Here is a 140,296-nt window from a genome sequence, read left to right on the forward strand (position 1 = left end):
AAAAGCCAAGGTTGGCGATTTACTGCCACCTGCAGCTATGGAATGTTTGCTAATGAGTGTAATTCATGGGCTGATTCCTCTCGATGACCCGGATAGAATTATGTGAGCCTTCCTTAACCTATAGGATGTTCCACCCAGTTAACTACTTCAAGATGTTGAAAGTCCTCAATTGTGCTGCCCAGGCTAAAACAGGATTTTGAGCACTAGAGTCCTCTATCTATGGGCAGTGCATGGTCAGGAAAAACTCATAGCCCTAAATGTTAGGTATATTTGACTTTATCACAAAAATAGATCATCTACAGATCCGAGTACATTATTTTATTGTCATGATTATTTTATTTCCTTGAGAAATAGTTTGTTTTCTCTATGCTTTTTTCCTAAGGTTTTCAGAGGAAGTAGTAATAGTGCCATATCTAATGACACAAACATTAAATTGGTTTTTGAGCCAAACATTTGTTTGTTGCGTCACTAATTTAGCTTTCTTAACATGCATTTTGTCAATTAAATATTACCACTACAAAATAGAAATGTTGATGATGTAATGGCTGTTTCTAATCATCAAGCTTTGATGATTTGAATCAGCTGTGTAGTGCTAGGGCAAAAAACAAAACGAAACCCTCTCCTAACCTGCCACGTTAGTTCTCCTAACCTGCCACGTTAGTTCTCCTAACCTGCTGTGTAAGTCTACCTAACCTGTTATGAAAGGTCACTCCCAAAACCGGCAGCCTGCTTTGAGAACAGTGTGAGTTTCCACTAATGTGATACACATGTAAATTATATGTTCCAAGTTAAATATCCCAGATAATAAACGCTATGGTGTACTGACAAGTTAGCACCACTGGGTGGCAGTATATGCATGTACTTGGCTCCAGGTTGAATGTGGCACCAAGACTCAGCACACTTTTCATACTTGCACAAATATATGAAATTAGTATTGTGAATGCTTTAAGTGTTTCTTGTTGTTAACTGAATTGATTTATGTCAATGCTGAATTACTATATGGATTACATTTTAGTCATTTAGCAGAGTGACTTAAAATTTGTGCATTCATTTTAAAATAGCTAGGTGAGACAACATCAAAATCGTATAATGTTCAATTTCCCTCAAAGTATTAATTAGCTAAGTCAGTGTTAGCGGGAAAAGAGAAGTGCCTTTTTGGGGGGTTTCAGATGGTTTCAAAAGATGGACAGGGACTTCGCTGTGCCGACTTTAGGGGGAAGCTTGTTCCACCATTGGGGTGCCAGGACAGAGAAGAGCTTTGACTGGGCTGAGCGGGAGGTGACCCCCCCGTAGGGATGGGAGGGTCAAGAGACCAGATGTGGCTCGGTTTGGGGTGTATAGGGTTTGAGCATAGCCTGAAGGTAAGTGGATGCAGTTCCCCTTGCTGCTCCATAGGCAAGCACCAGGGTCTTGAAGATGATATGAGCTTCGACTGGAAGCCAGTGGAGTATGCGGAGGAGCGGGTTGACATGGAAGGTTGAACACCAGGTGGACTGTGGAATTCTGGATACATTTCAGGGGTTTGATGGCACAAGCGGGGAGCTCAGCCAAAGCAGAGTTGCAGTAGTCTAGATAGGAGATGACAAGTGCCTGGATTAGGACCTGCGCCGCTTCCTGTGTGAGGAAAGGTCGTACTCTATGGATGTTGTAGCGCATGAACCTGCAGGAACGAGTCACTTCTTTGATGTTTGCAGAGAACGACAGGGTGTTGTCCAGGGTCACGCCAAGGTTCTTTGCACTCTGGGAGGTGAACACTGTAGATTTGTCTTGAAGTGGACAAGCCTTTCCCAGGAGGAAGAGCAGCTCTGTTTTGACGAGGTTGAGCTTGAGGTGGTGGGCCGACATCCAAGGTGAGATGTCTGCCAGGCACACAGAGATGCGTGTCACCACCTGGGTGTCAGAAGGGGGGAAGGAGAAGAGCAGTTGAGTGTCATCTGCATAGCAATGATAGGAGAGACCATGTGACAACCGAGTAACTTGGTGTACATAGAAAAGAGGGGCATAGCGTTTTGGATGTGGCGTTACCCTAATTATAGGGCCTTTAAACCATCACAACAGTGATTGAATCAATCACCCCTCATTCAATACTAAGTACTGATGAATATCATTATATTTTATAAATTGCTGCCTTATCTTTCCTATCTAACATACATCTTGGTAGATGTCTGAAGATTCTGGTAACATTTTTTGTGTGACATTTTTTATTTTAATATTATAATGATGGCACCTGTAGAAAGTGGGCAATGTCATGGACTACATACCCAGTTGATCAATATGTATTGTCATTAGTTTGTAGTCGGGTTCAAGGATCCATCATAAATATTTTATTAGCAGCTAAAGTGAGTGTTCAGTTATCAAGATTAATTTACTAAAATCATGCATAAACTGTACAGTACATTTTTGGTTTGTTATCTCTTGTTACTGGTTAGTGTAATCGTCAGTCATATACACCTCGCCAATCACAGGTTTATTTGTAGCGTCCCCTTCTCAACCTTGCAGTGCGACTGGCTACTTCTCTCATATGTATATTTAGATAGGCGGGCTATGTTGTAACATTTCATCCCTGGATGCAGATTGGATTAGATATCCACGATTTCAGATTTTGATTGGCCTGCTGCTCATGTAGAATAAAAAAATAGGAGGAGTTGTATTACAGATAATTTCCGCTATGTGTGTTATTTGACAGTACTGTAAAGCTTGACGAGAAACACGCAGTTCAGGTAAGGGTGTTCATCGTTTTAGTCACTTTACATGTCGATAAATATCATGACATTTATAGTGAGAGGTCTGTCTAGCTGAATAAATTGACATATGGATGCGTCTTTGTGGTAGAGATTGTGTCACCAAATGTCCAGATAGCGCGCAGGCTGTGCCGAGCATGTCAATCAATAAGCACTGTCCCTGCTGAGGTCAAAAGACTGCATCTTTGCATTAACCAGATTCTGGTGGTTTTTCTGCAGTTAACGGCTAGTTAACGGCTAGCCAGCAGGGACAGTGAGGTAGGTGTATGATGCTTGCCTGCTGTTTCAAAGCGTGTCAACTTAGCTAGCTACCGTAACCAGGCTACTGAATGTTGTGGTGTAGCGGCACACATTGTAACTGTTAGCTATGTAACTAGCTACAAAATAATGAGATTACTTAATTGAGTACACGTTTCTAATGGGCTTTCCAGATCATATTTGGCCCTGTAGTACTGCTAAGGTAGATGAGTGCCTAGACACGAAATTAGCACCACTTCACCAGTTTCATTACCGTACTCTGCGCAAAAACATACCCACGGTTTGCGCAGGTCCGACCGAGAATGCGGCTACGTTAGATTCAGAAGGGCAGACCAGGTTATTAATGAGGGCTATAGTAATGCAACGCTACACGCGAATTATGCAACAACTATTTTGACATAGAAACCCGAGTTGACCTACTATTGCCACACTGTCCTGCGACCGTTCACAACTGCACACAACTCATGAGCTACTAATTCATGCCACAAAGGCGATACTCTAGTTAACCTACACATTTGAAAACGGTAATATGGTTCATGCTAATTGATAGACTTTAGGGAGCAAAGGTCAAGTTGGGCTATATGCTTACGTCTGGTTTCTGTTCTCTATGGCCCTCGTTATTGCACATCATAGAAAGTTGGCTAAGTCAGAGATCATGTACTTTCTGTCCATAGTCACCACAGTAGTTTGTCTGTTCTCTAGGGTCTGACAGGCTGACCCAGTATAAACAACATGCTATAGGCTGTTGTTGGTGGTGTTAATCCCTGGCCCAGAATGGGCAGTGTACGTAAATAAAACAGGTTTGGTTGTGCTATTATTTCTCCTGGTGTGAGAGGGAGGGGAGGAGGAATGACGAGAGAGGGAAAGAGAGTTTGCCCATGCCTGGGCCTAGGGACATCAACACTGGCAGCATTGTTTTGAGGACAATGGGAATAGCCACCAAGCTATATGGAGGCGTTACTGCAGAGTGGGAGAGAGAGACAGCTGCTTCTGCTAGAGGAGATTTCTGTAACATTTGACCCTTTTCACTGACCGTGATCTTATTACGCTGTAATAATTCTGCTAGCCCAAGCCTTGTAGTAGTGTGCAATGAATGCAATAGTTAGCATAGGCCTACGTGTTACACAATAGGATATACACTGTGACAACAACACTTAATATTCACTGAGATGGCATGAAGGGACACGGCAACTCGCTCTTGGGATCATTGGACACTCAGTACTTTAAGTTTGCCAGATTGATTGTCTTTTATCCTTCGAGAGCTAATTCTTTCCACAACAAAAGCCTAGCACTTCAGCTGTGTGTGAGGGGCAGGGAAAATGTCATGATGAGCCAATGGAAACGTGTAGGTTTTCCTTTCTATATGATTACCCTGGGTCTCCTTGTTGTCTATACAGCACAGACCAGCAGAGCATGTGATGTTTCCAGAGCCAGACGGTACTGCTTGGCTGGGTGGAATCACGTTTACCATGGTATTTCATTAAAATGGGCATTTATGAACATAGGGATATTCAATAGTTTGGGTACTTACAGTTTTGCTTCAGCAGGTGGTTAAATGAGTCAAACACAAATGAACAGTGAGAGAGGGTAGTAGAGAGAATAGACTTTGATGATACACATCCTGTTTCAGGTCTGTTTGTGACAGGCTATGCAATATGACAGTCCACTGTCAACCACTCTCTCTGCTTTCATCCAATGCAGCTCTTGGCCTCTGGTTCCTAGACCATGATGTCATGGATTATCCCTATAGCTGGGGTTCAAAAGTACATACAGAGCATTTGAAAAAAGTATTCAGACCCCTTCACTTCTCTACATTTTGTTACGTTAGCCTTATTCTAAAATATATATATTTTTTTTACTTCTCAATTTACACACAATAACCCATAATGACAAAGCAAAAACAGGTTTAGAAATTAGTATTCAGGCCCTTTACTCAGTACTTTGTTGAAGCCCCTTTGGCACCGATTACAGCCCTAAGTCTTCTTGGGTATGATGCTACAAGCTTGGCACACCTGTATTTGGGGAGTTTCTCCCATTCTTCTCTGCAGATCCTCTGAAGCTCTGTCAGGTTGGATGGGCAGCGTTGGTGCACAGGAACAGCAATTTTCAGGTCTTTCCAGAGATGTTAGATCGGGTTCAAGTCTGGGTTCTGGCTGGGCCACTCAAGTACATTCAGAGACTTGTCCCACAGCTACAACCGCTTTGTGATTAGGGTCGATGTCCTGTTGGAAGGTGAACCTTCGCCCCAGTCTGAGGTCTTGAGCGCTCTGGAGCAAGTTATCATAAAGGATCTCTGTCCTTTGCTCTGTTAATCTTTTCCTCGATCCCAACTAGTCTCCCAGTCCCTGCCGCTGAAAAACATCCCCAAAGCATGATGCTGCTACCACCATGCTTCACCATAGAGATGGTGTTCAGTCTACCATAAAAGCTTGATTGGTAGAGTGCTGCAGAGATGGTTGTCCTTCTGGAAGGTTCTCCCAGCTTCACAGAGGAACTCCTGAGCTGTTTCAGAGTGACCAAGTTCTTGGTCACCTCCCTGACTAAGGCCCTTCTCACGCGGTTGCTCAGTTTGACCTCATGGCTTGGTTTTTTCTCTGACATGCACTGTCATCTGTGGGACCTTTTTATATAGACAGGTGTATGCCTTTCCATATCATGTCCAATCAATTGAATTTACCACAGGTGGACTCCAATCAAGTTGTAGAAACATCTCAAGGATGATCAATGGAAACAGGATGCACCTGTGCTCAATTTTGAGTCTCATTGCAAAGAGTCTGAATAATTATGTAAATAAGGTATTTCTGTATTTCATTTTTTATGAACTTGCAAACATAAAAAAAAAAAAAAAAAAATCCCACTGTGTCATTGAGGTATTGTGTGTAGATTGAGGATTTCTTAAAATGTGATCTATTTTAGAATAAAACTGTAACGTAACAAAATGTGGGAAAAGGGAAGGGGTCTGAATACTTTCCGAATGCACTGTAGTAGGCCTTAACCATATCACATTAGCTTTTATGGCTAAATATCTGTCTGTTAGCCTAGCTAGGGTATGTTTGATCAGCTTCAGTGGCAGTCAATGGAGGTTTGAATTAGAGGTCGACCGACTATGATTTTTCAACACCAATACCGATTATTGGAGGACCAAAAAAAGCCGATACAAAAATCGTCCGATTAATATGTATGTATGTATGTATGTATGTATGTATGTATGTATGTATGTATCATTTTGTCTGTCATAGTTCAAGTGTACCTATGATGAAAATTACAGGCCTCATCTTTTTAAGTGGGAGAACTTGCACAATTGGTGGCTGACTAAATACTTTTTTGCCCCACTGTATGTGTAATAATGACAATTACAACAATACTGAATGAACAATGAACACTTTTATTTTAACTTAATACATCAAAATCAATTTAGTCTCAAACAAATAATGAAACATGTTCAATTTAGTTTAAATAATGCAAAAACAAAGTGTTGGAGAAGAAAGTAAAAGTGCAATATGTGCCATGTAAAAAAGCTAATGTTGAAGTTCCTTGCTCAGAACATGAGAACATATCAAAGCTGGTGGTTCCTTTTAACATGAGTCTTCAATATTCCCAGTTAAGAAGTTTTAGGTTGTAGTTATTATATGACTATTTCTCTCTATACCATTTGTATTTCATATACCTTTGACTATTGGATGTTCTAATAGGTACTTTAGTATTGCCAGCCTAATCTCGGGAGTTGATAGGCTTGAAGTCATAGAGTTGCAATGCTTGAAGCATTGTGAAGAGCTGCTGGCAAACGCAGTAAAGTGCTGTTTGAATGAATGCTTACGAGCCTGCTGCTGCCAACCACCGCTCAGTCAGACTGCTCTATCAAATCATAGACTTAATTATAGTATAATAACACACAGAAATACGAGCCTTAGGTCATTAATATGGTAAAATCCGGTAACTATCAAAAATGTTTATTCTTTCAGTGAAATACGGAACCGTTCCGTATTTTATCTAACAGGTGGCATCCATAAGTCTAAATACTGCTGTTACATTGCACAACCTTCAATGTTAAGTCATAATTATGTACAATTCTGGCAAATTAGTTCGCATTGAGCCAGGCGGCCCAAACTGTTGCATAGACCTTGACTCTGCGTGCAATGAACGCAAGAGAAGTGACACAATTTCCCTAGTTTAATATTGACTACTAACATGAATTTCTTTTAACTGAATATGCAAGTTTAAAAAAATATTCTTCTGTGTATTGATTTTAAGAAAGGAATTGATGTTTATGGTTAGGTACATTCGTGCAACGATTGTGCTTTTTTCGCAAATGCGCTTTTGTTAAATCATCCCCCGTTTGGCGAAGTTGGCTGTTTTTTGTTAGGAAGAAATAATCTTCACACAGTTCGCAACGAGCCAGTCGGCCCAAACTGCTGCATATACCCTGATTCTATTGCACAGAACGCAAGAGAAGTGACACAATTTCCCTAGTTAAAATAAATTAATGTTAGCAGGCAATATTAACTAAATATGCAGGTTTAAAAAATATATACTTGTTTATTGATTTTATGAAAGGCGTTGATGTTCATGGTTAGGTACACATTGGTGCAACGACAGTGCTTTTTTTCGCGAATGCGCTTGTTAAATCACCCGTTTGGCGAAGTAGGCTGTGATTCAATGATAAATTAACAGGCAACACATCGATTATATGCAACGCAGGACAAGCTAGATTAACTAGTAATATCATCAACCTTGTGTAGTTAACTAGTGATTATGTGAAGATTGATTGTTTTTTATAAGATACGTTTAATGCTAGCTAGCACCTGCCACGCAGTCTCCTCGTGGAGTGCAATGTAATCGGGCCATGATCGGTGTCCAAAAATGCAGATTACCGACTGCTATGAGAACTTGAAATCAGCCCTAATTAATCAGCCATTCTGATTAAATCGGTCTAGTTTGAATGCTAAGCTAGCTGCTTGTTTGTCTGTGCTCAGTGTGTGGCCTATAAAGACTTTGTTTGGGTTGCATACTTGCATTTATGTACGTCAACACATGGGTTAGGAGAGATGCTGGGGGGTCTGGAATGTCTGCTGTGATGTAGGGATACATGGAGGGAGTGGGAGGAAGAAAAGTGAAGTGGCGAGATGAAGTGAACAGATGGGGGTGGAGTTTCATTGGTCGTCGCTAGGCCTAAATCCCAGGAGTCATCAAATCAAAGTGTATTTGTCACGTGCGCTGAATACAACCGGTGTAGACCTTAGTGAAATGCTTACTTACAGGCTCTAACCAATAGTGCAAAAAAAGTTTTAGGTGAACAATAGGTAAGTAAAAAAAATAAAACAACAGTAAAAAGACAGGCTATATACAGTAGCGAGGCTATAAAAGTAGCGAGGCTACATACCGACACCGGTTAGTCAGGCTGATTGAGGGAGTATGTACATGTAGATATGGTTAAAGTGACTATGCATATATGATGAACAGAGATTAGCAGTAGCGTAAAAGAGGGGTTGGCGGGTGGTGGGTGGGACACAATGCAGATAGCCCGGATAGCCACTGTGCGGGAGCACTGGTTGGTCGGCCCAGTTGAGGTAGTATGTACATGAATGTATAGTTAAAATGACTATACATATATGATAAACAGAGAGTAGCAGCAGCGTAAAAGAGGGGTTGGGGGGGGCACACAATGCAAATAGTCCGGGTAGCCATTTGATTACCTATTCAGGAGTCTTATGGCTTGGGGGTAAAAACTGTTGAGAAGCCTTTTTGTCCTAGAATTGGCACTCCAGTACCGCTTGCCATGCGGTAGTAGAGAGAACAGTCTATGACTGGGGTGGCTGGGGTCTTTGACAATTTTTAGGGCCTTCCTCTGACACCGCCTGGTGTAGAGGTCCTGGATGGCAGGCAGTTTAGCCCCAGTGATGAACTGAGCCGTTCGCACTACCCTCTGTAGTGCCTTGCGGTAGGAGGCCGAGCAATTGCCGTACCAGGCAGTGATGCAACCGGTCAGGATGCTCTCGATGTTGTAGAACCTTTTGAGGATCTCAGGACCCATGCCACATCTTTTTAGTTTCCTGGGGGGGAATAGGCTTTGCCGTGACCTCTTCATGACTGTCTTGGTGTGTTTGGACCATTCTAGTTTGTTGTTGATGTGGACACCAAGGAACTTGAATAACCCAAATAGGGATTGGGGGGGGGGGGGGGGGGGGGTAGTAAACGCTCTTAGAGGACCAGCCCTCAGGGAGATGGTCATGGGAAGAGGGGGGATAAACGCTCTTAGAGGACCAGCCCTCAGGGAGATGGTCATGGGAAGAGGGGGGTATTAGTGCCATGCCATGCCATCTGGGCACAGTAGGATTGTCTGTCTCTGGATCATGTGTTCCAACTGCCACTGTATTCTCTATATAGTGCACTACTTTTGACTAGGGCTCTGTTCAAAAGTAGTGCACTGTGTCGGGAATAGGATGCCCTTTGGGACGTTACCTGTGTGTCATTGGAGCACTGTTATTATCTCTAACTCCGTTTGGGACTGGGAGATGATCATGTTGCCAGTTTCAGTGGGGGAGGGGAACGGATGGGGATTGGCTGAGAGGCTCTGCTGTTCATGCATAAACACATATACAGTACGTATCTATAAACAGCAGTACCTCTCAGAAACCTGGATAGGTGACTTTCCCAAAGTTCCCAGGTTTTCCAGGAATTCTGGTTGGAGTATTCTAGAATTCCTGCTTGTTGCCTCCTGATTCAGGGAATTTTCCAACCAGAATTTTGCAGCCCTAAACCTGGACAACCTTCACAAAGAGCAATGAGTCATAAATGCATACTAGATAGTATTTCGTATCATTTTATTAGTCATTGCTCTTTTTAAAAGTCCAGGTTTATCTTCCGTGCGACTGAAAAGCTATTTGCTTTACTACTTGTGTGAGAGAGTGAGTGAGTGACGTAAACAGTAGCCTGCATGTCTAATGCCAACATCCTGTTTTGTCTCCTTAGAGGCCGTTGATGGACCAGCCTGGTGAAGAGGCGGGGTTAGAATGGGACAGAGCACCTCGGAACAAGAGGGCCAAGAACATGCAAATGCCTCTCTGGACGTAAGAACACACACACACACACACACACAAAATCCTGTCCTCTACCACTTACTCTAGCCCCATTGACCTCACCAACTACTACAGTGAGTGAGTGAGTGAGTGAGTGAGTGAGTGAGTGAGTGAGTGAGAACCTAGTCTGTTGCACAATTGTATGAATTCAACCGAAATGTCTTCTGCAGTATGTACAGTATCCACCATCTGTCAGACCATAACCAACTTCTCATCAATAACTGCAGCTAAGTCCTTTCTTTTGTCTCTTCTCCTGATCAATAAGCACTGTCCGCCCTCCAGCTCAGTCACTGATTGGCTGAGAGCCAGAGTACTAAAAGCCCATTGGCCTTGCCCCATAGTTATACACTATCTGATTGGTTATGTGACCAGTGGTCAACTCAACCATCCCCTTCTCTCTCACACACACTTTCTATTGCAGCAAAACTGTAAATAAGCTTATCTCTGAGCTAGGATCTCCACTCCTTCAGTGAGTCATATAGGGCCTAGTCTTAATCAGGGAAGGAATTAGAACAGGGAAGGTCCTTTTGGCAGGACATCACTCAAGTTCTACGATATCCTCCTGGAGAGAAGTGTCCTATTGATTTAGAGTTAGAGACCTGTCATTTCTCTGCTTTGGTCCCCAACTGTGTGGGTGTGTATGGCATAGGAGTTAGACATCTCTCTTGACTCACTCACTCACTCACTCACTCACTCACTCACTCACTCACTCACTCACTCACTCACTCACTCACACACACAGCTGTGTACAGTATAGTCAGATGATCACAGCCAAAGTCTGGTGCAGCAGAGTAAAGCAGCAGACAGTCACTGTTCCTATTGTTGGTCTCCGAGCCAGGCTGACATGGGCGCACGGCAACTCAATCCATATCGAGAGAAGGCAAATAGGCTTACTGTATAATAAAAGTCATCATCATCATCATTAAAAGTATTGTTAGTGAGTTGTGTTGTCCCATATATTTATATGGAGCTTTTTGAGTTAAGCTGGGTAAGAAGGGACTGAGAGAAGGAGGGGGGGACAAAGGAAAGAGCAAGTGGGGTGGGGTGCTGACCTAAGAGGGTGTTGATAAATAGTTAGGCCAAACTCAACACATTGGGTGACTGGATGTATTTAAGATTCCCCCCCCCCTGATTCCTGATTCAACCCAGATGAAACTATTTTACGTCATCATTCCCCCTTCTCTGACGTTCTTTTCCCCGGGCATGGCAAATCCCAAGCCCTGAATTCCTTTATACGTCAGTTACTTAACTCAGTAACGGAGCTTTCCCAGCTCTGGAAAAAGCTCCCTGTCTACAGTACATAGTCTATAGGCTATTTTATACGGTTGTTCACTTCTCTTTTTTTGTCTACCAACAGGAAGGGTTTAACAACATCAAGGCGTTTGTGGAGGAAGAGCTACAGACTAGCATGGTTAGTTCGTATGTTGTAGTCTGGTGTGCAGTGTTTCATTCCATGAAGCCGTTGTAATTATGCTCTAATCAACTGCTGCACACCTCTCTCTTTGTCTCTCCACATCTCCCTCTGTCTGTCTCTCTACATCTCTGTCCATCTCTGTCTCTGTCCATGTCGCTCTTTGTCCATGTCTCTGTGTGTGTGTGTGTCTTTCTCTCTCTCTCTCTCTCTCTCTCTCTAGATGATAGGGATGGTGATTGGTGCGGGCATCGCCATAATCCTCATCGCCATCCTCATCTTCTTCATGCTGCGGAGGATCCAGCTCAGAAGTACGTGTCACATTCTCTCTCCAATGCATTTTCTTCGATAACTATAAAATGAAATAAATGCTAGCTTCAGTTACACTAGCGATTGCCCTTCACTTACACCTAAGAGCTTTCTAGTGCTGTCCCCGAACCACCAAAAAATTGTCAGACTGAGTGTAAAAGTATGTGGACACCCCTTCAAATTAGTATATTCAGCAACACCGTTGCTGACAGGTGTATAAAATCCAGCACACATCCATGTATTGTCCATAGATAAGCATTGGCAGTAGAATGTCCTGTACGGAAGAGCTCTGACTTTCAATGTGGCACTACCATTGGATGCCACCTTTCCAACAAGTCAGTTAATCAAATGTGTACCCTGTTAGAGCTGCAGCGGTCAACTGTAAGTGCTGTTATTGTAAAGTGGAAATGTGTAGGAGCAACAACGGCTCAGCCGCAAAGTGGTAGGCCACACAAGCTCACAGAACGGGACCGCCGAGTGTTGTTGCGCATAAAAATCTTTTGTCCTCGGTTGCAACACTCACTACCGAGTTCCAAACTACCTCTGGAAGCAACATCAGCACAAGAACTGCTCATCGGGAGCTTCATGAAATGGGTTTCCATGGCCAAGCAGCCGCACACAAACCTAAGATCACCATGCGCAATGCTAACACGGAACCCAAACCGGCTGCACGTGTGCGCCACTGCGCATTAATGTATTTTGTCCCCCCACACCAAACTTGATGACGACACGCAGGTTAAAATATCAAAACAAACTCTGAACCAATTACATTAATTTGGGGACCGGTCGAAACGCATTGAACATTTATGTCAATTTAGCTAGCTAGCTTGCACTTGCTAGCTAATTTGACCTATTTAGCTAGCTTGCTGTTGCTAGCTAATTTGTCCTGGGAAATAAACATTGAGTTGTTATTTTACCTGAAATGCACAAGGTCCTGCTCCGACAATTAAGCCACACATAAAACGGTCAACCAAATAGATTCTAGTCATCTCTCCTCCTAGGCTTTTTCATCTCTTGACTTTATATTGGCAACTTTCATAAATTAGGTGCATTACCGCCACTGACCTCGTTGGTCTTTAAGTAACCCACGTGGGTATAACCAATGAGGAGATGGCACGTGGGTACCTGCTTCTATAAACCAATGAGGAGATGGGAGAGGCAGGACTTGCACCGCGAGCTGCCTCACAAATAGAATTGACTTCTATTTTAGCCCATGGCAACACAGATGCTCGTTGGCGCACAATAATTGAATAATATAGATTTCAAAATTTATTTAGCAACGCTTGGGCACGCGACTTGAGCGGTGTAGTCAGCCTGTAAGCGTCGGCTGGAGGGGTGTAAAGGTTGCCGCTATTGGAGCAGTGGAAACGTGTTCTCTGGAGTGATATATCACACTTCACCATCTGGCAGTCCGACGGACTAATCTGTTTGGCAGATGCCAGGTGTGGAAGAACTTGACTGGCCTGCTCAGAGCCCTGACATCAACCCCATCAAACACCTTTGGGATGCATTGGAACCCCCGACTGCGAGCCAGGCCCAACATCAGTGCACAACCTCTCTAATTCTCTTATGGCTGAATGGAAGGAAGATCCAGCAGCAATGTTCCAACATCTAGTGTAAAATCTTCCCAGAAGAGTGCAGCAAAGGGAGGACCAACTCCATATTAATGGCCATGATTTTGAAATGAGATGTTCGACGAGCAGGTGTCCACATACTTTTTGTCATGTAGTGTATAGACACCCTATGTGTTTAATAAAATCATCTGTGTATTAAGCTTGTCTGATGCTTTAAGCACGCTGTTTGATTTAAATAATTAAGACAAATGGCTCAAGAGGAAGCCAGAGGTCAAGATAGCCTAAATCTTTTCATGACCCTCCCGCTCACCTTCGCAGATTCTGCCGTTAAACTCCTGAAGTTGCCGTTAATAGGCAACACCAGGGGTCGGCAACCTTTTTGATTTGGAGTACCAATTTATCTTACCAAGTCTACCGATCTGCGTGCCAGTTCTGATTTTCATATGCACGTTTTCATGACAGTTTCATTTAATTTCTAATAGTCTTTGTATCTCAAAATCATTGTCATGTGGTTAATTTAAATTCTATCTAAATGAAAATGATACAAATCTAAAAGTAACTTCTATTGCCAACTATGTACAAGTTGCCTACATAAAGCCAATAAATAAAAACATTGCATCCAGCAGATATAAAATATCCTGATTTTAAATATAAGTATCCTATCAATTACATTGGCAATGCAAGGCCTGTCTGCAACGAACTTGAAACATTGTATCAACTGGGTCCAGCCTGAAGCTCCTGCTAGCAAACTTGTAACATTGTATCAAATATTCTGGGCCCTCAGTTTCCTGCTCCAGTGATCTCGAGACAGACACAGCTGTAGGCTATTTGTGCAAAGGATAAGAAGTAATCCAGGTATTTTATGACATTTCCACTCGATCAGAGCATTAGATGTTTCCCTTTCCAAATGCATTGACAAACTATTGTCATTCTAAATGGATTCTAAAACCAGACTTTGTTAACGTTCTGTTTGAGGTGAAGAAAAGCATTTCTTTGAGAAGCTCTACAGCTTATTAGTGGTGGTGAGTTAAGACAATCAGAAATACTATCAGACATCCCCAAACGGGCACATTTTATAGGCCACCATTAGCACGCAGGCCAGGTAGCCTAGGCCTACTTCTATATGCGTAATCAGGTGCACGTCCTTACTTAACATTGACAGGAGTGTTCTAAACAAAAGACAATGGAATGAAATGAACCAAAACTTTTTTTCTCAGAAGTGTAGCGTAGGCTGTGAGCACTGCGAACAACGTGTCCACTCCAACAATGAGAACAGTAAACGACTGTAGACCTAATAATAATAATAATAATATTACCATAAAATTACCATAACCAAACAAACATTGTAGATTGGTAATTAACGTTAAATGTAGGTTACTACTGGTGATATATGTAATGGGGAATTGATAGACACAATCAAAGGGCAAATAATTCACACAATTAAGTTATGAAACAATGAATTTATACGAAATGGCGGGAGAGGCCATTCTGGAGAGAGACATGCATTTTAGCCACACCCCCTTTCATCTTGGACCGTGGCATACCCACGGCCTCCTCAATGGATTAGTCCACTGAGACAGGCGTCAATCAGATGTGCCATGGATTTTTTTTTTTTTTTTATCCATTTGCGACTGCTCGACTAAAACAAAATCTTGGTCGAACAGCAGCCTATTGACCAAACTATCGTCCAGTCAACTGCTTGTGAATATATGGTTTTAGCTTGCTATATGGTTTTAGCTTGCTATAATGTATCTTAAAATGTTCATACTGGTACTTTATCTTGTTCACATTGCCATACTGTTTGTGTCCGTGCTCTAGTATCTATATGTATGTTTTAACTTCTCACAGACCTGCAAGCCCAGGAGGCCCCCAAGTATCGATTCCGCAAGAGGGACAAGGTCATGTTCTATGGGCGAAAGATCATGCGCAAGGTTAGTGGCTGTGGTGGGATGCGTTTTGGGGATTCTAGCAAAGTAAAATGGTACCCTTTTGTTCGACAATGTGTCTTTTTGTCCTAGTTGACCTTTGACCTTTGGCTCTCATAGGTGTCCCAGTCCACTTCTTCCCTGGTGGGCACAGCCTCCTCCACTCGCCCACGACTCAAAAAGAAGCAGAAAATGCTCAACATTGCCAAAAAGTGTGTGAACACGGTTTACCCTGTCTACTCTACTCTAATTCATGATGCTAACAAACATAGTGACTACAGAGTAGAGAACAATAGTCTCTTATACATTTGTCCTCCCACTCTCTCATCCTGCTCTCCACCCCCCCCCCCCCACCCCCCTCTCCTCCCTCCAGGATTCTGCGTTTTAAGAAGGAGGTGCCCACCCTGGTAGCTAAGGAGCCTCCTCCCTCAGTGCTGGAGGCCGACCTTACAGAGTTTGACGTGGCCAACTCCCACCTGCCCTCCGAGGTGCTCTACATGCTTAAGAATGTCCGGTACGTAGTGACTTCTCCGAGTTTGTTTGTGTGTGTAGAGTGTACTCTGTGTGTGTGTTAAGATGTTGTGGAGTTCTTATCTATATGGAGGAGACGTGTGTGTTCAAGTATCAAACCACCATGTATCATGGGTAAATTGTGACTGACTGATCTTCAAATAATATTGAGTAGTTATTAATGATGCAGGGTGATACGTAGGTCAGTCAATCACTTTTTTGTGTGTGTAGTAATCTCTCCATCTCCATCTCTCTGCAGTGTGCTGGGCCACTTTGAGAAGCCTCTGTTCCTGGAGCTGTGTAAACACATGGTGTTCCTGCAGTTTCAACAGGGAGAGTACGTCTTCAGACCGGGCCAGCCTGACAGCAGCATCTACGTGGTGCAGGACGGAAAACTAGAACTGTGCCTTACTGGAATGGTGAGAGAGGGAGAGTGTGTGTCTGTGCACCTGTGTGTGTTTATCATGAACACAAATGGCCAGACATTTACATTTTAGTTTTGTTGTTGTTGCGTTCTGTACAATTGAGCCTCCGTCCGTGCTAACGAGTTAACAGGTACTCTCATAAGGGGCTTACAGTTCTCTAACAATTAACTCTCTTGTAGGTCATTAAATAATGATTACCACCTATTTAGTTTTTGACTCAGATTATCCCAATATGAAGGAAAAGGATCAAATGGAATGATCTCTGAATTTAGAAAGTTGTGGCCACGATGAACTTGCATTTGGGCAATGATTGGAATAACTTAACATGAACAGAATGTTTTCACGATAACTGTCAATTGTACTGTTTGCCTGTGTTATTTTGTGCTTTGTTTTTAACTCAGAAATGTATGTGCCTTTTTGTCCATGTTCATTTGTTATGAAGTACTCTGTTTTACCCCTGTGTGTTTGTAGGACGGCAAGGACGGTGTGGTGAAGGAGGTGTACCCCGGAGACAGTGTCCACAGCCTCCTCAGCATCCTGGACGTCATCACCGTAAGACGCGCCCACTTCCTGTCCCGCATTGCACACTCCCTAAACCACCATGCCAGGTGTCGTTTCTTGTTTGAGTCACCCCTTTGTCTGTCCCTGTCACGTTTCAGTCAGAACTTTGAACTTAGTCAAGGAACAAGTCAGGGAAGTCGAGCGTTGAATCGTAGCCGCTAAAGTTGAATCGTATCAAAGTCATGATGATTCTGCAATTTAATGTTATATCGTGAAGCACTATGATATGACAAGTGTGGCTTATGTGCGCTTTTACTCTTGGTGGGAAGTATACAGTGAACTATTAAACACATGACCCTTTTAGAGTCAAGAGGATTTGGTAGCTAGCATCTAACTCCTATATTTAGAATTGGGGAAAAGTACCTGACACAAACATCCTGGAACCCTTGCTTTACGGCTGACAAAGGGAAGTGGAAGACGTCTCTAAAGCAATGCTTTCTGCTGGTGGGTTCTGCTAGTTCCCTCTTATTGGCTTGTGACAATAAACATTTAGCTGAGTAGTTCAGTTCTTTGTTAGTGCGTGGGTCACAGGGACATTTAAAAAAAAAAAAAGCTTCACCCAAGTCACTGCAATGGCCGGGGTAGGCCGTCAGTGTAAAATAAGCATTTGTTCGTAACTGACTTAAATAAATAGGACCGCGTTGAAAGGGCCTTGTCATTGTGTTTGTTTCAGGTACACCTAGCTAGCATGTGAGAACCACTCTCAACACAAACTTCCCCTCCCTTTACTGCTGAAAATAGGAACTTGTAAAATGTCTCAAGTCTCCAAAATGTCTGTAAAGTCACTAATATTGAGTTAGTACAGTATATTCTGAGAGTGTGTGTGTGTGTGAACCTTATCACTGTGTGTGTGTGTTTCAGGGACACCAGAAGCCGTACAGGACGGTGTCGGCGCGGGCGGCTGAGGTGTCCACCGTACTGCGTCTACCCGTCGAGGCCTTCCTCTCCATCTTCGAGAAGTACCCTGAGAGCTTGGTGCGTGTGGTCCAGGTAAGCTGCAGTGTGTGTGTGTGTGTTTGTCACCAGGCTTGGACGTGTGTTTTTCTCTTGATGTTCATGTGACCTTTTCCTCCCTCTGTCTTCTCATGCAGATCATCATGGTTCGTCTCCAAAGAGTAACCGTTCTGGCGCTGCACAACTACCTAGGGCTCACCAACGAGCTCTTTAGCCACGTGAGTCAAGCGCCCCCCACACACACACACACACGGCGCCACAATTCATCATACCACCCAGATCCTCAAACATACACGCACCCACACATGGACATTCTGTTTGTCACTTTTCAATGCTGACCTGGTAATTATAACATTGCTAATTCAGCCTGTCTTCATTGACCCTAACCTCCTCTCTCTCTTTCTCCCATGCCCCTGTCCTCCCCTTCCTATAGGAGATGCAGCTCTTGCGCCTGCTGCCCCTGTCCCCCCACCCCGTGCCCCGCACCAGCCCCCAGCGCCACGGCAAGCGTTTCGGGAGCCTGACCGTGCCCGCGGAGGACCGCGAGGCCGCTGTGAAGGACGCATCAGATCCTGGGAAGGATGGAGCCACAGTCCCACCAACCCTCAGCAGGACCATCTCCATGCCTGTAGACATCGCTGGTGACTAACTCTTTCTGTCGGTCTCTCGATCCCTCTCTCTGTCCGTGTGTTAACATCGACATTCTTAGTATGTAACTTCAGCTCTGTGGCTTCAGTCCAGTTTTTACTGCATGTTAGTGACCTGACTTAACATTTTACGTTAGTGTGCTTTATGGTCCTAGTATGTAACTTACCTCTGTTGCTTCTCAGACTGTTGACTGTGGCGTTTACACGTGTTTGTGTTAACATGATTTCTGTGGTGTGTGTGTGTGGTGTCTACACACAGGCATGCAGAAGAATCTGCGGTCTGATTTCGATATGGCCTACGAGAGGGGACGGATCTCAGTTTCTGCTGAGGACGGCAACACACCACCCACCTATTCACGGGTCAGTATATACGCGTGTTCACACACACAACGTTGGATATTAGTGACATCTCAGAATATGTATTTACATTTGAAATAAAATCCAAACAGACATTTTTTTAGTAATTCAACAGTTTATCTATTCACTAACAGTCATCCTAGTGCACTAAAATACACATTTGCACTTCAAAGTAGACCACTAACTCTTATCTTTGTACATCATAGATCTGCACTTCAAAGTAGACCACTAACTCTTATCTTTGTACATCATAGATCTGCACTTCAAAGTAGACCAGGCACTGTGTACTGTAATTGACATTCATGTCCCTCCATGTTTTCTGTTTCTTTCCCAGGACCAGCGGGAGAGGAGGGTGACCGTAGACGAGGTGCCGTCGGGGGTGTACCTGTACCCCGAGGAGGAGGGGGGTCCGGACAACCAGTTCTCACCAGGACCAGGACCCGTCCCTGGTCGCCCCAGCCCTGCCCTGTTCGAGGAGGCCCTGAAGGAGCTCCTCAAACTCATGAGGATAGAGGTTAGTACTAACTACTGCTTAGTAACCTTAGTACATGGTCAGTCGATGGTTGCTATCTATGTAACCATGACTCTAGTAACAATGTAATCATGTGGCATTTACCTGATTATTGTGTTAAAAAAAACTATCACCAAGTTACTTTGGCCTTTGGGCTAATGTACCATGTCTAGACAAGATATTTTGAAATGCAAAGCCCAAAGTGTTCTTATTGGACAAGTAGTACCTCCCCTTTTCAAAACATGTCTCCTTACTGGACATCAACCAGCACTTTCTCCCTCTGACTCCTTTTATCTAAGCTTCTTACAGATCCATTTCACAATCTACTGTTATGGTTGGAACCGAGCATCTGAAATGTACGATATCGAAAGTTCTGTCTCCGTCCGTATATTTGCCAACCCTCTTGATTTGCAGCCCAGGAGAGCAAAAGGGGAATCCAGACGTTGTTTCACCACCAAGAGCGTTTCCTCATTCCCTCCCTCTATCGCTGTCTCACTCTTTCTTTCTTTCTCTCGTTCTGTTCTTTTTCCTTCTTCTGCCAGGACCCCGCTCTGCTGAATGGGAGAGTGACTCTGCACCACGCCAAGGCAGGAACTGTGCTGGCTAGACAAGGAGACCAGGTACTTTTCTGAGGCTTGGAGAGATGTCCTTTCCTCTGTTTGAATGCAGGTTGACGTTTGTCATGAATCTTGTCATGGAGGCAGAACTGAGCGATTTTCCCCTAGATGGGCCAGCTGCAAAGTCTAAATTGTCTACATCGTCATGACAATACATGCCAACCTGACTGTTTAATACCCCAATTTTACGAGGGAGAAGTCTTCAAAACATTATAGATTTTTGATATTACAGATTCCTATCATCCCTTAATGTTTTCCTTGACATCTTTCCCCTCCAAATCCCTCTCTTTCCCATACACTTTATTCTCCCCTCCCCAGCTCCTTACCCCCTCCTCTACTCGCCTTTCTTCAACCCCTCTAAACACACAAAAACAAAACATGAGACCTGAAATCTGAACTCCCTCTTCTCCTCTCAGGATGTGAGTCTCCACTTCGTCCTGTCCGGCTGTCTCCACGTGTACCAGCGGATGATCGACAAGCAGGATGCGGTGTGCCTGTTTGTCACCCAGCCGGGTGAGATGGTGGGCCAGCTGGCCGTGTTGACTGGAGAGCCCCTCATCTTCACCATCAAGGCCAACAGAGACTGCACCTTCCTCAAGATCTCCAAGTCTGACTTCTACGAGTGGGTGTCTAGTAGAGACCAGACTAGAGAGAGACTAAAGAGGAGGGGGGGGGGGGGGGGGGGGGGGGGGCTGCAGGCACTTCCTGTTTTTGATTTAACCGACCTGGAAGACCAGCTGTGTTGAATTTAGTGCTGAACTGATCAATTAGCTCAGTTGGTGTGGTGCCTAGTTGGAACAACATCCTGCTGTACCCGTGGCACTCCAGGAACAGGGTTTCCTACCCCTGGGCTAAACCCTTCTGTGTGAAAGGGGTATCGTTCACAGTCTGGGCATTAAGCTGGACCATTTAGTTTAAGCCTAACTCTGGTTTAGAAGTAGAGGAATGCAGGATGTTGGATGATTACATGAAATTGAAATATACCCGTAGTCACTGACTGTTGACTATTACACCATCTGTTACAAGTAGGTTGGCTTCAGTTCCAGACATGCATTTCTCGTTTTATGTCACAACTGTCTCACTGTTGATAAGATGCTGGTTATTACTGTCTATCTGGTCATGGTAGAAAAGACGGAAGTGGTTCGAAAGTGGCAAACACTTCTAACCCTAGCTTTGTTTATCAGTTCCTGTGATATTTAAGCATAGTGACTGTCTCTCCCCGGAGATACTGCCTGTGTGTTTTTCCTGATCTGGTGTGCTCTGTGCTGCCCCCTGTCTTTAGGATCATGAGGGAACAGCCCAGTGTGGTTCTGAGTGCAGCCCACACCGTAGCCATCCGCATGTCCCCCTTCGTCAGACAGATGGACTTCGCCATAGACTGGATGGCTGTGGAGGCCGGCAGAGCCCTCTATAGGTATCTGGACAAATCTTCTCTTATGGCAGTATTTTTTAATTTGACCAGAAAATCTGTATTGGTGTGTTTGTTCTTATTACAAGCAGGCAAACTTTTTCTGACTGACAATATCACCTATCTGAAGGTATTTTTCTTTCATACGTTTCAAACTCTAGCCTTGCACAGACACGCTCAAATGTACACTGTCCTGAAACCAAACCACTCAGGGGGTCTGATGATAACTGAACGGACTGTTCTCCACCTCTCCTCTCCTCGTATCTCCAGGCAGGATGACCAGTCGGACTGCACCTACATAGTTCTGAACGGACGTCTGCGTTCTGTTATACGTAAAGCTAACGGGAAGAAGGAGCTGGTAGGAGAGTACGGTCGAGGAGACCTCATAGGAGTGGTGAGACTTTGGCCCATTTCTACAGCTCTCATCGTTCTGGTCTTCTATGTAAAGGCAGAATATGTTGTCACTATATTAGTTTATAAAGCTAATATTCAGAATAAAGTCAACCTTGTGTATTTACATTATACCTGTGTGTGTGTATAGTGTATGTTTGGGTTGTATTAGATCATTGGGGACACTATACCTTTTTTAAATCCCATTGTTTTTGGAGCTCTCACAATCTCCTCCTGTTTTCCCCAGGTTGAGGCTCTGACCCGACAGCCCAGAGCCACCACGGTCCACGCGGTCAGAGACACAGAGCTGGTCAAGCTCCCAGAGGGAACGCTCAACAACATCAAGAGGAGGTACCCACAGGTGGTCACCAGGTTGATCCACCTGCTGGGACAGAAGATCCTGGGGAACCTGCAACAGGCCCGAGGACCATTCTCAGGTGTGTGTGTGTGTGTACACAGTCATGTACTGTATGCATACACACACTTGCCCTCTTTGTCCTCTAGATAAAGCCATTACTCTCTCTCTCTCACCCTGTACTTCTCCAGGTTCTGCCCTCGGCCTGTCCAGTGTAGCGTCCAGCCCTGACGTCACCAACCCGGCCAGTAACCTGTCCACTGTGGCCGTACTGCCCATCTGCGACGAGGTGCCAATCAACGCCTTCAACCTGGAGCTCAGCCACGCCCTCAGTGCCATAGGTACACGCCTCTAGAGACTAGCATAGCAACTGTCAATCAAACCTTACTATGACTTGAACGACTTGTTTCATATTAGTTAACAGTTACATCTGCCTAATGTGAGTAGATTCTGTGGACAATAAAGTTGTTCTATTCTGTTCCTTAACTAAATTGTTACATTGAGCGACCGTGATATTCAATTTTATATACATCAATTGTTCTCTCGGAAATATTAGACACATTTCTATTTGTCCTTGACGTGTAGGACCTACCCTGCTGCTGACCAGTGACATCATCAGAGAGCGACTGGGGGCCTCCGCTCTGGATAGGTCCGTTTTTATCCTCTCTTCTTCCTCTCTCCCTCTGCGGTATCCATACCAGTTGGTTGTTTTTAACTCTCGTTCTCCCCTCGCAACAGTATCCACGAGTACCGTCTGTCTGGCTGGCTGGCCCAGCAGGAGGACATCAACAGGATAGTCCTGTACCAGACAGACAGCAGTATGACTCCCTGGACCCAGCGCTGCATCAGACAGGCTGACTGCATCCTCATCGTGGGCCTGGGGGAACAGGAACCTGCACTGGGACAGGTAGGAGGGGACAGGGTAAAGAGCTGGAGGTTGATTTGGGTGGGGCTCAATGTTTGGAGGATTGGTTGAACTATGAAGCTACTCTACTTACAAGCTGCCTCGTTACATTTATTTGTTCAATTTAAAACTTTCGTTGTGAAATTATACATGAACCTCATATTTAAGCTTATTTGTAGAGATTTTTTTTTTAAACGGTCTAGTTATGACTGCATCTTATCCTCAGTACTGTATCTAACCATGTCTCTCTCTCTCTCTGTCTCTCTCTCTAGTTAGAGCAGATGTTGGAGAACACCGCGGTGAGGGCCCTGAAACAGCTGGTGCTGCTCCATAAAGAGGACGGCTCGGGGCCCTCCAGGACCGTAGAGTGGCTCAACATGAGGAGCTGGTGCTCCGGACACCTCCACCTCCGCTGCCCCCGCCGGGTCTTCTCACGACGCAGCCCCTCGAAACTGGTGCGACTCCCTGGGGAGATGCCATGACTTCTCTTTCTAACTTTCGTTTGTTTTTTGTGTGCTTTTCTCTCATTCGTTTATTCATTCGTTACACACCGACCTTTGCCCACATCTGATTGTGTTCCTCCGTTAGATTGAGGATGAGGACGGTTGTAAAGAGAGCTCTGACGATGTGGTAAGAGAGGAGGCTAGTCTGTTTGCAAGAAAAGGTTTTCTGGATACTTGAATAGCCTGTTGAGCATGTCCTCTTCGTCCAATCTATATCTTTTTTTGTTTTATCCTGCACCGAGTGACGGCTCAAAAGGAAGCCCTTTGCTGTTCTACGAATAACACCAGTTTTGGTTTTCAAGAGAAATAACATAGTGCTTTGGCTACAAAGGCTTTAGGAAACCCAGCCCATGTCGTCTTGGGGAAATGATCCATTGACAAGCTTACCAACCACTTACAGCGCTTCGGTGGATAGCAACTGTCGCTAACCAGGCCCAAGTCTGAATGGTTGGACAAGCTCTCGTCTCAAGCGCATGGAAGCCTACAAATTGCTCAGATTATCATCTGAAATAAACGTGTGTGTGTGTGTGTGTGTGTGTGTGTGTGCGGGCAGAGGGAGGTGTATGAGAAGGTGTGTGAGAAGACAGCGGACAGACACAGTGATTTCTCTCGGCTGGCCCGGGTACTGACTGGGAACAGCATCGCTCTGGTGCTGGGAGGAGGAGGTGCCAGGTCAGTGGACTCTCTTTTGTGCCAGACTCTCTTTTGTAGATGGTCAAGTAGTACATGCTTTACTCCACACTACCGACATCATCAAATGCATGTTTTCAATGACAGTCATGGGACCACAGCTCTTTGCATGAGAAGTCCTGTCTTCTGTTGATCATTATCAAGATTTCTTGTAACATTAATGTCCTTCAGGGTATCTGTAGTCTCGAATTAGTCAGGTTCTTTCGGATCTTTTCAAATTAATGAGAGAAGTGGAAGAAATGCAGTCCTCAAACAGAGTGAGTTTCCTACTCTCTCTGATTGGTTGTTGTCTCTGTCACTCTTGCAGAGGCTGCTCCCACGTGGGAGTGATCAAGGCCATGGAGGAGGCAGGGATTCCCATCGACATCGTGGGCGGGACGTCCATCGGGTCGTTCATCGGGGCGCTGTACGCCGAGGAGAGGAGTGCGGTGCGCACCAAGCAGAGAGCCCGCGAGTGGTCCAAGGTCTGATCCTCCCTCCGCTACACCATCCTCTTGTTCCTATTTGGCACATTCCTTTGTCAGGTGACATGTAGTGTATTAGAGGGGATCAGTTTGAGCACGGCGAGACACAGAATCACTCGTGTTGATTTGTGGATCAGTGTGGATCAGTGATTCTGTGCGGTTCCGACTGAAATGTCGACATCAGACACGCTCATTATTAACCTCCTTCCCTCCCTCCCTACAGGCGATGAACTCCGTATTCAAAACCATCCTTGACCTGACCTATCCCATCACCTCAATGTTCACCGGCGCCGCCTTCAACACCAGCATCTCCAAAGTGTTCCAGGACAAGCAGGCTGAGGTGAGAGGTCACACTGTCTGTCAGTGCTACTAGAGATGTCTGTCTGTGAAGGAAACTGGGCCCACGTTCAGTCGGCAAACCTTGTGAACAGTTGCAGATAGAGATGTCTTGAATAGAGCTGACGTTGATGCCTACTCCACATTTTGGAGAGGCATATTTGTTCTACATAATATATATCCGTCTGAACGTTCCTTATTCCAATTCATATGGAATGTGTGGTCTATGTATCCATCAGGACCTGTGGTTGCCGTACTTCAACGTGACTACTGACATCACGGCGTCTGCCATGCGTGTGCACCAAGACGGTGAGTGACAGGCAGCTAACCGCTGGCCCCTCCTCTCTGCTCTATCGCTGTTTAGAAATGGGCGACTAGATTTCGAAGTTGTCTTGACCGCACTACAGAAGTAATTGTCCTAGTTCTATGGGATTTTGAGTAGAAATTGGATAGCTGTTAGGAAAACTCCAAGCAGTCAGACACACACACACACACACACACGTTAGATATGCATTTTATTTAGATATATACTCCATATGTAACGCTATTTAACTCAATCCACTCACGCTGGTACGGCCCAATATGACCGAGAACTAACGTGGGATTGACATGATCATTCATTCCTAATGTCATTCGGCGTTTGACGATAACAGCTAGATCATTTAGATTAGAACGCCCTGGTTTTACTGTATCAGAGTATGGGTTATGAGACTAAAATCCCAGCCCCTTAATTGTAAATTTTACATTTTTATTTTATTTTAGTCATTTAGCAGACTCTCTTATCCAGAGCGACTTAGTTAGTGCGTTCATCTTAAGATACCTAGGTGGGGTGATAATTTGGCGTTTTAGATCAATTGGTGCGATTCTGCATGCGTTTCAGCTGTATAATACTAATCGGGAGGTCATACAGCTGGTATGCTAGAGCAACATCCTCTGTTCCCTGCTTGTTTAATATGTTCCTCCATTGACTGACTGACTGACACTTAATATATGGATTGTGTATGTATGTCATGACTGACTGAGTGAGAAATGCACTACCACTAATGCAGCTAGAATAGACCTAGAGGCTGGGGGTACGACCCCTGCTGACCTCTTGGGGTCAAAGGCCTCACCTTTTGGCTTGTGGAAGGAAACCTACCCCCCCCCCCCCCAAATCCAGTCTTAGTACATGTTGCATGCATTCGTTATCACCGGTAATGTCCACTAGTTTGTAAGAGCAAAGGCATTTAAAGAAAGTAACCTATAATGTTTCATGTTATTTATGTACTGATTTTAGGCCACATAGGCAAATGTAGCAAATGAGTCCTCCTTGATCCTGGATTTGGGGTGTCATAAGGTTGTGTGGTCCTCCAGTCATATGTTCAATGCCTGTCTGCACTTGGCATGTTTACTAACGGCGAGAGCAAAGCTTTACAATGCTCTCTCTCTTTACCAACCACCTTCCTCCTCCCTAGTGTAATGTCACTTCCTGTTGACGCAGCCTAGTCCACTCCCACTGCTCATCTCTATTGCTCTCTTTCTCAGGTTATTCCTCCTACCTTTCTCACATCTGTTTTATGTTTAAAACGTGTCTTTAAAACAACACCAAACAAACCATGCCACAGTGACTTCCCTAATGTTCATTTGCTCATATGGGGACACTTTCACCATCTGCTGTATAGGCTTACTATTAGCCTGGTCTCAGATCTGTTTTGCCATCTTGCCACCTCCAAAGGTTATTGTTGGGTAGATGGCACAAACAGATCTGGGGCCAGGCTAGTGTACTATAGATGTAGTGTGCTAGTCGCTTCCACCCCTGTCCGCGTCAACAAGTAGGATCCAGAACACTCTTCATTTGCTTTACCCCTCTGCACTCTCTCTCTTTCGATCCCTTTTTCCGAGAATGTTGGTGCATTTTGTAGTAATTTTCTTGTTTGTTGTCGGCTGCTATCTATCTAACCAAGCTAATAATAATTCTTACGCTCTAAACAAAACACCAAACAGGACAACTGTGGCTGTTGATAGCCTGGGAAAGAGTAGAAATACACTGAGTGTACAAAACATTAGGAACACCTTCCTAATGTTGAGGTGCATCCCTTTTGCCTTCAGAACAGCCTCAATTTGTCGAGTCTTGGACTCTACAAGTCATGGACTCTACAAGTAATGGACTCTACAAGGTGTTGAAAGCGTTCCGCAGGGACATTGGCCCATGTTGACTCCATTGCTTCCCTTCGTTGTGTCAAGTTGGCAGAATGTCCTTTGAGTGGTGGACAATTCGTGATACACATGGGAAACTGTTGAGCGTGAAACCCAGCAGCGTTGCAGTTCCTGACACAAACCGGTGCGCCTGGCACCTACTACCGTACCGTACCGTACCCCGTTCAAAAGCACTTACACTTTTTTTTGTCTTGCCCGTTGGCACACGTACACAATCCATGTCTCAACTGTCTCAAGGCTTAAAAATCATTTTCTAACTTTTTCCTCCCCTTCATCTTCACTGATTTTGAAGTGGATTTAACAAGTGATATCAATAAGGGATCATAGCTGTCACCTGGTCAGTCTGTCATGGAAAGAGCAGGTGTTAATGTCTTGTGCACTCAGTGTATGCAGGTCTCCATTTTCCAATGAGGTTTCTGAACTAATACAGGATTACGGTGTTTGAGTGGTTTAGGAGAGTAAATGGATGACACCATTTTAACTATTAGTTTGAAATTATGTGTAATATTAATGCTGTGATGCTATTTAGTTATTTTCTATCTGTATTTAAAAAATGTAATTGTCATCTACAGTCCTGTCTGTGCTATCTGTTTTAGTTCTCGAACTGGCCTCTCTGGTTATTTACTTCTCGAACTGGCCTCTCTGGTTATTTACTTCTAGAACTGGCCTCTCTGGTTATTTACTTCTAGAACTGGCCTCTCTGGTTATTTACTTCTAGAACTGGCCTCTCTGGTTATTTACTTCTAGAACTGGCCTCTCTGGTTATTTACTTCTAGGACTGGCCTCTCTGGTTATTTACTTCTAGGACTGGCCTCTCTGGTTATTTACTTATAGGACTGGCCTCTCTGGTTATTTACTTATAGGACTGGCCTCTCTGGTTATTTACTTCTAGGACTGGCCTCTCTGGTTATTTACTTCTAGGACTGGCCTCTGGTTATTTACTTCTAGGACTGGCCTCTCTGGTTATTTACTTCTAGGACTGGCCTCTCTGGTTATTTACTTCTAGGACTGGCCTCTCTGGTTATTTACTTCTAGGACTGGCCTCTCTGGTTATTTACTTCTAGAACTGGCCTCTCTGGTTATTTACTTCTAGAACTGGCCTCTCTGGTTATTTACTTCTAGAACTGGCCTCTCTGGTTATTTACTTCTAGGACTGGCCTCTCTGGTTATTTACTTCTAGGACTGGCCTCTCTGGTTATTTACTTCTAGAACTGGCCTCTCTGGTTATTTACTTCTAGAACTGGCCTCTCTGGGTATTTACTTCTAGGACTGGCCTCTGGGTATTTACTTCTAGGACTGGCCTCTCTGGTTATTTACTTCTAGGATTGGCCTCTCTGGTTATTTACTTCTAGGACTGGCCTCTCTGGTTATTTACTTCTAGGACTGGCCTCTCTGGTTATTTACTTCTAGGACTGGCCTCTCTGGTTATTTACTTCTAGGACTGGCCTCTCTGGTTATTTACTTATAGGACTGGCCTCTCTGGTTATTTACTTATAGGACTGGCCTCTCTGGTTATTTACTTCTAGGACTGGCCTCTCTGGTTATTTACTTCTAGGATTGGCCTCTCTGGTTATTTACTTCTAGAACTGGCCTCTCTGGGTATTTACTTCTAGGACTGGCCTCTGGGTATTTACTTCTAGGACTGGCCTCTCTGGTTATTTACTTCTAGGATTGGCCTCTCTGGTTATTTACTTCTAGGATTGGCCTCTCTGGTTATTTACTTCTAGGATTGGCCTCTCTGGTTATTTACTTCTAGGACTGGCCTCTCTGGTTATTTACTTCTAGGACTGGCCTCTCTGGTTATTTACTTCTAGGACTGGCCTCTCTGGTTATTTACTTCTAGGACTGGCCTCTGGGTATTTACTTCTAGAAACATTGCGTTATGTTACCTGGCCATGTTCACTGAGGGTTTTAGATTGTATACGTCGAGCGCTCTGGACATGTTTTGCCCCTTTTGTCTCCTGCTCTTTTCTGTCCCTCACTCTCTCTATATCTGGCCATCTCTAGCTCTGTCTTGCTCCTAGGTTTTACAAAATTACGGAAACTTTCCAAAGTTCTCAGGTTTTTCAGAAATCCCGGTTGGAGGATTCCCAGAATCAATTGGGAGTTCTTCAACTGGAATCTCCCCAACAAATACGGGAACTTTGGGAACGTTTCTGACAATGTGGAACCCTAATCTCTCCTCTCTCCTTTGTCTCTCTCTCTGTCTGTCTGTGTGTGACGTGGGGCTATTTGTCCATGTTTGATGTCCCCTCTCCATCTTCCATTCTGACAGGCTCGCTGTGGCGCTATGTTAGAGCGAGTGCCTCCTACACCCCCTATTTACCTCCCCTCTGCGACCCCAAGGATGGCCACCTGCTTGTGGATGGTTGCTATGTTAACAATGTCCCAGGTCAGAGTTCAAAGTTCAAACCTCGACCCGTCTCAACCCCAAAAAGGAGTGGTCGAAGTTGCTCCTGACCACTGATACAGGGTCATATTATTTTCACCCACCTGATGGTTGATGTTAGGATTGGGGTTATGTCATCTGATCCCAGATCTGGGGTTAGGGGAAACTTCTACCTTAAGCTCCTTGAAACAACCGACAATCAACCACTCCCTCCCCCTCATGTTCCGTCTCACCTTAACCCCACCTGACCAGTCGGACATTGGGAACCCATGGTTTGGAAGGAAAGTTAGGCTAATACAGTGTATATTTCGGTGTGTGAGTGGAGGGGATGCAATGTTTCGCTCCCCTACACCCAGAACCACCCATTCTTAACACCAATACTTCTCTATTCAATTTGGCTTCAATAGTTCACACTCATACACACGACAGTTACGAATTGGCTTTGTCCCGCCCCCCCAGTGTCAGTAAGCCCCTCCCCATGCCTCCGGATTGGCAGTGAGGCTCTGCTCATGCAGGTACATATCCATGGGTCAGACAGAGAGGTGCATGATGGTCCTGCTTTTGGTGCCCCGCCCCCTCCCTGTTTTTGGTTCTCCATGCTGCTCCACTTCATCTCCCGAGTTCTCCTGCACTTGGCTGGTATACTACACACCAAGTGTACACTCACTCGCCTGCTTCGTCCTGAGCATGTTACACAGGCTTTTCCCTGAGGCCTTTCCACGCAGCTTGCTGCTTGTCGTTTCCCACGTTCTAAAGCTTGGGCCTCAGTCACTCGTTTGTCAGTGTAGGTCCATAGGTTGTAGCTTTTTTCCGTATTGACCTTGCTATAGGAACACAACATGTAGCGTTCTCTTCAGGGTTTTGAAGCTGATCCTATGGTGTCGGGAAATAAAGGTTTTGTGTTGAGGTCAGAGAAGGTCACCATATAGGCTATTTCATGTTTTTGTTTTGTTTTTGTGGTCTGTAGTAGTTTTTTCTGTGTCCATTTGTCTGTCCGTTCGTCCATAGCTTGATCCCATGTCGTCATACCGAGCAGTGCTTATGAATGGCTTCTGTCAACCAACCATTTGCACCCCCCCCCCCCCCCCCCCCCCCCAGCAGCTACACCTCCCCCTGTCTATGTATGTGCATGTGTCCGTGTACTGTACGCATCTATATATTGATGTATTGATGACAGTGTTGCTGATGCTACCCGTTTCCCTTTAGCTTTTTCTAGCGAAATGCCAAAAGTGTTCTGGATCCTACCAATGCCCATAGACGAACATACAGTTCCATCACTCTTGTCAGTGAAGGGCTTGATTCAATCCTGACTATGCGTTTTCTTAGTACTTCTAAGTCCAGAACTAGTTCAGTTCAATGATTCCACACTGAAATTCTTCAGTCTCGTATGTCCCCTTCAAACTCCACACACAGCGGCATCCTTTTGTTCCTCTGGTGCTCCTTCTCCTTCCAATCCATGCAGCGCCCAACCTCCCCCTGCCCTCTGCTGGCCCGGAGTGGTATTACAGGACCACAGCTCTGGGCATGGCTGGCTGGTTGCCCCTAACATGTTCACTAGTGTCTGAGAGATCTCCAAATGCTGTGACCAGACTACCAACCTCCAGTGCTCCTTGTGTCTAGTTGGGGAGTCAGGGAACTGAAGGCTAGGTTTAAAAAGGTTCCTCATACCTGTATTTTTGGGGATTTTTGTTTTCTTTCCCCTTTATGTATGTTTTCACCAAGTGCTGTAAAACACACCACTTTTTATAAATGGTTCTAAAAGCAAAAGCTTCACTTTGGCTCGATAACCTTTCACAAGGGTTAACTCACAAGGGTTAACCCACAAGGGTTAACTCACAAGGGTTAACCCACAAGGGTTAACTCACAAGGGTTAACTCACAAGGGTTAACCCACAAGGGTTAACTCACAAGGAGCATAAGGTTGTGGTTGGGGACAGATTCTGGAGATCGAACCAACCCTTGATACTCTGTGGCTGCACCCATACCCCTGTACCCTGTGCCTAGACCTGACACACACACACACAGGTCTCTGTGCATGGCAAGGTGTTTCAGGGGATGCAGAAGCGATTTGAGAGGTTGGGCAGCACCACATTCACATCCCGTGGCTAACCCTTTGGCGGTTACCCACCTCTGGGTTAACCAATTGGGATTGCATCCCTTTGGTTTGGGGCCGTGGTCTGCTGCCAAAACGCATGACTAACCTGAGAAGTTACGCCAACATTATTGAGATGTTATCCCCTCCCTCCCCCTGGGTGTGGCTCACAGGGTCACTGTGGCGCTATGTGAGGGCGAGCATGACCCTCTCAGGGTACCTGCCGCCCCTCTGCGACCCCAAAGATGGCAACTTGCTTATGGACGGGGGCTACATCAACAACCTGCCAGGCAAGTAGATGAGGAGGAGAACAGGAAAGAGGGAGGAGGGAAGGGGTAGTAGGACAGTTATTTTAGTTGGGGGGGGGGGGTTGAGAAATCATCCACGGGTCGGGGCTGTCATTGACGATGGTGAAGAGGACAGTTTGACTGAATTCAGTTGCTTTTTCTACCATCTGAGCAGTGGGAATGAGCGTTGAAGTCATTTCCATTGTCAAAATGTTCAAATTTAATTTGCCAACAATCTTTTCAAAATGAATGGCTTCTGACTGAGGGGGAAAACAAATATGTAAATGAACCCCGTAGTGTATTTGAAATTGGTGTGTAACATGCTTTCAGCTCAGGATCAATCTTTACCTATCAGATGGGAGAAAATACAACACAGAGCGTCAAGTGTGTTAGTGGTGGTGGACACTGGCGGTACAAAGTATCCCATTGTCCAGTATCCACAAGCTTTTTAAATCAGCACTAAATCAACAGAGTTTCAGAATGCTATGTGTCTGTCAGTCAGGCTTCCTGGTGTCTTACTGGCTGAGAACATCTAAAGGGGCGGGGCATACCGTATTCCTCAAATTATTGGGGTGTTGATAGAGTTGTGATTTAGGCAACTTAAAAACGGTATATAGTTAGCGTTCTCAATTCCATAAAACACAACAAAAGCCCATGCTTCTAAATCAATGACTTACTAGACACCAGTCGGCTCTGACAGTACATTCCCTTCCAGTTTGAATACGAAACGCAGTATCATGTCCCTCAACAAACTGGTATTCAATAGGATGTTACCAATTTGGGAGTTCTACCAAATGGAGGTACTGATTGCCTGTTGCATTCCAGCTGGGGAAAAAAGACAACTTGGGAAGAAAAAAAAAAAAAAGTTCTCCATGCTACTCAAATGTCTCTCTTCTCTCTATGCTACTGTTACCCTCTTGGAGGTCGGCATTGTAGCGTGCAGAATAAAAATAATGAAACACAAAACCATGTTTCACAAACCTGATGAAGTTGAACATCATCCTTTTCTATTTTGGGTGATTTTAGGTTTATTTAGATGTGGAATCTCCTTGTGGTTTGTGCCACATGGTCGGGTGGCTTCGAGGTCTACAATACGTGTGATTATTTGATGATGTGGGTGGACACACCCACAGAGTTGGACCCAGTGTCTATCGGGATAAAGCAATGACTAGTCTCACATTCTAAAAGGCAGAAGAGACGCAATGCCATAGTTACCATCTAGTGTTTATGATGGATTTAGATAGCTAGTACCCATAGAACTAACGCTAATGATAAGTTTAAACTCTTCCAAATTTAGGCGTGGTTAATTTTTTACATTTTTGTAATTTAGCAGACGCTGTTATCCAGAGCAACTTACAGAAGAAATTAGGGTTAAGTGCCTTGCTCAAGGACACATTGACAGATTTGTATTCGGCTCGGGGATTCGAACCGGCGACCTTTGGTTTACTAGACCAACACTCGAAACCGCTAGGCTGCCTGCCAGTTCCTTGAACACATTGGGTCAACACTGTGGAGTGTACTGGTGAGACCTGCACCCTTCACGGGGTTACTTGGTCTCAAACCCTGTCTGGGACTCGCACCATAAACACACACCAAGGCTGCACTATCAACCATGCAGGAGTGAACAAAACGTGGAGATAAGAATTCACCCAAACATTGGGACCATCAGGAAAAATGTTGAGGTGCAGTAGGGCGATATGAGTAGATGCACTGTATACAACTGGAAATGAAATGAAGTTTGTGATTATCCAGTTGATGATAATCCAGCCAATTGGGATGTCTGTTTCTGGTGGAGTGAGTTTGAATATGGTAATAAAGTATATGAAGGACAACGTTCCTATTAGGAGATAACCACAATAACCCCAGACTGGGTTTTCCTTATCGTCCCTGCTGCCGGCTCGTGTACGTGTGTGTCTGTGTGTGTGTGTGTCACAACGTGACGTCCCACAGCGGACATCGCGAGGAACATGGGCGCCAAGACTGTCATCGCCATCGACGTAGGTAGCCAGGACGAGACGGACCTCTGTAACTACGGCGACAGCCTGTCGGGCTGGTGGTTGCTGTGGAAACGGATCAACCCCTGGGCAGAGAAAGTGAAGGTATGATGATCAATGCAAATGACCCCATACAACGACACGCGCACACTTCCATGCACACTCACACATTCTCACACCCTATCGTCTATACTCACCCAGGTTCCAGACATGGCAGAGATCCAGTCCAGGCTGGCCTATGTGTCGTGTGTGCGTCAGCTGGAAGTGGTGAAGAAGAGTGCCTACTGCGAGTACATCAGACCACCCATCGACCGCTTCAAGACAATGGACTTCGGCAAGTTTGACGAGATCTACGTGAGTTCCACAATTCCCTCTCAACACCTCTCTCTGTCTCGTCTCCTTATGCAGGCTCTGGGATATGTTGAAAATGTATTTTACATTCATATTCTCTTAGAGAAAATAAAATGTTAGGTAACAGCTGACATGAAGTTTGGTAAGATACGGTCTCCTGTTCATAGCTAAAGAATCACATGGTAAAATACCATCTTTGTAGCTTGGTCTCCACCAGACTCTGTTGCTACAGTAGCTTGTTAGTGTACCACATGGTCTGTTACCCCAGGCTAACCTGTCCTCTCTGTCTGTCAGGATGTGGGCTACCAGCACGGCAAGCTGCTCTTCACCGGCTGGGCCCGTGGTGACATCATCGACAACATGCTCAAGGACCACCGCTCGGCAGACTACAACGACAGCAAGACCAAGACGGACGTGAGTCACACACACACACGTCACAAACTTTACCTTCACCATCTCACAGCTGCTCCACTTTACATTAACACACAGTTACATTTCTATAACGTTATTATAACCGTCTTTACATTATGACCTTCTCCTAACATAATATTTACCTAACGTTATTATAACATTCCCATGACATTCTCTTGTTTTAAGCTGTGTTCGTTGTTACATTTTACACTAATTTTAACATTCTCGTTAACATAATGACATTATCTTGTTTTTATTCCAGTCCTGTACGTGTCCAGGGTCAGACTTCACTGACCTGGCTGAGATCGTGTCCAGGATTGAGCCAGTCCAGACCTACGTCGATCCCGACGCTGATGCTGCTGAGGGTAAGAGGCTATTATAAAGTGGAAAATGTACTGAAGTCTGGTCGAGCAGTAACCCTACTAGCAACGTCGATAAGGGTTTGAGCATTTCCCCTTCCTCTCTGTTTCCCTCTTTACCGTGTCTTGACTCTTCCAAGTGTCCTGCAATCAAATAATAATCACCGCTCCAGAGCCAGTGTCCATGAAGCCTGTCAGATTAGGATTGCTGATCTAGAATCAGGTTTGCCTTTCAGATCATAATGAATAAGATTTATTTGGAAAGATCCTAGATCAGCACTCCTACTCTGAGACTATTTGTGAATACAGGCTCTGGTCACCTTTAAAAAATATTGAATGTATCTTTACTTAAATTGTAGCTCCTTTACGATAGAATATACATGGAGAGAGACACTATATATACAAAAGTATGTGGACACCTCTTCAAATTAGTGGATTCGGCTATTTCAGCCAGTCTCGTTGCTGACAGGTGTATAAAGTCTGCAGACCAACATTGGCAGTAGAATGGCCTTTACTGATGAGCTCAGTGACTTTCAACGTGGCACCGTCATAGGATGCCACCTTTCCAACAAGTCAGTTCGTCAAATTTCTGCCCTGCTAGAGCTGCCCCGGTCAACTGTAAGTGCTGTTATTGTGAAGTGGAAACATCTAAGCGCAACAACGGTTCAGCCGCGAGGTGGTAGGCCACACAATCACACAGAACGGGACCACCGAGGGCTGAAGCGCGGAAAAATCGTCTGTCCTCAGTTGCAACACTCACGACGAGTTCTAAACTGCCTCCGGAAGCAACATCAGCACAAGAACTGTTCGTCGGGAGTTTCATGAAATGGGTTTCCATGGCCAAGCAGCCGCATACAAGCCTAAGATCACCATGCGCAATGCCAAGCGTCGGCTGGAGTGGTGGAAAGGCGTTCTCTGGAGTGATGAATCACGCTTCACCATCTGGCAGTCTGACGGACGAATCTGGTTTTTGCGTATGCCAGGAGAATGCTACCTGCCTATAGTGTCAACTGTAAAGTTTGGTTGAGGAGGAATAATGGTCTGGGGCTGTTTTATAGCCCCCTGTTTTAGTTCCAGAAAAGGGAAATCTTAATGCTACAGCATACAATGACGTTCTAGACGATTCTGCGCATCCAATTTTGAGGCAACAGTCTGGGGAAGACCCTTTCCTGTTTATGCATGACAAAGTGAGGTCCATACAGAAATGATTTGTCGAGATCCGTGTGGAAGAACTTGACTGGCCTGCACAGAGCCCTGACCTCAACCCCATCGAACACCTTTGGGATGAAATGGAATGCCGACTGCGAGCCAGGCCTAATCACCCAACGTCAGTGCCCGACCTCACTAATGTTCTTGTGGCTGAATGGAAGCAAATCCCCACAGCAACGTTCCAACATCTAGTGGAAAGCCTTCCCAGAATAGTGTAGGCTGTTATAGCAGTAAAGGGGGGGCACAAATCCATATCAATGCCCATGATTTTTGAATGAGATCTTTGACGAGCAGGTGTCCACATACTTTTGGTCATGTAGTGCATCACATAGCAATCTTCAGTCTTGTTGCTTGTGCTACCGTATGGCTGGTCTCTTTCATAGTGCATAACTGTGTCTGTGTGTCCCACAGCGGGGGACGAGTCGGACTGCCTGACGGAGTATGAGGAGGACGGGATGGACACGGTGAGAGAAGAAGAGGAGGAGGAGGAAGAGGAGGAGGAGGAGGAGGAGGAAGAGGGGGAACAGGAACTCGATGACCTCTCCCCCGGAGAGTGGGGCCAGAACGGAGTCTTCCAGGCAGTACGTGTAACACACAGACATCATAGACTCTCACTCACACACTCACACACCCTGCTGTTAGTAGTGACTGTCTGTGTGTTGTTCCTCTAGGATGTGGAGAAGTCAGTCCGCCAGCGGAGGAAAACAGAAGGTGACTCCAACACCTACTCCGAGCTCTCCGACTGCTGACAGGAGGAGAGGAAAAATGAGAAAGACACAGGCTCTGGGTCCAAAAACTAAGAGGTGGAAGAGGAGAGTTGGATGTCGGGCAATTTCTGCAGCTACTGTAGCTTAAATACTTATTTTTTTCCTCAACCCTAATCTACCACGCTTGATTCTAATAATTAGCTGGTTTATCAAATACATCAGGTTAGTTCCATCAAGGGTTGAAAACCTACAGGAGAGCTCTCCAGGGACAGTGATGGAGAGCCCCGCTCTAACCCCTGACCCTTAACCCGGAAGCCCTTGGACCACTGGTGCCCAGTGTGACTTGGACCATGAATGGACCCTCTCCAATCTGAAGATGGACTCGACTGGGACCCCACCACTCTGTTTCCCTCCCACCACTCCACTCCTGCCAAAGCTGAAAAACTTTTATTGGGGTGACTAAAGGGTGTCCCTCATACCACAGGGAACACATTAGTACTTGGTTGAAGTTAAACACCTGGTCTCTTTAAAGCGTTCAGCTCCAATGCTTTGGCCCTATTCAGACTGTCTGTCTGCATGTCCTGTCTGTCCATAATCAGGAGAGATTATCATTGATGGTACACTGTTCTCTGTTCAGACACACATGGGTATTACGTGGATGGAAGTTGGAGAGAGGTGTGTGTGTGTGTGTCATTACGATTTATTTGCTAGTAGTAGTATTGATGTTGAATGGAGAGAGAGATGTAAAAGACTGCTAAAGAAATGAGAGGTACAAAACCGCTGCTGCACACAAACGGTAGAAAGACTGATGTATACTGAACAAAAAATATAAAGACAACATGCAACAAAGTGTTAGGGAGTTAGTTCATATGGAAATCTGTCAATTGAAATTCATTAGGCCCTAATCTATGGATTTCACATGACTGGCCAGGGGAGCAGCCGGGGAGGGCATAGGTCCACCCACTGGGGGGCCAGGACCAGCCAATTAGAATAAGTTCTTCCCCACAAATGGACTTTATTACAAACAGAAATACTCCTCAGTTTCACCAACTGTCAGGGTGTCTGGTTTCAGACGGTCCCGCAGATGAAGAAGCCGGATGTTCAGGTCCTTGACTGGCGTGGTCTGCGGTTGTGAGGCCGGTTGGACGTACTGCCAAATTCACAAAAACAACATTTTAAACAACAACTTTAAATTCTCTGGCAACAGCTCTGGTGGACATTCCTGCAGTCAGCATGCCAATTGCACACACCCTCAAAACGTGAGACATCTGTGGCATTGTGTTTTGTAATAAAACTGCACATTTTACTGGCCTTTTATTGTCCCCAGCACAAGGTGCACCTGTGTAATGATCATGTTTTTTAATCAGCGTCTTGATATGCCACACCTATCAGGTGGATGGATTATCTTAGCAAAGGAGAAATGCTCACTAAAAGAGATTTTAAACCAATTTTTGCACAAAATTTGTGAGGCTTTTTGTGCGTATTAAGAATGTCTGGGATATTTTATTTCAGCTCATGAAACATGGGACCAACACTTTACATGTTGCATTTTATATTTTTGTTCAGTGTACATTATTGGATGTTGAAGTAGGGAGGTGAAAATGTGTAGAGGAGAGGTGTGTGTGTCATTGGTTTCCACCATGCTTGCTACTACTGTATGCTGCTTGTTTCAAGCAGAGGATAACAATGCCTTTTTAACCTGAATTTAATCATTTAAAAACGATGGAGAGGGGAGACTTTGCCAATGGACCTTTTAGTATAGAAACCCCCCGCCTCTCCCTACTTGCCTAATGCTTGCATGGGGTCCTGTGTACTCCCTAACCAACAAGTGTCAAACTCATTCCACGAAGGCCAAGTGTCTGTGGGTTTTCGCTCCTTCCTTTCACTTGATGAATTAAGGTCACTAATTAGTAAAGAACTCCCTCCATGGATTGAGTTTGACACCCCTGCCCTCAAATAGTCACAGAATAATTCAGTCTAATCTTAGTAATAACTATATAAACATGATACATACTTTACACCTGTTAATACTCATAGAAATGATTTATTATACACATATTTATGTCTATGTTTTTCTGCTGCAAAACTTGGGACTCTTTTCACCTGAGAGATGTCCTTCCTAAATCCATTCAAATGTGCACTGAATGTTTTTTGTTTGTTGCCAATTCAGTTGTATTTATTTGTTTTGCTTGACCACTGGCTTTTTTTAAAGCCTTTTTTTTTATCACTGAACAAAAAAATCCTAATGGAAAATTCTAATTACGGACATGAATAATGAACTGTACTGTCCTTTCTTATTAGCTTGGGTTTTGCTATTTTGCACTGATGAATATAAAGAATAATTCCTTGGTTGGAAAGGTTTGTTTTATTTGCATCTTCCTTAAGATGCCCTATGGAGACAGGATGGTATGGGATGTCATTTCAATTTAAAGAAATGTTAAAATGCATACTGAATAATAAATCTAAATTATAATGCAAACATTTGTTTTTATTTTATAACAGGTAGTGGAGAGGATTTCTCCTGTAACTCTACTTTTACTGTACCTGTAGTTTCTGAAGTTGTCCACAGGAGGGAGCCCTGTTCATTCAACGTGATGAGAACCCCAACACTACTCTACTGAATCATCATAGTTTGCCAGCGCCACACCTCCCTCTCTCTCTACACAGCAGAGGAGGATGTGCAGAAACACGTCCAGAAGATGTTTCCAAATTATCCATGCACCCTCTCACTCCACCCCAGCCTCAGCTCCACATCCCTGGGTGCAGCGTCTGCAGTTCCCCCTCAGTGAAATTACTCAACCACATTACATGACTGGACATTCCCTCCAATAACAGTCATTGGATGCTTGTGAAAGTGATATAGCATGATCTCTCTCTGGAGGATTTCGTTGTATTGTTATGTGTAGTCCCACTGCACTAATACCTCTACATGGGATGTTAAAGCCACTAACGTGAACAGTCCCATGACACTTTTTAACCTGTTTTGTCCTATGTTGTCCAGAAGCTGATGACAGGATGTTACATCATGACCTATGTTGTCCAGAAGCTGATGACAGGATGTTACATCATGACCTATGTTGTCCAGAAGCTGATGACAGGATGTTACATCATGACCTATGTTGTCCAGAAGCTGATGACAGGATGTTACATCATGACCTATGTTGTCCAGAAGCTGATGACAGGATGTTACATCAAACCATGCACTGTGGTCGTACAAAATTGACTAACAGGATATTAAGAGTGAAGTGACACACACACACACCCAAATAATACTGTGAAGTGAACTACTGTATGACAGACAAATTCCTCCTTACATTTAACCTGTAAATCTGGTTGGTTTTATCAAGATGACTGGTGTTAATCTCAGGTAATCTACCTGCATAATATCTCTCCCCTGCAGTTGAACTATCAAATCAAATCAAATGTATTTATATAGCCATTCGTACATCAGCTGATATCTCAAAGTGCTGTACAGAAACCCAGCCTAAAACCCCAAACAGCAAGCAATGCAGGTGTAGAAGCACGGTGGCTAGGAAAAACTCCCTAGAAAGGCCATAACCTAGGAAGAAACCTAGAGAGGAACCAGGCTATGTGGGGTGGCCAGTCCTCTTCTGGCTGGGCCGGGTGGAGATTATAACAGAACATGGCCAAGATGTTCAAATGTTCATAAATGACCAGCATGGTCAAATAATAATAGGGCAGAACAGTTGAAACTGGAGCAGCAGCACGGTCAGGTGGACTGGGGACAGCAAGGAGTCATCATGTCAGGTAGCCCTGGGGCATGGTCCTAGGGCTCAGGTCCTCCGAGAGAAAGAAAGAGAGAAGGAGAGAATTAGAGAACGCACACTTAGATTCACACAGGACACCGAATAGGACAGGAGAAGTACTCCAGATATAACAAACTGACCCCAGCCCCCCCGACACAAACTACTGCAGCATAAATACTGGAGGCTGAGACAGGAGGGGTCAGGAGACACTGTGGCCCCATCTGAGGACACCCCCAGACAGGGCCAAACAGGAAGGATATAACCCCACCCACTTTGCCAAAGCACAGCCCCCACACCACTAGAAGGATATCTTCAACCACCAACTTACCATCCTGAGACAAGGCTGAGTATAGCCCACAAAGATCTCCGCCATGGCACAACCCAAGGGGGGGGCACCAACCCAGACAGGTGGAAGATAGTATCTCAGGCAGGGGGTACCAGTACAGAGTCAATGTGCAGGGGGTACCAGTACAGAGTCAATATTCAGGGGGTACCAGTACAGAGTCAATATTCAGGGGGTACCAGTACAGAGTCAATGTGCAGGGGGTACCAGTACAGAGTCAATGTGCAGGGGCACCGGTTGAGGTAGTATGTACATGTAGGTAGAGTTATTAAAGTGACTATGCATAGATGACAACAGAGAGTAGCAGGGGGGGGGGGGGGGGCGCAAATAGTCTGGGTAGCCATTTGACTGGAAGTTCAGGAGTCTTATGGATTGGGGTTAGAAGCTGTTTAGAAGCCTCTTGGAACTAGACTTGGCGCTCCGGTAACGTACTGGGCCGTTCGCACTGCCCTCTACCATTCTCCAGTTTTCTTTCACTTTAGTAGCAACACACCTGCCCTCTGTAGCTTATCTGTTCATCTTTGATGCCAGGCTGATTGAAGGAGAGGAGAGGGGGATGGGGTAATAACAGGGTTGTAAAAGTAACTTGACACCACAGAACAAACAATGAACCACACCTTCCTACCGCTCTCTTTCTCACTCGTTCTCTGGCCCTCTGACCATATTAGGTAGAGAAGTCACGAAAACACCTACATTGGGGGAACTGAGAAAGTGGAAGATAGTATCTCCTTCTGAATGGTTGAAACACATTAGTACATGTTTGTTTGGGGATTAGTGAATCATGCCTGGGGGTAGTTGTCATACCCTTACCTGCTGAATCGTTTATGTGTGCTTTTTAACCAGATCGGTTTGTGAGGCACATCATATCATCTTACCTGGCTCTCTGTCATTGCCTGTGTTTACACAGGCAGCCCAAATCTGATTGATGATCTGAAAAATATCTGATGTGAAACGATCTGATGTGATTGGTCAAACTACCAAGTTAGTGGAAACCACTGCCTTTGACGTTAGCTCTTCTCTCATGACTGGACGAAAAGTGGTCACCAGTGTGACGAATGCCCTATTATTACTGTGCATGCACTGGCCCAGGTGCTCCTAATTGAGTCTAGATGAACTGATTCGTTGAAACATGTGATTGACTGACTGGTTTTCCCCTGTCTCTTCATAACGCTCGTTCAGTTTGTTTGAGGTGTGGCTACTTAGGGGGAAGCGACGGTTAGTGAAGGTTGTGGCAGAGTGCCTTTGAAGCCTTGGTTTTGCAAAGAGAAGTGTGATTTGAGGAATGATGATCTGAGTTAAAGATGAAATGCATTCCCTGCACACAAACCTGTTTTTGTTTGATTTGATTGTTTTGTTTTATATCCTCCCTTCATTTTGTTGCGTTATGTAGAGCAGCGATACTGTATATATGACAAGATGATCTTGTCTCTGGGCTAACAATGGGAGTCGTCCAAAAAGCGGGAAGGCAGGTGGTCTGCTTATTGTGGACATAGTTTGACGGGAGTTTAAACCCTCTCTCTTTGTCTCTTCCTCTCTGGGTAGAGTTAACTTGGTTTAGGGAAGCTGAAATTGGGAGCGAGAAATAAACTGTGACCTGTCTCAGACTTTCATTCCATGTACTGCCACTCAAGTCCATTCTAAAACAACCGGTGTGGTCTGTGCTATGAGTTATTCAGTGGCCCCTATGCACTTGGTGTAAACCTAGGGTGTGTAGATCAAATTTGATTTGTCACACGCGCCAAATACAACATGTGTAGAAGTTACTGTGAAATGCTGAATACAACATGTGTAGAAGTTACTGTGAAATGCTGAATACAACATGTGTAGAAGTTACTGTGAAATGCTGAATACAACATGTGTAGAAGTTACTGTGAAATGCTGAATACAACATGTGTAGAAGTTACTGTGAAATGCTGAATACAACATGTGTAGAAGTTACTGTGAAATGCTGAATACAACATGTGTAGAAGTTACTGTGAAATGCTGAATACAACATGTGTAGAAGTTACTGTGAAATGCTTACTTACAAGCCCTTAACCAACAATGCAGTTCAAGAAAGAGTTAAGAAATGAGTTACTAAAGAAATTAAAATTAAAATAACACTGAAATAAGAGGCTATAGACAGGGGGTACTGTTAACCTGGTACAGGTTAATCAAGGTCATTTGTACATGTGGTGGTAAAGTGACTATTGTACTGAATTGAGTTGTCACAGCACCTCTTGGCCAGGGTGTGACAAATGCACGCAAATGTTTACCTAGTTTTTAATACATGATAAAAAAAATAAGCAAAGGTGTACCCTGTATGGTGAGGTTTTCAATCACATTGATGAAGAAATACACTAATGATGCTGTTGTAGCATCTTTCGTGACACCAACCCACCTTGGCCATGTTCAGAGTGGCTGCAGATCAGACCTTTCTACACCCCTCTTCCCAACAACTAAAGGTCTCAAAACTTCTACTGTCTCTCCCGCCTGTCCCCCCTCCAGCCCCCAAGCCTTCTGAGACCTGAGGCAGAAAATCACAGGAAGGGCAGGTACAGACAAGACTCCTGCATTTCTCCACACATACTCTCCTCTCTCAGATCAAATGCTCACCTTCTGTCACAACACCCCTTCCTCTCTCCTTCCCAAGCCTTACCATCCAGTATGGTTAAGTAACAAACAGATCTGTTAATAGCAATATTTATTGGCCTGGGTGAGGTCTGCCGCTGAAGATAAGTGTTAGATATTTGACTATTGTGCTAAAGTATTGGTAGTTTATTCTTTGGAATTGACAAAAGTGATAATTCACCAAAACAACCGGATAGATATGCATGATCATCCCTCCAAATCCCCCCCTATTTCTCCTACCACATTATTATGATGTTGGTTGATACATGGAGGGGGCGGCGCAAATACCTATCTACAATATGGTCTGACTGCGACCCGCATCCTCTGAACTGCACCGGGTTGAAACACCCAGGGAAGCCCTGTCACCTCTTCTATTGGCTCCTGGCTACTTCCTTGTTCTAGCAGGTTAGGATCATTATTAAAGGAGGTTAGAACTAAAGTAGCAAGTTAGGACAACTAAAGTAGAAGGTTAGGAGATCTAAAGTAACAGGTTAGGAGAACTAATGTAGCAGGTTAGGATAATTAACGTGACAGGTTAGGAGAACTAATGTAGCAGGTTAGGATAATTAACTTGGCAGGTTAGGAGAACTAACATAGCAGGTTAGGATAGTTAACATGGCAGGTTAGGAGAACTAATGTAGCAGGTTGGGATAAAAAAAATAGCAGGTTAAGATAATTCATGTGTCAGGTTGGAGAACTAAGTGGGATAGGAGAATGAGGTTATGGTTAGGAAAAAGGGTTAGGCTTTGCTAAAATGCTACAAGGAAGTAACAGGTGCAACAAGGGCAGCAGGTAACCTAGCAGTTAAGAGTGTTGGGCTAGTAACCAAAAGGTCGATGGTTCGAATCCCTGACCTGACTAGGTGAAAAATCTATTGATGTGCACTTGAGCAAGGCACTTAACCCTAATTACTCATGTAAATCACTCTGGATAAGTGCGTCTGCTAAATGACTCAAATGTAAGTAGCCAAGAGCCAATACAAGAGGCGGCGTGGGTTCCCTGGGCGTTTCTTACCGAGTCTTGTCGTGGACGCGGGTCGCAGTCAAACCCTTCTCACCTGTGAATGATAAAGTGGGCGGATCATAGTTTCGATATGTCCACCCTATTTCAGCCACGCCCGGCGCAGAGACAACAGAAAGGGAGATAATTGAGTAGGGAAGCATCTGCAGTACGGTTTTTGGAGTTTGGTGTCGCGTGGAAGGAGTTGCCTTTGCATACACGGAAACCGATAGAGCAACCGAATTCACTCCGTGGTGCCGACAACCGAGCAGAAGGTACGTTTTTATTTTTTATCACGGTTACCTATCTGTCGATCCCTCTGTAATCCTCGTGGAATGAGATCTACTTGGAATATGTTAGTGCTTACTTCGAAGTCTGTTGCGGGAAGCTTTGCTAGCGACGACAGACAAGTAGGTTATTTTTATTAGTTCTGCGTTCATGTGCGCCTCGTCGTTTTTATTGCGAATGTAGATCGAAAGGTGAGGCGTCAAGCAGCAACCGTACTACTCGACGTCAAGGTATCCTTTTAAATATCCGCCGTCACTGCTTCCGGTGTGAACGTGGTCGCTGGTAGTAAAGAAGGGACACTAGGACAGATTGAAAACTACATTGCTAGTTGATGGGCCTTAATATTGGTACTCTCTAGTCATTTCACATTAGTCCTGTCAAGCTTGCACGGTGACACAGTTTGAGTAAAGCTAACCTGGGTGGCAGAATCTGCAAGGCTACCTGTACAAACTATGATTACTTCCCCATGTCATGACAAGTAATTAACAAGGACAACACCCAGCCAGTGTTCCATCCTATGCTCTGCTGCCCAAACTTGTTGTATATTCCAAACCACAGCCACCAACCCTGTAGTAGTGCACTTTTTACGTTGACACATTTACTGTTTTGCGGAAGCTACTCTGAAAACCGTTTACTAAGCTACCAACCGTTTCACACTGAAAGACGGCGAGCTACATACACCAAAGCTAAAACTACAATTCGTAGTCTTGACATTTCAGATGGTTTTTTTGGGGGGGGGGGGATTTTTTTAAATATATTTTTGCCTAAGTGAGAATTAGACTGGTCTGAAGTTGGAAAATATATATTTGCCTAATAAACGCATATTTAAATTACTATTGGACTAAATTGAGTTCAATTCTCTCCAACACTGCCAATTTATATTATGTTTGCTTGTCTTGGTTTGAAGTTGGAATTTGAGACCATGGGTTGGTGGGAGCACAAAATGTATGCAGGCCCTGTAATGGATCTGCCCTAAGGATACAAAATGTGCACACTCGCATTCAAATGGTTTTGCCACCTGAAATACTGGGTCTCGTGTTTTGAGTTTTGTTTTGAGCCAAACCTGTATTCAGTTCAAGCCACTTGGCTGTCTGAGCTATGTAGCAGAATGCAATATTTCTGGTAGGAATCTAGTCCTTCCTTGAGGACTAGACCATACACACCACAAAATAGATTTATATGATTAGTACATGCATATCTGTTATGCAATCACATCAACAATCTTGCTTAGTTACTTCCCCAACCCACTTTTTCCCTAGATACTAAAGTTGTTAATGCAGGTACTAGGAGTGTCTGGCATTAACTAGATGAGAAGTGACAGCCAGGTCTCAGACTACACCTAACATAGTAAATGTAAATCTGTGGCACTCAAATTAGTATGACGAAAGGTTACTTAAGGCAAAAAAATAAAGTAGGGTGGTTGGGCGGACGTGCGTATAAAGCGAATGTCTAGCAACCCAACGGTTGTGTTCAAATCTCATCACGGACAGCTTCGGCGTTTTAAACAACTTTCCGACTACTCTGCAACTACTTGGCATGTTGGCTAATCTTAACCCCTAACCCCAGCTGACGTTAGCCACCTAGCTAATGTTGCTGACGACAAAAATTGGAATTCGTAACATAACATTTGAAATGGATACATACTAGAGGTCGACCGACTGATTTTTCGATACTGATTATTGGAGGACCAAAAAAAGCCAATGCCGATTTAATCGGACTATTTATTTGTAATAATGACAATTACAACAATACTGAATGAACACTTATTTTAACTTAATATAATACATAAATAAATAATGAAACATGTTCAATTTGGTTTAAATAATGCAAAAACAAAGTGTTGGAGAAGTAAAAGTGCAATATGTGCCATGTAAAAAAGCTAACGTTTGAGTTCCTTGCTCAGAACATGAGAACATATGAAAGTTGGTGGTTCCTTTTAACATGAGACTTCAATATTCCAAGGTAAGAGGTTGTAGGCAATATAGTATTTATAGGACTATTTCTCTCTACCATTTGTATTTCATATACCTTTGACTATTGGATGTTCTTATAGGCACTATAGTATTGCCAGTGTAACAGTATAGCTTCTGTCCCTCTCCTCGCCCCTACCTGGGTTCGAACCAGGAACACAACGAAGCAGTGTTACCAATCGCTCCACAAAAGCCGCGGCCCTTGCAGAGCAAGGGGAATAACTACTCCAAGTCTCAGAGCGAGTGATGTTTGAAACGCTATTAGCGTGCACCCCGCTTACTAGCTAGCCATTTCACATCGGTTACACCAGCCATTAGGCTGATAGGCTTGAAGTCATAAACAGCGCTGTGCTTGCGAAGAGCTGCTGGCAAAACGCACGAAAGTGCTGTTTGAATGAATGCTTACGAGCCTGCTGCTGCCTACCATCGCTCAGTCAGACTGCCCTATCAAATCATAGACTTAATTATAACATAACACACAGAAATACAAGCCTTTGGTCATTAATATGGTCAAATCGGGAAGCTATCATTTTGGAAACAAAACGTTTATTTCAGTGAAATACTTAACAGTTCGGTATTTTATCTAACAGGTGGCATCCCTAAGTCTAAATATTCTTGTTACATTGCACAACCTTCAATGTTATGTCGTAATTACATACAATTCTGGAAAATTAGTTCTCAATGAGCCAAGCTGCCCAAACTGTTGCATATACCCTGACTCTGCGTGCAATGAATGCAAGGGAAGTGACACAATTTCACCTGGTTAATATTGCCTGCTAACCTGGATTTCTTTTAACTAAATATGCAGGTTTAAAAATATGTACTTCTGTGTATTGATTTTAAGAAAGGCATTGGTGTTTATGGTTAGGTACAGTTGTGCCACAATTGTGCTTTTTTTGCAAATGTGCTTTAGTTAAATCATCTCCCAGCGTTGCATCGATTATATGCAACGCAGGACACTAGATAAACTAGTAATATTATCAAACTAGTAATATTATCAACCATGCGTAGTTAAACTAGTGATTATGATTTGATTTTTTTTTATTAGAAGTTAAATGCTAGCTAGCAACTTATGTGAATGCAGTAGAAGCCAAGGTAACAGGCAGTCAGTCTCCTTGTGGAGTGCAACGAGAGGCAGGTGGTTATAGCATTGGACTAGTTAACTGTAAAATCTGAATCTGTCATTCTGCACCATAACAAGGCAGTTAACCCACTGTTCCTAGGCCGTCATTGAAAATAAGATTGTGTTCTTAACTGACTTGCGTGGTTTAAATAAAGGTATAAAAAATAAATCTGCGCCCAAAAATACCGACTTCCAAATGTTATAAAAGCTTGAAATCGGGCCCTAATTAATCGACCATTCCGATTAATCGGTCGACCTCTAATGCATACCATTTGAGATGTTACATATCATACTAATTGGAGTATCCCAAAATTACATTTTACTATGTTCCATCTACCCAAGAGTCAAGCTTTTAAGTAGGGGTGCATTAAGCCTACCTGGAGTGCCAGATGGGTGGTGATTGTACTGTTGGGACTGTTCCAGTGTGCCAGGCAATTAAGCCCAGATAACATTTTGAAATCGTTCAAATACTGTTTAAAACCAGGTCTGAGGTCACCACTAGCCAATGTCCATCTCTGGACAGACCTGCCCTGCTGTCCTCAGCATCACGTTTCAACACCTCTACGCACTTGTCGTCTTGGCCTCCATTCAATCCAGTCTTTAGCTTGGCTTCCCTCAGCCCTTTTAACAGACAGACACATGCAACCGCCATCTGCAGCAGCTTGAGCTGTAGGACTTTATTATGCTGCGTTACAGTTTTGACACAATGATGACATAACCTAGGTAAATTATACTGGTTGGTAGCAGAGTTGGATGAGTTGCCTTACAGGATTTATAGCAGCCGTGAGGCTACCGGTTGTGCCACTGGTTTATAGGACTAGTTAGCGTTTTCTTACCTTCTCTTTTCAAGTACTTTTTAAATCCAGATCTGGACCCAATGCACGGCAATCTAATGGGGCAACTGCAAGAAGAACCATGCTGGGGTCCCTCGAGTGAATGGATAAGGAGTTGTCTAAGGGGCAATTCAGCCACTTTTCAACCTCATTCATTAGCTTCAGCAACTTTTAAACTTTATATTTGTGCCTTTTTCACATATGTAGACCTACACTGGTATTGTGCTGGAGCTGATGGAAATTAGGTTGAAAAGTGGTGTAAGTGCCCTTTAATTGACACGTCATTTGAGTTGGCAGGCCAGTCATGAGTTGAAAGGTGACTAGGAAATCCTTGGTAGTCACAGCCCACTGTACGGGCTTACTCTCTGCTCCTCTAACACTGTATGACAATGGGTACCATCAATTGTAGATGTCATTAGTGTCCTTTTTAGACTGAAGTTAGGCAATAAGACCCTCAGGAAATGCATGTGTCAACACTGCAACACCATATCACGCAACTTCCTGTGGAAGTTGGCCCACAGTTAGCACTTTGTTGCTGAAAACCCACATTCATGTGAAAGTCACATTCTCATGGTCGTCTTGTCTGCATTTCTTCATGTCTCCCATGAGAACCCATTCCTCCTATGTGTTTCAGATGGGGCTTACGTGCTTGAGATTAGCCTGATCCCAGATCTTTGTGCCAACTTCTTGTCACTCAATGTCACGTTTGGTCTGAGTGACAAGGAGTTGGCGAGACGGCACAAACAGATCTGGGATCAGGCTAGCATGCGTGGGTCATTATGAGTGGGAACAGTTAGTCCTGATTTTAAGCTGTGTACTCACACTGGTTTACTCTGGTTTAGTAGTCCACTCCTGCTGGCACATGTAGTGGACAGCCAACAGCATGGGCACAGATCCTTGAGGTGATCCTCCTCCTCCCCCTCTGTCTTTAATCAGAGCATCAGTCTGAGCCCATAACGAACTTAGACACCTGGATGTTATCGCTCTGTCCCTCGCGCTCATCCCTCTATCCCCCCTTTTCTCTTTGTCCCTGTTATTTCACACTTTCTCCCTGATGGGGGGGGGGGGGCGGGTTAGAGACTCACTGTTTAGTGTCACCACCTCGAGCACTGGCTGACATAATCAACACGTGATGTTTTGCAGGGAAGTGGGAGAGAACCTTGCAATATATGCTGATAGATCTGGACACAGCCTCATTAGCGATCAAACAGTATAAGGCAGCGTTTACACAGGCAGCCCAATTCTGATTCTTTTTTCCACTTATTGTTCTTTTGAACTGTCACCTAAGATCTTTTCACATCAGATCTAATTGGGCAAAAGACAAATTGGTGAGATCGGAATTATGCTGCCTGTGTAAATGCAGCCTAAGAGGTTTAGAATTCTAATGGTGGACAAGGCAACCCTGTACAGATGTAATCCTGACGATATTGATCTGACCTGGAATGGAATGAATGTTACCATGGAGGAAAAACTGGTTACGACTGGGCGTTGTAGTCCGTACTTGTAGCCTGAGGCCCATGAGCATGCGCACACACCCTTGAAAGGGTCATGGCTAGAGACGCAAGCAGATGGAAATAGAAATTGACCTAGAATACCTGGGCCTGTATTCATAAAGCGCCTCAGACTAGGAGTTCTGATCTAGGATCAGCCTTTTGGATCATAATGAAAAGATTTAGGACAGGTGGGACCTTATCCTAGATCAGCAATGGGGCTACTCTGAGATGCTTTATGAATTCAGGCCCTGTGATAGAAGGGGGAAGTATTAGGTTGTGGATCTGTCTGTGTCGTTGTCAATTTAACCTGAAGAGTGACTTTTTTTCTCAGACATGGCATCTGTTCTTAAGGGTGTGGTCTGTGTGTGGATGAGTATAATGAAATGTCTGTCTAAACTTGCTCCAGACATTCCTCACTGGCTGTTCTGTATTCTGTTCCCCTTCAAAGGAAGTCCTCATTTGTCTTCCTCTGACTAGTCCACCGCTATTTACTTGTCCTTAAGACAATGTTATGTAATAACGTGACAGCTGGGGTGCATTCATTATGGCACACCGTAGCAAAACATTTTAGCAACAAAACAAACAAAAAAACAAGTGTTTCTTATTAGACAAAGTTCAGGTAGTCCCTTCATGTTTCATTCCATTTTCTTCTGTTTTGGTGATGGACATGATACTGGGAAAGCTATGTGGTGTTAAAGTACTCAACTGTCTGGTGTCCATTTTAAGACATTGTCAGCTTCATCGGGCATCAAGCAATAGTGGGAGTGTTCTGTTTTGGTTAAGGAAGAAATATGAGAATGTGACCCTGGTTGGAAGATGGGATGGTCAGGTAAACGAAAGGGGGAGGTTAAAATGCACGTATGGCACAGTGGAAGGGGAGACAAGTGACCGTGTATGTAGGGAGCACCAGGTCAATGCCCAGAAGTTGTCTCCTCTTGTAGAGGGCAGCAGGAGTGCGAAAGACCAGCTTGTAAAGGCCAAAGGTCACAATAGAAAGGTGTCTCTCTCACTGTGTTTGTGGGAATCCAGTGACGTGTGCATGCACAATTCCTGATTGTCACAACCTATTTAGTCTGATCCAGTTTATGCTTGGCAAAGTCAGTCCATAACGCCTCTTACGTCTCATGAGAATCTACCGAGCTTACAGAGGATCATCCTCGTAATACATCCTCATAGTACAACCTCTAGCTTGCAGCCGTGTGGGAGCGTGTGCCGGTGGGGGGTGTGTGTGCGCCTCCTCTCGTACATGGCAGATAAGGCAAATATTCCAGAGAAGCACGTTTCATGTAACTCAGGTTTACTTCACGCATAGCAATGCATTTTCAGCAAAAGGGAATCGCATGTTGTGTATATGACCTGAACCTTAATGGGTTGAGTGAATTATACACTTAAACATTTCACTCAAACTTTGTCTCGACGTTATTAGATCCAAGGAACTGTACCTTTAGTCATTTTGCAACGGCCCGAACTGCACCTGCGTACTGTTTTGAGTGCCCCTCACTTTAAAGTAAGGCATTTCGACCAAAATAGTTTTGCTGGGCCGTGAATCTTAGTTGGCGCTGCATTTTTCTCTGGACTCCCTATCCATCCTACAGAAGCAAATCAATTATTATCAGAAGCAAATAAATTATTGTACAGGGAGAAGCTGAACTCTATAGGGCCGGTCATGAGTTCAGGACAAACTCCTGGCTCAAACCATGATCGTCTCTTTTTCTCCGCGTGTTTCCATGACTCGTCTTTTTCCTCTCCACTCTACAGCCACTGTTCTGGCTCACGTTCCTTTCTCCAGCCTACCTCCTGGTGTGGTCTTACCGTTGTTATTGTCTTCGTCCTACAGCCGCCATGTCGGAAGCGGACAAGTTCCTCTACAGAGATGGTGGGAAGGTCGCCAACCCCCTAGACCAGGCCGACTGGGCCACTAAGAAGCTAGTATGGATCCCTTCGGAGACGCTGGGGTTCGTGGCCGGCTCCGTCAAGGAAGAGAAGGGAGAGGAGTGTGTGGTGGAGCTAGCCGACACAGGCAAGAAGGTGACGGTGAACAAGGACGATATCCAGAAGATGAACCCTCCCAAGTTCAGTAAGGTGGAGGACATGGCCGAGCTCACGTGTTTGAACGAGGCCTCGGTGCTGCACAACCTCAAGGACCGCTACTACTCTGGCCTCATCTACGTGAGTTGTTTTGCATGCTTCATATGCACATATTTACATAAATACGCATATGCATGTGTACATGCGTGTAAAATAACACATGTATACAGTAAAACTCTTATCCAGAGAAATGTACATTTCTGATAAATACACAGCCCTCTGGACAACGAGTGATTTTGTAACGGCATATTATCCATGTTCGTCTTTTGCCATATTGTGAGACATTCGAGTCAGAATCTTGGTACAGATGGTTACTATTGCCTGTGTGCTGAGTCCCTTGTATCTTTCAGACGTACTCTGGCCTCTTCTGTGTGGTGATAAACCCCTACAAGTACCTGCCCATCTACTCCGAGAACATCATAGAGATGTACAAGGGCAAGAAGAGACACGAGATGCCCCCTCACATCTACGCCATCACAGACACCGCTTACAGGAGTATGATGCAGGGTGAGAGAATGTGATGACACACACCTGTGCCCCCCCCACACACACACACACACACACACTCACATGTATTTTCTGTCTTCTATTTCAGATCGTGAAGATCAGTCCATCCTCTGCACGTAAGCTTTGTCTCTGCTCAAAATCTTCCCCGTGTTTTATTTGTGCGTGTTGTCTAGCTCCTATGCAACGTTTTTTTGCCGTCTGTTCTCGTCTTCAATCAGTAACTCCTGTAATCTCTCCCTCTCCCTCTCATTTCTATCTAATTTCTCTCCCTCTCTTTGCTACAGAGGAGAATCAGGAGCTGGGAAGACTGAGAACACCAAGAAAGTGATCCAGTATCTGGCACACGTTGCCTCTTCCTTTAAGTCGAAGAAAGACCAGGTCAGTACCAGCCCTCCGTTTCACCTCCTCACTTCCCCTCTCCCTACACCTCCATTCTCTGTCTTCTGCAGTTGTCCTCTTCTGCTTCTCATGTTCTCACCCCCCTGTACTTATTACCTGAGTCAGGGTAGTTCTGTATTCTTAACATTGCTGTTTCAGGTCCGGACCTGCCTGCCTCGCCTCCCTGCAGTCACCAGGGCCCGTATTCATAAAGTGCCTGAGGGAGTGCTGATCTAGGACCAGTTTTTGCATTTTAGCTCTCTATGAGTGAAATTACATGGACGGGGTGACCTGATCCTTGATCAGCACTGTCTTTATGAGTGGGGGATTGTATTCAACAATCCATTGACATGGAGTCATTAGTCCCTCCCAGTTGGGTGACGGTTTGTTTTTGAACTGTATGGCAAGTATATGTGTTAAACTCTCGCTCTCTTTCTTCACCCATCGTTCCCATCTCTAGGGTGCAGCATTAGCACATGTGAGTTAATGGCCATCTCTCCCGCTCGCCAGCGCGGTTTCCCTTCATGTACATGCATGTTTTACTAACTGCAGTCTGTCTGCAAGCTGTGTGCTGGTGTAATGTACAGGTGAAATGATGTATTTGAGGCGTGGTGAAGGATCCTCGTGTTCTATCGTAAGCCTAACTAACACCTTTAGAGATTTAGGCCTGAAAGAGTACTGCATGGTATTTCAAATGACTGCATAGTAAAGCAGATCAAGTAACAATGCTTCGGACTGTTTACACAGGTTGCCCAATTCTGATCTGCATTTTTTTTTTTTTTATATTCTTCTCACGAATTGTTCAAAAGACCAATCGGATCTGAAAAATATCTGAGATGTGTTGGGTCGGATCAGAATTGTCCGCTGTGTAAACGCAGCCCTAGAATCAAATTTAAGCTGTGTGTCGCTAGCAGGTGTTTAGCCATCAGTAAAGTGCTTATGAGTCAGGCCACTAGTAGTAAAGGGGTAACCCAATATCATGTTTGTCTGGCCTTTATCCACCTCATCTGGTTGGTCTTAGAACAGGGGGTCATCAACAAAAGTGTATTTTATGTTTTGGGTCTTACCCGCCTGTGTGCTGTCTTGGGATCTCAGCGACGGTCTTGAATGTGGGGGTTTATTAGGAAATTATAGCTTCCCTGGGGTCATACTGTCTTGGTTTGTGTCATAATGGTAGCATATCCTTCTGTTTACTGCTTACAGCCAGGCACACCTGCTAATTTATATATGTCTATGATGAACACTGATATAAGGCAATATACACTCGGTGGCCAGTTTTTGGTACACCACCCTGTTCACGAAAATGGCTTGCTCCTACAGACATTGAGTCACCAGGCCGTTTCTTGCTTTAGGAAGCAGGCAGACGGGCATTGAGGCATTCATTTACCTTTTGATTGAATGCTAGACTGGGTAAAACGAGTGACCTAAGCGACTGAGTGTGGTATGATTGTCAGTGCCAAGTGCCCCGGTTCCAGTATCTCAAACGTCTGGGCTTTTCACTCTGGGTTTACAGAAAATGGCGCGACGAACTAAAAACATCCAGATAGCGGCCGTCCTGTGGGTGAAAACAGCCTGTTAATGAGAGAGGTCAAAGGTGAATGGCAAGAATAGTGCAAGCTAACATTAGGGCCACAAACGGGCAAATAATGGCTCAGAATTGCATTCCAGAATGCACAACTCCATCTATCCTTGTCGTGGGTGGGCTATTGCAGCAGACGACCACACAGTTCCACTCCCATCAGTGGCACGCAATCACGTGGGAAAACATTGCCTAGTCCAATGAATCCCGATTCCTGTTGCGTCATGCTGATGGCAGAATCCGGATTTGGCGCGGGAAGCATGAGCCGATGGCCCCATCCTGCCTGGTGTCAACAGTACAGGCTGGCGGTAGAATGGTGTGGGGAAAGTTCTCAGCACACGTTTGGTGCCTTGATACTAATTGAGCAACATTTGAACATCACACCTTGTAGAATCCATGCCCCGACAAATTCAGGATGTTCCGGAGGCAAAGGGTTCCAACCTGGTACTAGATGGGTGTACCTAATGAACTGGCTACTAGTTTACGCATGTGCATGTTCATAACATGGCTGCAGTTCCACGACTAACACATGGAGTCAATCGGGTGCTCCCAATGCTTCTCGCAAAGATTAAATGCAACGCTTTCAGCAATGAATTAAGTAGTTGCAGCATCTTACTGCATGAATGCTCATGTTGAGTCGTCCTGCCTTCCGTCTGCCATAATGATAACATTTGCTATGTGTGTGTGTGAATATACTGCATGTATATGATTTGTCACCAGGGGGAGCTAGAGAAACAACTTCTGCAGGCTAACCCCATCCTAGAGGCCTTTGGAAACGGCAAGACGGTCAAGAATGACAACTCCTCCAGATTCGTAAGCACTTTAAAAAAAATGTTTTATGTCTTCGCAATTGTGTTGTTAATGACAAGAGACCAGTGTTGACTGTAACTAGATCCAGTGACACCACCACCTTGTTTCCCCTCGCTCTTTCTAGGGGAAGTTCATCCGGATCAACTTTGACGTCAATGGATACATTGTGGGAGCCAACATTGAAACTTGTATCCTTTCAATCAATGCGTCTTCATAGTACTATAATTGTGTGTGTGTATATATATATATATATATATATATATAAAAATAAATAATGGCCATGAATTTGAGTGTGTTTATTTATCCAGGCCCATCCCTCAGCTTTTTCAATGAATTATTCTAGCTTGAAGGCAACATGCATGCATGTATATGCCTTCAAGCTAGAATAATTAATTGAAAAAGCTGATGGATGGGCCTGGATAAATAAACACACTCAAATTCATGGCCAGAGCTATGGATGCAAGGACTGTCCATCCAGGATGGCAACATTTTTAGTGTTAGCCATGTCTCAGAACCCAAAATATAAGCTAGTTTGATTCCAATGTTTGTAAACAAACGTAAATGTTAAACACTGTATGGCTAAGCTCATGAGGCATTTTAAGTTATTCAAGTATCAATGGGTACATATAATTCGTTTTATATGCCCAAAAATTTATGTAGCAACTAAGGATTGTCGCTTTAACCTAAAATATTTCATAACTTATTGGTTGTCTATGGTGGTTTATTTGTCTTGACGAACCATGTTGCCAGATCTGCTGGAGAAGTCCAGAGCCATCCGACAGGCTAAGGATGAAAGGGCCTTCCATGTCTTCTATTATATGCTCACGGGAGCTGGGGACAAAATGCGCTGTGAGTGAGCAACAAACTCATCTTTAACCTATGTAATTTTTTTTTTTGGGGGGGTGCAGGGCAATTATTACATTTGTCTTTAAAAAAAAAAAAAAAAAACATTTTTAGCAGAAACTCATATCCAAAGTGACTTAGAGGAACAATTTAGGGTTAAGTTCCTTGCTCAAGGACACATTGAACCAACGACCTTTCGGTTACTGGGCCAACGCTCTTAACCACTAGGCTACATGCCAGCCATTATTATAAGTATAATGGTTAGACTGTAATGTCTTATTTTAAATAAAATTATATCCAGTAACACTTTACTTAAAGAAGCCTGCAGGTATAATGCTTTAACTTGTAATAACTAAAGCATTTATAAGCCTTACTATAAGACATGTGTTCTGTCTCTCTAACCAGCTGAGCTGTGTCTGGAGGACTACAACAACTACCGCTTCCTGACCCACGGGAACGTGACCATCCCCGGTCAGCAGGACCGTGACCTGTTTGTAGAGACCATGGACGCCTTCAACATCATGAGCATCCCAGAGGAGGAGCGGATAGGTACGCTAACTCACCCCTGTCACGCCTGATTCTTGGCCTGTAATACTAAAGTGTTCAAGTAGCTGTTTACAGATCAATGCAATTTATGTAAATAACTGGTAAATTGTGATTTTAATTGGTCTTGTTCTCCATCAGGTCTTCTGAAGATTGTGTCCGCCGTTCTCCAGCTGGGGAACATGAGCTTCAAGAAGGAGCGCAACTCTGACCAGGCCTCCATGCCTGACGACACAGGTACTTTACATCCGTTTCACTAATAATTTCTGGTGTTCCCCCCCAGGACTGGTACTAGGTTCATAAAAAAATATATATATTTGTCCAGCACTAACTCACCTGTTTCTACTAATCAAGAGCTCCCTGATATAATTGAATCAGGTGTTAGTGCTGGGTTGGAACAAGTGTGTACCCTTTACTCAACAACTTGGGTTCTTAATTAGACTTTGTCTCCTGCATCCATTCATCCAGCACCACCCACTCACCCACCCCTTTCTCTCTCCCTCAGCGGCCCAGAAAGTGTGCCACCTGCTGGGCATGAACGTGACCGACTTCACCCGGGCCATCCTGTCCCCCAGGATCAAGGTGGGCAGGGACTATGTTCAGAAGGCCCAGACCCAGGAACAGGCTGAGTTTGCGGTGGAGGCCCTGGCCAAGGCCTCCTACGAGAGGATGTTCCGCTGGCTGGTGATGAGGATCAACAAGGCCCTGGACAAAACCAAGAGACAGGGAGCCTCCTTCATCGGCATCCTGGACATCGCTGGCTTTGAGATCTTTGAGGTGAGCCGAATGTCGTGGGAAAGGGGTTTGTTGGTCATTGAATGCAAAACAATGGCTTGGTGTGAGTGGTCAATTAGTTTTCAAAATGGTGCGTGGACATCTTTACTGCTTTCTCTCGTTAAACTCTTCATTTCTGAGTTCCCACCAAAAAGGTCTGTAATGAATGTGTACCTTCTGTCTTTTCCCCTCTTTCGCCTGTAGCTGAACTCGTTTGAGCAGCTGTGCATCAACTACACCAACGAGAAGCTTCAGCAGCTGTTCAACCACACCATGTTCGTCCTGGAGCAGGAAGAGTACCAGAGGGAGGGCATCGAGTGGAGTTTCATTGACTTCGGCCTGGACCTGCAGCCCTGCATCGACCTCATCGAGAAGCATGTTAGTATATTGCCACGACCTCTTCCCAAATGGACCTGAGGCGTGTGTGTGGTTTGTTCTGTTCCAAATTACACACGTTGTCTTTAAACAGCAATCCATCCTTTGGTTTCATTTACCTGGCTCCTGTCACCAAGTGCAAACTTGAGCATTTTTCCCCAAAACCAATGCAAGTCAATATCTCCTAAAGTTGGCCTGTTTTTTTTAAATGTCCTGCACAACCCAACATGCACTAATTTAGTGTCTCCACAAGTAGCTGATTATTTCTTTTCTTCCCCCCCCCAAACCTTTCCCTCTGTTCCTAGGCCAGTCCTCCTGGTGTGCTGGCTCTGCTGGATGAGGAGTGCTGGTTCCCCAAGGCCACGGACAAGAGCTTTGTGGAGAAGGTGGTTCAGGAGCAGGGCAACAACCCCAAGTTCCAGAAGCCCAAGAAACTCAAGGACTCTGCCGACTTCTGCATCATCCACTACGCTGGAAAGGTCAGTTTACCACTCGTGGCGAATCTTATCTATCAATCACTAATTGGGTGGCAGAATTTGGTACTTTATGAAAGTTTTCAGACATCCTACAACTGGGATTTCTGAAAAAACAGGGAATTTTGCCAGAATTGATCTTTAACCCGAGCAAATTGGTAAAACCACAACCCCCCCCCCCCCCCCCCAGGTGGACTACAAGGCAGATGAGTGGCTGATGAAGAACATGGACCCCCTGAATGACAACGTGGCCTCGCTGCTCAACCAGTCCACTGACAAGTTTGTGTCGGAGCTCTGGAGAGACGGCAAGTCTCGAGATACCGAGAGCTGACGAGAGTCCGAGGGGAGGACGGCTCATAATGATGGTTATCAAATGCATGATAACCATTTATTATGAGCCGTCCCCTCAGCAGCCTCCACAGGGCTAGAAAGTAACTGGGTTGGGCTGTAGACTCTAATAGTGTGTCACTTACTGTTGGTACATAGAACTGCATGATTGGTGTTGGCCAATAGAACTGCAGCAACCTTTCTGTGTGTTTGAACTGAGGAAGTACACTGAAAGAAAATAACTGCAGGAAAGATGAGTTGAGTGCTCTCTATGATCCTGTTGCTCCTTTTCATTCTCTCAGTGGACCGTATTGTGGGCCTGGACAAAGTTGCTGGGATGTCTGATGGGGGGATACACGGGGCCATGAAGGTCCGTAAAGGCATGTTCCGCACCGTGGGCCAGCTCTACAAGGAGCAGCTGTCCAACCTCATGACCACTCTCAGGAACACCAACCCCAACTTCGTCCGCTGCATCATCCCCAACCACGAGAAGAAGGTATGGTGTCTAGTCATCAAATCTTCCATTGCTCAATGAGTGATTTGACTATAAACCTAAATAATAAATATGAGGCACAGGCAGTTGGTCTTTGCTTCAGCACATGTACTATAAAAATAATATTTAAAATCCTGACACTTCACTTCATCACTGTCAGGCTGGTAAGCTGGAGCCCCATCTGGTTCTGGACCAGCTGAGGTGTAATGGAGTTCTGGAGGGAATCCGTATCTGCAGACAGGGCTTCCCCAACCGCATTGTCTTCCAGGAGTTCAGACAGAGGTAACCACGGAAACATGTCTTTGTGGTCATCTCCTTCCTGTTTATCAGCTTCACTGAGCAGACTAGCCTGTTATTGCTTATCAGTGTCTAATCTTCTTAAACTTCTCCTGTTTTCCCAGATATGAGATCCTCACTCCCAGCACCATTCCCAAGGGATTCATGGACGGCAAACAAGCCTGTGTGCTCATGGTAAGAGGCGTCAGACCAAACCATCGTTCAACAGTCTTCCAATGTCATTCCCAAATGTCATCTTCTCTCCTTCCTCTTCCCAGATCAAGGCCCTGGAGCTAGATTCCAACCTGTTCCGGATTGGCCAGAGTAAGGTGTTTTTCCGGGCTGGCGTCTTGGCCCACCTGGAGGAGGAGAGGGACATTAAGATCACTGACATCATCATCAGCTTCCAGTCCTGGTGTCGTGGATACGTGGCCCGCAAGTAAGGAACTCGTCATTTAGAGCAGTAACTAGCAGGTTACTTATGAGGTTTGGCTTATGGTTTTATACTGTGTATTAGTTGGTGTGAGCGTGCTACATACACATACTTCTATAACATCATGTAGATTGAGTTTCTCTTTTTCTTTTCTGTCTCCAGAGCCTTCACGAAGAGACAGCAGCAGCTGACTGCTATGAAGGTGATCCAGAGGAACTGCGCCGCTTACCTCAAACTCAGGAACTGGCAGTGGTGGAGGCTCTTCACCAAGGTACACGCACTGTTGCAAATCCATATGGGAGCCTCCTAATATCACTGTTGCAGACCTCATCCCCTACTCCTCAGCTACTTGCTTGTCCTGAGTCCTGTCCTCTTCCCCCTACTCCCCCAGGTGAAGCCTCTGCTGCAGGTGACCAGGCAGGAGGAGGAGATGCAGGCTAGGGAGGATGAGCTGGAGAAGACCAAGGTGAGGCAGCAACAGACCGAGGAGCAGCTGCAGGAGTTCGAGGCCAAGCAGCAACAGGTATGGAGTGTCCCTTCTAGCAATTCTATTTCTATGGATTGGACTGAGCCCCAATGTAAGGTAATGACCACTAACATTGAGTGGCTGCCAACACACTGACTCAACTCCAGCCACTTTAAATAATGGGAATTGATGAAAATTGATGTAAAATATATCACTAGCCACTTTAAACAAGGCTACTTAATATAATGTTTACATACCCTACATTACTCATCTCATATGTATATACTGTACTCGATACCATCTACTGCATCTTGTCTATGCCGTTCTGTACCATCACTCATTCATATATGTGCATATTATGTACATATTCTTTATGTACATATTCTTTATCCCTTTACACGTGTGTGTATAAGGTAGTAGTTTTGGAATTGTTAGATTACTCGTTGGTTATTACTGCATTGGAACTAGAAGCACAAGCGTTTCGCTACACTCTCATTAACATCTGCTAACCATGTGTATGTGACAAATAAATTTGATTTGACTGGTCCACTCAGAGTGATTATGACTTGGTGGGTTTCAATATGACTTGTTGGGGTGGTTTCCCAGACAGACTAGTCCTGGACTAAAGGGTTTAACTGAGATTCTCTGCGTTTGCTATTTAGTCCCAGGCTTAATATGTCCAGGAACTCACCCTTAGTGTCTTATACATTGTCGGTGGATGGAGTGAGTAACTTTCATACTGTTTAACACCAGAGTATCATAAACCAACCAGCATTTCAGCCTTGCATCATTGCCCTGTTTATAACACATGCCCCCCTCCCACCACTACCACCACCAGCTGAATGCAGAGAAGCTAGCCCTGCAGGAGCAGCTGCAGGCGGAGACGGAGCTGTGTGCCGAGGCGGAGGAGATGCGCTCCAAGCTGGCCACCAGGAAGCAGGAGCTGGAGGAGATCCTCCACGACCTGGAGTCCAGAGTGGAGGAGGAAGAGGAGAGGGTCACCCAGCTACAGACCGAGCGGAAGAAGATGCAGACCAACATTACGGTAGATTTAAAAATATATATATTTATGGTGGACTAACTTTCCCTTGTTAATTAAGCCTTGTGGTCCAAACCTGTCAGACACCTGTAAATAGTAAGATATTACCTTTATTTCTCCTATTAAATTGCCTTCGCTAATTGTCAATTTTCACTTTTCATTTTCCCTTCCATTTCACCCTCAAAGGGTGTGGCACTTAATTAACTTTTGAGAGGAAGGGAGTGATGGCAGGAATTGAGGTGAAAACATCTGAAATAAAACATTCCATCTCTCGCACTCTCTGTAGTACCTGGAGCAGCAGCTGGATGAGGAGGAGGCGGCCAGGCAGAAGCTGCAGCTGGAGAAGATGACCACCGATGCCAAGCTGAAGAAGATCGAGGAGAATGTCATGGTGCTGGATGACCAGAACAACAAACTCAATAAGGTTTGTTGATGCGTTAACTTTTTTTTTTTCAGATGGCTGGAAGAATAAAATCACTTGGGCAGTAATTCTTTCCAGCAATAAAGCAAGTAATCACGGACTAGTTTTTAAAAGTAAATTACTGTTTGGCATTCAGGGACTAGGTGTTTATCTTTGAATGTTATATCCGGTAGTGCTCTAATGGTTCAGACATTGTGTAACCTTCTGGGATTGTTTGTGACTGTGGGGTTTTTGTTTTGCAGGAGAAGAAGCTGTTGGAGGAACGTATCTCCGAGTTCACCACCAACCTGACTGAGGAGGAGGAGAAGTCCAAGAGCCTGCAGAAACTCAAGAACAAGCACGAGGCCATGATCACTGACCTGGAGGGTAGGTGGACCATAGACCGACAAAGACATAAATTCTATGTTTGAGGTGAACCACTTTTCCTTGTCTCTTATCCTTCGTCTGTACTGATCTGAAAAGTGCCGGTGAGAGCAATCTGAGACCCGGACAGACCACTTTAAATTATTGAGACAACCCTGGTTTCCCATCCCTCACCAGACCGGCTGAGGAAGGAGGAGAAGAGTCGTCAAGAGCTTGAAAAGAGCCGTAGGAAGCTGGAGGGAGACTCCACGGAGCTGAATGATCAGATGGCTGACCTGCAGGCCCAGATAGCTGAGCTCCGAGCCCAACTGGCCAAGAAGGAGGAGGAGCTAATGGCTGCTCTGGCCAGGTGAGGGAAGGGGAAACGCATGATTGGAGAAAGGGCCTAAATTCTATTTCTGATTGTGTATCAAAAGTATTTTTCTAAATGATTCATTATAGGCCGCATGTATGAAGAAAAATGCAGGCCACATTCAATTGGATTGCGTCCCATATTTGGTTGGCCTGCACGATATTTTACTTTCCATTGAAAGAGTTTGATCTGCTGTTAGGATCTCATTGAGCCCATACAGTAAAACCAAAGGCTACAAAATAGTCTTGTATGACTTTAATTTCAATGCTTTACACTCTAACCCCCATCCTCCTTCACTCCCCACCACCCTCCAGGATAGAGGAGGAGGCCGCGGCCAAGAACACAGCCCAGAAGAAGATCCGGGAGCTGGAGGCCCAACTTTCTGAGCTGCAGGAGGACCTGGAGCTGGAAAGGGCTGCGAGGGCCAAGGCTGAGAAACACCGCAGGGACTTGGGAGAGGAGCTGGAGGCTCTGAAGACTGAGCTGGAGGACACACTGGACTCTACTGCAACACAGCAGGAGCTCAGGTACTGGGAGCACACACACACACACACACACAGTTGGTGAAGGACAGCAAGATGGTGGTTTGCTATGCGTAAATGTCAAGTTTTAGTAATAGACAATTACCCATTTGAAGACCTATGGTGCTATTCCCATCTTTCTCCTCCATCCTGTTCAGAACCAAGCGTGAGACTGAGGTGACCCAGCTCAAGAAGGTTTTGGAGGACGAGGCCAAGGTGCACGAGCTGCAGGTGGCCGACATGAGGCACAAACACAACCAGGCCTTCGACGAGCTCAACGAACAGCTGGAGCAGGCCAAGAGGGTGAGAACTCACTTAAACTGCGTTATACTGTTCATGTGTAGGCATTATGGGAAGTCATCTTTTTTGGGGGGGGAGGTATATGGTTCTCCTACATGACCGTGTGAATGGTGGAATCTTTATTTTCATTTTATATTTACCTGACGGTTGACCGGTCAGCCCGTGACATTCACGGTCAGCCCGTGACGTTTGTATTTCATATTGGTGTGTGTGTACAACATGAGCTTTCTCTGAAGTTAAACATGCTGTACATTATAGTATTTCGGTAGAGAACCGTCTATGTAACCTCCTGCCCATGTGTCTGCTCGTTCAGAACAAGGCGTCAGTGGAGAAAGCCAAGCAGGCTATGGAAAGCGAACATAATGAGCTGGCCATCGAGCTGAAGACCCTGACCCAGGGGAAGAGTGAGTCAGAGCAGCGCAGGAAGAAGGCTGAGTCCCAGGTCCAGGAACTGCAGATCAAACACACTGAGAGTGAGAGACAAAGGAAGGAGCTGGCTGAGAAGGTGGCCAAGATGCAGGTAGGTGTGGACTGGATCTTGGCTGTAGCTGATGGGGAAAGGGAATGGTAAGAGGGTGGATGAATGGGGATCCAGAACACTTTGGGGGATTTCAAAGTATTATTATGTTGGGTTGGTGGATGGCTAGATGAACGTAAACTTTATTTGTCACATGCACCAAATACAACCGGTGTAGACCTTAGAGTGATATGCTTACTTACGAGCCCTTAACTCAATTTCTTGAACTTCATTGTTAATTTATTTAGTAAATATTTTCTTAAAGTACACAATAAAATAAGAGGCTATATACCAGGGGTACCGAGTCGATGTGCGGGGCTACAGGTTAGTCGAGGTAATTTGTACATGTTGGTAGGGGTGACGGGACTGCATAGATAAACGGCAAGTAGCAGCAGTGTAAAAACAAGGGGGATGATAGTGAATGCGTTTGTATATTAGGGATAATGGATTGATGTGGCTAAATCCTCCTCCTGTGTCTTGTCTCTAGTCTGAGCTGGACAACGTCAACAGCATGTTGAGTGTGGTGGAGGGCAAGTCCATCAAGGCAACTAAAGACTGCTCCACTGTGGAGTCTCAACTGCAGGATGTACAGGTACGGTCACACACGCCCATGTTGTGCTGTTTTAGAAATGGCCACACACACACACACACTGTAACCATTCTTTCCCTCCCTTTTGTCCTCTTTTCTAGGCGCTGCTCCAGGAGGAAACGCGTCAGAAGCTCTCCTTCACCACTCGTCTGCGTCAGATGGAGGATGAACAGAACAGCCTGAGGGAGACGCTGGAGGAAGAGGAGCAGGGCAAGAAGAACACGGAGAAGCAGCTCTACACCCTCCAAGCGCAGGTTAGTACCAGCTCTACACCCTCCAAGCTCAGGTTAGTACCAGCTCTACACCCTCCAAGCTCAGGTTAGTACCAGCTCTACACCCTCCAAGCTCAGGTTAGTACCAGCTCTACACCCTCCAAGCTCAGCTTAGTACCAGCTCTACACCCTCCAAGCGCAGGTTTCTAGCACCTTCCTGTCCCTCTACCTCCATAATACTATCCAGTTTTGTTCCCCCTATCGTGCATGTATTACACACCTCACTGAATGCTTACAGAAGTCTTTCTATATTTTCTCAATCTAATCACCTGCTTGAACTATGCCACCTAGTGAGCTAGGACATACAGACCATGACATCTGAGACACTTCATGTATTTTACATATGGTCACGCTAAAGCATCAAGGTCGTGTCAAATCAGCTCTTCATGTCATGTGCATCTCTTCCTTTCCCCTTTTACCTCTCTACCAAACGTCTCATACACTTCTCTTACCCTCAGCTGACGGAGATGAAGAAGAAGATGGAGCTGGAGACTCAGTCCCTGGAGGGGGCGGAGGAGAACAAGAAACGTATGCAGCGGGAGCTGGAGGGCGTGGTCCAACAGCTGGAGGAGAAGGCATCGGCCTACGACAAGCTGGACAAGACCAAGACCCGTCTGCAGCAGGAGCTGGATGACATGATGGTGGACCAGGACAACCTCAGGCAGACGGTGTCCAACCTGGAGAAGAAGCAGAAGAAGTTTGACCAGGTGACTGGGTTGATGGGTGATTAATGGCATAGAGGTTCTATAGCAGAGGTGGGCACCTCTGGTCCTGGATGGCCAAAGACTGGAACCACTGCAGCCCTCAAGGACTAGATAACCCTGTTTTTAGAGGCTTATTTGCTAGATTGACTCACTGGCCCATGACAAGCGATTCATAAAATGAACCTGTAATGATTGATCTATGCATCATATGATGTATTGATCAATCATTTCAGGTTCAAATTTGCTTTGAGCACTATATCAAAACAAAAATTTGATTTGACACTGTCTTACTGAAATACCTTCTCGCCTGTCCTGATAACAGATGCTGACTGAGGAGAAGACCATCTCCAGCCGGAATGCTGAGGAGAGGGACCGGGCTGAGGCAGAGGCCAGGGAGAAGGAAACGCGGGCCCTGACTCTGACCCGCGAGCTGGAGACCATTAAGGACCTGAAGGGTGAACTGGACCGGGCCAACAAGGTCCTCAAGGCAGAGATGGAGGACCTGGTCTCATCGAAGGATGACGTCGGTAAAAGTGTAAGTCTGATCACAGATGTTGTAGAACTCTAGAAGGATAGTGGAACTATTGATAGTGGGTGACTCAAGTTCTCGCTTCATTGTGTCCGGTCTTCTAGACTCCTAAAAATGCAAGCCCAGTCTGACCTTCTCCAATGTGTTTGCTAAGGTGGCAAATCGGGAGGATTTGAGGACAGTTTGGAACTTTTCCAAACGCCGCAAAATGTGAATGCACCAAACTTCCTCATTCATCCTTTCTGTCTCTTGGTGCAGGTCCACGAGCTGGAGAAAGCGAAGCGGGCCATGGATCAACAGCTGGAGGAGATGCGTGTGCAACTGGAGGAGCTGGAGGATGAGCTGCAGACCACGGAGGACGCCAAGCTGCGTCTGGAGGTCAACATGCAGGCCATGAAGGCCCAGTCTGACAGGGACCTGCAGGCCAGAGACGAGCAGGGTGAAGAGAGGAGGAAGCAGCTGGTCAAACAGGTACTGGGGTTGTGTTCATTACATACCAATTGGAAGAAAACAGTCTGAAACTGGAAGAGACTACTTATCCAATAAGAAATGCTCATTGGAAAAAAACTTGAACCTATTAAATACAACCTTGGCTCTGTGTGATGTTCCCCAGGTGCGTGAGATGGAGACTGAGCTGGAGGATGAGCGCCGGCAGAAAGCCCTGGCCACGGCTGCTAAGAAGAAGCTGGAGGCGGACCTGGGAGAGCTGGAGGCAGGCATCGGCATGGCCAACAAGGGCCGTGACGAGGCCCTCAAACAGCTGAAGAAACTGCAGGTAATAGAGGCACCCACACAGGAGTGCAGTGAGTTGAGGTACTCTGCTTTTACTGGCATTTCCAGGATTGTCCGCTAGTGTTGCATGTAGGATTTTTTTTTTGTAATTGACACGCCGGACCAATCAATTAAAAGGTGTTGGCTTGGGAATATCTAGACCTGGGTCCGAGTCTCGGTCGGCGCTACCCCCTGATTCTTTTTCCTCTTCAACTGGTGGACGTCCCAAGGATCCCAGATAGCAAGGACTGTTGAACAGACGTGTTTTCTCCACTTGGTGGTTGTGGCAGGGGTATGGTGTGATGAATGACGTATTTAAAGGGCAGCGGCCATGCTTATTATTCCACAACCCAACCCCCTTTGTCAACTTGTCATTCAGAACAGCACTTTGTTTAATTGACATTCCACTTTGTTTCGTACTGAATGCAGCCGAGCCGCATTTCTCAAGGAGAGTTGAGGTATGCCCAGTTTGAAGTTACACATGTTCAGAAGTGCTGATGAGAAAAGAAAAAAACGATAGGGAGGAGGATTTGTGGGTGGGCCCTAGAGGAAACATTATTTGCCTGAACTAGATGGTGGTTCCCAGAAAATGTTTTTTTGTCTCTAGCTGAGACCACCGGGGCAGAGATATGCCTTCTGCAGGTTGAGAGATTGATGTGTCTATTTAAGGCTGTGGTTCCTCAGCAGGCTGACCGTGAGCTTGGTTAGGTGTCAGATGTAGCTGACAATTCTCACTAAACTGAAGGAGACTGTTCCCAGTTGTGACGCTTGTGAGAATCCGCTGGAAGACCTGATCTGGGTTTTGCGGGGTGACGCTGCTGTTTTTTTGAGGAGAATCAGGAGCTTAAAAAAGAGTTTGGAAGGGCCAGATCCACTGGTTTTGTCACTTGCGGTTGACCGTTCCTGTCGCATGGAGGCCTAGTGCGTCTCCTGTTAAGGTGGAGGAAAGTGAAGATGTGGCTAGCGGTTTCCCTCCAGTGAGCACTCTGGGCTGAGCAAAGAGGTGTTGGAACGCGGTTGTTCCTAGTGAGTTTTCTGAAGTTGGTTAATGTTCACTTGTCCCTGGTGGTTGCTCCAAGTCTCATCGGCGCTTGCATATCAGACATAGGCCTAGTTAATGGAGTTGGTCTCAGTTTAGAACCAGAGGGGTCACAGCTGGTCCCTTGAACAAACCATGTCAGACTTTTGGCAGGAAGTAATTACCTGAGTGCAGAGCAGTGTGTTTTGCTTTTGGTTTTAACTTTAGAGTGGCTTGATCTCACACACGGTAACCTTCTCTATGCACCACAAGTGAGCTGAAGACGTGTTTAACAGCTGCTAGAAGGTTCACACCGACACAAACGCAGTTCACGACTCACTATAAATTAGGCAGTGTGCAGTCTTTTTCAGTAGGATGACACCAAGCCCTACAGTCTGTGGTACTTGACTCAGTCCTTTGTGGTTCTCTCCTCCTATACAGGCCCTGTTGAAAGATCAGATGAGGGAGCTGGAGGACCTGCGTCTCTCCAGGGAAGAGGCCCTCAACATGGCCAAGGAGCACGAAAAGAAGCTCAAGGCAATAGAGGCTGACACCATCCGTCTCCAGGAGGTATGCCCCATCTGTCTGCAGGGCTCTTTCGCTTGCTGTCTCCACCCCCACTGTCCATGTTCTTATGCTCCTCATGACGGACTCCTCTCAATCTTCCATAGGAGTTGGCGTCTGCTGAGCGAGTCAAGAAACAGGCCCAGACAGAGAGGGACGAACTGCAGGACGAGCTCACCGGCCACAACTCTAAGAAGTACGGCTCACACACCTCCCTAGAAACACTGAAATTGCATTAAATTTGCATGGAATCTGCCATTTCTGTGGTGGTGGCCTTCTTCCCAACCAAAATGTATCTCTCACCCCCTCGCACTCAGTTCCCTGACGGTGGATGAGAAGAGGAGGCTGGATACTCGTATCGCTAAGCTAGAGGAGGAATTGGAGGAGGAGCAGTTGAACACAGAGATGGTCAACGACCGCTTGAGGAGAAATATGCTGCAGGTAATGAACTGATCGCAAAGCTAAGGAGCTGCACCGAGAAAGTATTTCAATTTTATCTGGGTTAGTCACAAGGGAGAAGAGGGATTCTGGTTGAAGAATAATTTAGTTCTGTTTATGTAGTGTTTCAACCTGAATCGTTAGAGCTCTATTTATAGTAGAAGTACTCAATTGAGACAAATGCACCATGTTTAAAGTTATGGGCCGGCCACGACATTGTCCAGTTCATCTCGATGCATAGTCTTTTCCATACCTCTACACACTCTGCCCTAGACCGACCAGCTGGTCACAGAGTTGACAGCGGAGCGCAGTACCGCCCAGCGCCTGGAGGGGACCCAGGCCCAGCTGGACCGGCAGAACAAGGAGCTGAAGCTCAAGCTGCAGGAGCTGGAGGAGACTGTGAAATCCAGGTACAAGGCCTCTATCGCTGCCCTGGAGGCCAAGATACTGCAGCTGGAGGAGCAACTGGACTTGGAGTCCAAGTAAGTAAAAACCATTGGCTCGGTCTCCCTTGGTCCTTCCTCACGTCCTCTCTCCTTGCTTCCTTCTCAATGTATTGTAGGAGAGGATCCAAGGTCCCTCCCCTTTGACCTCCTATGAATTTTGAGAAGCAGGTTAGGAGAAAATGCCCCGTTACATGAGTCATGTCTTGACTTTGTTTTTTTTTCTTCTGTTCTAAGGGAGCGTCAGCAATCGTCCAGGCTGGTCAGGCGCGCTGAGAAGAAGCTGAAGGAGGTGCTGCTGCAGGTGGAGGACGAGAGACGCAACACGGAGCAGTACAAAGCAGAGGTGGGTCCTCTCTGCATAAAGTAGATCAGTTACCCCTTTATCAGTAGCACCATGGGTGTATATCAGTGGAGGCTGCTGAATTGCTAGAATGGAGTGAATGGCATCAAACCCATGGAAGCCATATGTTTGTATTTGATACCGTTCTGCCTCAGCCATTACTATGAGCCTGTCCTCTCCGATTAAGGTGCTACCAACCTCCTGTGGTGTGGGTGTGTTTATAGTCCCAGGTGCAATGTGGCCAGACAAGAGATGACAGATGCAGATTGTATAATCTCCATGTATTGTAAAGGTCTGGGGTGGTCATTAGTCAGATTGGTTCCTACAGTAAATGTTTCTGTTGGAAAACAAACTGAAGTAAAGGGAGAGGGGACTAACTATTTGTTGTGTAAACTATTTTGTTATAAAATGTTTTCTGTTTGGAGTGAAGTTTCTGTTAAAAAACAAACGTTTTGCAACAGACTAAACATTTTCCAATGGAAACCGACGAATGAATATATCCCAGATAATCTGTGCAGACCTGTCCTGAATCTGTGCTGATATCTGGAAAACAACCAGAAACCACATGCTGTATAGATGCAGCCCCTGAACCACCTTGCACAGTTACTGTATAGCGTCCATAGCGTCCATTTGCAGCCACTGATCGAATGTCCTCTGCCTGTACTCCACAGGCGGACAAGGCGAACAACCGCACACGTCAGCTAAAGCGTCAGCTGGAGGAGGCAGAGGAGGAAGTGACACGGGCCAACGCCAACCGCAGGAAGCTGCAGAGGGAGCTTGAGGATGCCACTGAGTCGCAAGACGCCGTGACCCGAGAGGTCAGCACCCTGAAGAGCAAGCTCCGGTATGGTCGTCCCTCCAACCTATATTCATTAGTGAAGTGTTGCACAAGGTTTAGTTAGAAATGGGTTGTGTGGGGTTTCCTAAACTCGGTCCTGTGGCCCGCCCTGGGTGCACGTTTTCATTTTTGCCCCAGGTGTAGAGTATGCATGTCGGGTAGAATAGGGGATTGTGTTGGATCTATTTGTAACGTTTCTTTTGGCAACATTCTGTACTCACGAGTAATGGTGTTTTTGGCACCTTACAGAAATACAATGTGTTACTGGGCCTGACTTTGAACAAGCATAAAAGGATCTCAATGTATTACTTTAAGTAATTGCACAGTCATAAAACCTGTTACCAAATATCTCTGAAGTGGTTGATTTTACTCTTTGCAGGCGCGGGGACTTGCCTTTAAACGTGCGCCGTGTCATGAATCGCACAGGCATGGGGGACAGTGATGAGGAGATGGATCTGCCCAGCGACGCATCTAAGCCTATACCCGAATGAGATGAACGTGACAGGAGAGCAGCCAACTTTTACAGGGACCATACTGGAAATGCAACATCTCTCATAGATTTAAATAGTGCATTCTATAGCGGCCTGCTCATTCAGCCATGCTTGCGATCATACAAATAATTCTATACCAAGATTTATACTATTCTCTTCAGTGTCCATTTTTGACAATCTGTTTTGTTCAGGTAGATCTGAGATCGTTCTCCTGGATTTACTAATTCACATTTGAAATATGTACAACTCATTTTGTGCATATGTGCAAAACAAATCTGTGGCCAAATTTATATATTTTGTTATGAATGTGACTTTAAAAAAAATATATATATACATATTAAAAAAAAGAGTAGCTTTCCAAATATGACATTCTAGATCTGTTTTTGTACTCTGCCATCTTCAATATTATACAAAGTATATTTAGACATGGTTTAGCAGCTTAAATTGTTAGTGTGGCTAGAATGCACCACAAATCTGCAACTTTTTTTTTTTTTTTTTTCCTGGAACTTGTCATACTGTTTCTGCTGTGCTCAAATGGATTTATTTTCTTTACGAATGCAGTAATTTAATATGGTTTATTAGTGGGGGGTTTTTCACTGCTATTTTCTGCACGCACAGCTATACTTCTCTATTAATCCACATATTGTAGTACTTGCATCACGTTAGGACATGAGGTTTGCACACAGTTATTACATCTACTGATAGAGCCTGCACTTTAAATGTAACGGTCACACTGGAGTAAAGTTTGTGCATACACTGAGAAACTACAGCCTTAACACTTGCAAATCGTATTATGCTGAAGTGGGTGGGGTCTTTTCCGATAGTAATTGGTGTCTTGAAATTGACTGCTTTGAGTTGATCCATGTGCTCTGCTAAATAGGGAAAATGGTGGTGGGTTAGATGGCACACTGTTCTTTGCACATGGGTGGCAGTGAATACTACATGGTGTGAATTCTACTTCATATCTAAGACTAGATACTCTTTTTAATCTAGCTCGGTCACTTTCATTTGCTCTTATCGCACTTTCACATTTTAATTATTGAGCGCTTTTAGATATTCTGCAAGATATAGTGGGGGATGGCGGCTTTTGTGAAATTTTCACTCAAGGTTTAATGAATTGTAACTGAGGGGTATTGACTTATTTCAGAGTATTTTGTATTTTATCAGATGCTGTGTTTCAATAAAGTTATATTTTAAATGGAAATGACTGCAATATTTGTAACCCTGAAATTAATAGTGATGCAGTGAATGATATTCACACTAACGGAAAAAACAGTTTTAACCTAAGTGTGTGTGTTCTCCCCGCAGTGTTCTCCCTGCGGAACGGTTGCGCTAATGTGATTAGCATTTAAGTAAAAATAACATTTCCCAGGACATCTATGGGCAGAAAGCTTACCTTGTTAATCTAACTGCACTGTCCAATTTACAGTAGCTATTAGTGAAAGAATACCATGCTATTGGGGGGAGAGATATGATCCTTGAACCCTCCTGTTGTACGTTAAATGTTAGTTGTGTTTCCGGTCCAATGATCAAGGACTCTCCTCACCAGTGTCATGATAAAAGACATCGAGCCTCATACAGTATACCATTTGGTCATTGTGCTGCCACAGAATTAATTGTGAGCAAAGCCTCAAAGGCTTTATATACCAGAGCTGCAAGAAAAGTTCTATATTATTGAAAGTGTTGTGATTGTGAGAATGCAAACAGGTGTGGTTCCCATGGAGGACATTTTATTTTGGGGAAAAGTTCCTGTGGGGGTTGCCATGGAAGGCAAGAAGGGGAGTTGAGGTGTATGTGTGCTCAAACACATGCATGTGGGGGTCTGGGAGAGGAAGTGTGTCCCTCTGATGAATGGGCATGTGCCTGAACTCAATTTTATAACCTAATTGTAGTCTCACCCATTAATTTCTAATGACCAGGAACACCACAGCTGTACAAAAGTTAAAACACCCAAAATGTAATGAAAATCATGTATTTTGTGTGTTCAGATGCCCTCTGTGGAAAGTCATGGAACCTTATGACAGTCAGATTAAATGAACTACATTTTTCAGAGAACGTGTAAATCTGTACAATTCGACCGGAACACAGCTGGAGGTTCATACAAAGGAGTGATACTACAAATTAGCTACTGTATTTACACACATGCAGTCCTCAAGTACACCACCAGAGGGTTCAAGGAATAGAACTAGAAATATTGCCTTTGCTTCCCTCCAACTGTACATTTTGCAGTGGAAAGCGAGATGAAACCGGTTCACAACCAGTTGGCCCCGACTGGTACCGGGTAGAGAGGAGGGGCTTGGCGCGACGTGGGGGAAGTTGCGCAGGTCTCACTGAAGGTTCAGGTTTGACAGTTCCCGACGCGGACAAGAAACAAGGTGCATGGCAACAACTGCATAGTGATCTACGTGTTAAATCTAGTGAATTACATCTGACTAGATAGTAGATGGCTACACTTTGGTATCTGTGAGCAGTCAAACGTTTTAGTACAAAGCCAGCCAACTACCCCGCCTGCATTACATTAGCAAAGTCAGCACAGCTAGCTAGCGTCCTTCATTTTGGTGAGACAGTTTGCTAGCTACCTAACGAGTGAACGGGACTATTTCTTTAAAACCTGAACACCATTATAGGATTTTACTCAAAATGTTCGCGCTTACAAGTTAGCTCGCTTTTTGTTCAGCTAACAGTTTGCTATCTGGTGTGGTTACTGACTTGTTTATTGTAGCCTGTCACCGGCAAAATGACTGTCTTTGAAATTAACCAAGTCATCGGTCCCTAGCGAACGTCAAAAGCCAGGTAAGGTATGTTATGTGCTGTGTGCATGACATTTGACCCCCTTTTCAATAGCTAAAGCGGTAGGGTTAGCTAACTTCTGTATTCAGTTGGACCTGGTGTAGCCCTTTTTATTGTTTAATGGCTGTAGCGAGTCTTTGCAAAACGTTACATCATTATGTTGACATGCGTATGTAATTGGTATAGCTATTCACCCTCTCACTGTAGTTGGGGCTGTAAACAAACAGCGACAAGACGGCAAGAGAAGGGAAGGAGGCGCTCGAATCGCTCCTTCAGGATTCATCCACTGCATCAGCATCAACGATGGAGTTGGCACTGGTAAGTTAGTAACGTTAGCTACACATGTATAAATGAACACTGTGTAGTCCACAGGCATTGTCTTTGGTTCTATACAAGCGAGCTAACCTGACTGACAGTGATACCGAGTCTCAGAATATTAACTTTAAAGGCGCACTATGCAGAAAACGTCCCGCCATTTCCTGGTTGCTAAAAATGTAATAGATCGCCTAATTTCAGTTTATATGACAAACGTGTAGGGAATCGTTTGTTGTTTTTTTACCCATATATACAGCAGTGAATTTTTTTTTCCATAACCAAAAATATATATTTTATCTGATGTTTGTGTATAAAAATGACACAAAACGCAAAAATGAAATTTAGGAACAGGAAGCATAGAAATAAGGCACATAGAGCATATCTACTTCTTAGGCTTGCTTTCAATGAGTGACCGATCTATAAATCAATTTCTGTGAATTTGGTTTTCACCCAAAAAGTTACATATTGCAGCTTTAAAATAATGTCAAACAAAAACCAACGATTGCAAAGTTAAAAACCATACATCTCAGTACACAAGGACTACTTTTAACAATTTCCACCGAACATTTTACTCAAACACATTTACTTGAACATTGCAGATGCAGCGTTTGGTGGTAACAGAATGATGGCACAAACTGTTATTCTGTTAGCAAACTTTGCATCTGCACTCTTTTTCAAGAAAATTTGTTTTCTGCAAAGATTTGGTCTGAATACCTGGGGTCATGGGCAGGATTTGACTATATTCTCCAGAAGTAAGGAGTTGAAATCTACCAAAGTGTATGGAGGTGAGGCCCAACACCCTTTTATGTTTTACAGGCAGCCCCTCATTGGTCATTGTTGTCTGTTACCATTGCATTCTTTAGAAAAATAGGACATGTTTTTTGTAATGTTGAGAATAATGGGTTGTAAGACTAAGCCTGTGACGTCAGGGTAAAGGAGGCTGCCATAGACTGAGACAGTTGTATTTTCTGTGCTAACATTGTAATATTCTACTACACTAATTTTACATTGGTTATGTCATCCAGGCCTGGGGAAGACAGTGTAGTACACACAGGCTGAAAGTCACACATTCATTTGCATAAACAGACTCCCACCACCATCCAATTCTCAGTGACCCATATTTAGTGTCACACACACACAGAAATACAGATACACACAGCGACACAGCCACTGCATGACTCATACATTGCATTTCATAGAGACAAAATTTGTCAGAGAGCGATTTAGAGGGGAGGAGAGAGAGCAGCGCAATTCTGTTGTGTATATGTGTGTGTATGTGCGAATCAGCGAGAGAGAGACCAATAGAAGCATGTGGATGAAGCTGGGGTGGGGGTGAGAAGAGGTAGCAGCAGCAGCAAACCATTGTGTGTTAGATTGAGAGAGAAAGGGGGAAGCGAGAGATGGAGATGACTTATTTTGTAATATGCTGTTCGTAGCAGCAGCACAGAGAGAGAGAGGTGAAAGAGGGAGACATGCAACAGAAACAGGATTCTCAAGGAGGCAAACCCTCAAGCATCTTGGGAAAGGTAGGGAGGATAGCCAGTGGTGTTTGTGTGTTACTGTCAAGTGCCAGTGTGGATGTGTTTTCATGCTATGCTGCTGTGCATTTGTGTCTACATGCTTTTAAAAATAAATGTTAATCTGTGCATTTGTGTCTACATGCTTTTAAAAATAATTGTTAATCACCATGATTACAGTATTTGAGATTCGGCATCATACGCCTGTCAGCATCTGTCTTTGTGTGTGCCATCTGTGAGTGTGCGTATGTATATATGTTTGTGTGTCCCTGTGTTTTTCAGATGTACAGGGTTGCAGGTGTAGTTGGATGGTACAGTGAACATCTGTTTCAGGACTAAGTGAAATAAAACAATGAAAATGGTCATAAAAAACAACAATAGAAATAGCACTATATACATAACTGTAGGAGCGATGAATGAATACATGTTCATTGAGGCAGAATAAAGACTGTTGTGGGGGTGAACATAGGGAGAGTAGCAGGCAGACTTAATGACCAGTAAGGGGGGTGGGGACCAAGTTAAATTAAACAATAGAAATAAGAATAGAAATACATATTAACAACTGCAACAGTGATGAATGTCATTGGGGTGGGGGCAGAGTAAAAGACAGCTGTGGGGGGGGCTGTCCATAGGGGGAGCAGCAGGGGGGAGGGGGTAGTAGGTAGCTGACTAGTGGTGGCTATTCAGCAGCCTGATGGTCTGGGGGTAGAACCTATTGGCCAGTCTTCCAGTTTTTGCCATGATGCTCCTGTACTGCCCATGTCAGAGTGATGGATGCGGGGAGAACAGGCCGTGGCTCAGGTCCCTGATGATCTTCTTGGCCTTCCTGCAACACCTGGTGTTGTAGATGTCCTGGAGGGCAGACTGTGTGCACCCAATGGTGCGTTTGGCTGCACGTATCACCCTCTGAAGTGCATTGCGATCAGAGGCGGTGAAGTTGCCTTACCAGGTTGTGATGCAGTCCGACGGTATGCTCTCGATGGTGCTCCTGTAAAACACTGAGGGCCCTCTGGGAGAGGCCGAATTTCTTCAGAATCCTGAAGTTGTTGTGCCTCCTTCACCACGGTGACCGTGTGATTTGTACACCGAGGAATTTAAAGTTATTGACCGTCTCCACGGTGGCCCAGTTGATGAGGATGTGTCCAGCCTGGTTCCTCCTGAAGTCCACAATCAGGTCCTTTGTTTTGCTGACGTTGAGGGAGAGGTTGCTTACCTGGCACCACACCTGGCCTCCCTGTAGTCCATGTCGTTGTTGTTGGTAATCAGACCTACTACTGTCGCGTCGTCAGCGAACTTGATGGAGTTGGAACTGTGTGAGGCCATGCAGTTGTGGGTATACAGGAAATACAGGAGGGGACTGAGGACGCACCCTTGTGGGGCCCCCGTGTTGAGAATCCGTGTCGAGCACGTAATGTTGCCTACCTTCACCACCTGGGGGTGGCCCTTCAGGAAGTCCAGGACCCAGTTGCATAGGGAGGAGTTCAGACCCAGTTGCATAGGGAGGAGTTCAGACCCAGGGATGTGATCCTTGTATTTAGCTAATAGGATACTATAGTATTGACGGATCAGTTGTAGTCCATGAACAGCATCCCGATGGGTAAAGGGGAGTGTGCAGTGCAATGGTGTATGTACGTACGTGCGCCTGTGTGTGTGTTGGTATTTATCAGTGTGTGTCCCATTTATCCCACCGTCTCTAGCTATATTTAGCATTTGTCTGTGTACATCCCCCCCCCCCCCCCCCCCTCTGTATTTGTCTGTCAGACGTGTGAATAATGATAACGCTGAGTCTCCATGTGATTCGCCATGACAGCTCCTCTGTTTGTGTGTCGACTGTCTGCACGCATCTCCATCACCACTGGTTGTGTGGGCGCTCGCCTGTGTTCTGTGGCTGTCGTTGCAATTTGTTGTATCTGTGTGTACTTGTGCATACATCATGAACATGTTTCTGTACTGTGCAAAGCCTTTTAGGGCATCGTTTGTGTTTTCAAACAGAATGTGCGGTGTAAGCCGTATTGCCTTCCTGCATGCCCGTGCATGTAGCATCAGTCACACACAAAACAACGTGTGGAAGTGTGCTTATCCCTCGTCCTCTTTTATTTTTTTTTCTCTCACCCTCTTCTCTCTCCCATCTCGCTCTCTCTCCATGCCCCCCCACCCCCCCCAGGCGCATCCAGCTCTCAAGGCCTTCATGTGTGGCTCCCTGAGTGGCACCTGCTCCACGCTGCTCTTCCAGCCTCTGGACCTGGTCAAGACGCGCCTGCAGACCCTGCAGAACATCATGAAGCCTGGGTATGTAGTGGAGCTCTGCAATACGAACAACAATCCATATCGCCAATACATTTACCCTTTTTTTTGGGGGGGGGGGCGATTTTTAATTTACTATTTGGAGAGGTGCACAGTTACTCTCCATTTGCACCCTATGTACACTGCGTCAAAGAAATGGCCGTAATACATTATTATTAAGTTATTTGGTTACCAGGTGATCCAGCGTTTAAAAGATGATGTAACGCTGCTACAGAAAGAGACCTGTATTTTAAACATTTATTTAGTTATGCATTTATTTCTTATTAAGACATGAGACTGATGTTATATGTAAATGTATTTAGAACTCCATTAGTCTATTGGTGTTTGGTAATTGCAGCATGTTATTTGCTCCAAACACAATGGACTTTTAGACTGCAAAGTAGGCAGTCTACAGGCACCGGCTGCGCAGCTTCAGCTTCGATGTAGTGCAGTGGCAATGACATGTAGGGTTTCACCATCCTACTGGATCACATATCAATTGTTGTTGCCAAATTGTGCTCTGCACCGACCAGTTTCAGCTCCGATGATATTTTGGCGTGACATTTCTCGTACATTTTGTATTTCTTGTCCAGATTGTGAACCATCTTCTTTTGCGATGTGGTACTTTATCTGTCATTTCATTCCATCGGTTAGTGTGTGTTGCATAGTACAGTGCCTTGCGAAAGTATTCGGCCCCCTTGAACTTTGCGACCTTTTGCCACATTTCAGGCTTCAAACATAAAGATATAAAACTGTATTTTTTTGTGAAGAATCAACAACAAGTGGGACACAATCATGAAGTGGAACGACATTTATTGGATATTTCAAACTTTTTTAACAAATCAAAAACTGAAAAATTGGGCGTGCAAAATTATTCAGCCCCCTTAAGTTAATACTTTGTAGCGCCACCTTTTGCTGCGATTACAGCTGTAAGTCGCTTGGGATATGTCTCTATCAGTTTTGCACATCGAGAGACTGACATTTTTTCCCATTCCTCCTTGCAAAACAGCTCGAGCTCAGTGAGGTTGGATGGAGAGCATTTGTGAACAGCAGTTTTCAGTTCTTTCCACAGATTCTCGATTGGATTCAGGTCTGGACTTTGACTTGGCCATTCTAACACCTGGATATGTTTATTTTTTAACCATTCCATTGTAGATTTTGCTTTATGTTTTGGATCATTGTCTTGTTGGAAGACAAATCTCCGTCCCAGTCTCAGGTCTTTTGCAGACTCCATCAGGTTCTTCCAGAATGGTCCTGTATTTGGCTCCATCCATCTTCCCATCAATTTTAACCATCTTCCCTGTCCCTGCTGAAGAAAAGCAGGCCCAAACCATGATGCTGCCACCACCATGTTTGACAGTGGGGATGGTGTGTTCAGCTGTGTTGCTTTTACGCCAAACATAACGTTTTGCATTGTTGCCAAAAAGTTCAATTTTGGTTTCATCTGACCAGAGCACCTTCTTCCACATGTTTGGTGTGTCTCCCAGGTGGCTTGTGGCAAACTTTAAATTACACTTTTTATGGATATCTTTAAGAAATGGCTTTCTTCTTGCCACTCTTCCATAAAGGCCAGATTTGTGCAATATACGACTGATTGTTGTCCTATGGACAGAGTCTCCCACCTCAGCTGTAGATCTCTGCAGTTCATCCAGAGTGATCATGGGCCTCTTGGCTGCATCTCTGATCAGTCTTCTCCTTGTATGAGCTGAAAGTTTAGAGGGACGGCCAGGTCTTGGTAGATTTGCAGTGGTCTGATACTCCTTCCATTTCAATATTATCGCTTGCACAGTGCTCCTTGGGATGTTTAAAGCTTGGGAAATCTTTTTGTATCCAAATCCGGCTTTAAACTTCTTCACAACAGTATCTCGGACCTGCCTGGTGTGTTCCTTGTTCTTCATGATGCTCTCTGCGCTTTTAACGGACCTCTGAGACTATCACAGTGCAGGTGCATTTATACGGAGACTTGATTACACACAGGTGGATTGTATTTATCATCATTAGTCATTTAGATCAACATTGGATCATTCAGAGATCCTCACTGAACTTCTGGAGAGAGTTTGCTGCACTGAAAGTAAAGGGGCTGAATCATTTTGCACGCCCAATTTTTCAGTTTTTGATTTGTTAAAAAAGTTTGAAATATCCAATAAATGTTGTTCCACTTCATGATTGTGTCCCACTTGTTGTTGATTCTTCACAAAAAAATACATTTTTATATCTTTATGTTTGAAGCCTGAAATGTGGCAAAAGGTCGCAAAGTTCAAGGGGGCCGAATACTTTCGCAAGGCACTGTAAGTTGTGTGTGCAAACGATTCCTTATTGTGTTGTCCCTGGGCACTGCTCATGTCATGACTAGGGCTGTTAGTGACCATATTACCACCACACCGGCAGTCATAACCACAGTCAAATTCCACGTGTCCGTTGAGTCACGGTAACTAGGCTCTAAAACTGCACTCTGATGCCGCTGATAGCTTACCAAACTTGCTAACTTCTGCTATGGCCGGTACTCTGCGCTCCATTGTCCCTTTTAAGTCACTCTGTTCTTCTTAAACGGGCTACATTTTCTTCACATCATGTTTCTTTAGACCTGCCTAAAATAAATAATGGATTTATTGTAAGGCTGAAAGCAATATTAAATGGATTTATTGGACTTTTAAAATGTAGATGTTCCTAAGGTCTGCATCAGTGGCTTGTAGGCTATGCGTGGTAGCCAGAAATGCTAAACACGTTTATGTTAATTAACAGTCAATTACCATTAGTCAGGCAGTTATTTGCATGACAATCACCTGCTGGCAACATTTCATAACAGCCTTAGTCATGACACTTGTTGGCCTCTGTCTAATTCTTCTTCGCCATGCATTCGTCATGCTCTATAGGCAGGTAGCCTGTGTTTCAAATGGTGGAAACAGTTGTTGGTGTTACCTTGAGTGGTTGCTATAGTTGTGCGACAGTTCAAGCACATCGCCTCACTCTGCTCAATGTCACTAGGTTGAAAACCGAAATGGGCACAAACAACCAACACAGCATCCATCTTTGGCAGCGCTTGTTTTTGGATTTCTGGAACGGCAGTTTGTTTGTCTCCGTTCATTTGAACAAGGCTACTCGCAACGTCACCAATGAACGAGGCCACTCGCAACATCACTTGGGAGAACTGCCAATAACAGGTGTTGGAAGCTTGGGATAGAACACGGCTCTGATTGGCTCGAATGAAACGGCATAGATGAAAGTGTTGAGCTCCGGCAGCGTGACGCTTTTCTCTGCCTTTTTGCTTTCATACATGCTGTGCCGCTCCGTAGGCTATTGTTTAATGCACACAGGAACATTGTGTAATCCCCGAAAATGACCGACATTAGCAAAATTGCTTCGGTATGAGTTCGAAGTGTTGGTGGCGGTAATTTTGGGTTTATCATCCCAGCTCTAGTCTGTAGGACACACGTACACAGAAAGAGCCAGAGACACAAACACACACGTGTATGTATACTTGCATAAACACTGATACAGACACACACACACACTGCAGTGTAGAATCCCTCTTCAGTAGCTTTCAGACAGTTTGAATCACTTCATTTGGCCCATATATGCTAATTGAACACACTTCCATGCTAACAACTCCTCACTAGAATTGACCCCCGAAGACGTGTTGGGAACAAATCTACAGGTGAATCTGTCTTTGTAGTTTTTCGCTTATTTTCAAGTATCCACTCTCTTAACTTAATGAATGTTGTGTGTTTAACCATGTATTTATCTCCTGTCTCAGAGCTCCTAAGGTGGGGATGATGACAGTGCTTGTCCAGGTCATTCGGACAGAGAGCTTTCTGGGCCTGTGGAAGGGAGTGTCACCGGTGAGAGTCTAATCGAAGCAGTCTGGCTTCCCTGTTCGCCTTGTGGTTTACTTTCCCTGTTTTAACACAGTCTGTGTACGAAGTCTGGCTTAGTGTATCACTTTGGTTTAGTGAATCTTTTTTCTAGGAACCAGGCTTTCTTAGCAGATCACGTCGCTCTCCAAAAACGACAGGGCTTTTTTTTTTTACAACTGTTTTCTTTTGTGTGAACAATAGCAGAGGTGGCGGCCCCAAAGATGGCGGCCCCATGTACTTATCACAAATGCCTCGTTTGCGCATTTCACCGAATTGTACATTGCTCTCCTTGACTCCTTTTATTGTGTCCTCATTAGCACAGTGCACATGATTCCAATTCTCGCTCCAAGACAGCGGCAATTTGAAAACCCCAAAAAGTTGATTGTGCTGATTTATTGCCGTCGAACCATGCCGTTCTCCGTTGTTTAACAAAAATCAGTGGATGTCATATCTCAATTCCAAAAATTGTATCCACTTCGCCACTGTAGCTGAATTCTTCTTGAAGGTAGAAACAATCAAAATCTTGACTTCTCGCTCTCCTAACACACTCTCCTCACACTCATTCTCTCTCTCTCCCCAGTCGTTTGTGCGCTGTATCCCAGGCGTAGGGATCTACTTCTCTACCTTCTACTCACTGAAGCAGCACTACTTCCAGGAGGGCCGGGCCCCTAACGCTGGGGAGGCTGTGCTGCTGGGGGCCGGGGCCAGGGCCGTGGCTGGGGTCTGCATGCTGCCTGTCACCGTCATCAAGACACGCTTCGAGGTGAGAGCTTCTTCTCGGTGTTGTGAATGGGGATGGACTACAATAAAAGATGGAGAGGGGAAGGAGCTGGGATTAAGGTATGGTTGAGTGTGAGAGAGGTTGTTACAGCTATATGAGGATGGAAAAATACTTTGAGGGAGTGGTGTAGGATGGAGAGGAGGGGGTGGAGGGAGAGGATGAGGTGAGGGTTGCTACAGCCATGTATGTTTAGGATGGATTAGGGCATGAATGGATGGGGGGGAAAGGGGTGGAAGGATGTATGAATTAAGATGAAGAATGGTTCAGAATGTGTGTGAAAAAGGAAAGGAAGAATGAAGTCAGGAAGTAAACAAAGGAGGAAGGGGAGGAGTTGTTGGTTCAGTAATAGCATAGAACAAGCGCTAGCAGATAGGCTGGGATATTTCTGGTGTCTGTGGGCTGGAGATGGAAGGTATAATTAGAGGGAGGATGATGGTAGAATTAGCAGCCTGCTACCGCAGAGAGAGAGAGAGGGGGGAGATAAAGGGAAAAGACAGGAGAGAAAGAGCAGAGAGAGAGAGAGGTTATCTGACGGTAGAGCTGATTGCCTTGGGAACTAAGCGCTTCCATCTGCATTTGAATAAATGCTGTCGTGTTGGTTTTATAAGGACTGAGCATCTAGCTGTGCATAGAGGATGTGTCACGACTACAAATGTTTACTGGAACTATGTCGCCTGCTAGTTTGTTCATCTCTATGACTACGATGTGTCATCTGATTATTAATGGGGCTCCGTTGGTTTCCAGAGGTGGTGGATATCTATCTGGTTTAGTGTTTAAATGTTGCTAGTAGTTGTGTGTTGAGTTAGTATTCAGTCAGCGGAGGCTGCTGAGGGGAGGACGGCTCATAATAATGGCCGGAAAGGAGTGACTGGGAAGGTATGAAACCGATGAAAACCATGTGTTTGATACCATTCCATTGACTCCATTTCCGGTAATTTATTATGAGCCGTCCTCCCCTCAGCAGCCTCCGCTGTATTCAGCATTGGGGTCCATTTCAATTCAGTCAATTGAAATGGAACCGACCCCAACCCTCGTGGTAACCTGTAGGTATTCCAGAGTGGACGGTACAACTATGTGATCTACTGTGGTTGTAGTGTATAATGGGGTGTATTACTGTGTGTGTTGCGCAGAGCGGACGGTACAACTACGTGAGCGTCCTGGGAGCTCTGAAGAGCGTGTGTGAGACGGAGGGGCCCAGGGCTCTGTTCTCCGGGCTGACGGCCACACTGCTCCGAGACGCCCCCTTCTCTGGCATCTACGTCATGTTCTACAGCCAGGCCAAGAGGTCCCTGCCACCGGGTAAGAGAAACACACTAATCTGCCCTAAGGATACAGTTGTGAGAGGAGGGGAAGAGGGAGAGACCACAAAATGTCACACCGACACACTGAATAGTCAAGTGTGTTACTTCAACAAGATTTCTTTACATTGGCGTCTGTTAGTGTAAAAAGCTTTTAAACGCCATGTGGGGTATTGCTTGCACTGAATTCCGAGTAATCCAGAATAATGACATGTATTTTCTATTAGTGCCCGGGTAAGTCTGACATTCTCTGTGCGGTCTCTTCCCTCAGAGGTGAGCTCGTCGCCCTATGCCCCGTTGGGGAACTTTGGCTGTGGGGTGATGGCTGGAGTCCTAGCCTCTGTGGTCACCCAGCCAGCTGACGTGGTCAAGACTCACATCCAGGTCAGCCCCTCCCACTGGACAACCAAGGACGCCATTCGCTACATCTACATGGTGAGGACTGAATCTTAATGAAAATATACAGTACATGATTCATTTCCTGTGTGTAAGGTCCCATTCTTGGTCTTCCAATTTTTCCCATTCTAAGGGTATTTTAATCCTTGAGATATAGCTATGGATTTGAAGCACTTCTTATTGAATGTAAATGTTCCTCCAAAAGCGACTGAACATCTCTTCTTGCACGCACTACTGTATTTACCAACTGAACAGTGATTGAACTCTCCTCTTCTCTCTCCTTCAGGAGCATGGTCTGAGGGGTTTCTTCCGTGGGGCTGTGCCACGCTCTCTGAGGAGGACTCTGATGGCAGCCATGGCCTGGACCGTCTACGAACAGCTGATGGCCCGCATGGGACTCAAGTCCTGAGGAGAGGAGTCAGGGAGGAACTGATAAAGGAAGAATGACGTGGGGACTTGTTTTTATACAAAGCAGCAGTTTGAGGGGGAAGAAAGTGAGAAGGAGGGAGAGAGAGGAGGTGTAGGGACTGTTTATCACAGCAACTAGCTTGGGAAAGACAAAGAGATGGGTGTCGGTGGCACGGAAGAGTGAAAGGTGTGTGTGTTTTACATGTTGATGTTTATGAGAGTTATTGTGAATGTTTGTATGTCCTTACATTGTCAACCCTGAGCTTAAATGACATTCCCTCACTGCTGAGAACTGAACTGATCCCCCTCTTGAGTGTGGAGACCATAGAAAACTCTATTTCTATGGGGGAGACCATAGGGATCTATTTAATTATATTTCTATGGGGGAGACCCTCTCAGACTGTGTACTATGGATACCACTCCAGTGACAAGAGACTGTCACTGTCTAGGACTGTGACTAACGTCTATGTGTCTCTAACACTCCCAAGACGAAACGGCAGCTTTGATTTAGTTACCTCAGCAAGAGGTTATCGGCTGGCTAAAAGTGTAGTGGACTGGACAAAGTAATCCTGTGCCATGACCATGCAACATATTTACAAATGACCGGCAGACTACATTATCAGCACAGTGATTATTGCGACCTATCGAGTGACTGAAGGAAATACAATATTTGTTGACTGACTGACTGACTAAAACCATTTATTACTAGCTTGGACAATCAAGACAATATTGCTGTGCATTGTAGCAAAAGACTAGGCTGATATTTTCTATACTGCAACTGCATAATTAGCTACTAGAAACTTGGCATTGGCATACTTAGCCATATTAAAATAGTGTACAGTGGGTGTTCTCTATACCCAATTCAACTGGGATCTCATTTCTAGTGCATTCCATTCTGGTTGCAGTGTTGTAGACCGGATGTGCTTTATCTAACCAGTAATGATAGTCAATCCCAGAGTCATAGATGGATAATTGGCTCTAGTCAATCCCATTGGAACCCAGACGATGCAACTCTGGCCCCCTTTGGGCTGTAGCATTGTGAGACAATAGTCAACATCGCGATCATGAACATGCAGCTTCAGCATCACTGTATTACATGGGCCAGATTCAGTAGTCACAAACAGAAAGCAAACCGGAGGGACTAGCTGATCTTGTCCTATACGAAACGTAAAATCTGTTGGTTTTCTGATGCAAAACATTTTGCGACAATGTGCACTAATGTACACTACCCAGCTAAATATAGGAATCCATATCAGTGATGCACAGCCATGGTCCTGGATGGTCTCTTGTTAGTTTTGTAAATGAATAGGCCTATGTATTCAGTATTTTGAGTAGTTTGTTTTTGGAAGCCCATACACGTGTATATTTTTTAACCCACAGTGTCCAGTGTGCCATGTTCAAAAATAAAAACCCATGACATGTCCGTTTTAAAGAGATGTGTTTATATTGAAAAGCATTGTGCAGTTTGAAAATATACACTGAGTGAGCGCAACTAAATATTAGGAGGGTGTTCTTAATGTTTGGAATACTCTGTGTATTGAGCCCTATTGAAGCTTCTAGGACCAGAGATGGCTGAGAGAAACTGATTTAAATCCTTCATTCTATATTGGTGCACTAGTAGCACAGGGCTACTCACTCAATGCCATCACTACAATCACTGTTTGCCAACTGCTTTTTACGCACACACATGAAAAAGGACATAACATAGCTTCAATATACACTCAGTGGCCAGTTTATTAGGTACATCCATCTAGTACCGAGTCGGACCCCCTTTGTTTCCAGAACAGCCTGAATTATTTGTGGGCGTGGAAACGTTGCTCAATTGGTGTCAAGGGACCTAACGTGCGCCAGTAAAACTTTACCCACACCATGACACCACCGCCACCAGCCTGGATGGGGGAATGGACTCATGCTGCTTACGCCAAATCCTGACTCTGCCATCAGCATGAATGAACAGGAACCGGGTTTCGTCAGACCAGGCAATGTTTTTCCACTCCTCAGTTGTCCAGTGTTGGAGATCACGTGCCCACTGGAGCCGCTTGTTTATAACTGATAGGAGTGGACCCCGGTGTGGTCTGCTGCAGTAGCTCTTCCTTGGCAAGGATAGATGAGTTGTGCATTCTGAATGCCATTTCCTGCTGTTATCTGCCCATTTGTGGGCCTACTGTTAGCTTGCACGATTCTTGCCATTGTCCTCCGACCTCTCTCATTAACAAGCTGTTTTCACCCACAGGACGGCCGCTAACTGGATGTTTTTGGTTTGTCGCGCCATTTTCTGTAAACCCTAGACACTGTCGTGAGTGAAAAGCCCATTAGGCCGAACGTTTCTGAGATACTGGAACCGGCTCGCCTGGCACCAACCACCATACTACGCTCAAAGTTGCATAGGTCACTCGTTTTTCACATACTAACGTTCAATCGACTGGTAACTGAATGCCTCGATGCCTGTCTGCCTGCTTTTTATAGCAAGCCGCGGCCACGTGACTCACTGTCTGTAGGAGCGAACCATTTTTGTGAAAGGGGGTGTGTACCTAATAAACTGGCCACTGAGTGTAGTTTGAGTCATTGAGAAGGGAAACACTGAGTTAACCCTAGCTCAATGCCAGTAAGTGAATGCACTTTAGAATTCAACACATATTCATTCATTCATTCATTCATTCAAGCCCCTTAGCGGCTGGTAAAAGGACTGGGGTGCTTTTCTTGCGAATTGGTAGTTCTTCAGCCCTTGTCGGTGTGTTTTGTTGTTGTAACACAGTAACTCTTACCACCAAATTGTCCTGTGCCGTAACATTTTTGCCTTGGCGAGTATCATCACTATTGTCCTTGATATTGTGACTTCACATTGTATATGGTCTGTTATTATTGTCAATATTTTGTGTGTGTGAGTTTGCTCAGACTGATGCTGTGCCTGTTTTTGTTTTTACGTGAATAAAATTCCCCCCATTTTTGTACAATTCCTGATGTTTATTTGATTCAATCTTTGCCTAGATTAACTTCAACATTGGTTCATCGTGTCATCATCCTTTGTGGATGTCTCTACCTTGAGCTGCTGTATTTTCAGGCTCAAACCTCAGTACCGGGAGGTTTACTACAATGCTGATCAAGGAGAAAACCAGCTGACTTGCCTAAATAGTCTAAGCTTTTATTTTTTATTAAATCAAGCATGAGATGGGTATGGTCTAATTGATTCAACAAATGAACACCTAAGTTCAGCTTTTATTATGAACCAGAAGATCAATAGTTATTTCTGGTTGCTTATCAAAGTTAGCTAGCTAACTCATTGATCCTAATTTGTTGTATAGCCCGCTGGTCTCTTCAAAGCAACACCACATTGACATAACAGACAGTGACGGACTACAGCTCATGTCCTCAGAACACCGGGGCCCATGTGTCCTGAGGAAGAGACGGTCACTGCACAAGACAGCCCCACAGCTGACTTTCTCTGATGTGGGGAGAGGGGGATCATGATCAGAGGTTGATCGACACGTGCTGATATGCACAAGGACACAGTCCCTAAAACAGGTTAGGTAAACATATTCTTAAATTACCTCTGGCAAGTATTCTCTAACAGCACAGATTCCTTGCAAAGTAGGACAGATCTTTCTTGAAACACCAATCCACTATCTTTGCTCTCACACATCCATAATGCAAATAGACTTGGCTGATAAAAGCAGAGTAAGGTTGTCAACCAGTGACAGAGAGGGGATCTAAAGACAGTGATGATATATCAAAAGAGTGAGGGGAGTTCACAGAAAAGTCTGGTCTTTCAGTGGATTATCAGCCATCAGATATAGATATAGTCTTGTATGACTCATTGCTTCCTACATTTACACTTATCCAGAGTGACTTATAGTTAGTGCATTCATCTTAAACTAGCTAGGTGGGGCAACCACATATCACAGGCAGAGTAAGAACACTTTTCCTTGAGGTGAGGAAGGGAATTATTTGATACTCTTTGAAAAGGTAGGGTTTCAGGTGCTTTTGGAAGATGGGCAGGGACTCAGCTGTCCTAGCTTCAGGGGGAAGCTGGTTCTATCATTGGGGTGCCAGGACAGGGAAGAGCTTGGACTGGGCTGAGCGGGAGCTGCCCTCCCATAGGGCCAAGAGACCAGAGGTGGCAGAATGCAGTACTCGGATTGGGGTGTAGGGTTTGAGCATAGCCTGAATTTAGGGAGGGGCAGTTCCTCTTGCTGCTCCGTAGGCAAGCACCATGGTCTTGTAGTGGATGCGAGCTTCGACTGGAAGCCAGTGGATTGTGCAGAGGAGCAGGAGAACTTGGGAAGGTTGCAAACCAGGCGGGCTGCAGTGTTCCTCTTCTTCTCTCTCCTGACTGACTATGTATTTCATCCCAGGCAGGAACCGGCTGAAATGAATCACTTTCTTATAATGTGGCCTGAATTGATTTCATTTCAAAGCAGTTGATTTTATATTCCCTTTGAACATTACCGAATTGGATAATGTCTTAATTGAAAATATTCAAAGTTATAAGTACCTCAAAATGGCAACCTATAATTTTACTGATGTAAATAGACTATAAAGCGTTCAATTAATCATTACTATATGGGGTGATGGTATGATCTCTTGGTATGAACTTTACAGTATTTAATTATTATAGATTTAACTGAATTTGAAGTGACAACTGCTTCCCATCATAATTTATGCCCGTTCTCATAGCACTTTAGACTCAAATGATTTCACTACCATCTATCGACCTTTTTATGAATTCTTCTACTCTTCATCCTGGAGAAGGAAATGGAAGATGATTGGTGGAATTTACAGTATATATGGACGTCACTTCCGTTTCTCTTTCTCTTTTACCGTGAGGTACAGAACTCCATACGGCGTTGTCTCGTGGTGAGATAACAATTTACTATTTTCTTGAGTTAAAAGTTGCGGAGACAAATACTAAAGCGTTGTTACCTTCAACTATGAAGTTGTGTCTGATTGTTTCCTATATCCGTATAAATACAACCGCTGTAAATAGCGAATTACATGTTAGACAGCTAGGCCAGAAGCCATGGCTACTACTAACTTTAGCACTAGTAGCTAGTTCAGCCATGCGTGCTCGTGAAATCCATTGAGGAAGCTGGATACTAATAACTAAAGGAACCAACATCCATAGAGCCAACCAGACTAGTTTCACATGTATCAATAACGTATCAGTGTAATGCTCTTTTGCAACATTGTATTTATTGATATGAATTGGTCAGCAACATTGCATCACTTTTTTTATTTAACTAGACAAGTCAGTTAACATTCTTATTTACAGTGACGGCCTACCAGGGAACAGTGGGTTAACTGCCTTGTGGCAGAACAACAGATTTTTACCTTGTCAGCTCAGGGATTCGGTCCAGCGACCTATCGGTTAGTTACTGGCCCAACCCTCTAACCACTAGGCTACCTGCCGCCCCTCTTCCCCACATGCTCAAACCGATCATCACTCTGAGATCAGATGTCAGTCATAAGGAACGGCAACAATATTTTGATATAATAATTGTAAATTCTGTTTTTAGAAACGGATTCCAAGTCCCCATGACAAGTGCCTGTATAAGTACACTAAATCATTATAAGCATTGCAGTTTTGATAGTTTGTTCAGCACACAATTAAAGCCTGACACCGTCTGATGTCTGTGTTCAGGTGTCGGAAGTGTGCCAGAGTGATCCGGCCTGGTTTTCGCTAACATCAGTAGGGCTGCTGCCCAATGACTGGAGTTTGATAGTGACCTGAGCCACAATGACCCCTCAGTTCCAACTGCAACCATTCCCTGCTTCCCTACCTTTTATACAACATCTCACCGGTCTCCTCTCTTTTTTTCTCCCCCGCCAGCTTTTCCACATAACTCGTAACTTAGGAAAAGTGGTCACGATGTCCGGAGGTCTGGATGTGCTGCAGATGAAGGAGGAGGATGTGCTCAAGTTCCTGGCAGCCGGGACCCACCTGGGAGGTACCAACATGGACTTCCAGATGGAGCACTACACGTACAAGAGAAAGAGTGATGGTGAGTGGAGGAATATGAGATCCCTGGCTATTTGTCACTTTATGATCTGAAGACTTCCTGACCCTCACATATTTTGACTGTGGAGGATGTGAATGCTTTTGTTCCAGCCCTGCATTATCATACGCAATTCAACTATTTGTGGTCTTGAGTCTTGACATGATACACTGAATCAGATGTGTCAGTGCTGGGCTGGAACAATAGTCTGCACACAAGTTTGTATGATCAAGAGTTGGTTGATACCTCTGAAATACACATTCCCCTTCTAAAAGCACTTGCGTTGTCCGGTCAGTGACTGGGTGAGTTGTCGTTGGAAGGGAATAGTAAAACCATCACTGTGGGTGAGATGGCAGTCTGAAACCGTAACTGACTCATCTCAATCAGTGATGGAACATCTTTCTAATATTCAATGTTTTTCTCTAGCTCAAACATTTATCCAATAGAGAACGATCTCAATGTTGGTGAAACACCAGTCCTCAGTCAGTTTTAATCGGTACAGTCTTTTTCTTCATTGATGGTCCTGAGAAAGGATAGCATGTGTATAGACATTATGGCTGTATGCATGTTGGGTATCAACATGTAACTGGTTGTCCCCTCAGGTGTGTACATCATCAACCTGAAGAAGACATGGGAGAAGCTGCTGCTGGCTGCCCGTGCCATCGTGGCCATTGAGAACCCAGCTGATGTCTGCGTCATCTCCTCCAGGAACACTGGACAGGTGAGACCCCCACTGCTAGCTCACCTGACATAGTCGAGGGCCCAGAGTTTCTCCTGGGTTATGTTCAGGAGGCGCAAAATGGAAGTGAACACTCTAAAGAGGAGAGGTACTATCTATACTTGTCCAAGAAACTTGTTTTCATTTACTGGTGTGTCCTGATGACCATTACCGTGGTCAGGTCAGTTGGCCTGATGTAATTGTGAGTGACTAGCTAAACGGCACACAATTAAAGCCTGGCACTGTGACATCTGTGTTCAGGTGTCGGAAGTGTGCCAGAGTGATCTGGCCGGGTTTTCGCTAACATCAGTAGGGCTGCTGCCCAATGACTGGAGTTTGATAGTGACCTGAGCCACAACCAAACATACCATATTACTGCTAAGTTATATTCTTGATTGAGTTACCTCCTGCTTGTTAGCCAATCCAGTAACTCCACTCCCCGTTCTCCTCCAACCAGAGGGCTGTCCTGAAGTTTGCGTCCGCCACCGGCGCCACCACCTTCCACGGTCGTTTTACCCCCGGAACCTTCACCAATCAGATCCAGGCTGCTTTCCGTGAGCCCCGCCTCCTGATCGTGACAGATCCCCGTGCCGACCACCAGCCCCTGACTGAGGCCTCCTACGTCAACATCCCCACCATCGCCATGTGTAACACTGACTCTCCCCTCAGATATGTGGACATCGCCATCCCCTGCAACAACAAGGTACAGACAGGCCATAGACTACAGATATATGTTCTAGTGGTTTCACGTTTTTTATATGAATGTGTATATGTATATATAATGTGTGTGTGTGTGTGAATAAGAGAGAGAATGACTTGAACAGCATATCATATCAGTTTTGTCCCCAATAGTGTTTCCTCAAAGTGAAAGGGTAGATGGGAACTTCCGCGGATATCTTGGTCAACAGATGGAAATATGCAGCACACAATTAAAGCCTGACACGGTCTGATGTCTGTGTTCAGGTGTCGGAAGTGTGCCAGAGTGATCTGGCCGGGTTTTCGCTAACATCAGTAGGGCTGCTGCCCCATGACTGGAGTTTGATAGTGACCTGAGCCACAACCATGAACCCTACTGGGACTCTTCCTTCCTAGGGAGTTTCCTTCGCACTTCCTCGTCAGTAGTCGAAGACACCCTCCCATGTAGTCATGTTTTTACTGGGTATCAGTTAATCCACTAACCAATTCTACTAGTTTAGACTGAGCAATTCTGTTGATGGCCTTCGTGTCTCTGTATAACTGACTTGACTGGCTGTTGCCAGTGCATATAATCATCAGTGCATTAGTATACAAATCTAGGTATAACTGACTGTTGTCTCTTGTGTTCCAGGGCCACCACTCTGTTGGTCTGATGTGGTGGATGCTGTCTAGGGAGGTGCTGCGGATGAGGGGCACCATCTCCAGGGAACACCCCTGGGAGGTCATGCCTGATCTCTACTTTTACAGAGACCCAGAGGAGGTAACTGACATACTGGGACACAATGGTTCACACACTGTTTATACCAGGGGTTTTCAACTGGTCGTGGAGAGCTGAGTGTTTGAGGTTTTTGATCTAGTCCTGCACTAATTGTTTGATACAACTTAACTAATCATGGTCCTCTGTCTTGACCACGATTAATTTAATCATATGTGTTGGTGCTGGACTGGAACAAAAACCTGCTCACCGTGTAGCTATTCAGGAGTTCGGAGACCTCGAATGCACATTCCCCTTCTAAAAGCACTTGCTTAGTCCGGTCAGTGACTGGGTGAGTTGTCGTTGGAAGGGAATAGTAAAACCATCACTGTGGGTGAGATGGCAGTCTGAAACCGTAACTGACTCATCTCAATCAGTGATGGGATAACTTGAAGCAAAATATGCTTCTGATGTGATGTTGTATGCTTGCGCTAATAATTCATATACCTGTGGTGCCTGCATACCTGAGCTTTCGCGCAAATTGTAACGTCACAACCCTAATTTGTAACCTCTTCGTCCCGTTCCAGATTGAGAAGGAGGAGCAGGCCGCGGCCGAGAAGGCTGTTGGCAAGGAGGAGTTCCAGGGCGAGTGGACCGCCCCCACGGCCGACTTCGCCCAGCCCGAGGTGGCCGACTGGTCCGAGGGAGTGGCAGTGCCCTCTGTGCCCATCCAGCAGTTCCCTGCTGGCATTGAGGGTAAGAGCTTCACCGAGGGTAAGCGATGAATACACAGGAGTGGAGGCCACAAATGCAAAGGTGGATGGAGTAGCACATTTTGACAATCACAAAACAAAATGTCTACCGGAATACATTTGACTCAAACTTTGTTTAATTCTCCTTTTCAGCCGCTGCTCCTTCCAAGGCCCCAGCTGCAGCTGAAGGCTTTGCTGGTGAGTTCTACTGAAAGTAAATTAGTATCGCCCCTTTTTTGCCCATCTAGGACCTAAAATGTCCTATATGACCAACACAGAGGGGTAGAGTAGTTCTCTCATAAACCTGTAGTGAAGCATCAAATCCTCACTGCGGATCCTGTCGGGAGAAACACAATTTCTCTTGACTGTTGAAATGTCTACGATAAATAGTTTGATTGTATTCTCACACACGCATGATTGTATTCCTACAGAGGATTGGAGTGCCCAGCCTGCCACAGAGGATTGGTCCGCTGCCCCCACTGCCCAGGCTACCGAGTGGGGTGGTGCCTCCGCTGATTGGTCCTAAGTGGTGTCGATCACTCGAGTCAAAAGCTGTGCTGTAAACAGTGACGTCAATAAACTTGGCTTATTGTTTTTAAACTTGTCTATTTTTCTTGGGGTGAGGTCGGTTTACAAATACATGGGTTTATTATATTGTTTTTTTTGCATTGACAGAATTTCATCTGTCATCTACTCTTACGGTTTCTTCAGTTTGACCTTCACCACTCAAACATGGAGTCACAATGTATACACACAAATCAGAAATCCATACAAATGTTATATAGACTGTTCAGTTTAAAATTGATATTTAAAGATAGAATCACTAGTTGTTGCATTGAATGATGAATACACATTTAGTTGATTTGAAGAATATAATTTATAAATGGCTTAGTTGAAACTATTACAATGCTTAGTTTCAATTAATGATTCTAGCTATAAAGGTGACAGTTGACTCCTGTGTTGTGAATTTGTGCAGAACAGGTTGTTTGTAGAAAGTTCTTGGCAGATTTGAACTTATTTGGCATCGTGTCCATAAAAATAAATTGGTGGCTAGATTATGGATCAGGCATTCTATATAGCAGGCCTGGGCCTGATTGGGGTCACTTTCGCCCCAGAAAACACAACTGGGTAAAAAAAAAAAAAAATTAAGTTAAATCAGGTGTGTTTGCTTGGGTATTGGTGTGACACCAAATTGACTACATCTAAATGACATGAACAGCATTTATGTGCACTTGTCAGGCAAGCAAGACTGACTCCACGTTTTTATGCCCACCAAATGAACGTGAAAGCAGTTTCTGGGTGAAAATATTATCACCTCCACGTCGAACCCACAATCCCTGGCTTAGGAGGCCAGTGCCTTATCCATTAGGCCACTGGGGCTGTCCTATAGCCATAACAAAACCATTGTATTTCAATGCTGTGTGCGGCACTTTATATTTTATGGGGGTGTTATCACACATGCACGACAACGGGGCTAAATCCAGAGTTCAATTTGCATTTCGACATGTGATCCTGAATTGAAGAAGAGGATGAACGACGTTGCTAGGCAACACAAGCGTAATCCCCACACGGCAATGAAATCACAGATGTTTCATTAGCTAGTGGCTAACGTTAGCTAGGTTGATGCTCTTCGTTCACCTTATGCTATTCTTTGATTACAATTTTAGACAGCGAAGAGGTGTCTTTTGTTTTCGTATCTGTTGGTTCATTGTTAGCTAGATAGCCAGCCAGACAGCTAAGCTAATTCTAGCTAGAACATTTATAATAGTAATAACGTTAGCTAACGTGTAGCTAATTTACGTTAGTGTTGTTATCTAGCTATAATCAATTTCTCCATACTGAACAGTGACATTATGCAAGAGTAACTGCTGTGCCGTCATGGTAAGTCTTACAAGTTAGCATACTAGTTGCGTAACTTGTTGGTTAGCTACAAGTCTTGCTATGTAGTTAACGTTAGCTAGTTAGCTTTCTAGATTAATAATTGTCGCTTGCAAACTACCAAACCAAAGTCTATTTCACCGATCTGTGATATGTGAAGAGGTTCATTTTAAAGTAATTGCAGTTAGCTAGTTTAACAGAGGATAACTGCGATAGTTACACGACATCCATTAAAACATGACTGTCTATCTTACCAAATCTGCAAATATTGTTTGAATCCCGCTTTAGTAAACAAATTGTCTGCTGTCATGTCCACAATAAGGATTCCTTATCACATCCTTGTCACATCCATCCAGATTCTGTCTCGGGTGAAGCCAGCAGTAGGTGGAGATTCTGCAGCTAGCGTCAGTGAGAAGAAGAAGAAAAACAAAGCCAAGAAGAGCCCTCGCCTGGAGGAATACCTCAACCAGAGAGACTACCTTGGGGCACAAACTCTGTTAGAGGTAGCCAGATAGGAAATCATGTAGCTAGCTGTCATGTGCAATCAGCAAATGAATGATGAGCAACTCTGTACTAAATGTGACAGAAGATATGTGATCTGTGAAAGTCCTGTGTCCTCTCAACATTCTCCTTCCTCATTCTTGATATGGCACTGTCTATAAGGTCTTTCTGTTTCCTTATTACAGTTGCATAGGTGTGTGCGTGTGACAGCGAGAGCACTGAGTCCTACTGTTGATGTGTTGGTTTGTCTTCCAGTTTCAGCGAGATGTTGGAGAAAAAGAGGAGCATGCAGACCTTTGGATTGGCTACTGTGCCTTTCACTTGGGTGATTACAAGAGAGCAATGGAGGTAGGTGTGTGTTCAGTCAATTTCATTCTTGTCTGAAGACAAGCCATTTTTACAATGCTCTATATGACTACTGTTCAAAAGTTTGGGTTCACTTAAAAATGTCCTTGTTTCTGAAAGAAAAGCATTTTTTTGTCCATTGAAATAACATCAAATTGATCAGAAATACAGTGTAGACATTGTTAATGTTGTAAATGACTATTGTAGCTGGAAATGGCTGATTTTTAATGGAATATCTACATAGGCGTACAGAGACACATTATCAGCAACCATCACTCCTGTGTTCCAATGGCACATTGTGTTAGCTAATCCAAGTTTAAGATTTTGAAAGGCTAGTTGATCATTAGAAAACCCTTTTGCAATTATGTTAGTACAGCTGAACTTTTGTTCTGATTTAAAGAAGCAATAAAACTGGCCTTAGACTAGTTAAGTATCTGGAGCATGAGCATTTGTGGGTTTGATTACAGGCTCAAAATGGCTAGAAACAAATAACTTTCTTCTGAAACTCGTCAGTCTATTCTTGTTCTGAGAAATGAAGGCTATTCCATGCGAGAAATTGCCAAGAAACTGGAGATCTCGTACAGCGCTGTGTACTACTCCCTTCACAGAACAGCGCAAACTGGCTCTAACCAGAATAGAAAGAGGAGTGGGATGGCCCCGGTGCACAACTGAGCAAGAGGACAAGTACATTAGTGTCTAGTTTGAGAAACAGACGACTCACAAGTCCTCAACAAGCAGCTTCATTAAATAGCACCCGCAAAACACCAGTCTCAACTTCAATGAAGAGGAAACTCCGGGATGCTGTCCTTCTAGGCAGAGTTGCAAAGAAAAAGCCATATCTCAGACTGGCCAATAAAAAGAAAAATGGGCAAAAGAACACACACTGGACAGAGGAACTCTGCCTAGAAGGCCAGCATCCCGGAGTCACCTGTTCACTGTTGACATTGAGACTGGTGTTTTGCGGGTGCTATTTAATGAAGCTGCCAGTTGAGGACTTGTGAGTCGTCTATTTCTCAAACTAGACACTCTAATGTACTTGTCCTCTTGCTCAGTTGTGCACCGGGGCCATCCCACTCTTCTTTCTATTCTGGTTAGAGCCAGTTTGCGCTGTTCTGTGAAGGGAGTAGTACACAGCGTTGTACGATATCTCCAGTTTCTTGGCAATTTCTCGCATGGAATAGCCTTCATTTCTCAGAACAAGAAAAGACTGACGAGTTTCAAAATAAAGTACTTTGTTTCTGGCCATTTTGAGCCTGTAATCGAACCCACAAATGCTGACGCTCCAGACACTCAACTAGTCTAAAGAAGGCCAGTTTTATTGCTTCTTTAATCAGAACAACAGTTTTCAGCTGTGCTAACATAATTGCAAAAGGGTTTTCTAATGATCAATTAGCCTTTTTAAAATGATAACTTTGATTAGCTAACACAATGTGCCATTTGAACACATGAGTGATGGTTGCTGATAATGGGTCTCTGTACGCATATGTAGATATTCCATTCAAAATCAGCTGTTTCCAGCTACAATAGTCATTTACAACATTAACCATGTCTACACCCTATTTCTGATCAATTTTATGTTATTTTAATTGACAAAAAAATGTGCTTTTCTTTCAAAAACATGTACATTTCTAAGTGACCCCAAACTTTTGAATGGTAGTGTATGTCTATTTATTTCAATGACAGGAGTACAGGGCCTTGACACTCAGGTTAGAAGAACCAGGGGAGGTGTGGGTGTATCTGGCCTGCACTCAGTTTTTCCTGGGGCTCTACAGAGAGGCAGAGGAGGCTGCAAACAAGGGTGAGTATTAAGCAAACATGTTTTGTAGTTTTTCATCCTACGGTTTCTGTTTCTTGCCCTAGTCGATATGGTATTCCCTCTTTTTTTTCCTGTAGCTCCAAAGTGTGCACTTCAGAATCGCCTGCTCTTCCACTTGGCTCATAAGGTCAGAATTGTTACCTTTCTGTATTCTTTAATATGTTAATGTGTATTTCTCATCATTCTTTTTTGTTTGCTTCTGTACAGTTGCTTGTGCTGAGCGATTTTAGAGCTTTTGAGGTCGGTTCAGAAACTGCGCATTGAGCACAACATGGAATTCAAATAATTGAACTGCCATCGGTCAATTAGTTGTTTAAAGACTGAAAAATAGCCGACATTTTGATGAATCGCTCAGCTCTAACGGTTGCATAAAATCATGTTTTACACAATTCCCAAGTGTCAATACTTCTACTGAACAAAAATATAAATGCACCATGAAACAATTTCAAATATTTTACTGAGTTACAGTTCATATAAGGAAATCAGCCATTTGAAATAAATACATTTGACCCTAACATGACTGGGAATACAGATATGCATCTGTTGGTTACAGATGCATTAAAAAAGGTAGGGGTGTGGATAAGAAAACCAGTCAGTATCTGGCGTGACCACCATTTGCCTCATGCAGCGTGACACATCTCCTTCGCATAGAGTTGATCAGGCTGTTGATTGTGTCCTGTGGAATGTTGTCCCACTCCTCTTCAATGGCTGTGCGAAGTTGTTGGATATGGGTGCGAACTGGAGCATGTTGTCGTACATGTCGATACAGAGCATCACAAACATGCTCATAGGTGACATATTTATATATTGCATTTTTTAAATTTAACCTTTATTTAACCAGGTAGGCTAGTTGAGAACAAGTTCTCATTTACAACTGCGACCTGGCCAAGACAAAGCACAGCAGTTTGACACATACAACAACACAGAGTTACACATGGAATAAACAAAAATACAGTAGAATAAAGAAGTCTATATACAGTGAGTGCAAATGAGGTAAGATCAGGGAGGTAAGGCAATAAATAGGCCATGGTGGCAAAGTAATTACAATATAGCAATTCAACACTGGCATGGTAGATGTGCAGAAGATGAATGTGCAAGTAGAGGTACTGGGGTGCAAAGGAGCAAGATGAATGAATGAATAAATAAATACAGTATGGGGATGAGGTAGTTGGATGGGCTGTTTACAGATGGGCTATGTGCAGTGATCTGTGAGCTGCCCTGACAGCTGGTGCTTAAAGCTAGTGAGGGAGATATGGGTCTCCAGCTTCATTGATTTTTGCAGTTCGTTCCAGTCATTGGCAGCAGAGAACTGGAAGGAAAGGCAGCCAAAGGAAGAATTGGCTTTGGGAGTGACCAGTGAGATATACTTGCTGGAGCGCATGCTACAGGTGGGTGCTGCTATGGTGACCAGTGAGCTGAGATAAGGCGGGGCTTTACCTAGCAGAGACTTGTAGATGGCCTGGAGCCGGTGGGTTTGGTGACGAGTATGAAGTGAGGGCCAGCCAACAAGAGGTTGGCAGGTCACAGTGGTGGGTGGTATATGGGGCTTTGGTGACAAAACGGATGGCACTGTGATAGACTGCATCCAATTTGTTTAGTAGTGTTGGAGGCTATTTTATACATTACATCGCTGAAGTCGAGGATCGGTAGGATAGTCAGTTTTACGATGGTATGTTTGGCAGCATGAGTGAAGGATGCTTTGTTGCGAAATAGGAAGCCAATTCTAGATTTAATTTTGGATTGGAGATGCTTAATGTGAATCTGGAAGGAGAGTTTACAGTCTAGCCAGACACCTAGAATATGTGGACAACTACAAATACCTAAGTCAGAACTGTCCAGAGTCGTGATGCTGGACGGGCAGGCAGGTGTGGGCTGCGATCGGTTGAAGAGCATGCATTTAGTTTTACTTGCATTTAAGAGCAGTTAGAGGCCACGGAAGGGGAGTTGTACAGCATTGAAGCTCGACTGGAGGTTAACAGTGTCCAAAGAAGGGCTGGAAGTATACAGAATGGAGTCGTCTGCGTAGAGGTGGATCAGAGAATCACCAGCAGCAAGAGCGACATCATTGATGTATACAGAATTTAACCCTGTGGCACCCCCATAGAGACTGCCAGAGGTCCGGACAACTGCCCCTCCGATTTGACACACTGAACTCTATCAGAGAAGTAGTTGGTGAACCAGGCGAGGCAATCATTTGAGAAACCAAGGCTGTTGAGTCTGCTGATAAGAATGTGGTGATTGACAGAGTTGAAAGCCTTGGCCAGGTCGATGAATACGGCTGCACAGTAATGTCTCTTATCGATGGAGGTTATGATATTGTTTAGGACCTTGAGCATGGCTGAGGTGCACCCATGACCAGCTCTGAAACCAGATTGCATAGCGAAGAAGGTACGGTGGGATTCGAAATGGTCGGTAATCTGTTTTGTTAACTTGGCTTTCGAAGACCTTAAAGGCAGGATAGGATAGATATAGGTCTATAGCAGTTGGGGTCTAGAGTGTCTCCCCCTTTTGAAGAGGAGGATGACCGCGGCAGATTTCCAATCTTTGGGAATCTCAGAGGTTGAACAGGCCTAGTAATAGGGGTTGCAACAATTTTGGCAGATCATTTTAAGAAGAGGGGGTCCAGATTGTCTAGCCGGGCTGATTTGTAGGGGTCCAGATTTTGCAGCTCTTTCAGAACATCCACTATCTGGATTTGGGTGAAAAATAAATGGGGAGGCTTGGGCGAGTTGCTGTGGGAAGTGCAGGGCTGTTGACCAGGGTAGGGGTAGCCAGGTGGAAAGCATGGCCAGCCGTCGAAAAATGCTTATTGAAATTCTCAATTATAGTGGATTTATCGGTGGTGACAGTGTTTCCAAGCCTTTACAGTGTCCCAGAACTTTTTTGAGTTTGTGCTACAGGATGCAAATTTCTGCTTGAAAAAGCTAGCCTTAGCTTTCCTAACTTCCTGTGTATATTGGTTCTTAACTTCCCTGAAAAGTTGCATATCACAGGGGCTATTCGATGCTAATGCAGAACGCCACAGGATGTTTTTGTGCTGGTCAAGGGCAGTCAGGTCTGGAGAGAACCAAGGGCTGGTGAGTATGCAGGTCATGGAATAACTGGGACATTTTCAGCTTCAGGAATTGTGTACAGATCCTTGCGACATAGGTCAATGCATTATCATGATAAAACATGAGGTGATGGCGGCAGATGAATGGCACAACAAGGGGCCTCAGGATCTCGTCACATTATCTCTGTGTATTAAAATTGCCGTTTATAAAATGCAATTGTGTTCATTGTCCATAGCTTATGCCTGCCCATACCCTAACTCCACTGCCACCATGGAGCACTCTGTTCACAACGTTGACATCAGCAAACCACTCACCCACACAACGTTTGTGAGGCCGGTTGGACATGCGGTCAAATTCTCTAAAATTATATTTGGAGGCGGCTTATGGTAGAGAAATTAACATTCAATTATCTGGCAAAAGTTCGCCAATTACTCACTCCCTCAAACACTTTAGACATCTGTGGCATTGTGTTGTGTAACACAACTGCACATTTCAGAGTGTGCTTTTATTGTCCCCAGCACAAGGTGCACCTGTGTAATGATCATGCTTTTTAATCAGCTTCTTGATATGCCACATCTGTCAGGTGGATGGATTGTGTTGGCAAAGGACAAATGCTCACTTACAGGGATGTAAACAAAATTTGAGTAAAATAAGCTTTTTGTGCATATGGAACATTTCTGGGATTTTGTATTTCAGCTCATGAAACATGCGACCAACACTTTACATGTTTATATTTTTGTTCAGTGTACTTTTTCTCTTTTTGTAATGCAACTGTATGCCACTGTAGGTGGCAAACCAACCAAACCAGCCATGCCTTTCCTATCTGTTCCCAGTTCAACGATGAGAAGAAGCTGATGGGTTTCCACCAGAACCTGGAGGATGTGACTGAGGACCAGCTGAGCCTGGCCTCCATCCACTACATGAGGTCACACTACCAGGAGGCCATCGACATCTACAAACGCATCCTGCTACAGAATAGGTACTTATACTGAACCTTTCTCCCATGTCCCTTCATCAAAATCACTGATAGGCAAGAGCATAGTCCCACAAATCCCTCATATGCCAGATTACTGTGGTCCCACTAGTACCAATGGGTATTGTGTATTGTCTGAATGAGCCGGTGTCAATTTTACTGTAAACTCTTATAACTATATACAGTAAACACACTATAAGCCATGTATTTAGGATGAAGTATTAGAAAATTGGAAGGACACATTTCATTGTGTTGAGACAGAGACAAGAAGATGGAGAGAGACGGGTATAGTTATTTTGCAGTGGAGAAAGATGGTGTATTATATTGGACGGTGCAGTCAAAAAGCAATAGAGAAAGATGCACAAGGACTTCTATTCAAGAATGCAATTTGAGCTGTGGGACTAGCTATTGCATGTTTTACAGATTTTTCTTTTAACCCCAGAGATTTCCTGGCTCTTAACGTGTACGTAGCGCTGTGCTACTACAAGTTGGACTACTATGATGTTTCCCAAGAGGTGTTGGCTGTGTATCTGCAGAGCATTCCTGAATCCACCATCGCTCTCAACCTCAAGGCCTGCAACCACTTCAGGCTATACAACGGCAAGGCCGCCGAGGTAAAGCAACTCCGTATGCGTCAACGGTCAAAACAGACTGCCATGCATCTACACGCGTGTTTGCCTGACATCCACAGTCGATGTTTATGCCTACACTTGTCATGTACAGCAATAAATAATGTGGTTCAATTTGTTCTTTTCTCTCTCAGGCTGAGTTAAAGAACCTCATAGACATCTCCTCCTGCTCCTTTGAGTTTGCTAAGGAGCTTATCCGGCATAACCTGGTAAGCCGTTCCACCACCCATGTTGTGTGATTGTGTTTGCATGACAGTGACCCCATGCTCTATAACCTTTGACCTCCAATCACCCCAGGTGGTGTTTCGTGGTGGGGAGGGTGCGTTGCAGGTGCTACCCCCATTGATTGATGTCATCTCTGAGGCTCGATTGAACCTGGTCATCTACTACCTCAGACAAGGTGGGTCTTAGCCATTGGTGGTTGTCTTTGAATCCTAATCCTTACATTGAAAAGTTCAATAGCTATTTTGTCATCAGTAATGTGCATCTTTATGTTTCAGATGATGTTCAAGAGGCTTACACCCTCATAAAAGACTTGGAGCCAACCACACCACAGGTGGTAATAGTTTCACATTATCAGGTGTCATAAGAGGAAGTCTCGCTGTTTAAAGACTAAAGCCTTAATAGCGTACATGCAGTGTCTTAACACAATCTATTTATTTAAGGAGTACATTTTGAAAGGAGTAGTGAATGCTGCTTTGGGTCAAGAAATTGGATCGGTGAGTAAGTGTTTGACAAACTACCCGAAAACCCCCTAGGACCACACAGTAGAAATGTCTGAGTAGATTAGGAATGTCTTTTAAACCTGGTTTAGTAAGATCATCATTGATATGAAATCTGACTGACGAGCAGTCTCTGTTCCCTCCTCGTCCCTGCCGGTATCTCTGCTGCAGAGGGATCACCTGAAGATCGCTCAACAGTTCTTCCAGCTGGTCGGAGGCTCAGCCAGCGAATGCGGTAATGTGAATGAATGAATCTAAAGCGATTCAACCAAGAAGCTAGGAGTTAGCGTGTGTGTGTATGTCTGCGTGTGAGTGAGCATGTGCGTCTTTGTCTCACTGTCTGTATCTCGCTCTCCTCAGACACGATACCTGGAAGACAGTGTATGGCTTCCTGTTTCTTCCTTCTGAGGCAGTTTGAAGACGTTCTCATCTACCTCAACTCAGTCAAGGTTTGCATGGCCCAAAGCATGTAGCACTAGGACAGTACACCACGTAGGCTTGTTTCCACACACATACAATCATTTTTCTTTTCCTTTGCATTTGAGTGCTTGACATATTTATGGATTGGTGTGGAAATAACATTTATACTTGGGGAAAGGAGGTGAGCATTATTTCTGTTTGTTTATTTTTGGTTTGTCATTAACAGAGTTACTTCTATACCGAGGATATGTTCAATTTCAACTATGCCCAGGCCAAAGCTGCCTTGGGCAACTACAAAGAAGCAGAGGAGGTACATCCTGTCAACATAGAAAAATGCTTTTCTGCTTGCATGAGTAGTGTATTTAATCAGTTCAAAATTCATGTTGTAACATTCTTTTATATTGGACTCAGATATTTCTGCTGATCCAGGGTGAGAAGATGAAGACTGACTATGTATACCTGAGCTGGCTGACTCGCTGCTGTATGTTTCCAGTCTGAAATACATTATCCATTTGTCGTCAATACAATTTCAATACCTTTTACGTCAATACGATATCCACATGCATGATCTAAGAAACAAAATATATGACGAATTAATTTGAATAAATATATTTTCTAAATAGTGTTGTCTCTCCTCTCGCTCAGACATCATGAACCAGAAAGGCCGGCTAGCCTGGGAGCTGTATCTGAAGATGGGGGCTTCGCCAGACTCCTTCAGCCTCCTACAACTCATTGCCAACGACTGCTATAAGGTGAGGCTCACTACTATTCTCTCTACTAACTTAGTTTCCAGGCTAACCACAAGTCAGCAATGGCTTAATCTCCCGCACCAGACTTCCTCCACAATAGACTGGGGACGAGATTAGCAAAGGCCAAGCTTTCTCACTATTCATTGCAATTAAATGTTGCTCTGTCTGTCTGTGCTTTCAGATGGGTCAGTTCTACTGGGCAGCCAAAGCATTCGATACTCTGGAGAAACTGGATCCCGACTCCAACTACTGGGAGGGCAAGAGAGGGGCCTGTGTCGGAATCTTCCAGCTCATTCTGGCAGGCAGAGAGCCAAAGTAAGTATTGGCTAAGTTTCTTAGTCTTAAGTCCAATTTTGATACCAACACTTGTCTGTGTTAAAGATTTGTCCCCTACACAGTCCCCAACACATCAAATATGAAAATCATGTCCTCCACAGAGATGTTTTGGCACATCATTTTTGTACCTTGAGTAATTTACATTGCACGGTAAAGTGTGACTTTTGTGATTCAGGCACTTTAATTTTTTTACTTTATCAACAACCATTATGGTAATGTTATGAAAAAATTGCCATTGTACAATATGACCTGTTCCTAACTTCTCATCACTAAGAACCATTGTCTGTGGTTCCACAGGGAAACCTTGAAGGAGGTGCTGCCCCTGTTGAGGAGCACACAGAACCCCCAGGTGGAGTACATTATCAGAGCTCTGAGGAAATGGGCCAAAGACAACAGGGTTCCTCTGACATAGCAATGTCATAATGTGCTTAACTCACATAATACACTTATTACATTATATATGTGGTTTACATGTGCATTTTTTTTATCAGACACTTTACTAGTGAAAATCTATAAAATAACATGTTCTCATGAGTCATGCACAATGTGTATTGATGTGCTTTATTGTACATGTGTCACAGTATTTATATCATGTAATACATGTTTTATTTGCAATGTATATAATTCTGTACAATCTCGCCAATCAATTGTATTCAAATGTTTATTTTGTATTACTCAAATGATGCTGATACAAGTATTAAACAGTATTCTCTTTATAAAGAGTTGTTGACCATTTTCTCTCTATTGTTTGTTCTATATACATTCACTATTTCTGTCATGATGTTGTTTTTTTATTGTGGGCAAACTGACACAAATAGGAATACATTTGAATGAAATGGTACATGTACTGTCTTTTGAAGTCCAAAATACCCTATTGCTAATAAACTTCTTAATCATCTAAATTAAAGGAAGCAGTGTCTCTACAAAATAATTGAACGCAACAAAAAAAACTCAATTTCAACAGGTGTCCACCAATGTTTGCTTGTGTTGCGTCGTCAGTGCCCATGACGGTAACTCAGAGTCACCCAACTGGCTTATTTGGTTCAGTTTGAGATCTACTGTGTGTATAGCTAGGTCATTGTGGAAAAACTCACAATTCAGCATTTCAGCACTGACTGAATGGATGACATAAGAATGCCATCAAAACAGATTCCCATCCATTTTCTATATTAGTGAGCAAAATGATTCTGGTGACATGGGGTATGATCTGATAAGATGTCCTTTCACAAAAGACATCTCCGTTAAGGTCATAATAGTAGTGCCATCTTCTTCAGATGTTCTTATTATCGCCTATTGTGATAGGGGCGGGAATTAAATGGGGGCAAATGCAGTGATTGGCTATGATAACCCCCCTCGCTCACGCTACTTCCGTTTTGTCTGTGTGCGCAGGCCCAGTGACCTCTCTCTGATATTTTATTTACTCCTCAAATCCAAGATGGCCACCTTGAATGTCTCGATCCCATAGCAATTGAGGATGCAAGTAGCTACCGAAAAAACAACTTTTCCCCGACCATCTCATCCCCTGAAAATCAGTTCGAATGGTGCGGACGACCCCCTTACATCTTATTAGCCACTAAATAGACATTGCATTTTCGCGCAAACCCATTCAATTCGCAAATTTGAAGTAGTTTCGCGAAGTAGCTCGCGCTGTCGCTGTCTGTCCGAAGCGAGGTTCAGACAGGCAGCACATCCAAATGGCCGAACCGAGAAAAGTACAATTTGTCACCCTCTCGGCCTTCGCTGCGGGATCAGCCACGGAGACTAGGAAACGCCGGTTGGAGGATGACGAGGCCGACATCGACTTGGATGCGGATGGTGAGGTCGAAACGAAAGCGTCCGGGGCAGATGGTGGCGGTGGGCTTTTCGGCAAAACTAGTAGTGACAAGGACAACGCTGAAGGAAAACGGATTACCGTGCGGTTGAACCTATCTCTGTCTGAGCCCAGCGATCAATCGTCGGCCGAGTTTAACTACAGCGAACTCATCCAAAACATCCAGGTATGACTCCTTCTGTTTGGTCAAGAAAGACATGGATCAACACCAGTTGATTTTATTAACTTGGTTAATGGGGACTTGTTATAAGATAGGATATGGACGTGGGTGTATCTTGTCTTTCCACGGACTAGCGTGGTCGGTGGGAGGAGGAAATTACCAGTCATGGACTTCACACAAAAGACCCTAACTCAGCCATTCATTAAGCCATTCACTCAAATCACTTGGTACTCAACTCGAACGGCACGTCAAGATTACAGTTGTAGGCACTCCTTATGCACATGCAGTGATAAAGGTTGTCTGGCGCTACCTGTTTCCAATTCTTGTTAACTTGGCAACTCTCTTGTTAGTTTACACCAGTCATACAGCCATTAATATGGCACGTAGAAGTGCCCCAGTTGAGTTTAGCCTCCTATGGGTGACATATAGAAGATCAGTCAGTGCTGAATAGATGGAGTAGGTTTGGAAGTACCAGGATGTTGCCTACAGGGAGTTGTGTAAAATATCGGTGTTATGTTATCAAGACACTCAGTGTTGTGTACAGACATCATTGCACGGTACAGTAGTTTACTATTTTTTTTTGTTACATATTTGCATAGCAATTATGCTGAGTATATAGTGGGGCAAAAAAGTATTTAGTCAGCCACCAATTGTGCAAGTTCTCCCACTTAAAAAGATGAGAGCCCTGTAATTTTCATCATAGGTACACTTCAACTATGACAGACAAAATTAGGGGGAAAAATCCAGAAAATCACATTGTATGATTTTTAATGAATTTATTTGCAAATTATGGTGGAAAATAAGTATTTGGTCACTTACAAACAAGCAAGATTTCTGGCTCTCACAGACCTGTAACTTCTTCTTTAAGAGGCTTCTCTGTCCTCCACTCGTTTCTTGTATTAATGGCACCTGTTTGAACTTGTTATCAGTATAAAAGACACCTGTCCACAATCTCAAACAGTCACACTCCAAACTCCACTATGGCCAAGACCAAAGAGCTGTCAAAGGACACCAGAAACAAAATTGTAGACCTGCACCAGGCTAGGAAGACTGAATATGCAATAGGTAATCAGCTTGGTTTGAAGAAATCAACTGTGGGAGCAATTATTAGGAAATGGAAGACATACACGACCACTGATAATCTCCCTCGATCTGGGGCTCCACGCAAGATCTCAAAATGAGATCAAAATGATCACAAGAACGGTGAGCAAAAATCCCAGAACCACACGGGAGGGCCTAGTGAATGACCTGCAGAGAGCTGGGACCAAAGTAACAAAGCCTACCATCAGCAAGGGCATTGAAGATGAAACGTGGCTGGGTCTTTCAGCATGACAATGATCCCAAACACATCGCCCGGGCAATGAAGGAGTGGCTTCGTAAGAAGCATTTCAAGGTCCTGGAGTGGCCTAGCCAGTCTCCAGATCTCAACCCCATAGAAAATCTTTGGAGGGAGTTGAAAGTCCGTGTTGCCCAGCAACAGCCCCAAAACAGCACTGCTCTAGAGGAGATCTGCATGGAGAAATGGGCCAAAATACCAGCAACAGTGTGTGAAAACCTTGTGAAGACTTACAGAAAACATTTGACCTCTGTCATTGCCAACAAAGGGTATATAACAAAGTATTGAGATAAACTTTTGTTATTGACCAAATACTTATTTTCCACAATCATTTGCAAATAAATTCATAAAAAAATTCTACAATGTGATTTTCTGTATTTTTTTTCCCTAATTTTGTCTGTCATAGTTGAAGTGTACCAATGATGAACATTACAGGCCTCTCATCTTTTTAAGTGGGAGAACTTGCACAATTGGTGGCTGACTAAATACTTTTTTTGCCCCACTGTATAATACATTGTTCTCAAACTTATGAGTGATAAAGTGATACTACAACTTTATAAACCAGCTGTAAATCTAAATACAAATGCTTATTCACCAATGCTATTTGAGCAATATGATTGCATGACAATGTGATTTACATCCGGTACAATAACAACACAATATTATTTGTTACTTTGTTCATTGTTTCTTTATTGTGGGTAGGTCCATTTCTGTTCCAGTAGTTACACTTTTCCTCACCCATTCCCCCGCTTTCTAGGCAAAAAAGAACACTCCTCCTCCAGCCCCAACTCAGACTCCAACTCTTTTTATCCTGCCTCCTGCCCTTGACCCTAGCGACCCTTTCAACGACGACGAGAGAGAACGACTGCAGGTGGAGGCCCTGGCCAAGAAGTTTGAGAACAAATATGTACGTCATTTTTTGGAGCCGTGGTAAAACCTTGTGCTCTAATAACGCCACTTATAAGATACAAGTTTTAAGATTAGTTTGACTTGTTTTATCCGGTTAATAGCTAGTTGTACTAGTTTATAAACCTGTTTTATCTGGTTATAAGCCATTTTGTTCTCGTTTATGACTACTGGTTATACAGTATGTACATGTGGAAGTATGTATCCTCTGTGACACAGGGCAATGCGAATGCACCAGGAAAGAAGAAGAGGAAGGATAGAATGCAGGATCTGATTGACATCGGCTTCGGCTACGACGAGACCGACCCTTTCATTGACAACTCAGAGGCTGTAAGTATCCCTTTTTTATTTTTGACCTTTTACATCCCTTCATGTGGAGAAGGCATGTTAGGCTGTATTATAGGTGGAGAAAATAGGAATCTGCTCTATTCTGGCAAACTCCGCTCTGGAGTTTTGCTTCCTGTTTGGAGCGTGCTTAAGACTGTCAATCAACCACGGCACCAATTCGCACAACCAATCAACCTCGCCCCATAAACACTAACCTACATTCACCAGAGTGACATGTTTTTGTTGTTGTTGTCAGACACTCATTGAAGTTACTCTGTATTCTGCATCTATGCTCTGAATGTAACGGCTGCCATTTTGTTTTCTGTGACAGTATGACGAGCTGGTCCCGGCCTCCCTGACTACCAAGCTGGGAGGGTTCTACATCAACACGGGCACGCTGCAGTTCAGAGCTGCTTCCGAGTCCGAGGGAGAGGAAGGGGGCAAGGATGTGAAACCCAGAGTAAGGGTGGGATACTGGCATGAAGTATTGTATACAGTGAAATAACACTGTATTAGTCAGTTGGTGTCAATTCAGGAAGTAAACAGAAATGATAATTATTTTTAAAATCAATGATAAAATCTGTTAATTTTTGTTTACTTCCTGAATTGACTAGAATAATTGACCCCATCCCTGATGCTTTATTTGTGTTTATCCAACTGGTTGTTTTGGTTTTTCATGAGTTGTGTCTGTGCCTTCCGGTGTTAGCAGGAGCTGAAGGGTGGCGAGGAGCAAGTGATCAAGAGACGAAGGAGGAAAGAAGGAAACAATTTGGAGGAGAAGAAACCCCGGAAGAACAGAGTGCCCAAACCAGGGTAAGATGATAGGATAGTGGGATGGATACATCGCTGCTTCTTGTGCCTGTCAGGCATGTCTGTACCTTCACAGATTGCAATATGAGATAGAATGGTTGCTGAATAATTCTGATTATTTTGTTCTTGCTGTAAGAGCAAATCATCTAAGGGGACATTGTGGTTCTATGCATATTTCTCAGATAGAACTGAGCATGTTTCTAGAAGCATTCCTCAAAATGTCTTGTAATGGTTTTTGAATCCGTTTTCATACCTCCCTGTGTCAAACCCTACCAAATGTGCACTGAAATTGAAATGTATGCACTTCAGCAATACAATAGACGAATTCATCATATACATATATTTTTGTTCATTCCTACCCATGTACAGATATGTCTGACTATGACATGACACACTGTGATGCTCTCTCTGAATGGCCCGTGGGCTTGTGTGATAGGCCAAGTGTCCTTAACAAAGGCTACATTAGCTACGCTCTGATAAGCTGATCACTCCGCTGCCATAAATACTCCTATTCCCAGAAATAGACCAGCGGCTGTTATGAGACCGTTGTTTTCCTTGTATCATATTGAAAAGACATTGCCTTGCTTATAGGTTTCTTGTCTTCAAGATTACACATCATAACTTGCCTCACTATTTTCTCTCTCTTTCCTCTTTCTTCCTTCTCTCACCCTCTCCTCTCTTCCCACTCTCTTTCCCCTCTTCACCCCTCTCTCTTGTCTTTCTGACCCAGAGTGTCGTCTCTGATGAACATCCACCGGCCAGAGAAGAAGAAGAGGAAGAAGCTGATGAAGGACTCGTTGTGCTTGGCAGCCATGTTGCGCCGCTTCACCCGGGAGAAGCAGGAGATGAGGAAGATGAACCCCACCGCGCCCCACTCCGGCGTGGGTAGCTCCGTGGCCAATGCCCCGCGAGCCAACCACCTGCTGGCTAACTCCCACCTGCACGCTAACGCGGCTAACAACGACGTCTCGTTGGCCGAGCTCACCGCGGACCCCACCATGATGTCACTGCTGGGCTCGACAAATGAGAAGGAGCTTCAGGATATTCTGGGTGACCTGGACTTCAGCCTTCTGGACAGCTCGGCTAATCCGCACGTGGCCACGCCCGGGAGAGAGAATGGCCTGATGGGAATTGGAGTTTCAGGGCCGAAGCCCAGTGGGGGCGGGTTAGGGAGGGGGCTGGGGGTTTCAGGGGGTCTCCTACACCCACCTCCGCTCCCTGACGGCCTGCCCGCCCCCCTCATCAAGCGCATCGAGGACCTACGGGCGGTGAGTCACACTGATGGGGCTTTTTCAGTTTATCATAGATTGATTTATTTGATGTTTATGTGATCAACCCTTGATTTAATTGTTGAGTAACTTCCTGGAATTCTGTACAGTTTAAATGTGTGGCAGCCATTTTCTTCAGCCATGATCAAGGTGATATCTCTTAAAATAGTGTTTCAGTTCTTGGAAGATTTGTAATGCATTTCTTGACAGGGTGGTAAAAATGCGAAGAGAGGTTAGAGAGGAGCAGAGCAGAAAGAAAGAGCGGATGAGAGCAAAACACATGAAAGAAAGGTAGACTAGCAACAGACAACTGGTGGCCAAAAGGGAGAGCGAAGAAAGAGAGAGTGACCAATCAAGGATGAGCGAAAACTGGCAAGATGACGGTGCAGCCATTTTGAAACTGACACGGAAGGCTCCTTTTTGCTGTCGTGCGTCTTTCTATGGAAGACGGTATGCTCACCAATCTCTTTTCTTCACAGGCCTCTCGTCAGTTTGATCAAGAGGGAAGGAAGAAATTCTTCACCCTGGATATGAATAACATCCTACTGGAGTGAGTTTGTCATTCTTTTGACACGTTGTACATCTCTCTCCGTCTCCACCCTGAATGTGTCATACTGCTGATATTGGAGTCGATTGTTCATCTCTTTTCCTGTCTTTTTCACCCCCACTCTGTTCTACATTTCTCCCAACATCTTTCTCTCTCGCACGCAAAAATGGTTTTATTCTTTGTCGTCTCTTCTTTATCCCCTTTCCTTGCTTACCAACTTTCTCTCTCCATCCCCCCTTTCTCTCACTCCTGTTAATTCCCTCTGTTGCTCCTCTCCCTTCCCTCCACTCTCTCCTCCTCCCCTCTTCCCCCAGTATTGAGCTGCAGGTGCAGGAGCAGCCGATGGGGCTCCGCGGGGAGGTGTATTCTCACCTGGAAGCGTTTGTGCCCTGCAATAAAGAGGCCCTTCTCAAACGCCTCAGGAAGCTTAGCCTCAACATCCAGGATGACCGTCTGCGTACGCCCCTGTTGAAGCTGAAACTGGCGGTGTGCAGTGTGATGCCCGAGCAGATCCAACGATACAACATGGACTGCATGGTCAAGGCTGCCAAGTAAGAAGATTTACAATACTCCATAGTGTACTGCAGCCATACTCAACAGGCGGATTGTGGTCCTGATGTGGACCCAGAACGGGGTCAATACGGACCGCGGGTCCCGACTTTACATTTGACATTTTTCCACATTTGATGTTGCATTAGGCTGTTTGTCATTCCCTGACAGAGAGCGATTTCGATTTAGTACCTGTCAGAAATGTCCAGTTGATCAAATAGCTCATGTTAGGTAGATGGGTACGCCCAGGGGCCTCGACCCCCATTTAATTTTGTTGAGCAATTCACTCAGGTATCACATGGCAAAATGTGTAGAATTGCAAAAAATTAGCTTTAAAACGGCAACATTTTCTCTCCAACAACAAGAAGGATGTGACCAATTTGAACAGTTTGGGGTTGTTGGGTTTGTTACTATGCTGATAAATGACAAAAATCCATCCTGACCTTTGCCACCTAGGACATTTGAATGACCGGACCTTCTTAAAGAGTAGTTGAGTACCCCTGGTATACTGTAATGCTATATCGCTTATCCATAATGGGTGTTTGGTTATTTTTAGTGCTCTACTCTGCCTGTGTTCATCACTGCTTTCATTTATATGCATCTCTGCCTCTGCAGGTATATATTGAGGTTGTTAGAACATGTTGGTACTGAGGTGTGTGTGTTGGACCCTAGCAGGCAGCAGCCTGGAGAGGGAGAGAAGAACGGATCAGAGGAGGAGGACGAGGGGAAGCCGGGGAAGAGGATGATGGGCCCACGGAAGAAGTTTGTCTGGGACGACAAGCTCAGGTGACGGCCCATCCACTGCCCTCAATCAAATCTTATTTATGAAGCCATTTTTACATCAGCAGTTGTCACAAGTACTTTTATAGTAATCCGGCCTAGACACTAAAGTGAAATTCTCAAGCTAAGTCATACAGGAAGTGGTTGATTTGAAAAGATAATAGATTAGTAAGCTTTCTTAATTTCTCTCTGTCTCTCTGTCTCTCTCTCTGTGTGTGTGTGTAGGTCGCTGCTGTGTAACCTGGTGCGTGTGAAGTTGAGCTGCTATGAACTGGAGTCATCTCAGTGCTCTCTCTCCGTGGAGGATTACCTCAAGGCCTTCATGGAGAACGAGGTCAAACCACTGTGGCCGAAGGGCTGGATGCAGGCCAGGATGCTGTTCAAGGAGAGCCGTGTTGTACACAGTCACCTCACTGTCAACATGTAAGTTATCTCAACTATAGGTGGACCTTATAAATAAGTTGGCTTTATAATGGCAATTATACCTTTTATTGTATATATGCCTGATTGACAGATGGAATCCAATTTTATTAGTCGCATATACATATCTCGCAAATGTTATTGCGGGTGTAGCGAAATGCTTGTGTTCCTAGCTCCAACAGTGCAGTAATATCTAACAATGCACAACAATGCACACAAATCTAAAAAGTAAAAGAATGTGATTTAGAAATATTAGGACGAGTAATGTCGGAGTCCGTAGTATAAATATACAGTGCCTTCGGAAAGTATTCAGACCCCTTGACTTTTTCCACATTTTGTTACGTTACAGTCGTATTCTAAAATTGATGAAATACAATTTTTTCCTCATCAATCTACACACAATACCCCATAATGACAAAGCCTAAATAGGTTTTTAGAATCTTTTGCAAATGTATTCAAAATAGAAAAACATAAATACCTTATTTAGTATTCAGACCCTTTGCTATGAGACTCGAAATTGAGCTCAGGTGCATCCTGTTTCTATTGATCATTCTTGAGATGTTTCTACAACTTGTTTGGAGTCCACCTGTAGTAAATTCAATTGATTGTACATGATTTGGAAAGGCACAGTTGACAGAGCAAAAACCAAGCACTGAGGTCAAAGGAATTGTCCGTAGAGCTCCGAGACAGGATTGTGTCGAGGCACAGATCTGAGGAAGGATACCAAAAAATGTCTTCAGCATTGAAGGTCCCCAAGAACACAGAGGCCTCCATCATTCTTAAATGGAAGAAGTTTGGAACCACCAAGAGTCTGCCTAGAGCTGGCCGCCCAGCCAAACTGAGCAATCAGGGGAGAAAGACCGTGGTCAGGGAGGTGACCAAGAACCCGATGGTCACACTGACAAAGCTCCAGAGTTCCTCTATGGAGATGGGAGAACCTTTCAGAAGGACAACCATCTCTGTGGCCAGACAGAGGCCACGCCTCAGTAAAAGTCACATGACAACCCCCTTGGAGTTTGCCAAAAGGCACCTAAAGACTCTCAGACCATGAGAAACAAGATTGAACTATTTGGCCTGAATGCCAAATGTCACATCTGGAAGGAACCTGGCACCATCCCTACAGTGAAGCATGGTGGTGGCAGCATCATGCAGTGGGGATGTTTTTAAGCATCAGGAACTGGGAGACTAGTCAGGGTCAAGGGAAAGATGAACGGAGCAAAGAGATCCTTGATGAAAACCTGCTACAGAGTGCTCAGGATCTCAGACTGGGGCGAAGGTTCACCTTCCAACAGGATCTGCAGAGAAGAATGGGAGAAACTTCCCAAATACAGGTGTGTCAAGCTTCTAGTTTCATACCCAAGAAGACTAGAGGCTGTAATCACTACCAAAGGTGCTTCAACAAAGTCCTGAGTAAAGGGTATGAATACTTATGTAAATGTTATTTCCCTTTACCTGTTTTTGCTTTGTGATAATGGGGTAGATTGTCTGTAGATTGATGAAGGGAAAAAACGATTAAATACATTTTAGAATAAGGCTGTAATGTAACAAAATGCGGAAAAAGTCAAGGGGTCTGACTACTTTCCATGTGTGTGTGTATATTTTATATATATATATATACACATACATACATACATACATACATACACACATATGTTTGTTTTCATCAAGGATCTCTTTGCGCCATTCATCTTTCTCTCGATCCTGACTAGTATACACACACACACACACACAGAGTATGTGATGGGATGTATAGACTATATGGATAGAAGATGTACAGTATTGATTGATTGACAGATGGATTGGCATTCCTGTGCGGATGTTAACTTAACACACCATTGGTTTCTCTGTCCAGGGCCAAGAAAAGGATGGTCCCCACCCCCAGGGCTAAAGCAAAGGTCAGTGAAATCTCTTCACTCTCAACTGACGTTTGTAACCTTTTCTACAAGATGGTTATTTGGTATTACTTGCGGTGCCATGTGTTCTGATGCGGGGCTAATGCTAACCTTTGTCCTTTCCCTGTATTCCAGGAGGGCCAATGGATCCAGCAGAGGCCCAATCTCCCCACCGCCACCACCCCTTCTCTCCCCCACGTCCCCTCCACCCCCTCCGTCATCCAGGCCCGCCGGACCTCCTCGTCCCCCTCGGAGCCCATCTGCCTGTCCGACTCGCTGGACGAGGACCTCCGCGCCCCCTCCCTGGATTCCGTCTCCCACGCCCTCGCCTTCCTCAGCCAAGCCGCCAAGGGCCTGGGTCCCCACGGCAGCGTCACTGACCTCACCCTCACCTCCCCCCTCTCCCCCCCGCCTCTCCAGATCCCCAACTCCTCCCCCCCCTCCATCACCCCTCACTACTCGCCCTCGTCTTCCCTACTCACCTCACATTCTCTTTCCAAGATAAACGCCAACTCATCGACGATGCTGACGATGCCATCGATGGCCAACATTAAGACCACGCTATCTACCTCTCCCTCCACTTCCACGGCGTCGTCGGCTCGCATGCAGCTCACGGGGGCCACGTTGGTGTCTCGTGGCGCCGACGGAGTGTACGGCGTGATGAAAGGGGCAGGCTCTATGGGACAGACTCAGAGACACAATGTCAGCATGGCGACCGCCACACACAGGCAAGGGTGCATGACTGGAGGGAGTAAGCTCCACCCACCGTCGTCCCCCTCCCCGCCCACCAAGCAGCGGCCCCCTCCCACAGCCTCTCCGCTCCTGCCCCCCCATCAGAAGGTCGCCCTGGGCATGGGGGTGGCAATACCAGGACTGGGGAAGAGCAGTGTCAAAGCCACCAGCAGCAGTAACGGTGGTACCATGATGAGCAACATGCCCTCCCCCTCCCCCCAGTCCCGTGCCACCAACTCCCACCCCCAGCAGCTCAACTCCAAGAGCCCTCAGCAGCTCAACTCCAAGAGCCCCCAGCAACCCTCCTACCTCACCTCCACGGTGGGCTCCTCACCCTCCCAGTCCCCCTCCCACCACCAGGGCAAATCCAAGCCCCACCACCAGTCCAACTTCATCACCCCCATGCAGGCAACCCTCACCAAGTCCTCCCACAGCAACAACTCCTCCCCCATCATCAAGCTCACCCCTCGCCCCCCTGCCCCCACCCCTCCTCCCATCTCCTCCCCTTCCTCCTCCTCTTCCAACCTCCTCTCTCACTCTCAAATGATCTCTAGCCCTCTCCAGTACCAGTCCCCCAAGACTGCCGGCTTCCGCCCCCCATTTAGTGTCCAAGGTGGGGGTCAGGTGAAGTCGGGCCAGGGCAGTTATAGCTTTGCGGGGAGCCAGAAGGCTCCGTCTGTCATTAGCAGTAGTAGCATTAGCAGCGCTACCTCCAACAGCAGCCCCATGCGCATGTCACCCGTCACCAGTCGCCCGGACAACAGCCCCTCCCCCTCCGGCACAGTCTCGACCAGTCACGGACAGAGACAGAGGACCGTGGGCGGAGCCAAGGCTGTAGGCAGTCGGGTGCCCACGGCAACCATGGCCACACCCTCCGTCACCTCACACCTGACGCAGGTGAGTCAGCCAATCACATGCGACCAGAAAGTGCCAAGAAGTGTGAAAAACAGGATCAAGAGAAGCACCTCTTACATACTGACTGCATTTTTCTCGCCTGAGTTTTGAGTCTGTTTTGCAAAGGCTTGGCCACATCGTCAGAACAGAAGAGAAAGGAAGAGATTGTGTCAGGCACTTTATGTCACTAAGTTGAGTCACCTGATCCCTTTTCTCTTTCTCCCTCCCCCTTCCCCCTAGGTGTCAGCTGGCAGTCCCCTCCTGGGCGGGCCACTTGGCTTTGGGATGCTGGGGGGGCTAGTGCCTGTCTCACTGCCCTTCCAGTTCCCATCGCTGCTCAACTTCACTCCTCCTGGTGCCCCAGGGGTCAGCGGCCTGGGCACGGGCGCCAACTCAGGATACAGCCTCTCACAGAGCGACTTAATGGGTGAGTAATTGGCAACCGGTGCCCAACTGGCAGTGGCTCCACAAGACTGTGATCTTTCAAAGCACCAGGCATGCAAATTTATAAGAGCAAAAATATAGCATTTGTTCTCTACGGTTCAGTAAAACTTTTAGGGCTCTTAATACCACTGAGAAAGTCTGTACTGTACATCATGATGTGGTAAAAGTCTTTACATAATTTACTACTTCATTAGTATGACATTTTATCGGATGAATTTGATCAAATGACAAAGAAAATCCGTGTTTATTAAGATGGCAAAATATATGGAGCCGCAGTTAGATTTGTTTGTGGTCCCTTGAGATTCATCTAGTCTTAGTTTGTGTTACTCATGGTCAGTGTTGTGGTGTGCAGTGTGTGTGCTGTGGATCCACACTGAAGTATTATCAGTTCTAATGTGCCTATGCTAAAGGTTTCTCACTGTAACCCTCTTGCCCCGCCCGTCTCGTTTTCTCATCCAATCCCTCACTCCTTCTCCCCCACCGTCCATCCATCCATCCTCCCCTTTATCTGCCCTCATTTTTATCTTTTACTCAAATTCTACTTTCATCTTTTAATGTTCCTTTTCTCACCTTTATTCTTTATCCCTTCCCCCTCTCCATTCTTCCCTTTTTTTTAACCTCACTCTTTCTTCCTCCCGTCTGTCCACCCCTCCCTCCATCTCTCCTCAGATCTGTATAAAAGTCTCCAGTCAGGGTCACAGGCTGCTCTACCTCCTCACTTGCAGCTTGCTTTCTCAGGTAAACTTCACACCTCCTCCTCCAGTACTTCTCCCCCTCCTCCCTTACCTCCCTCCTCCTCTTCCCTTCCTCCATTTGTGTTGTCGTTCCCTGCGTAATGTTGATATCGCTCACTCACCGTTTGGCTGTAAATTCTTCTTTCCCAACCTGTCTGCATGCTTCAATGTTAGCGGTGATCTGCATGCCCGTGTTACTGCATGACTAGGTTAACACTAAGCACGTGTCTTGTCTGTCGATGAAGCATCTCCTCCCTGTGTGTTCAGTATTTTTCTGCATCATGTATTTACACATGATGTAACAAATTATTTTAACCCCCCCCCCCACCTCAGATGCGAACCAAAGCCAGGGTGGCGACATGAAGAGGAAGTCCCACTGACCAATAGAGACGGAGGACAGAGAGTGACATCGAGACGTCCACTAGGATCACTTTGATTGGACAGATGGACACAATGATGTAATAATACAGGGGGGAGGAGCCTTCTTCCCTCAATATGGACCTGAAGAATCGATTACCCCTCACCATGACGATTTATGAATTTAATTTAACTGTATTTTTATGATTACGGGGTATAAAATGGACCTGGGGTGAATGATAATGATTTTTTTTTCCTTACATTTTTTTTCTTGTCAACATGTTTACATGACCGACCTTTATCACTGTGGAATGAGGACAGGGTCGTATTCATTAGGCTCCAAACGTAGAAAAACAAATACAGAAACAAGGAAGGACTGCCTGAACACTGGTTTTCGTTTAAAAATAGTTTTGCTATATTGTGCACCAACGGAGCGCACATACCGCAACGAATGTCGATCTATTTGCCGTTTGTTCGGCGCGGTCTGTTTCACGGACCACCCCACCGGTGAGGGTTTGATTGCTGACGTTTTCGCTGAATTCTACATTTAGAATCAGTTTGCAAATTATGGCTGGCACTCTGTTCAGAGGTGCAAAGTACTCTCGACCTGCAAACTCTACCAGTGTGTCCGTTCCGTAATGAAAACCACCCAGGAGAGGGAGCACGCTGTTAGCTAAGTCATTTAATTTGAATTTAAGTCTGTTTTTATTTTTTCTCGTCTAAAGCAGATTTGAGTATAAATTATTTTTTGGTCGTTGTCTTGACTGTCTGAGGAAGGTAGTTGTTAACTTGTCTCCGATGTGAGATGCCGTGTCCATAGAGTGTTTTTAAGTCGCCTCTGCTCCCCACAACTGACTGTTAAGGTAGTATAGCTAATATAAAAATTGCTAAATTATTTGTAATTTACACAGGGATAAAAAAATATTTAGAGGTATGAGTGTGCCCGGTGAGATTGTGTGTGTGTGTTTGTACGTACACAACCTACATATATTATTATATATTGTATTTTCTTTCCAGGTCAGTCTGCTGTGTGTGTGCAAATTGCATACCCCCTTTTCTCTGTTGTGTGTTTGAGAGAGTGAATATTCCCCTCTTGCTCAGCGTGTCTTTGGTGCTGTATAATCACACTGGACCTTTTCTGGAGAAAAAACTTGAACTGTAAAAGCTAGACTCTTTTGGAAAGAGGAGTGGAGCGTGAGAGAGGGGACAGAGATGTGAGATTGTAGCCTACTTGAACTTTTTTTTTTTTTATTGTAATTAATTTACTTTGTAAAAAAAACTATCAACTCAAAACACTCAACTCAATATGACAAAACGCCTTAGTTTGTAAGTTTCATTAAATAACTATGCAGGACTATAAATGCTTCAATGCAAAAGTGCAAGTCGTCGCTTGGCTTTCAACCTCTTACTCAGCTGTCAATGTATTTTTGGAAGTTGCGAATGTTTGTGTGTATGTCTGAGTCCTTTTTCTCATCTAAAGAACTCTCCCTTCTCACCTGCTGAATACCTCTAGAAATTGTTCTTCCTTACTCTCTTCCTATATCTGGGAAGATCTCAATAGCATACTCCTCACTTCCTCTCTCCTAGTCTTCTGAAAACCCATTGGGGGAGAAAGTCAGAGGGGAGGGACCTCTGGCTTTCTTGCCTCTGTCCATCTCTTATCATCCTTCATCCCTCCTTCCAATGTCAGTATGAATGTCGACCAACTGCACCAAGGATGGCGCCAAAGATGAGTTTCCTAGCATGTAGATGGGGTGCCTTGGTCAGTGTGTGTGTGTGTTCTTATCAACATTCTCTTTGAAATGTACCCATGAGTGTTGTCTGTCTGTGGTCTGTCAGGATGTCATGGTGAAAAGTTGTTTCTTTCTGTGACGAGCAGGAGGTGACATTTTAAAGCTTTTGTGCTTTTGGGGCGGGTAAAGATTACATTTCATGTTAACTGGTTACTTAATTCGGTCTCTTTTGTAGATTATTTTTGTGTGTCGATTTATGGAATAAAATACAGTTGGTTTTCAATAGGGCCTGAGTAATTTCTTTGTGCTCCCTTTCTTCCGTCGTCCATTGTGACAGCTGTCTACTCTATCTGTATATCGGATTTGAAAGACAATGTTCCCGCCTTAACATGCTGACCAGACCGGACACGTCGCGTGCGCGACCGTCGCAAAATAAATGTAGAAATCCATGTTATTCAATTATTGCACCCACACTGCTCGCGCGCGCCAACGAGCGACTGCGACGCCAAGGGCTAAAATAGAACTCATTCCTATTTCTGAAGCAGATCGCGCTGCAAGTCCTGCCTCTCCCATCTCCTCATTGGTTTGCAGAAGCAGGTGATTGAAAGACGAACTGTTTTGCCGGTAGTCGTGGTAATACAATGAAAGTTTAGATGGATCACCATATAAATTAAACTATGAAAAAGTCTGGAAGGAGGAGAGGTGACTAGAAACGATTCGGTTGGCCGTTTTATGTGTGGATTAATTGTCGGAGTAGAGGTCCTTGTGCATTTCAGGTAAAATGTTTATATGTTAACAAATTAGCTATCAACAGCAAGCTAGCTAAATAGGACAAATGAACGTTACCTAGCAAGCTAAATTGCCATACATGTTAATGCTTTTCGACCTGTCCCCAAATAAATGTCATTGGTTCAGAGTTTGTTTTGATATTTTAACCTGCTGTCGTGATCGCGTTTGGTGTGGAGGGGCAAAATAAATGTATGCACGATAGGGCACGCGCGCAGCCGGTTTGGGTTCCGTGTTAGAGGTAATTTCCGATTGTCAGCTCGAATGGAATTTACCTTAACATTTCTAGCACGCAAACGCTCTTTATTTAGCCTTTCTTTAACTAGGCAAGCCAGTTAAGAACAAATTCTTATTTACAATGATGGCCTACCCCAGCCAAATCCGGACGACGCTGGACCAATTGTGAGCCAACCTATGGGACTCCCAATCACTGCCTGATGTGATACAGCCTGGATTCGAACCAGGGACGTGACACCTCTTGCACTGAGATGCAGTGCCTTAGACTGCTGCTCCATTCGGGAGCCACAAGTGAAACAAGGCACTCGGGAGCCTTAAGATGTGGCAATTCATTTTTTTCATACGTTTGTCATAAATCCATGTTTTGTACAGTCCCTCAATTATGTCAACATTCGTGTTCACCTTCTGTACCCTGGAAAGGTCAGAGCTCGATTCAATCCATAAGGTTTAAGATCCGTGCCACAATGCGGTTGAAATGTAAAGGTAATTTCCTATTGAGTGGATGTCACCGGTGTTTACTGTGAATGTAGTCTCCTGCAAATGCGTAGACATTGCCTTTAAACCTCAACCGCGCTATATCCCGAATCAAGCCCTTACTGTCAAATTACATAATTACACGCGTTGCTCTTTGACCTTTCTCACCCATGCTGGTGTTTCCCAGGTAACAACAGACCCTAGCTTTGTGGAAGGCTCTGGAGTTTTCCCAGTTCTTGGCCCGGTTTGGATTCTTTAAAAAGTGCATCCTTTGTTCCTCCCTTAAAGTAACTGATTAGAAATGACTGGACGGGTGAAAGCCATGTGGTAGAGCCCTTCAGCTCACCTGCCCAGGACACCCACTCAGATTGAGCAACAACAAAAGAAATCTGCTCTTGTCAAATGTTCCAAACAGGACATAGTCTTTTTACCTAAATATGCAAATACCAACAGATAGAATTCATAGCAAGCAGTGCATTGTGTTAGTCAGATTTGATTAAATATAACAGAACATATTACCTGGATTGACATTCACTCTCACTGGATGGGTTGCCAAAAAGAACTAACAAAGCCACACCCCAATAATCCATGAATATAACTGCATTGAGCCATTTGCCACTGTGCTTCTATTGCTATAATCACCATGCTACTGCCTATTTCATTTGTTCATTTAGCAAACAAGCCAACTCATAATCCAGTACCTTTATCAATCAACACCTATATTTTAGCTGTAATCCACTCTAAAAATGCAACATTTTCTCTCGGGCTCATGGCAAAATATGTACAATAGCATGAGATGAGCTATACAACAGCACATTTTCCTCTGCCCGATGGCAAAATTTCAGGAAGTTAGCTACCCAAATTGATGCAGGCCCACCTGACAAGTTTCTGGCTACGCCAATGATGTTGCCCCCCAGCTGGTGGAGAGTATAACATTTGGGTTGCCATCTGAAGCAGGTCCCTGGTTCAAATCACAGAGTAGCTTTTGTTTTCTAACTATTCTCAACCCCTTACTGAATTTAGATCACTTCTCTAAAACAACCCATCATATATGTCCATGCCCTTCAGGTGTAGCTACCCACTGTGCTCTCCAATTTGGAGAGAGAAACCTGCATGACTGAATTGAAAGTCTCTAGGGGCTCCTCCACTCAGAACAAACTGGAATCATATTATTTCTACAATGAATATGCTTTATTTTCTTTTACAAAAAAAATCACTGTAGTCTAGAAATACAGGAGGCAAACAAGAAATAAAATGGGGGTGGGGGTGTATTTGCAGTTGTAATGAAAGCCTGGTCGTCAACAGCCAGTCTGAGAATAATAATACAAACACAAGTAAAACTACATCATGGATGTTAAAGCTTTTAACCAAATGAAATCACATTCTGCTCTTGAAGGGGGAGCAAAAAGCTCCACATCTCACATAGTTAATAGTAACACTGATTTCTGACCCACACACACACACTACCTATGGAGACATTGCTACAGGTATATGAACGGGAGAGGAGGTGCACACTGGGTATGATATGAAACATCAGTAAAAATACACAAGACAAAGAAGAAGAAAAATAAGTGTTTGTTTTCCGTTCACCAGGTTTGCCTCGTTAGGTTTTTATGTAACACGTACAGCACACCTACACGTCTTTCTGTTTAATACAGGTGTACACCTACACGTCTTTCTGTTTAATACAGGTGTACACCTACACGTCTTTCTGTTTAATACAGGTGTACACCTACACGTCTTTCTGTTTAATACAGGTGTACACCTACACGTCTTTCTGTTTAATACAGGTGTACACCTACACGTCTTTCTGTTTAATACAGGTGCACACCTACACGTCTTTCTGTTTAATACAGGTGCACACCTACACGTCTTTCTGTTTAATACAGGTGCACACCTACACGTCTTTCTGTTTAATACAGGTGCACACCTACACGTCTTTCTGTTTAATACAGGTGTACACCTACACGTCTTTCTGTTTAATACAGGTGTACACCTACACGTCCTTCTGTTTAATACAGGTGTACACCTACACGTCTTTCTGTTTAATACAGGTGTACACCTACACGTCTTTCTGTTTAATACAGGTGTACACCTACACGTCTTTCTGTTTAATACAGGTGTACACCTACACGTCTTTCTGTTTAATACAGGTGCACACCTACACGTCTTTCTGTTTAATACAGGTGTACACCTACACGTCTTTCTGTTTAATACAGGTGTACACCTACACGTCCTTCTGTTTAATACAGGTGTACACCTACAAGTCTTTCTGTTTAATACAGGTGTACACCTACACGTCTTTCTGTTTAATACAGGTGTACACCTACACATCTTTCTGTTTAATACAGGTGTACACCTACACGTCTTTCTGTTTAATACAGGTGTACACCTACAAGTCTTTCTGTTTAATACAGGTGTACACCTACACGTCTTTCTGTTTAATACAGGTGTACACCTACACATCTTTCTGTTTAATACAGGTGTACACCTACACGTCTTTCTGTTTAATACAGGTGCACACCTACACGTCTTTCTGTTTAATACAGGTGCACACCTACACGTCTTTCTGTTTAATACAGGTGTACACCTACACGTCTTTCTGTTTAATACAGGTGTACACCTACACGTCCTTCTGTTTAATACAGGTGTACACCTACACATCTTTCTGTTTAATACAGGTGCTCACCGTGCATTACCCACTAATGTTCTTATCTAGTGTCTAAGGCACTTTAAAGAAACATGTCATTACAGCTGAGCTAACATTGGCGTAAAAGTCAAATGAAAGTGGCAGTTTCCATACATTACCCTCTTTTATACTGAACAGAGATGCCAAAGGAACAATAGAGAGCGCTGATGGATATGGACCTTCTGGGACGTTAAGAGTGGCTTAATAGTTTTAGAGCTTTGAGATGCTATCCCCAATAGAAGGCTGTTATATCTAGGAATACTAAGTGCTTGGTAGTTGGTGTGTCAACGTATTATAAGAGAGAGTTGGGGGTCCTACTTTGCTACCAAACCATGGCACAAACAAAGTGAGATGGCAGTCTCCCTTGCTGAGAAGTAGGCTTTAGCTAGCCAAACTACACGTTCAATCGAAGCTCTCATCATTCGTGTTGGACTAAGAGGCTGTATTGTACATCTTGTGACCACTCATGAGAGAAGCTTGGGGTTTCCTGGCTCCAGTTACAGGGGCATATGAACACTCATTGTGCAGTTATGTGCAGTTTCCAGCGATTCTCTGTGATACGTACGCCAGCGACCATCTATCTAAGCATACCACACTTCACTGCCTTCAACCCTTCTTCCTGAACAACAGGAAAAATAGTGTTCCAATTAGTCAAAATACAACAACAAAAAACGTCAATCATGACCTATGCGATTCCTATAAGAAGTCAGTTACCAATTGTTTTTAAAGTGTTGTGACGAGATGCTGTGGCAAGTGGAGAAAAGCTGTTCACAGTTAAAACTTCCACTTTTTTCTTCCAGAACAGGTCAGACTGTGTGAATCCACCATCTTGTTTCATTGTAGTGTTTAGAAGCGGAACAATAGTCTGTACATCAGGAAGAGACTCATGCAATGAGGGAAGCGGAGGCAGTCCATTGACCTCTGACCTATTGTTGAATAGGACTATCATCGGAGAGGACAGAGTTTTGTTAGGCCTGCTTTAAGCCAGGGGAGAGATGATGGCTTTACATTTGGTGACACACTTGTATTACAAGACAATATTTTGTTTAATGTGGAAGGAGGATGACAAAAGTGAACGTTTCCTAGTTTCGCTCCTTTCCTTGCAGTTTGGCGTTCAGGGGCATACACATACCTTACATACTCACATGTGCACACACGCATAGTTCATAAGTAAAAATCACTTGTACATAAGTTTACATATTCATTTAAGTGGAACACATAATTCCACGCCTAGGGAGGACTATATTAAGATCGTTGGGACACTCGCCGGGCCGAGCAGCTAGCCAGAGTAGAGTAGGAATATTGTTAGAGTAACATTAGAGTAAGGCAGAGTAAGCCGCTCAAGTGGGAGTAATTGTTTCGTCATCCCTAGGAAGGGAGCATTTCTGGGGGGTGGGGTGGTCTAGGTCGTATTCATTACAACACACCGTAGCAAAACGTTTGAAAGCATCTTTCAACGGAAAATGAAAACGAGCTGTTCTTATTAGTCAAATCCAGGTAGTCCTTCCCTGTTTCGGACTGTTTTCTTCTGTTTTGGTTCCTAATGAACAAGACCCTGGTTCTCCCTGCTGTTGACTCGTGGACAGGGACAGATGGAGAGGCTGAGGTGTTGTAGTCACCATGCTGCCAGGCTGGCTAATCGATAGGGTTGGTAGGATTAGCAGGGAGCGTCTATTCGGTCTGGTTGGAGGCTTGCGTGTCGTTGTGGTCGCTGGCGCGGCTGTCGGCGTCATCGTCAGAATTGTCCACGGAGGTTCCGTCGATCTGGAGCTGCCGGCTGCGGCCTGAACGGCTAGACGAGAAGCTGATGGGGCCTCCACGCCTGAGGAGAACAGGCAAATACATACATGGTCATTTATCACACCCACAGATCTATGACAGTGTGTGTCCTGTTGCATCTATTGGAGTGTTGATGAACATGTACGGGAAATGATAACAATGAATGTCTTCTTTGTTTTAAAGAAACTGGCAGAGGGAACGCTGATGGGCATAAATAACTATGTGAAGTGTATGAGAGGCTGTACCTGAGGCGGTTCTTAAGTGTGTTGACTTCGCGGGTCAGGCCCTCGCTGGCCTCGGTGGCGTCGTCCAGCTCCCTCTGTAGTTTCCTACGGGAGGCGTTGGCTCTGGTAGCCTCCTCCTCAGCCTCCTCCAGCTGACGCTTCAGCTGCTTCATACGAGAGTTGGCCTTCTCCATCTGACAGGGGGAGAATTTGAATTTCAACGCACAATTCAACGTATTTACATAGCAAATTCAAGGGCCAATTCAATATTAAAACACAGAGAGCGAGAGAGCAAGAAAGAGAGACAAAAGGTGGGATAGAAATTGGAAAAACAAGGATGGAAATTAAAGTTTGAAGACAAAGGTTTGGGACAGACAGAAGAATTGAGAGAGAACCAAAGCTACTGAATAGCGTGGGTGGGAATAGGGGAGAGAGAGAGAGAACCAAAGCTACAGAAGAGCGTGGGTGGGAATAGGGGAGAGAGAGAGAGAGAACCAAAGCTACAGAAGAGCGTGGGTGGGAATAGGAGAGAGAGAGAACCAAAGCTACAGAAGAGCGTGGGTGGGAATAGGAGAGAGAGAGAACCAAAGCTACTGAATAGCGTGGGTGGGAATAGGGGAGAGAGAGAGAGAACCAAAGCTACTGAATAGCGTGGATGGGAATAGGGGAGAAAGAGAGAACCAAAGCTACAGAAGAGTGTGGGTGGGAATAGGGGAGAGAGAGAGAGAACCAAAGCTACAGAAGAGCGTGGGTGGGAATAGGAGAGAGAGAGAACCAAAGCTACAGAAGAGCGTGGGTGGGAATAGGGGAGAGAGAGAGAGAACCAAAGCTACAGAAGAGCGTGGGTGGGAATAGGGGAGAGAGAGAGAGAACCAAAGCTACAGAAGAGCGTGGGTGGGAAAAGGAGAGAGAGAGAACCAAAGCTACAGAAGAGCGTGGGTGGGAATAGGGGAGAGAGAGAGAGAACCAAAGCTCCAGAAGAGCGTGGGTGGGAATAGGAGAGAGAGAGAACCAAAGCTACAGAAGAGCGTGGGTGGGAATAGGGGAGAGAGAGAGAGAACCAAAGCTACAGAAGAGCGTGGGTGGGAATAGGGGAGAGAGAGAGAGAACCAAAGCTACAGAAGAGCTTGGGTGGGAATAGGGGAGAGAGAGAGAGAACCAAAGCTACAGAAGAGCTTGGGTGGGAATAGGAGAGAGAGAGAACCAAAGCTACAGAAGAGCGTGGGTGGGAATAGGGGAGAGAGAGAGAGAACCAAAGCTACAGAAGAGCGTGGGTGGGAATAGGAGAGAGAGAGAACCAAAGCTACAGAAGAGCGTGGGTGGGAATAGGAGAGAGAGAGAACCAAAGCTACAGAAGAGCGTGGGTGGGAATAGGGGAGAGAGAGAGAGAACCAAAGCTACAGAAGAGCGTGGGTGGGAATAGGAGAGAGAGAGAACCAAAGCTACAGAAGAGCGTGGGTGGGAATAGGAGAGAGAGCGAGAGAACTAAAGCTACAGAAGAGCGTGGGTGGGAATAGGAGAGAGAGAGAACCAAAGCTACAGAAGAGTGTGGGTGGGAATAGGAGAGAGAGAGAGAGAGATCCAAAGCTACAGAAGAGCGTGGGTGGGAATAGGAGAGAGAGAGAGATCCAAAGCTACAGAAGAGCGTGGGTGGGAATAGGAGAGAGAGAGAGAACCAAAGCTACAGAAGAGCGTGGGTGGGAATAGGAGAGAAAGAGAGAGAGAGCTTCAGCACAGATGACACAGAGACACTGATTATAGTGAATTAGTAGCTAACCTGGCATCCATGGCCTTTAACTCACCCTTTCTAAATGTCAGAACAGACTGTTTCAAGTTCACTGTGGACCCAAAACGACCACTCACCTGTTCCTTGTACTGGTCGGCATGGCGACGCTCGTCCTCCACCTGAATCACCACCTCTTTCAGCTTCTTCTCTGTGCGTCGGACGATCTTATTGGCTGCTGCCCTCTCCCTGAGAGGAAAAAGAGTGATAACAGGAAAGTGTGTAAATAGTGTACTACTGACTCATATCTAATGGGGACATACATTTGCATCAGGATGTAGTAAAAGACTCCACATTAGGCAACCTCATACACTACCATTCAAAAGTTTGGGGATCACTTAGACATTTCCTTGTTTTTGAAAGAAAAGCTCATTTTTTGTCCATTAAATAACCTCAAATTGATCAGAAATACAGTGTAGACATTGTTCATGTTGTAAATGACTATTGTAGATGGAAACGGCAGATGTTTTATGGAATATCTACATAGGCGTACAGAGACCCATTATCAGCAACCATCACTCCTGTGTTCCAATGGCACGTTGTGTGAGCTAATCCAAGTTTATAATTTGAAAAGGCTAATTGATCATTAGAAAACCCTTTTGCAATTATGTTAGCACAGCTGAAAACTGTTGTGCTGATTAAAGAAGCAATAAAACTGGCCTTCTTTAATTGAGTACCTGGAGCATTAGTATTTGTGGGTTTGATTACAGCCTCAAAATGGCCAGAAACAAAGAACTTTCTTCTGAAACTCGCCAGTCTATTCTTGTTCTGAGAAACGAAGGCTATTCCATGCAAGAAATTGCCAAGAAACTGAAGATCTCATACAATGCTGTGTACTATTCCCTTCACAGAACAGTGCAAACGGGCTCTAACCAAAATAGAAAGAGGAGTGGGAGGCCCTGGTGCACAACATACAGTACATTAGAGTGTCTAGTTTGAGAAACAGATGACTCCCAAGTCCTCAACTGGCAGCTTCATTAAATAGTACCCACAAAACACCCGTCTCAACGTCAACAGTGAAGAGTTGCAAAAAAAAAGCCATATCTCAGACTGGCCAATGAAAATAAAAGATTAAGATGGGAAAAAGAAAACAGACACTGGACAGAGGAAGAGTGGAAAAAAGTGTTATGGACAGACAAATCTAAGTTTGAAAGGGAACAGTTTATGACTGGGGTGGCTGGGGTCTTTGACAATTTTTAGTGCCTTCCTCTGGCACCGCCTGGTGTAGAGGTCTTGGATGGCAGGCAGTTTAGCCCCAGTGATGTATTGGGCCGTACGCACCACCCTCTAGTGCCTAGCGGTAAGAGACCGAGCAATTGCCGTACAGGCAGTGATGCAACCGGTCAGGATGCTCTCGATGTTGCAGCTGTAGAACCTTTTGAGGATCTCAGGACCCATGCCAAATCTTTTTAGTTTCCTGAGGGGGAATAGGCTTTGTCGTGCCCTCTTCACGACTGTCTTGGTGTGTTTAGACCATTTTAGTTTGTTGTTGATGTGGACACCAAGGAACTTGACGCTCTCAACCTGCTCCACTATAGCCCCGTCGATGAGAATGGGGGCGTGCCCGGTCCTCCTTTTTTTTAGCTCAGTGCGAATGTTGCCTGTAATCCATGGCTTCTGGTTGGGGTATGTACGTACAGTCACTGTGGGGACGATATCCTCGATGCACTTATTGATAAAGCCAGTGACTGATGTGGTGTACTCCTCAATGCCATCGGAAGAATCCTGGAACATGTTCCAGTCTGTGCTAGCAAAACAGTCCTGTAGTTTAACATCTGCTTCATCTGACCACATTTTTACAGACTGAGTCACTGGTACTTCCTGCTTTAATTTTTGCTTATAAGCAGGAATCAGGAGGATAGAGTTGTGGTCAGATTTACCAAATGGAGGGCTAGGGAGAGCTTTGTACGTGTCTCTGTGGAGTACAGGTGATCTTTATTTTTTTTCCCTCTGGTTGCACATTTAACATGTTGATAGAAATTTGGTAGAACTGATTTAAGTTTCACTGCATTAAAGTCTCCGGCCACTAGGAACGTCGCCTTTGGGTAAGTGGTTTTCTGTTTGCTTATTTCCTTATTCAGCTGACTGAGTGCGGTCTTAGTGCCAGCATCTGTCTGTTGTGGTAAATAAACAGCCACCAAAAGTATAGCTGAAAACTCTCTAGGCAAGTAGTGTGTTTGAACGGTACTGTATGTTTTCAACCCCCTAATGTTAAAGGTCCAATGAAGTCATATATATCTCAATATCAGATCATTTTCTGGGTAACAATGAAGTACCTTACTGTGATTATTTTCAATTAAAATGGTCAAAACAAAAACAAAATAGCTTCTTAGCAAAGAGCAATTTCTCAAGCAAGAATTTTGCTAGGACTGTCAGGGGAAAATTTTTTTGTTGTTGTTATTGGCAGAAAAGTTTGGTACTCTTTCTTATTGGTCTATTAACTAATTTACCATATGGTGATGACACCAGGCAGGCAAAAATCCATCCCACCAAAATGGGCTGAAACTTCAAGCTGTCTTTATACTAAAAGGGCATTATCATAATTTTCACAATTTCACAGTATTATTCCAACCTCCTAGTGTGGAAATATATATACACAACACAGGAAGATCACATTTTTGACTGCACTGGGCCTTTAAAGGTCCAGATTTGGAGTAGTTTGTAATCTGATTATAGAACTGTGGTTAGGTGAAACTCCTACCTCTAGCGGTCTATTGAGTATGGGTAAATCATTACAATGAGTATATGAGCTAGAGTCCACCTATTGAAGCCTACATTTAATTCTAGGTAACCTCCCATCTTTAAACTCTGACCCCCATTATAATGTCTATTTAGTACAGTATATAGAAGGCTTCTTACTTGGCCTCCTGCTCCAGTTGCTCCTCCAGCTGCAGTATCTTGGCCTCCAGGGCGGTGATGGCAGCCTTGAACTTGGACTTGACTGCCCCCTCTAGCTCTCCCAGCTTGGCCTTCAGCTCTTTGTTCTGCCTCTCCATTCCTTGACGGGCGTTCTCACTCTTCTGGGCCGCACTGCGCTCCCCAGCCAGCTCAGTGTTCAGGATGTCCACCTTGGGATAGAAATGGGAATAAAGGGAGAGAGGGTCACTCTTTGTCTATCTCTATATAAAACCGTTAGTTGTGGGTCCCAGGAAGTAGTCTGGTGTGCTACTTGTTAGTGCAGTTTATTATAGGCTACTCTCCAGACCATAGAGAGACTACATTCTATGGTTCAAGAATCGTCTCTGTGTATGAATGAATTTCAAAAGTACTTTCCTCTTGTCCGATCTCCTCCTCAAAACATCAAGAGACAATGGTGGTTTAAGGAGAGTTTTACCTGTTCTGTACCTTCATGAGCTGTGTACGTGTTTGACAATGTCAGAGTTGTACTGTACCTGCATGGTGGTCTTGCGGAAGCGGTCATTAAGCAGCTCCATGTTGCTCTGTTCCTCCTCTAGTTCCTCCTCCAGCTGTGAGATGCGGGCCTCCAGCCTCCTCTTCTCATCTAGCAGGGCCGACCTGACACAAACAAATTCATAATTCGGTGATGTGGTCGGTACAGAACAGAGCATAGAAATCAGGGGGGGAAGGCTGCTGGTCCACTTAAAGCAGCAGTATGTAACTTTTTGGGTGACCTGACCAAATTCAGATAGGAATGCGAGTTATAGATCTGTCATTCTCATTGAAAGCAAGAATAAGAAGCAGTAGATCTGTTCTATGTGTGCTATTTCTATGCTTCCCGTTCTTAAGTTTCGTTTTTACGTCTTTTACTTTCAGTTTTGTACACCAGCTTCAAACAGCTGAAAATACAATATTTTGGGTTATTGAAAATATATTTCATAGCGGTTTAGATGGTACAATGATACATTGTGTCATGTATTGTCATGTTGTGTCTTGTTTCTGTCCTTTCTCTTCACCCTGTCTCCCTCTGCTGGTCATTTTAGGTTACCTTTTCTCCCCCTCTTTCCCCCAGCTGTTCCTTGTCTCCTCCTAACTACCTCGTCACCCCTTTTCCCACCTGTTCCCTTTTTCCCTCTGATTAGGTCTCTATATCTCTCTCTGTTCCTGTTTCTGTCTTTGTCGGATTCTTGTTTGTGTTATTCATGCCTGAACCAGACTATCGTCATGTTTGCTGCAACCTTGTCCTGTCCTGTCGGAATCTGCCGGTCCATCTGAGCCTACCTATGTTTTGTCATTAAAGAAGCTCTGTTTACGTTAATTCGCTTTTGGGTCCTCATTCACGCACCGTAACACATTGCTTGTTTTGTTACAGAAACTGAAATTAGGTGAACTGTTACAATGTTAGCAACCAGCGATTTCTGCATATTGCACCATTAAATCTGTAAAAATATCATGCTTGAATTTGATCATTAATCAGCGAAATGTAGCTACTCACTTTCCAGAGGCGCTATTTGAGATCTCGTCGGCCAGCTCGTCTCTCTCCTGCTCAGCGTGTCTACGGGCCCTCTCTGAAGCCGCCAGGTCCTCCTGCAGCTGTAGGATCTCAGCTTCCAGGCCCTTTAGTTTCTTCTCGTTCTCTTTAGACTGTGCAAAGATCTCATCACGGGATGCTCTGGCCTCCTCCAGCTCCCTCTGGTAGTCCTTCATCTGGGCCTGCAGGGGGCAGCAGCAAGGCAAAGAGTAAGACTGGTCTGGGGCAACAGTACAGGGTTAGGGGTCAACTCCATTTCAAATTAGATTTTCCTCAATACTCCTCTATGGCAGCATTTACACAGGCAGCCCAATTCTGATATTGTTTGCCACTAATTGGTCTTTTGACCAATCAGATCAATCTGTTGCCCATAATTGGGCTGCCTGTGTAAATGCAGCCTATGAGAAAATGTTTGAAATTCAGTTTTTCTTCCCGAATTGAAATAGAACCGACCCCAACCCCGTAGCTATACTGAATATAATAGTGCAAGGCCAGCGGGGAAGCTACAAATGAGTTTAGAGCATCAGGGATGTCATCTAAATACAGACGTTGGTAGTCCTGGACATATTCTAATCTAGGATACATTAAAGCTGACTATACAGTGGACAGACAAGCACAGATACCATACCTGAAGAGGCTGCCAGTCCATTTTATTGATAAAAGGATACAGGTGTAAAAAATAATATTGCTGATTATCAGAGATCAGACAACCAGGAGTTCCTAATTAATCAGGCAAAAAATATTGACTTTGTAGGGTTGCAAAATTCTGCTAACTTTCCCAAAATTCCCAGAATTCCTGGTTGGAAGATTCTTGGAATTTTGGAAAAGTTACCAGAATTTTGCAACAATATTTATAATCTACAGTTGAAATTGGAAGTTTACATACACTTAGGTTGGAGTCATTAAAACTAGTTTTTCAACCACTCCACAAATGTCTTGTTAACAAACTATAGTTTTGGCAAGTCGGTTAGGACATCTACTTTGTGAATTTTTTCTCTGATTAAATGTCAGGAATTGTGAAAAACCGAGTTTAAATGTAGTTGGCTAAGGTGTATGTAAACTTCCGACTTCAACTGCATAATACTACATAATAGCTCAGCACAACTTGAGAATGAACAAGCAAACACAAATCCTGTATGAAGTCTAACCTGTAGTTTTCTGAGCTGTTTGATGGCTTCATCTCTGGCCTTGTTGGATGCTTCTATTTGCCCCTCCAGGTCCTTGAGGTCCATCTCCAGCTTCTTCTTAGCTGCCACAGCCAGGGCTCTCTGCTTCCTCTCATCCTCCAGCTCTGCCTCCATCTCACGAACCTTGGGTCAGACAACAAGATTGAAAACACCAAGTAAGTGATGAAACCTAGTGAAGTTTGGGTTCTAGCTTGCTCGGATGTAATAACAGTTAGGGTGAAGATGGATGGGAAGTACACAATGAGTCCATAAGTTAAAGTTTTTGACCATATAATACACATGGTGATTATTTTCTCCGAACTGTTGGCCTAGCTAAATCAGCTGAGTTTCTCTTAGAGGTCTGAATGTTACTCCCCAAAAAGAGTCCTCTCTGCTCGTCTCTGTACCTGTTTGACCAGTGTCCTCTTCTTCTCCTCGTTCTGTTCGTCTCTGGCCTGCAGGTCCCTGTCGAACTGGGCCTTCATGGCCTGCATGTTGACCTCCAGACGCAGCTTGCCGTCCTCCGTGGCCTGCAGCTCGTCCTCCAGCTCCTCCAGCTGGGTCCTCATCTCCTCCACCTGCTGCTCCAGGGTGCGCTTCGACTTCTCCAGCTCATGGACCTACACACAGGGGGACGTGGAGAGACTGTTAGCAGCAACATCTCTTTTCTGGGTCTTCCTATGGGAAGCCATCCCATAGGATTAGTCAAACAAATTCTCACTCAAAGCAAAAATCTGAGGTGGGTGGACAGCGTTATTAAGTAAGGTGTGTACGGTCTCCAACAACATTTAGGAAACACTACCAGCTCCTGTAACACAGTCATTCTCACTCATTCTGTGGTGGGTGGATTGGTGGCCATATTGGAAGAAACATACGAAAACCTGTACATTTTGGTTCTATCAATCCTCATTGGATGAGCCTAGCCAAGTCAAGGCTTAGGACTGGGTTGTATAAGGTATTTGAGAACCTTCAGCTCCTGTACAGGGGGTTTAAACTACGTACGCTCTTGCCCACGTCGTCCTTGGAGCTCATCAGGTCCTCCATCTCAGTCCTCAGCTGCTTGTTGAGCCTCTCAAACTCCTCCTTGGCCTCCAGGGCCTCGTCCAGAGCCCGGGCCATAGACAGAGCCTTAGTCTCCTTCTCCCTGGCCTCAGCCTCGGCCTTGTCACGCTCCTCAGCATAGCGGGCAGAAATGGTCTTCTCCTCAGCCAGGAGCTAATATAGAAGGAGAAGATAGTGATTAAGAAGGATGGCAAGCAATGTCTTACTGGTAAGTTATGTTAACGAAGGCAATCATTGGAATCAAGAAATCACAAAAACTCAGCCATTTCTTCATTAACGGCAGGTCTACTTTTATTTTGCAAAGAGGGGAGAAGGAGATAAGCAAAGGTGAGAGGAAGAGGAAAAGATGGAGATGATATGATACCTGGTCAAACTTCTTCTGCTTCTTCTCCAGGTTGGAGACAATGGTCCTCTGGTGGTCCAGGTCCACCATGAGGTCGTCCAGCTCCTGCTGCAGGCGGGTCTTGGTTTTCTCCATCTTGTCAAAGGCGGAGGCTTTCTCCTCCAGCCGCTGGCTGGTCAGCTCCATGTCCTTCTGCAGCTTCCTCTTCACCTCCTCCAGAGACTCCAGGGTCCCCACGTCCTCATCCAGCTTCTTCCTAGACTCAAACAGCTAGATAGAGAAGACAATGGTGTTCATATTATATACTTTTTCTGTGGTTCTTACATGAGGAAATAAGGGTCACAGCTTTGTGAGTGAGCATTTGATATACAGAAAATGACAGTGGTCTTTAAAAAAAAACACACATTACTGATCTTAGTGTTGGGGAAGCTACTATGAAAATATATTTTACCAAGCTACCAATTACTTCACATTGAAAGAAGCTAAGCTACGTTAAAGCTACCCTTAAGACAAATATAGTTTCCTTAACTAAAGTGACTTTAAAAAAGTACAGTGCCTTGCAAAAGTATTCACCCCCTCTGCGTTTTTCCTAATTTGTTGCATTACAACCTGTAATTCAAATTGATTTTTATTTGGAATTCATGTAATGGACATACACAAAATAGTCCAAATTGGTGAAGTGAAATATAAAAAATAAAAAAAAGAATTTTAAAATTATTTTTTTTTTTAAAACAACAGAAAAGTGGTGCGTGCATACTGTATGTATTCCCTCCTTCTGCTAAATTAGATCTGGTGCAACCAATTACCTTCAGAAGTCACATATTTAGTTAAATAAAGTCCACCTGTGTGCAATCTAAGTATCACATAATCTCAGTATATATAAACCTGTTCTGAAGGGCCCTAGAGTCTGCAAAACCACTAAGCAAGGTGCACCACCAAGCAAGCGGTACCATGAAGACCAAGGAGCTCTCCAAACAGGTCAGGGACGAAGTTGTGGGGAAGTACAGATCAGGGTTGGGTTATAAAAAAATATCAGAAACTTTGAACATCCCACGGAGCAACATTAAATCCATTTTTAAAAAATAGAAATAATATGGCAGTACAACAAACCTGCCACCCACCAAAACTCACAGACCAGGCATGGAGAGCATTCATCAGAGAAGCAACAAAGAGACCAAAGATAACCCTGAAGGAACTGCAAAGCTCCACTGCGGAGATTGGAGTATCTGTCCATAGGACCACTTTAAGCCGTACACTCCACAGAGCTGAGCTTTACGGAAGAGTGGCCAGAAAAAAGCCATTGCTTAAAGAAAAAAATAAGGCATGTGGGAGACTCCCCAAATATGGAAGAAGGTACTCTGGTCAGATGAGACTAAAATTTAGCTTTTTGGCCATCAAGGAAAACGCTATGTCTGGCACAAACCTAACACCGCTCATCACCCCGAGAACACCATCCCAACAGTGAAGCATGATGGTGGCAGCATCATGCTGAGGGGATATTTTTCATCGGCAGGGACTGGGAAACTGGTCAGAATTTAAGGAATGATGAATGGCGCTAAATACAGGGACATTATCTAGTCAAAGCCCAAACCTCAATCCAATTGAGAATCTGTGGTATGACTTAAAGATTGCTGTACACCAGCAGGAACCCATCCAACTTGAAGGAGCTGGAGCAGTTTTGCCTTGAAGAATGGGCAAAAATCCCAGTGGCTAGATGTGCCAAGCTTATAGAGACATATCCCAAGAGACTTGCAGCTGTAATTGCTGCAAAAGGTGGCTCTACAAAGTATTGACTTTGGGGGGGTTCTTAGTTATGCACGCTCAAGTTTTGTGTTTTTTGTCTTATTTCTTGTTTGTTTCACAATAAAAAATATGTTGCAACTTCAAAGTGGTAGGCATGTTGTGTTAATCAAATGATACAAACCCCCAAAATATATATTTTAATTCCAGGTTGTAAGGCAACAAAATAGGAAAAATGCCAAGGGGGTGAATACTTTCGCAAGGCACTGTAGTTCACTATGTGAAGGAACATTTTATGTTTGTGCTTTTCTAATAACCAATTTGACTGGGTTCATGCAAGTGACTGATTCATTGTGCCTGGGAGGAACCCTCACTATCAGTATATGCAATTTAGCAGTACGCCCAGAACATTGTTTTGAGAACGGAAAGGGATATCTCAGTTTCAAGGTCTCAGCTTGGAGAGAAGAAGCCTCGTGAGGTATTGGTCTGTCACATGCATAAATGATGAATTCATTATGAATAATCTAAATCATAACTTGTCTGTGTAAGCAGTATATAAGAGATCTAACGGGACTGCCCTGATAGAGCTCACTTCAGACCGGTAATTTAGTTTGACTGTGACCTATCCAGCTTGCTGTTAATATGATTAATTTAAGATTGAATTCAGGTGTCCCTGGTGGTAATTTCCATGACAACTACATCCAAACTACTTTTTGCAAGAATAGATCACTTTGGGGTCATATGCTAACAGAATGTGTTATTTAGCCTATTAAACAAATTATGTTCCAAGAGAGAATTAGGCAGGTCTGATGCTGAAAAATAAAACATTTATTACCTAACTACTGACAACACTACCTAGATGTGAATTTAGTTAAACTACCACCAAGCTACTACAAAATGTAGTTAAATTACTAGCAGAACTACATGTAGTTTACTTCCCCCCAACACTGTATTCAACTTATACCTGAGGTACATACCTGAGCCTGCAGCGTGGCCAGTTGTTTCTCCAGGTTCCTGCGGGCCTCCTCGTCCTCCTCCTGCTGCTCCTGCAGGGTACTCTTGTCCTCCTCCAGCTGACGGATACGAGAGCTCAGGTTCAGCTTCTGACGTGTCTCCTCCTGGAGCAGCTCCTACACACACACACACACACACACACACACACACACACACACACACACACACAAGGTGGTAAAAAATAAAAAAAAGTTGTTTTTACAGTAGATTAGCATTATCAAAAAAATAAAATAAAATCAAAATCAAATTTATTTATATAGCCCTTCGTACATCAGCTGATATCTCAAAGTGCTGTACAGAAACCCAGCCTAAAACCCCAAACAGCAAGCAATGCAGGCAATTATCTACAAGTCTACAAGCAAAGCAAGCAATTATCTACAAGTGTCTCCAATAATGAATTGCTTCCAAAGCATATTACAATACCTCCAACTTCGATTTCAACTATTAGAGCATGTAATGGCTTGGTGACGTATAAGGAGTCTCTGCTCACCTGTGTGTCCTGTAACGCACTCTCCAGGCCTGCTGAATCCTTCGCCAACTTGATTCCCTTCTTCTCAGCATCCTCCAGCAGGGCGGAGACAGTGTCCAGTTCCGTCTACAGACAAAGGTCAATAAATATCTCTTCATATTCACATTAAAACATATTCACTCCCATTTTGATAAACCAATGGACTTCAACACATAGTGATGACGACAGACAGACAGCGTGGTCCATTGACTTGCCCTCTAACCTGCAGTTTGTGTGTGCGGTCGGCCAGTTCTACTTTAGCCCTCTCTCCCTCGGTGGCTCGGGCCATGAACTCCTGCAGCTGAGCCTCCATCTTCTTCCTCTTGTGTTCTGACTCTGTCTTGGCCTGCTGAAGCCCCTTCACCTCGCTCACCAGCTCCTTGTTGTCACTCTCCAGGGTACACTTGTTCTTCTCCAGGTTGGACTTGAACTGCAGCGGAAAGAGGGGGGAGAAGGGTTGTGGTATACATTGGGGACATGAGAGAATTTTACAGAGGGTATGTTGGATAGGCCTGTCCTCTTGGCTTGCTTAGCAAAGAAGTGATAGTGTAGTGCTAATACTGTATGAGATTACGTTATGTAGACAGATCTATTTTCTCAGGTGGCGACCAATGATTTATATATACATTAGATGACTGATAGGGGTTGCTGTGTTGAAGCCACTGTGCCTCCATCTTGGGAGTGTAAAAAATATATTTTAGAAGCTATAAGAAATGCATTTATTAATGTCTACATTCGTTTTTTCCATGTGTATTATATTAGAAACACCTTAATGCATACAATTATATTATATTAAAAGATAAACAAACGTTTTTTTAATTAAAATAAAATATAAAAACACAGTTTACTTTTTAGAGAGTACTAATGTTACTGTCCCCATGACAACACTTAAATACATGTAAATTTGTCCTTGTCCCATTTCATTTAAATACTGTAGAATTCCACTCATTCCTATGGAGGACTGCTCCTACTGGGGAGTCCCAATATGGCCAACCAGTGGCTTCAAAGCCTCTCAATGGCCAATACATAGCATCAGCAATCTAGGGTTTATATACATCGTTGGAGGAGATCCACTCTTGACCTGCTAAACATGTGTGTTGCTACTACTGTCTAACGACGTTATGGTTGGCAGGTGCCATGTCTGATGGTGGACCTAGCCTCTAGGCCTGCTAAACATGTAATGAGACATGTTACTAGATGA

General features: G+C 44.5%; 7 protein-coding genes and 2 non-coding genes across 51 annotated transcripts in view; 8 read left to right on the forward strand and 1 right to left on the reverse strand.

Annotated features, from left to right (window-relative positions):
- Positions 1 to 2,473: 2,473 nt before the first annotated feature.
- Positions 2,474 to 39,399, forward strand: LOC110485795 (patatin-like phospholipase domain-containing protein 6). Of its 4 annotated transcripts, XM_036940440.2 has the most exons (35): positions 2,474 to 2,720; positions 9,969 to 10,066; positions 11,433 to 11,486; positions 11,710 to 11,797; positions 15,218 to 15,300; positions 15,415 to 15,506; positions 15,668 to 15,808; positions 16,064 to 16,223; positions 16,701 to 16,781; positions 17,652 to 17,780; positions 17,882 to 17,962; positions 18,178 to 18,385; positions 18,651 to 18,751; positions 19,083 to 19,262; positions 19,802 to 19,879; positions 20,293 to 20,498; positions 21,159 to 21,290; positions 21,555 to 21,678; positions 21,922 to 22,111; positions 22,221 to 22,370; positions 22,615 to 22,678; positions 22,768 to 22,936; positions 23,206 to 23,388; positions 23,990 to 24,108; positions 24,434 to 24,590; positions 24,814 to 24,930; positions 25,166 to 25,235; positions 29,398 to 29,514; positions 31,776 to 31,892; positions 33,840 to 33,988; positions 34,085 to 34,237; positions 34,529 to 34,648; positions 34,908 to 35,010; positions 36,625 to 36,794; positions 36,885 to 39,399. In XM_036940440.2, the coding sequence occupies exons 2-35, from the start codon at positions 10,010 to 10,012 to the stop codon at positions 36,960 to 36,962; spliced, it is 4,221 nt and encodes a 1,406-aa protein (XP_036796335.2). In that variant the 5' UTR covers positions 2,474 to 2,720; positions 9,969 to 10,009; the 3' UTR covers positions 36,963 to 39,399. The 4 variants fall into 4 exon arrangements, with proteins under 4 accessions (XP_036796335.2, XP_036796337.2, XP_036796336.2 ...); XM_036940442.2 differs by lacking the exon at positions 31,776 to 31,892; XM_036940441.2 differs by lacking the exon at positions 29,398 to 29,514.
- A 4,636-nt stretch (positions 39,400 to 44,035) lies between these two features.
- On the forward strand, positions 44,036 to 72,428 carry LOC110485098 (myosin-10). Of its 2 annotated transcripts, XM_036940444.2 has the most exons (41): positions 44,036 to 44,914; positions 52,184 to 52,515; positions 52,785 to 52,941; positions 53,030 to 53,057; positions 53,226 to 53,319; positions 53,780 to 53,797; positions 55,619 to 55,711; positions 55,833 to 55,896; positions 56,459 to 56,557; positions 56,957 to 57,100; positions 57,236 to 57,331; positions 57,600 to 57,871; positions 58,073 to 58,246; positions 58,549 to 58,722; positions 58,907 to 59,021; positions 59,346 to 59,539; positions 59,697 to 59,818; positions 59,938 to 60,007; positions 60,091 to 60,251; positions 60,408 to 60,516; positions 60,637 to 60,768; positions 61,550 to 61,756; positions 62,037 to 62,174; positions 62,414 to 62,537; positions 62,712 to 62,883; positions 63,201 to 63,413; positions 63,566 to 63,710; positions 64,021 to 64,227; positions 64,712 to 64,816; positions 64,915 to 65,067; positions 65,544 to 65,792; positions 66,112 to 66,324; positions 66,577 to 66,789; positions 66,932 to 67,093; positions 68,549 to 68,677; positions 68,779 to 68,867; positions 68,989 to 69,112; positions 69,383 to 69,591; positions 69,790 to 69,898; positions 70,567 to 70,739; positions 71,113 to 72,428. In XM_036940444.2, the coding sequence occupies exons 2-41, from the start codon at positions 52,189 to 52,191 to the stop codon at positions 71,222 to 71,224; spliced, it is 5,889 nt and encodes a 1,962-aa protein (XP_036796339.2). In that variant the 5' UTR covers positions 44,036 to 44,914; positions 52,184 to 52,188; the 3' UTR covers positions 71,225 to 72,428. The 2 variants fall into 2 exon arrangements, with proteins under 2 accessions (XP_036796339.2, XP_036796340.2); XM_036940445.2 differs by lacking the exon at positions 53,780 to 53,797 and having other exon boundaries at positions 44,058 to 44,914.
- A 964-nt stretch (positions 72,429 to 73,392) lies between these two features.
- LOC110485796 (mitochondrial glycine transporter B) lies at positions 73,393 to 87,820 on the forward strand. Of its 9 annotated transcripts, none has more exons than XM_021556965.3 (10): positions 73,455 to 73,599; positions 73,947 to 74,017; positions 74,222 to 74,332; positions 75,766 to 75,855; positions 78,011 to 78,135; positions 81,884 to 81,968; positions 82,564 to 82,746; positions 83,895 to 84,063; positions 84,334 to 84,497; positions 84,745 to 87,820. In XM_021556965.3, exons 3-10 carry the CDS (start codon positions 74,318 to 74,320, stop codon positions 84,865 to 84,867), a joined length of 954 nt encoding a protein of 317 aa, XP_021412640.3. In that variant the 5' UTR covers positions 73,455 to 73,599; positions 73,947 to 74,017; positions 74,222 to 74,317; the 3' UTR covers positions 84,868 to 87,820. The 9 variants fall into 9 exon arrangements, with proteins under 9 accessions (XP_021412643.1, XP_036796342.1, XP_090051994.1 ...); XM_021556966.3 differs by having other exon boundaries at positions 73,503 to 73,599; positions 73,947 to 74,022; XM_090195868.1 differs by lacking the exon at positions 75,766 to 75,855 and having other exon boundaries at positions 73,443 to 73,599.
- Positions 87,821 to 89,675: 1,855 nt separating this feature from the next.
- On the forward strand, positions 89,676 to 94,319 carry LOC110485798 (small ribosomal subunit protein uS2). 2 transcript variants are annotated; one of them, XM_021556973.3, is made up of 8 exons: positions 89,676 to 89,720; positions 90,694 to 90,865; positions 91,462 to 91,580; positions 92,035 to 92,280; positions 92,905 to 93,033; positions 93,555 to 93,741; positions 93,873 to 93,917; positions 94,151 to 94,319. In XM_021556973.3, the coding sequence occupies exons 2-8, from the start codon at positions 90,733 to 90,735 to the stop codon at positions 94,243 to 94,245; spliced, it is 954 nt and encodes a 317-aa protein (XP_021412648.1). In that variant the 5' UTR covers positions 89,676 to 89,720; positions 90,694 to 90,732; the 3' UTR covers positions 94,246 to 94,319. The 2 variants fall into 2 exon arrangements, with proteins under 2 accessions (XP_021412648.1, XP_021412649.1); XM_021556974.3 differs by having other exon boundaries at positions 93,555 to 93,723.
- LOC118938572 (small nucleolar RNA SNORA62/SNORA6 family) lies at positions 91,796 to 91,937 on the forward strand. The gene has a single exon (XR_005035780.1). It is a non-coding gene; the product is annotated as a small nucleolar RNA SNORA62/SNORA6 family (small nucleolar RNA).
- On the forward strand, positions 93,956 to 94,074 carry LOC118938622 (small nucleolar RNA SNORA26). Its single transcript, XR_005035829.1, has one exon. It is a non-coding gene; the product is annotated as a small nucleolar RNA SNORA26 (small nucleolar RNA).
- Positions 94,320 to 95,051: 732 nt separating the features above from the next.
- Positions 95,052 to 105,861, forward strand: LOC110485797 (intraflagellar transport protein 56). The gene is made up of 18 exons (XM_021556969.3): positions 95,052 to 95,600; positions 95,954 to 96,100; positions 96,354 to 96,446; positions 98,127 to 98,241; positions 98,337 to 98,386; positions 102,146 to 102,291; positions 102,728 to 102,899; positions 103,049 to 103,123; positions 103,212 to 103,314; positions 103,415 to 103,470; positions 103,580 to 103,633; positions 103,808 to 103,871; positions 103,997 to 104,085; positions 104,283 to 104,366; positions 104,468 to 104,537; positions 104,702 to 104,808; positions 104,987 to 105,120; positions 105,439 to 105,861. Exons 1-18 carry the CDS (start codon positions 95,598 to 95,600, stop codon positions 105,551 to 105,553), a joined length of 1,677 nt encoding a protein of 558 aa, XP_021412644.1. The 5' UTR covers positions 95,052 to 95,597; the 3' UTR covers positions 105,554 to 105,861.
- Positions 105,862 to 106,552: 691 nt separating this feature from the next.
- On the forward strand, positions 106,553 to 121,144 carry LOC110485799 (ubinuclein-2). Of its 7 annotated transcripts, none has more exons than XM_036940450.2 (15): positions 106,553 to 107,138; positions 109,226 to 109,375; positions 109,594 to 109,704; positions 110,033 to 110,161; positions 110,408 to 110,514; positions 111,242 to 111,779; positions 112,259 to 112,329; positions 112,641 to 112,877; positions 113,548 to 113,661; positions 113,881 to 114,078; positions 115,928 to 115,970; positions 116,103 to 117,596; positions 117,834 to 118,020; positions 118,707 to 118,775; positions 119,105 to 121,144. In XM_036940450.2, the coding sequence occupies exons 1-15, from the start codon at positions 106,836 to 106,838 to the stop codon at positions 119,149 to 119,151; spliced, it is 3,798 nt and encodes a 1,265-aa protein (XP_036796345.2). In that variant the 5' UTR covers positions 106,553 to 106,835; the 3' UTR covers positions 119,152 to 121,144. The 7 variants fall into 7 exon arrangements, with proteins under 7 accessions (XP_036796345.2, XP_090052018.1, XP_036796344.2 ...); XM_036940449.2 differs by having other exon boundaries at positions 106,561 to 107,138; positions 110,033 to 110,167; positions 110,411 to 110,514; XM_090195891.1 differs by having other exon boundaries at positions 106,561 to 107,138; positions 110,033 to 110,167; positions 110,411 to 110,514; positions 118,707 to 118,770; positions 119,100 to 121,144.
- A 2,383-nt stretch (positions 121,145 to 123,527) lies between these two features.
- Positions 123,528 to 140,296, reverse strand: part of LOC110485800 (myosin-10) — a 95,662-nt gene continuing 78,893 nt past the window's right edge. For all 24 annotated transcript variants that reach the window (XM_090195890.1, XM_036940464.2, XM_090195889.1 and 21 more), the window contains 13 exons: positions 139,319 to 139,525; positions 139,078 to 139,182; positions 138,551 to 138,703; positions 135,855 to 136,103; positions 135,431 to 135,643; positions 134,836 to 135,048; positions 134,411 to 134,572; positions 133,227 to 133,444; positions 132,226 to 132,349; positions 131,693 to 131,901; positions 128,914 to 129,022; positions 127,072 to 127,244; positions 123,528 to 126,869 (listed from right to left, as the gene is read on the reverse strand). In XM_090195890.1, coding sequence (XP_090052016.1) covers positions 126,719 to 126,869; positions 127,072 to 127,244; positions 128,914 to 129,022; positions 131,693 to 131,901; positions 132,226 to 132,349; positions 133,227 to 133,444; positions 134,411 to 134,572; positions 134,836 to 135,048; positions 135,431 to 135,643; positions 135,855 to 136,103; positions 138,551 to 138,703; positions 139,078 to 139,182; positions 139,319 to 139,525 — 2,286 coding nt within the window. In that variant the 3' untranslated portion in view covers positions 123,528 to 126,718. The remainder of the gene's footprint in view (positions 126,870 to 127,071; positions 127,245 to 128,913; positions 129,023 to 131,692; positions 131,902 to 132,225; positions 132,350 to 133,226; positions 133,445 to 134,410; positions 134,573 to 134,835; positions 135,049 to 135,430; positions 135,644 to 135,854; positions 136,104 to 138,550; positions 138,704 to 139,077; positions 139,183 to 139,318; positions 139,526 to 140,296) is intronic.

The sequence above is a fragment of the Oncorhynchus mykiss genome, chromosome 13 (genome assembly GCF_057628025.1).
Source record: "Oncorhynchus mykiss isolate SJ-2025 chromosome 13, ASM5762802v1, whole genome shotgun sequence".
NCBI classification, from domain to species: Eukaryota; Metazoa; Chordata; class Actinopteri; order Salmoniformes; family Salmonidae; genus Oncorhynchus; species Oncorhynchus mykiss.

Excerpts from the sequence above, each read along its gene's own strand:
- LOC110485795 (XM_036940440.2), top strand. The coding sequence starts at position 10,010 with ATGGGACAGAGCACCTCGGAACAAGAGGGCCAAGAACATGCAAATGCC. Across the intron at positions 24,591-24,813 it reads GAGCCCGCGAGTGGTCCAAG|GCGATGAACTCCGTATTCAA; the intron begins GTCTGATCCTCC and ends CCCTCCCTACAG. Across the intron at positions 31,893-33,839 it reads CTACATCAACAACCTGCCAG|CGGACATCGCGAGGAACATG; the intron begins GCAAGTAGATGA and ends GACGTCCCACAG.
- LOC110485098 (XM_036940444.2), top strand. The coding sequence starts at position 52,189 with ATGTCGGAAGCGGACAAGTTCCTCTACAGAGATGGTGGGAAGGTCGCC. Across the intron at positions 55,897-56,458 it reads GGGAGCCAACATTGAAACTT|ATCTGCTGGAGAAGTCCAGA; the intron begins GTATCCTTTCAA and ends CCATGTTGCCAG. Across the intron at positions 70,740-71,112 it reads ACCCTGAAGAGCAAGCTCCG|GCGCGGGGACTTGCCTTTAA; the intron begins GTATGGTCGTCC and ends TACTCTTTGCAG.
- LOC110485796 (XM_021556965.3), top strand. Across the intron at positions 75,856-78,010 it reads CCTCAAGCATCTTGGGAAAG|GCGCATCCAGCTCTCAAGGC; the intron begins GTAGGGAGGATA and ends CACCCCCCCCAG. Across the intron at positions 82,747-83,894 it reads TCATCAAGACACGCTTCGAG|AGCGGACGGTACAACTACGT; the intron begins GTGAGAGCTTCT and ends TGTGTTGCGCAG.
- LOC110485798 (XM_021556973.3), top strand. The coding sequence starts at position 90,733 with ATGTCCGGAGGTCTGGATGTGCTGCAGATGAAGGAGGAGGATGTGCTC. Across the intron at positions 93,034-93,554 it reads TTTACAGAGACCCAGAGGAG|ATTGAGAAGGAGGAGCAGGC; the intron begins GTAACTGACATA and ends GTCCCGTTCCAG. Across the intron at positions 93,742-93,872 it reads GGGTAAGAGCTTCACCGAGG|CCGCTGCTCCTTCCAAGGCC; the intron begins GTAAGCGATGAA and ends TCTCCTTTTCAG.
- LOC110485797 (XM_021556969.3), top strand. Across the intron at positions 98,242-98,336 it reads AGAGGAGGCTGCAAACAAGG|CTCCAAAGTGTGCACTTCAG; the intron begins GTGAGTATTAAG and ends TTTTTCCTGTAG. Across the intron at positions 98,387-102,145 it reads TCTTCCACTTGGCTCATAAG|TTCAACGATGAGAAGAAGCT; the intron begins GTCAGAATTGTT and ends ATCTGTTCCCAG.
- LOC110485799 (XM_036940449.2), top strand. The coding sequence starts at position 106,836 with ATGGCCGAACCGAGAAAAGTACAATTTGTCACCCTCTCGGCCTTCGCT. Across the intron at positions 111,780-112,258 it reads GCATCGAGGACCTACGGGCG|GCCTCTCGTCAGTTTGATCA; the intron begins GTGAGTCACACT and ends TTTTCTTCACAG. Across the intron at positions 118,021-118,706 it reads CTCACAGAGCGACTTAATGG|ATCTGTATAAAAGTCTCCAG; the intron begins GTGAGTAATTGG and ends ATCTCTCCTCAG.